Source organism: Solea solea, chromosome 11 (assembly GCF_958295425.1).
Source record: "Solea solea chromosome 11, fSolSol10.1, whole genome shotgun sequence".
NCBI classification, from domain to species: domain Eukaryota; kingdom Metazoa; phylum Chordata; class Actinopteri; order Pleuronectiformes; family Soleidae; genus Solea; species Solea solea.
Window position 1 is genome coordinate 16,586,029 of NC_081144.1, and position 101,127 is coordinate 16,687,155.

Genomic DNA, 101,127 nt, shown 5'->3' on the forward strand with positions numbered 1-101,127 from the left:
TTATGATTTGGCTCTCTCTCTCTCTCACACACACACACACAGAGTAATTTAGTGGGTTCACACTATAACAACCGGATGTACCCCCATGGTGCATTCAAAACAATAGGCACTTCGTCTACGTCTTGGCTGTGTAATGTATGGTAGAGACTACAAATGCTTTACAAGTGTTTTCTATTTTCAACTGTTGCTGCTATAGCGAGTGCTTTTTATCAAAAGCCATGCTGAATAACAGAAGGTAATATAAGTATAACTTCTACTGTTGAGTTGTTTGTAAAATAATACAAACATGAAGACACAAGCCAATCCCAGCTAACACACTCACTCTCACAGTCACACCGACTGTTAATTTACAGTGTTCAATAAACATCTGCATGTTTTTGGGAGGAAAGCAGAGGAAACCGGAGAACCCGCAGAAAACACACACAAAAAGGCCCTCATTCCGACCCGGTTGTGAACCTGGGTCTATTTGCTGTTGTCAAAATGCTGTATGTGATGTGTTGAATTATTGCTGACCAAAACTAGTGGTGATTTCAAATGGAGCTACTCTTTTTTTGCTCCCTCTTCCTAGGACTTTGATGTTTCAAGGCCAAGATAAAACACAGATAGGGCAAACATGAGTCATGTCAACAGCTAGTTTTTACGACACAAATTCAGGCTCATTTTAAAGCGATTTGGTCGTGACAGGCACATTTTCAGTGTCGGCACCTTTGGTCCACAATCTTTCTTTCTTTCTTTTCTGTTTTTGTGTCTGAGCGAAACGCCACAAGCAACGCCCACAGCGCTTCAGTAGCCATGATTGACAACTCTTTGTCCCGCCTCCCCAATGACCTACGCACTCAAGCAGTGTCATGAACAAAGATTGGTCGGGGTCATACTTGTAGCGTTGCCAGTCCTCTGAACAAGACTCTGCATGAGTCCATGGCACTGTGATTGATAATCTGTCATGGTGACAATCGTGAAAGACAAAAATATTGTGTAGTCCGATACCAGCATGACCAAACTAGGGACAGATCAACATGAGTGGAGACTCAGTGCATGTTGTGATTCTGACAGAATTCTATGATTTTGTTTCATTTTAGCCTTTGGTCAATACACAATTTAAGAACACAAAATATAGACATAGAGACACATAAATAATTCGAATGTCTATGAGCAGGGCCGGCGCTACGCATTTTGTTGCCCTAGGCAAAATTTGGATTTGGTGAATGTCAGAGTGGCTTTTAGTGTTTTTGGACTGAAAAGAAGCCATAAAGAATTTATTATTTTGAAGTCAGTGGATGGTACAAAACCACAAAATGATATTTAACATTCTAACAACTAAACCGTCAGCCAAAGTTGTTATCGTCTGTGACGTTGTAGGTCAACCGGTAAAATCAGAATATGTGTGTGTGTGATGTATTTAACAGTTTGCACTGTTTCCTGCAGGTCAATGACATCAGACCTCACAACTACAGATTCTTTCCCTTGCCACTGCTCTGCATCATGGAGACTCTTTCCCTCCTTTCTCATAAAGAGTAGTGTTGATTACCCATGTCCAAACACAGCGTGTGTTATGAGGGTCGCCTGCAGCCTGCAGGTAAAAGAGAAATTGGTTCCAGATTGTGCGTGTGTGTGTGTGTGTGTGTGTGCTGCCCTAAAGTGTAACAGCATTTACCAGTTAATTAGCACAGTGATAATGGAGGCACTCGTGTAACCTTTCCCTCACTTTGGTATGACTCCTACTTTCTTTGTCTTGTTTTTCTGTTCTTCCTTCAACCTTCTTCTCAATATATTTTAATTTCTAATATTTGTAATTACTTTATCATTTTCTTCTGTCTATGCACTGGGTGGATATCTTTCCATATATCTTTCGCAGTCAAAGCAGAAAACTTTAACTGTGATAATTCCATACACTGAGCCATATATTCCAATTCCAAAGCTGTCACACGGGGACTCATATTTGACTTGACCCAGGTTTTAAACTGACCTTCATTCCTTCTGTTAAACTGTGACCTTCGGGCCTGTGGATACACACGTGTCAAAACAACATTTATCACCTCTGAAGCTGCTGCTATTCCCTAAGTGCTGTCCTCGTTTCTTTTCATCCCTCCCTCTTACTTTCATCTGCTCTGTCTTTACTAATAGCTTCTTTTTCAGCCCATTTCACAACACTTCTTCTTCTTCTTGATTTTTCTTCTTATACCTTAAGAAACGTTTTCATCAAAGTGCCACAACAAAAATACTTTTAGTCAACTTGTTCACAAAACAACCACAGCTCAGTTCCCTCCCTCTCTCCTCCCATTACCTTTATCTTTTTCTCTTTTCCCTCCAGCCCTTATGTGTCCACTGTGCACAATAATTCCTTTGGTTTCCATCTTTCTGTCAGTCATATTCTACCTCATGTTCTGCTGTGTTTCACTCTCCCTCCCCTGTCTTGTGCTGCTGTGGAAAGCAGGATCATATGGTGATAAATCAGAGGAGGTGAAATGGTGTGGAAGAACAGCGCTAAGGGTCAGCACCTTGGGAACCCTGCTTTGTATAACTCCCACTGGGACTTCTAGATTCAATATTTCATGAACAGTATTTGTTAGCTTTTTTGCTGAAAAACGGCTTAAAGACTGTGTGTGATTAGTGTGATTAAATGACGTAGAAGTCGTGTTATTCGTGGGCAGATTGAAGAGAATGGGCTAGAATACCACACGCTGCAAATTTGGCAGAAGCTTTTGTAGTTTTGTGTAAATATCCTTACCAGGTTATGATTATATTATATTAGCGGATGATGGATGAACAAAGGAAATTGCCAAAGAGGAGTACACGTTAAACAACAGGGTTAGTTTTGAGGCTGATCAGAGGACAAGTCAAGTCATCTTTTTTTCATAAAAATGTCAAGGAATGAACTGGAGGGACAAAATGCAGTAAAACAGCAACAAAAAGAAAGGGGTGAAGTTCCATAAATAACACTGTCAAATGGGATTGTTCTTTATTAGACACTTGACAGAGCACAGTTAAAGATGTTGCTCTGATTACACTGCTGCTCATGTCAACGCAGACAGTTTGCAAACAAAGGATAAAGACCTGCTGTTACTGAAAATGTGTTTGAATGTAGAGGTGAACAAAAAGTCACTGAAAGACATGGTTAATCAAAAAAGATAACCCATTCTGCCTATATACAGTATGTAACCTGTATTAAAGCAATACATCACAATACAAATTGCAAAGTGGAAAAAGTTCAGCAGAGATGTGAAGAGATTTAAATCAAAGTTGACTTGGAAAAAAAAAAAACTCTGGAGGCAAAACAAATACACAGGAGCAGCAGCAGGTTCATATGTCCAACATAAGTTCTCTGTCTCCTGGGCTGTAAATCAGCTAAACTAATCATCGATTCGGCACGCAGGACTTAAATACAACAAAACTCTTCCCAAACGTTTACAAAAATCTTCCCCCAGGACAGAGCAACATGACCAGGGAAGGATTATCATGTTTCAGAAAGTGTGATTAATGTTCATATTGTCTAAACATACATTACAATGCAGCGTCTGACTCACCTGTGGACTTAATGCAGCGCTGGTACTGTAGATGGTTTGGTGAGTGAGAGCGTGTTTGTGTGTGTGAGTGTGCGTGTGTGTGTGTGTATCTACAGCAGCAGCACAGTTTCTTTTTCATTTGTGTCGAAAGAAAAGGTAAAACACACAGCGCTTCATTCTTCTGTGTAAGAACAGTACAGCGAGCAGCTTTTCTGAGTTTTGTGTAAATTCAGAACCTCAGGAGGAACTTCTGAGGTTATAATAAGTGCTGTGAGACTATCCTGCTCCTCTTGAACACAAATAAACACTCGGGGAGGTTTATGCCCCTTCTGTAATGTTGTATATATAAATGCTGGTAAGTGCTTTAATGCAAATAGCAGCTGAGCACAGAAAGGCACATACCAGCTTTGAAACATGTTATTCCAGGGTCTTCAGAACAGACCACGCAGCTACATAAACTGCTCTCTTCCAAAGCCACAATGTAATGTCATTAGGATGTTTAACCTGGAGCTGCTCTGCTCATACTGAATGAGAGAATATAGAGTTCAGTTTCTGTGGGAAACTGAACTCTATATTCAGCAGGGGCCCGGACTTTTGCAGAGCCTTTAGACGGATCAAAGTTGCTAACGTTCCATTATCCATCAATCACATACATTTTTTTTTTTTTAACATTGGCATGGAACCTACAGTAGAACAGTCACAATTAGGACGATTGCACTGCAGCATTTGCAATGTTCTAATTGCATTGTTTCAAATTGCAAATTCGATTTGACAACCGTTAATTGTTCAGCCCCACTGTTCAACGTTTAAATCTACGGATGGTTTGTTCTCGTGAAGCAGCACAATTACATGCTAACATTGCTAACACTTTCTTTCTTTGTAGTATTTTTTCTCACTTCAGTTACTTGAAAGAACTATATTCTGTCATATATGACCAGTGTCTGCAGCATAGATTATGTGTCTCCACTTTCTGTTGATAAACCCCCCCCAAAAAACACTCCAGGTAATGGCAGAGGTATTTGCTGAAAGACCACATTATTACAAGGGTAGCAAGTGGCCCTTTGCTAACTCTGTTGTGAAAAAGTATATCATCATAATTCTTTATCAACAATCTCTGCTGCTGCTTGTATAAATGACATTGTAGTTCTATAAACACATCATCACTGATTCATAACTGTCCAGTCTAAACTGTTATATTTCTGCTCCTGGTCTCACTTTTCTATCTCTACCTCGCCTCCCTCTTGTCCTTTCTGCCCCCCACCTCTCCTCTGTCCCCATTTTTCATTTCACCCCAACCGGTCGAGGCGGATGGCTGCACATCTTTGAGTCTTTTCTCTCCACTGATGCCTCGTGTTTGCTCATTGTGTGAATTGTTTGTTGTCTCTGCTCTCTATAATGTTGTCTATGTACAGTGCCTTGAGATATTGTATGTTGTGATTTGGCGGTATACAAATAACATTGAATTGAAAATGGACAGTGACAGTGATTATTCTCAGTGATCATCTTTGATGTGTTGAAAATCACATTTGCATCAGAGGAATAATCCTATGTTATATAGGAAATACAGGTTGATACATGCAAGAGAGGTGATTTAAAACTCTGAGTGAATATGAAAACGTATTGGTGTTCAAATAAAACATTTTCACTGTGACAGAGTTTAGCTTTTGTTCAAAAGACGTAATATGCAAATGTATATAAAACAGATGCATAACAAAGTCAACCAAAAACAAAAGAAAAAGCCTTCATATGATAAATGACCCGTGTGTGTTTTCCGCAGTTCTCAGTGCTCATTTGTGCTTCAGAATGAGAACCTTTTTCTTAGCCTGATTTTCCCATTAAAGTTGAGCCATGGGAAACCTCACTGTGACAACAGACTCCCTGCTGAGCGCATCAAATCACACAGCTCTGTCCTACGTGTGTTAGCATGGGCAAGTGTGTACGTCTTTCTACTGTGTGTGTGTGTGTGTGTGCGTAACACATGTTGGTCTGGATCATTTTTAACACGCATTCCTGCTGTGAACTTTGTATCTATGGCAGGTTGGTACAAGAATACAGGAAGAGAAACAGTTTGGATAAAATGATGCTACAGTGATATTCAATCTTACTAACACACAGTGGATCTTTGGCTCAGTGTGTGTGTGTGTGTGTGTGTGTGTGCGCTTGATGAATTGCCTCTTTGGCAGAGAGATTTGTCACTCATCAGGGGAGAGCATGGTTAAAACACAGACTGTGGGCTCAGCGTTGGAGGTGATGAGAGAGGGGAATGAAGAGAGTATGATGGGACTCTCTGCCAGGATGAGTGCTTACATATGTTCTTGGACTTAATATTAGATTTACTTGCAGGCTGTGTTTAAAACATGCATGCGTGTATAAAAGTTGCAATGGGTGGTGAGTGAAGCGGTGTCATTTTAGTTTTTTTCATTATGTGTTTTATATGTGAATGCGATTACTTTTTAATCTTTCACCTAAAAAGACTGTAGAAGTGGTCTCAACCCTTCAACGGCAATTGACTAAATGGTTAAGAAATAATCTGAGGCGTTTTTTTACAGTGGTTGGAAGGTATTTCTTCATTTTCACCACTGAGAAAACTCTCCACTGAGTCAGAACAGTATTTGTTTCACATGGGAGAAGGTGAAACGTTTGCAGGCTTTAAATATGGAGCGAATGCAGAGAAGGTGTTGAATTTGTCACAGAAGTAAACCGTGACAGCACACGCCCACTGATCTTGTTTGCAACTCAAGCGCTTAGACTATATGGGAAAGGTGCTGATTGTGTACATAGCAAGTGGCAGCCGGTCACGGCGTCACCCGTAAGAATCTGAACTTCTGTTTTGACTCAAGATTTGCGGGTTTGACTGGAACAATGTTGAGATTTTTCAACCAGAAAACTGTCACGTGCAACTATAGGCATCTGTTGGATGATACAAGCTGTCAGTCACACTGGTGTCCACTCATATGTGCTGTGCTTTATCATCTATTTTCCCTAACATCAGAGGTCTCAAACTCGTGTAGTCCGGGTTAGTATCAAGTATCACGTAATCTTTAGTTATAATGAATGTGTGTACCAAGTTTCGTTCATGTACGCAAAACCCGACAGCAGATGACCTAATACAAGTTTTTTGCGTCTGTTTTTAGCTCCACCCACTTTCATTTTTTGATGCGCATTCCCCGAAACCACTTATAGACGTCATTTTTCACCAGGTCTGATGCCCCGACTTTCTAAGTTATTTCTGTATAGTTATTGTTAGATTAAGTTTGTATCATAAATACATTGTTAATGTGAACTACAGTATATATCGTTCCATAACAACACATTTATTTTGAAATATCTATCACTGCAACATCATGACAGATTTTCACAATATCATTTTATGCTCATATTGCCCACCTCTACTGACCAGACTAAATGCTTGATGAATTATGTACTAATATGTTTAGGTTTCTGTGTTTCTTTGTGTTTATGTGGGTTGCGGTTGTATTGACCCCCCCCCCCCCCCCCCATTACAGACAGGACACACGCAGTTGCAGATGTTTCCAGAGTCAGCCTGTGGTTCGGAAATCTAAACACTCTTAAATCATCACATGATCTCAGGAGAAAAACTCAAAACTCACCAGAGATGTGAACAGAATCAGGAGAGAGGGTGAGGGAGCCCATGGTCTTATCATCACCTTAGCAGCCCGAAGGAACTTTACAACAGAGGGATCTGGGGGGGAGAGAGAGAGAGAGGGAGAGGTTGGGGAGTGAGACGGGTTGAAGCAGAGGGGAGGACGTTACATGTGTGCAGAAGGAAATGAAGCTCTGTGGATAATAAACTGACAGTTTAGGCAGTTTCTCATACAGTATACGTCTTCATTCATAAGTCTTCACTTAGCAGTAATAAGAGTAAAATGTACCTTCTGTGAGTTTCTATCTAATCTGTACAAAATGTCCAACCATAGACCGTATATAACAAGTATACGTTGTCATCTGGATCGCTGGCTGATTATTAAACAGCCGCCGGGGGCGACTTTGCTATTTGCAAAATGAACTCCATATGAAGTCTATGAGAAAATGAGCCGACCTTTCACTTGATTTACAGTGCTAGTAAAGTGAGGAGTAAATGGTCTCAATAGCTGGTTTCAGGTCTTCTTCAAAAGAACATGATGTACATTTTACATACAGTATGTAAGTCATTTAGAGAAATAAAGCATAATATTTCACAACTGGTGTCATCCAAAAGTCGCCTGGCTACAGATGATGTCTGTGAATTTGCAAAATTGTACGTGCCGCAGGTCAAATCGTAAAATCGGGAGGCTTCACAGTGTGGATTTCAAATTCTTATGGGTGACATCACTACTCACACCCGGTGCATTAAACCAGAGCAACACCATAGGGTTGTGAAAGTAAAATCAACTGTATTGTGTGGTAATTCCTGAGATTGTTTTTCTGCCCCCCAGTGGTCAAAATGACGCAACACCTTTTCAAATCAAATCAAAGTCTCCTCAATCTCCATTTCTACTCCTTCTTCTCTTCCTTGTCTCCATTCCTTCTATGCATGTATTCATCTTCTCCTTCTCTTTCTTCCTTTTCCCATTTTTCATCTTATGCCATCCCTTCCTCCACTCGTCCCCCTCTTGTTCCTCCTCCTCCTCGCTCACTTCATCTTCCACCTCACCACCCTTCCACCTTCCACTCATTCTCCCTGCCCCCTTTATTGTCACCCTCTACTTTCCCCCTTTTATTCTCCTGGTTCACTTTGTGCATTGTGATTTTCTGTGAGGTTTCAGATAAATGAGCAATAAGCAGCTTATGTTTCTTCTGAGAGACGCGTAGAATTACTGAAATTGTGCCAAATCAGAGAGGAGCACTGAGAAAAGCAGCATTTATGTTCTTCCAGACAGATCACGATTTCAGTGAAGCTAATTTATGTCATTTACAATTTATTCATGACATTCCTGATAGAGGAGAGTCAAAAGGCAGACATGTGGCTGTAGTCACTGTTTAATCATTAATTGACCGTCTCGAATCTGCTCTGTGAGGAACTAAAATAAAAGACTTTTCTTTACTTATGTTAATGAGGCCACGATCAGCTCATACATGTGTGTGCTGATGGCCGAGAGAAGGCGTGAAGGGTTTTACGGGAGAAAAGGGCATCGTCAGCTGAGAGGGGCACGGATGAAAACAACAGTGAGAAAAGAGGAGGAGGGGTTGAATGAAAGAAAGGGTGGAAGAGAAAAAGAGGAGGCGGATAGAGAAAAGTGGGCCGCTTTTCCTGGAGGCCCCTTGTCATGAGATTCTTATTATTTACCTCCATGGATACCAAGAGTTCTCCCATTATCTTTATAATAATCTTTTCCCCCTCTTTTTAATTTCTCCTTCATTCTATCCTTGAAATTGTCTGTTCCCTCTACTCATTGTTGAAATTGTAAAGGGGTATTGTTGTTTTTTTTGCTCCTGGCAGAGAACAGTCTCTTAAAAGTTCGACAAGAAGCAGGTTTCTATGGTTTTATAATAGTGGGGGGGTAAAGTAAAAACCACACGTGTGCAATTTTTGGTGAGATTAAAAAAGAGATTAATTAATTACAGATCATAATTAATTAATCTCTCAATTTTTTTAATCGCTTGACAGCACTATTATTATGTCCTGGTTTTGTATTTCTCAAATAAATGAACACGACATCATTGCAGTCCTTGATTTTCTGCGTGATTTTGAATCCAGCCCTCAGTGAGTTGTTGATTTTGGTCTGGTTGGTGAATATTTACGGCAGTGTTTGACTGCCACTCCAGCAAAACTAAAAACAGATCAGCATTGTGTTATAATGTGATATGTTTCACGTTTCAAGTTACACCGTGAAAAGTTAATTAAGGAACATGGCTCATTTACATGGTTTGGCTGATTTGAAGTTCTACTTCATGCTTAGGTTCAGACTCACAATCAATCATAGACAGGTCGTGTCGTGTCATTCGGCATATTCATGGAAATGCATGTGAAGGGAGGAATTCTGGTGGCTTGAGGTTGAATAACAGACCACCTACAGGCCACTAAAGAGATGTAACATGATGATAATCCTGTAGCACTTCTTGTCAGTAAATCTTGTTAGTAAATGTTAAACCAAAGGTCAGATTTTTTTTCTACTTTTTGGCCATTGTCCATTTTTTGAGTCGCAAAGATAATCCTTTAAAATTGGAAGGGTATCCCCTTTCTTGCGTTAGGAGCTAAAAGCAATAATCCTTTAAAGGTTTCTCTCTGTCTCTCTCTCTTTCTCTCTCTCCATCTTCCTCTTCCTGCCAATAAGTGTTGGGGACTTTGAGAGCAGGTTGGCAGGGGTTGAGTGGATGAATTGAGTAGTAGAGAACAGAGAGGCCGATTGATGCCAATGAAATGCTCACACAGAAACACATACAATAAATGAATGAGAGATACACTGAAAGTATGAGACGAGTGAAAGAATGGCAAAGTAAATAAGAGCAGAAGCTTTTGAATGCAAAAGCAAAGAAGCAAATATCCCAGAGCTAACACCACACAGGATATTGAAGTGGTGGTCAGCAGGGGGAGTGTGTTGAAGTGGCTATACAAAGCATATAAACTCTCTCTCTCTCTCCCTCACACACACACACACACACACACCTTGGGAAACTGAATCTCCCAGTAGGAGCCAGTGTGGTTTTAACCTTTGACCTTGCGACCTCGTCTACTTTAGCTTAGCCGCTGTGAAACCATCAGATACTTGTGGTAAAGCTGAAGCGAGGGAGTGATCATATTATGTTGTTAAACTAAATGACGTATAATGTTGTTCCTGTGTTGTTTTACACAGAACATTTCTTTTTTTTTTCCACAATGTTTCTTACTGTGACCATGTTAAAACATTTTGTTGGTACTCAAATGGTGGTACTGTTGTTTCATGACTACTAGAATGCTACTGCAAAAACCTTTTTTGCAGATACACTAGACACTTCTTTAAAAGTAAATTCCGGGTGTTAATGTTGTGTGTGCTCAGTTTTTAGGAACTAAACATGAATAATGCATTTTTCTCTAACTGCATTTTTTTTTTTTTAAATAGAAATTTGAATTTGTATTTTTTATTGTGCTGTTTTCAGGCGGCAGGCCTTGAAGCCCTGCTGTGTTAAATCCTATTTAGTTTTTAATTGTTTTTGTTAGAGAAAAGCTGTTTTTGTTGGAGGAAAATTGAGCAGTAGTCGAAGTGACATTGATTATGCTTACAATCTACGGAGCGCCAGACATGACATTGAGGAAAAAAACTCTACTTCATGGCCACAGAATATGTGTAACGTGCGCACGAAATACTAATTAATAATATTAATATCATTCCCATGAATAACCTTGAGAGATGCGTAAGCAAAAAGGGGCGCAAGAGGGCTGAAGCTGCACGATGTGATACAAAGATATTCTCCAAAACCTGGTGTTGCAGTTTTGCTCTCTTGAGTTTAGAGTTTCTTTTTCGCCGCCTGCCAATGTCCCACTTACTTCCCTGGTCCAAACATTTGAGTGCTACTTTAAATCCTCCCTCTTCAAAGACCTCAATGACCTTAAGAGAACCTTGTTCTATTAGAGAACAATTATCCAAGTTCTGGGTCAGAGACACATGATGAATATGAGGTATTTCCCATTTGTTTGTTCAGTGATTCACTGATTTTAAAACGTTCCCTCTGAGAAACTTGTTTCGCTTTGAAGATGTTACAACAAAGAAGCCATTGTCAAGAAGTGTGCGTTTTTTGGTGGATGAGAAAGGTGACATTGGAAACACCTTTTGGAAGCACTATGTTTTCTAATGTTATTGTGCAAGATCAAACTGGGAAAATAGATATACTGATAAATCGATAGAAAGATAAATTGTGTGTGTGTGTGTGTGAAGGGATTAGTGGCTTTGGTCAAGGCTAATCTGTTCAGTCCCCAGGGAGTCTGCAGACCCACCACTGGACTGAGCTTGTGGAATGAATTGTATGAACACTCGCTCCGTGTGTGTGTGTGTGTGTGTGTGCCAGTCCTACTCCTGTGCACACCATGGTGCCTCTCTGCACCATTGCTTTGTGATTTAAGACTTCTCACATCAGGAACTAAAATATCTACATGTCGCTCTGTGTGTATGCTTTCCTCTGGTCATCTTTATTTTGCAGCCTTTGGCAACAAATAGCATTTTGCTCTTTGATGTTGACTTGTTGGGAAGAGTGGACAATGCCATTTTTTTGGTCATAATTCTGTGGAGGCAAATAAAAATAAATGCAGTGACCTCAAAAATACGTGCATAATGTCCTTTAAACAGTAGATCTGGATTTTCTCCCATAAGAAGATTATAAATGTACTAATACTGCACTCATAGAACTCAGTTGTGCCTCCTCGTGCCAATGATCAAAAGACTGTGCTCACATGGCTCGCATCACACTGGTTGCTTTGGCACTGAAAGTGCAAAACCAAGGACAGACGGGTTCATTCAAGGTTCATGGTTCGATCAGTCCGTCCATTTATGGACATTTTCCTACACAATGGAATTATTCATGTGCATGGGTGTGTACATTCATTCATACACTGTGTAAGCATATTGTTTGTGTTCCACAAGTCGTCGGAGCAGCAACTGTAAAATGCTGTGGTTTCCTATTTCATTAGAAAAATACACTTCAAAAATTGATATGCAGGTGGGAAGGTGACAGTCTTTGTGTGTGTATGGTGTACCTTGAGAGTCAGTTCACCAAAACTGGTCCGAGTGTGTGTGTGCATGAGCAATTATGGGAATAATATATGTGTAAATAATACGAGGTGTATCGGCTGAAATGCATTTGCCTAAGTGTGTGCACACACACCACAATTTATGCTTCCTTTTAAATAATGCCACAAAAATGAGTGGAAAAATATGTGCCTACCATGACGCTACGACACTGTAAGATACTGTAAATCCCCAAACACAGCTTTTATAAATGGGTGCCTATAGGATCAAATTAGGGTCAATACGTTCTTGAGCTTGTAAAGTGATGTTCGTAAATCCAAAACCTGTAGAGGAAAATCAACCTCTGTAAACCTGCGAAATCAATCTGCTCCAGTTCAGATCTCATTGACTCTAATTCAAGCTCAGAGGCTCCAGACCTCTGACACTGCTGGTGTTTGTTTAGTGTCCCAGGTTACTGTGTGCTCTGCATCAAACGCAGACCTGGAGCCACTTTTACAGCTGCACTGTGCTGCATCTATTTATCTTCACTGAGTGCTGCTGCATGCTCTTTTTAACGTTTACTGTGCAGCATCTATGCAGTTATTACACTGGAACAAAACTGTGCTGTAGAAAAATAATTGAAACATTATTTTTCATAATGTACACGTTGTCAACTATGACTACAAAGGTCCACAAATTACATGTGCTTACAATTCTTCTAAAAGATAAGCTTCAGCTATCTGCGTTCAGTAATCATGTATTATTAATAAATGACAGGGGCTCACAGAAAGACGTTCACCGGTTCAAATCCTGGTTCAACCAAAGGCCTTTCTGTGTAAAGTTTGCATGTTCTCCCTGTGTGCATGTGGGTTCTGTCCAGGTACTCCTGTTTCCAAAAACATGCAGAGGTTAATTGAACACACTAAATTGAATGTAGGTGTGAATGTGAGAATGAAGGTTTGTTTTTTTCTGTATGTCTGTCCTGCGATGGCGAACTGTCCAGGGTGTATCCCGCCTTTCACCCAATGTCAGCAGGGAGCGGTTCCAGCAGCCCCATGACCCTCATGTGGAGGTTAAAGCATTAAGATAAGTGATGGATACAGGTGACTAGCCTATCACAGGGCCAACATATGGCACTTTTCCACTATACAATTCTAGCACGACTCCGCACGGCACGACTATGCGTCTTGGGTACCAGGCATGTCGTTATTTTCCATTACTATAGTACCTCCTCAGCGGGGTTGTAATCGTACTGCTGCACGAAACTGCCGTGACATTGTTTTATACGCGACAAAAATACACAAACTAGTGACGAGTTAAAGAAAAAAGATTAGCTCAGTGCTTCCTGCATGACACAGTTACTGAACTGAAATACGGGTTTTGATTCGGCTCAAGATTGCCGGCTTTCAGCAGTGCTGTCCCTAATACTAGCTACTAAGTACCAGGTACCAGTTTACCTAATAGAAAATTCCTCTTTGGTCTCTCGCACAAATCCCTCCGAAAGCTCCAACTGGTCCAAAACTCAGCAGCCATCATCAGTAGAACCCCCTCCATAGACCTCCATAGACCACCATCCTCCAACATCCTCACTGGCTCCCTGTCACATACCGAATACAAGATCCTCCTTCTCACCTTCAGAACTCTCCACAATCTTCTCCCCCTCCTACCTTTCTGACCTCCTTCATCCTCACACTCTCTCTCATTCTCTCAGATCATCAGCTGCTTTCCAAGTCACTATACCCTCTGCCCGTCTAGGTCCCATGGGGTCCAGGGCTCCTCTGGAACTCTCCCGCACGACATCCGCAACACTGACTCCCTTCACACCTTTAAATCCACACTCAAGACACACCTTTGGCAGATTTCTGTGTGTTTAAATGAAAGTGGAGCAGGATGGACGTACCCAAAACCCCGGCACACCTTGGACATGCAAAGTCTACAAAGAAAGGCTTCTTCTTCCATCGTACTGTGTGGCAAAAGTGCTAACCACCACCACCACTGTGCCACTCTTTAATGAATCACAGATCCCTTAATACGTTAATTGATCTGAAAACGCTCCAGAAATAAAAGAAAGTAATGTAATATATATGTTGTAGCTTCACTAAGAAACACATTGGTGTGTTCAGAGTAAGAGAAGATGCAAAACACTGTCTTTCAACCTCACCTCTCTCCATGGCTCCATATGAGCATCACACCACTTCAAACCTTAAGCACTAATGCACACTGGTTGCATACAAACATAATTTAGAGCAGACGTAGTTCCCTGTGGGCCGTGATGGTCGGTCGTGCATACGGACGGTGGTTTTTATCTGCGTGTGTTGCTTGTGTGAGTGTATGAAGACGGAGACTGAGCAGCTCCACTTCATCACATGACCTTCTGAAGGGGATTAAAGAGGCTTCATTCACAAGAAGAACACATTAAGAGTTGGTGGGCGTAAGTTATGTTTGCTATACTATAAAAGCCAGACTTCAAGGTGAGGTGGTGGGCTGTGAGGGATTAAAGGGATAGCCTGTGCTTCATCAGGGGTGGCAGCACCAGCAGAAGTGTCAGAACCGCAAAGAAAACAAACGCATATTTATACAGTTAAAACCTGCCATTAAAAACACGTTTGTGTTTATGTGGATAAGGCGGCTCATTAAATCACACGTTCATGTTTCGATGGATAAAACCAACGTCATTAAATACAACAGTGAAACTTGTTTTGCTAAGAAAGAGCCATTAAAAAAACCTTCATGTGTGTTTATGGGAGTTTAAAACCACTAATTAAGGAAAAAAGTTCCATCAAAAAGTTTTTTCATGCTATGTTAACTGGTTGCATAATTTGCACTATGAGTTTCAGGCACATTGTTACCTTCGACTAAAGGCCAGTGCATGTGCTACAGTGACACTGCAACCATGTTTCATCAATCCTTTTATCGCCAATCTTTTTAAAACCACTGAGGAAAAAATATAAAACTCTGATTATCTCAGTGTAGGATATGAACTGCAGAGTAAAGTTTGACCATAGGTGAAGCCAATAAAGCCTTTACCATAGTTACACTTTTAATTTCATTCTGGAAACCTGGTGCAGAAAAGGGATACTGAGGGATTGACGTAATTATTTACCTACATATTTGAAACTATTCTAATTCGCTGGAGTTACTGTATAATAGTATGTAATACGGTATGCTTAGTGGTGGGAATCTCTGAAAGCAGCAGGGTAAAGGTAGCTGACCCTCCATTGAATCAGAAATATAAAAAGATGTTAGTCTGACATTATGGGCCTGCATGAAACTTTCTTCACGCTGATTTTCTCTGAGATTCTTCAATCTTCTGTCACCAGTTCTGCACACCAACAGAATTCAAGTTTAACCTCAAGTTTGGGTCAGGGAACACTTACCCCCTTAAATGAAGACCTGGTCTCAGCCCTTTGGCCCCCACAGCGAGTCATTAAAAGTGTTTTAGAGGGAAAAGAGTAAACATTCTGTATACGAGCAGGGATGCCACTAAAAGTCTTTCTGTGTCTCAGAAAACCATCGCATCTCACTGCCATCACTTCTAAATCTAAATCATTCTAAATCTTCATCTCCACTACATCCTCACCCCAACTGTCCCTATGCAAACACCTCCTTTGCTTTATCTCTTCTCTTTCCCCTCTCAATTCTCCGTTTTACTTCCATCCCGTTTTATCTCATGTTCTCCACCTCTGCCATGCCCCTCACCACCCTTTCTTTACCTCGAGCCATAAACCTTGTGACCTAGGCCTCTCAGGTGTGCTGAGAGGTGCAGTAAAGCTTGAGGAGCATGTGCGTGTGAGAGGGAAAGAACGTGAAGTGCTGATGTGGAAAAGGTAATTGGACCAGACACCGATTGTAAATCACTGAGGGTTTAGGTTCTCATAATGGGAAAGAATCTTTTTTTTTTTTTTTTTACCATCTCAGTTTCAGAGTCTGGATGTGTGAAGGGAAGCACGCACACACACACAGACGCACACACACGTTGGTTTAATGCATCCAAGTTCTAATAGATTAGTAACACGTGAAGCACAAAGATCACAGACAAAGATCAGAGATAAAAAAAAAAAATATGACAAGAATGTCAACAAAAGTAAACGAGGTCTATTGTGATGTTCATTCTGCACTAGTTCACTACTCATCAGCCACTGATGTATGTATGCACTGCACGTTGTGGTTTTGACAATGAAAAAAGGAGAAAAGGAACATGCAGTACCCAGAAATAAACTTTCGTAAAAAAGAAAAATTGGGACAAACTAAAAAAAGGAATAAAGGAAACCAAATGTTTTCCGATCCAAAGTTAGAGAAAAGATCAAATCAGCAACAGAAACATACTGTAGAGTAAACCGTGAAGCTATAAGCTTTCACCATGCTTGAAGAAAACCTTATGACTGCCACTCAGGCTATTCAGCAGCAGTAAAAATGTATCCATGCTGGTTTTCATAGACTCTGTGATGTGCACATTTTTAAAATGCTCTGCACGTGTGTATGTTTGTATGTTTGTGTGTGTGTGTGTGTGTGTGTGTGTGTGTGCAGACAGAGCTGGTGAATATTGGACAGAGGGGAAAAAATACGTTGAGATGAAAGGGAGAGGGGAGGAAAAGAGGAACAGAGGAAGGAAGGAAACACTGAAGACACCAGTGACGGAGAGCCAGTGTGTGATGAAAGGAGGGGAGGCAGGAGATGAATGAGGTCATCGAGAGGCTGGCGGTGATGAAGACAACAGGAGATAAGGAGATAAACTTTAAGCACCAAGAAGTACAAATTACAGATTGGCCTAAAAGCAGAGTGGAAAGACAATCTTTTGTGTCCTAAAGTAAATATGTTCTCACACAACAGAACTGCATTTTCAGTTGTATTTCAGAAAAAAACATTACAAAAAACACAATTTCAGGCCTGGGCTATAATTCAATCAACATATATCATGGTTTTATCAAAGGTTCATTATCAATTAATATAATGTGTATGCATTTGAATGTTTATAAGTGTTTATTGTTGTTTGAGAAGTTTAAAATTATAGTTCATACTTCAACTTTCACTCAAGCGCAAAGCTAAATCTTAATTATTAATTTTCTGGCTAATCTGATTATTGTCTAATTAATTGTTTGTGATATTTCCTTACAGAGTCAACATCACACTGTCTCAGAGACACACTGGGATGTCCCCATAACACCATCATATCCATGAAAAACACACAATGTAGTGCAGGATAAAAAAAAAAAAGAAGAAAAAAGTTTGATCTCGACCTTGTCTTGTGGACTGTGGACTGTTGCTTGGCGGGCACATCAGCATGTTGCACAACACAGCCGTCCTCTCTCTCTACCTCTGAGTGAGAATTTCTCCCTTAAATACTAAAGAACTTTTAAGTTAGTTAGACGTGCTCTTTGGATGAGATGACACGTCAGTACTGGAGGACAGGATATTTACATTATATTATATTAAATGCATTTCAATTGTTTAAAAGAGATTGTTTCTGACTTTGGTTCTACTTTACAAATGTTTTTTTCCTGCCCGTACAGGATGATGCACAAATTAAGTATTTAGTACAATATCGACATTGTTCTGGAAAACCAGGTTGGCTTAGATCAGGGGTGTCACAAATGTGTGGTCCGCGGACCAGAACAGGCACTCCAGAGGGTCCAATCCGGCCCGCAGGATGTAAAAACTATATTTTTAGTTTCCAGATACCTGTGTCATAAATGGTACACGTTGAGCAGCTGAGCCAAACGTTAAGCTCAGGCAGCATTGGTCCTCGACCACTGCTGCCTAAATGTCTAAAGGCAAACGTACCAGGCTCAGCATGGATGAGTCATGGTTCTTTTGGTCTGTTCGGTTAGTTCCATGATAGGTGAGATGGTTTCCAGGGGAAAAAAAAAAAGCAATCATGAATCAGAATATATGTCTCACTGAATTATTGAACTCTTTGAAAGTAAAACAAAGGTAAATGTTCACTGACTTATGTTGAACTTGGCCTTCTCTCTGCCCATCAGTGTCACACAAGTGTGTGGACTGTGAGCCGCATTCAAAGTCAAATGTGGTGCATCTTTTTTAGCCAGAAATCTGTCAAATCGAGTTTTTTCAGGAGAATACTGCCAGCTGTGGTATAATACAGCGGTTGTGTCCCAGCTTTTCCCTTTGACATGAAGGGAAAAAAAATGGATTTATACATTATGAATATAAAAGGATCTATGATTAAGGCACTGTGGCTATGATCAATGGTTGTTTCCATAAATCTGGAAACAGAGGTGCCAATTTTATCGTTTTTTCTAAATCCCTGTGACAAAGAACCTGAGACAAAATCCCCAAAAAAGGTCCAAACTTGCCTGGAAATAATAGAAGCGACAACTTCAGGTTGAGTTACACTGAGCTGGGCTTTAAGATTTTTTTTTTTCCCTTTTAAGTGAAACTGTGATTCCCAAGGCAGAAGCCAACGGGGCTGTAATTGGGCTCCACTGAGCATGCTCCATAGAATCCACTGGCTCAGTCTGTCACAAGGAAAGTCGGTGTCGGCTTTAAAGAGGAAAGGAAAGTCTGAGGCGCTCGGATGAGCGTCAGTGAAGCAGAAAGACTTTTATAGAAGAAGTGCTTAGAAGAACCGAGAATAAAGTCAGAGCAGGGTGGGAAAGTGAATCATGTAGAGGAGGAGTTTAATTTCTACATTAGATTATCGTCAGAAACTGCTATACTTCATGAGTCTGTGGAGCATTTGGACTTTTACTGCTGTTTAATGCTCTGCTCTTTCTTTTATATCGTGCTAACCACAGGACAAACCTGCACATTTATCTGGGGCAACATGTTTTATCTATTTCTAGTTCAATGTGATATTTGCATCAGTAAATCCACATGTGGTTTAAAACATTGTGTATACAGAGTCAGGGATACTTTTGCACGCGTTTTAATTTATGTATGTCTGAGACACTCTTTTTTTTACGTTTCTGTTTGTATCGAAATATTACAATTTTAATATAATTTGACAAATTAAAAAGTTGCTCCTCAAACTACAATGTCTCTGAGGGGGAGAAACATGATAGGACAGATAAGGAAAATATGTCAGTTTTCTTTATCTTATAACATGTCTTTTAAAAACATTGTTTCACACGGAGAGACTCATGTGATTAAAATGATTATACTATAGTATTATTATTATGTAATGCCTGTGGTAGAAACTAGACAATATTTTCACTTAAAAAAAATGTATATATATAAATTTACACATTAAACATGGATTAAGTTGTTTTATGCCCCTGGTGAAAATGTTGTTCAGTCCTGACACTGATGGACTGACGAATATAAGAGAGAGAAATTCAGTGTGTCATAAATCTAAAAGGTAGCACCTTGTTTTTCTTGTGTCATAGTTTTGAAAAGCATTACGCAGCAAGGGTTATGGTAAATTACACGGCCCACCTCTAAAGTGTGGAGTGTAACCGCAGCAGGAGGGAGGCTGGTGTTTATCAGATTCAAGGCAAAATGTATGTATATGACAGGAAACGTTACAGATTTGGCTCCTATTTTTATATTTAATTGAAAGTGAAAAGTGTAATCTAAATTGAATGTTTTTTTTTGTCAATAGTTTGATTTTGTTGGCCCAGGAAACTCTGGCTGTGCTGTGTGTTGTGTCTGCGTGTGTGTGTGAGTGTGCGTGTGTGTGTGTGTGTGTTCACTGCTTGCAAGTTTAGGATTGAAAAATGTGATATGCAACCCGGAAAAATATTATTTCAGTCAGTCCACTTAAGTTGTTAGTTTTGGAAATGTAACTTCCAGACTAAAATACACCAAAGGCAAACAGGTGACATCACTGCCCATTAACAACAGAACTAAGTGCCAGTAGCTCACAGTTTTAAAAAAATTATATAAACGCACAAGCACTGAAAAAAAAGTGAAATATTATTTAATAAGAAAGAAATTGCTATTTCTCATCTGATGGTGAAAATCTCCATGTGTGACTGTAAAATAATTATATCTATATATATCTATATATATATATGTATAGCTGTATAAAACTAAGACTTTAACAACTAATTACTGAAATGCAGTCATTTTTACCTCTTTAATCTGTGCTAATGAATACAAACAGTGAATCACCATGATGTTTTCTTTAAACACGGGACTCTACATGTTAATTCTTTTTATTGTGTCTTGTGTTTCAGTTAACTTTTTCATTATTTTTCTAATAATAATCCTTAGGGATTGTTAAATTATGAGAGGAGAGCAGATTGTGTGTGTTGTCTGCAGCAGAGCTTGCAGTCAAAATCATGCCGTAGATTAAGTTGTATCTGTGTATTACTCCACCCGTTTATCAATACTGTACTTCCCTTGAGGATGATATGATGTATTCTCTAAACTCCAATCTTATAATATTCTTAATCATAATAACTGCATAGTGCCATACTTAATTTCACTATCAGTCCTGACCTTCCAGAAACACCTTCAGCTCCACACGCCATGACTGACCACGTCTTCTTCTCTTGAGCTAAAAATGTACCTCACAGCACATCACTCACCATCCACAATGCAAGGCATCCACACTCCACAGACAGACACACCGTCTCCCAGTGGCGCTCTCTGGCCTCCTATCACTGTTTACATCTACCGAAGCAAAAAAAACAAACAATAATCATCAAATTAAAATAAACAGTCTGGTCGTGTGTCCACTCTGCGAGGACAAAGTGATGATTGTGGGGTGAGTCCTACAGCATGCCAAGGTCAAGACCTTGAGCTGGAGGTCATAATCCCGTAATGTGTCTGATCAGTATGATGGAGTCATTAACACACACACACACACACACACACACACACACACACACACACACACAGACATTGGCCATGGTCTAACCTCTTGACCCATAGATCACGGTGCCAGATGTTTATTTGTTGATTCCCTCTATCCTTGAAGATATCCATCATTACTGTCAAAGTGGAGAAGGAGGACTATGTGTGTGTGTGTGTGTGTGAGTGTGTGAGGCAACTGTGCTGAAAAAACTACAAGCAAAACTTCACTTGATGGTGACACACCCAAGGTACCAGGTTGCTGTTATTTATATACTAGTGGAGGGCGTCTATTTAAAACACATACATATGAGTGGTAATTCCTGCTTATGACCCATAGTTTCATTTCTTTTAAATATACAGCGAATAAAGGTGTTTCTTATGTGTATATGCAGCAAACTGTCACTTGCATGTGCTGTGTGAGTAACTTTGATTAGAATGGAAGAAAAGCATGATAATGCACCTGTTAATGGGCGAAACAACCACTAATAATGACCAGTAGACAAACTTAGATTCTTAGACACAAGATTTAGAGTCTTGTGATGTCAAATTCTACATGTGACGACCACTTAGGTTGTTTTTAACATAAAACTACGGACATGGAATTCCTATGACTCAACTGAGTTCTAAATCACCGTCAACCACAATGCATACTGCACTTAAATGAGTATGAATTTCAAATTCATGTGTTAAGGAATGCGAGGTACAGGAACTCAGCTCCCATCAAACTATAAAGACTGTTGATAAGGTTGTCACTGGTAGTTTTTCTCCTCCTCGGCTGCTTTATGGATTCCACTGGAAACCAACTGAGAGGTCACAGACGGGAGAGAAGAAGGGAGAAAGGTGGATGATTTAGATGTGGGGGAGGAAGGTGAAGACATGAGAGGTTACTCAACTGGGATTAAACCCAGGATGAAGCTGTATCTGGTTGTGCATGTCTGTGCATTCATTCCTGTGATTGCATCTTCTTAAGGAGCCAAGTTTCCACTTTATGATGGTAAGAAAATGTTTGTGCGGAGTGGAATCCATTAAAAATAAGGTGGGACTCGTAGGACTTGTGTTATGGGTGGGAGATATAATGTATGTTTGAGTGTTTATGTGCATGTGCAGGTGTTTGGCAGTAAATCGAGAAAGAAGATCTTCTTCTTTCTCGACTTTGGCTTTGTTCCTTCTACCGCAGGACACAAAACCAGTTGGATTCTGGGAAAAAAAAAACTGCAGTGAATTATAAATTAAAGAGAGATGTTATCTGAAAACAAAGGAGAGTTCAGATCAACATACTGTATCTTTTAAATCATATTTAAGTTTTAAAAACAGATGCAAATGAGAATGAAATCAATCATAAATGCAAATCTAATGGAGTAAATAACCTTATAACACATCCGACGAGTTATTCCTTTACATTCACTTGCAGACATGAAGTCACACAACACACATATGGAAACTTTCTGTGGTGGCAACATCTGTATGAAAATGACCTCATTCACATTCACACTCTCCAGAAAAAATGGATTTTAGAGTGGGAAAGATATGCAAGTAAATCATATTTTTTTTCACGATTTGTATGTTATGAACTTATTTTCTTTTCTTTGAGATATAACAGAACTAAAATCTGAAGGTTCAAGCCCACGTTACAGCAAAATGAAGACAAAACAAATGTGTATTATTGCTGTCATTCAAATTCAAATGAAACTACAGTGAGGATGAAACTGTGCGGATGACAGTCGCGACAGCAGCATTCATTTTATGCCAGCAAACGTTTTGTAGGAGCATTAAAGGTCAACATGTCATTGAAGTTGAAAACGTCTGAATCCTCCCTCCTGCTGTAAAGTCATTTGAAATATGCCACAGTTTAAGCAGAAGGACCTTTAAATGACTTCCTCATGCAGCTTAGGCTTGATCTTTATTTCAGCACCGTGGAAGTCCCCATGTGGTTCCTGCTGCCTGTCAGTCACATCCTGCTCTGGGAGTGTTTAGTGTCCAGTGGTCAGTGGCAGGGTCACAGCTTAATGAGGACATGCAGGAGTCCTGTATGTGTGTGTGTGTGTGTACTTGACCTTTAGGGCATAAACACTGATCTTATCAGGACCGGTAGTCCTCATGGAGACCAAATCCTAATATCTGGGGATCTGATTACGTTTAGGGCTAAGATTTGATTAGGTTAGGTTCGATTAAAGTTAGGGTTAGACATTAACTGGTTATGGTTAAGGTTTGGGTGAACACATTGTTTAGGCTGTGCAAATGAATGGAAGTCAATGCAGTGTCGTAACAAGAATAGCAAACATGTGTGTGTGTGTGTGTGTGTGCATCAGATACAAAGTTCACTGCTAAGGTCAAGCTCTAATCAGTCTAAATTAAGAGTTGGGGCACAAAGAAGTCCTTAAGGCAACAACATGGTGCATGTATGTGTGTGTGTCTGTGTTCACTTGCAAAAGACTCCCACAAAAATACTGAGTGCAGAAGTCCACATGGATTTAAGACCAAATGTCTCTCCCTTTCCTTCTTGTCCTCTGTCCTCTTGTTTTCTTTCCTTCTCCTCTGTTTCCTCACTTGACTTATTCCCTCACGTCTCATCCTTTGTCCTCAGCCCATTAACTTCACCTCTTTTCCAACATTACCACCGTTCTCTTTCCTCACTCACTCTCATTTTCATTGCCCGACACCTTTCTTTTCTTTCTTATAGATTCTCATTCTGAAATCATTTCTTTCTCTCACCTTCCTTCTTTCCACTCTGTCTCTATTTCACTCTCTCCTCATATGTTTTCCTCTCTGTGTATTCCTTCCTCTCTGTTGTCCCTCTCTTTATTAAATCACACTTTCTCCTGTATTATGTCCTGTATTCTTTAAGTTACATGTAAATAAGTTTGCTACCTTGAGTGTGAAGCCTGAATTTCTGTATTTGTTCAATGTTTTTTGGTTGTTGGTCTGTATGTCTAAATAATGGCGTCTTGTAAACCGTTTGGGCTGGGCATATTCTTTATTTATGACATGATAATAAAATGTATCCGTCATATTGAAGTCCAGTGTTTGGTCATTTGAGAGACAAAGGAAATGTAGGCAGAGATGATGGGAATGAGATGCAGGAGTTGAACTGGACACCATCAGGTCACCCCTCTGCTGTTTCTTTCCGCTGTCACATTCCTCCCCCTCTTCAACTTAAATAAATCAGCCAGAAAAAGACACGCACTGTGAAAAATGTTTTCGATGTAGAAATTCACCAAACGTCTCCTTCTGTTCCATCCTTCCTCATATTATCTGTGTATACAATTCTCTGCCCTTTCCACCTCTGTCTTTAAATCTTTACTTTTTTTATTATTTATGCTAACATTCAGCTTCAGACATTTTCACACAAGAAATAAATGTATTTTAAGGAGCAGAGCTAAGAGAAAGAAAAGATGTCCTCACAATATATCATTGTTTTGTTGTTGTTTTCTCATAAACCAAAAGAGGATCCCCTCAGACCAGAAAAGAGCTTACAGATATTTCACTCTGGATTGATATTGATCAAAACACAGGCAGAGTTCAGACCTGCACAATGATCCGAAAACACAATGCTTCTTTCTACAGATCCGATCACAACAACCACATATGGAGGTGGTTTGAGGACGCATGTGGTCACATTCCTGAGCAAAAGGAAATCGTTCTCAGGATGCATTAAAGCCGCCACCGCCTCAGCGCTAACGCTGATCACCACATGATTTCTTCTCATCTGGTTAAAATCTTGTTTCATGTTACAGCAGCTGGAGCAGAGATTCAACGCACTCGGCTCCTTCCGATTCCTCAATTCTACCCGTCACTTGCACACGGACGCACAAACACTCACAAACACATCTGTACAGTCGGACTTGTTAAGATCAATCGACATGATGTCAATGTGCTGTTGAATACGAGACATGTGAAGCCAGATCGGATCTCATGTGGTCAGATGTGGGCACAGCTAAAACAAGTTCCAGTCATCTGTTGTGCAAAGATTGATCCTGGTTATAGTTGCATCATTAAAGCGAAAGCCACAGCTCTCACCTCTTTCTGAAACAGGGTTAAGTTTTCTTGTCAAAAATCGCTAGCTTGGAAGACAGAGGAAAGAATGACTGCAGCTGCGTTTGTGTTGGGATTTCTTAAATTTTATGATCCATCCCTCACAGCATATAAAGTAATTGAAGAGCAACATAATCCACTGAGGAAATAACGGATGGAAGCCTTTTGGTCCTTGGTGTGTAATTTTACCTACACATACCATTGTGCATGGGTAACATAAACTCTGGTCGAATATTAAAATGTAATCACTGTTGGCTTGTTACCTTTCTCGCCTCAGCACTTCCAAAGAGCTGTCCACCCTGGTCTCACTGTCGCTGGCTCACTGGAGGAACAATTCTCTTTGGCCAAAACTGAAACAGAACACAAGTAACTGAGGTTTTAAAGTGCTATCAGCACAAACTCTGCTCAAGACATCAGTGGATTATAAGCAACAACGCTCCACTTAGGCCCCGCTCATACTTTCCACATGACATCAATTTTGCACAGTATCCAAATTGCAAGACACTGCAACAAGTTTGATGAAGATAAAAATGTGTGACAAAAGAGCATCATGGTACAAATGAACTGTCCTACAAAACATTTAAATCATCATCATCACTGTTTTGAATGTGTTCCATGAAAATTACAGTCGAGATGTAAAAATGATCAGTCGTACCAATTATGAATCGTCTCACAATTGCACATATCTGTCAAAATGACCATATTGTGCAGCTCTAATGTGAGAACCCATAACGTATGAGTCTGTGTGGACTGTACGCAACAACTGCGCAGTGGCAATCTCTTATGCATGTAAAATAAAAACCAACTGGAGTTAGCACTCAAGAGAGTGCAAACCTTTGTCCCGATCACTACCAAGACCCGATCATAGTTTCTCACTTGGGCCATAAACTCCATTTCACTAAAATCCATTCTTATTTTTTTTGAGTTATGTTGCTCACAAACAGACAAATGCAGATGAAAACATAATCTCCTCAGCGGAGGCATTAGTGTGAGCGTTGCAACAGGGAGGGTAAGACCGGCAATTGGGGCCCCGAATCAAAAGGAGGCCCCTGAGGGCGAGAGCAATTACAATTTAGTTAGAACCCATTTAAGGAGACTGCAAAGGCACCATGATCAGAAACTCACTACTGAGGCCAAAAGCTCAGGTTTATTACACAGCAGCAAAAAAAATGGGTTGGTTGTTGATTTAGTCTGTTTTGCCCAGGGCCTCCAAAGTCTCTTGAAACACCCCTGTCTAAGATAGACAAATGGATGTAAGGTCATGTAGAACATCAGTCAGTGCCCTGTCCATCTCAGTGAGGCAGCAGCTGTAGCGCCTCGTTCAAAAGTTGCAAATAAATTGGTAAAATCAGTCGTGAAACCTGAAGTAAAGCCTAACAGTGTGTGACCTTGGTTTGGAAATCTAACAAAATGTTCCTCTCAGAAATGAGTTTGCGACAAAAAAAACAAATATGCATGGAGCGAAAGCCTCCATTTTACTCAGTAATAACATAGTCTTTCTTGTACTAATTAAAGCTGGCACTGGTGTGGTGTGACGGATTTATAAATATATATTTCAGAGGTTTTATTGCACTGTAGAAACAAAACAGCTTCTAAACCTTCAGGTTATTGACATGTCAGTGTAGGAAAGGCACAGGTTTAAATAATAAAATGAATAATAGCTTTTTAAGGTCCTGGTATTTATAGTGGTTCCTGTTACTCCCAAATAGAAAGGAGCCGGTGTTAAAGTTGAAACCAATTTTTTTTTTCATATCATGACGAATCAAAATGCCTGTGTTTGAAAAGCTTCTCTTTTTTTTTAACAGCATCTGGCTCAAGAGAATGTTGGGGAATGTGTGTTTGGAAGTGTTTCAAATGCTGTTTGGCCCAAAGTCAACGAAAGGCATGAAAAATGATTAATAAAACATCTCAATGGCAGGCACGTCATCACAACTTCAATTTTGGCTGGATTATTTAATTGCACAACATTGTTTGCTGATCTTTGACGGTGTATGTTGTGTGTGGTGTTGCTAAGAAAGAGACGACTTCTAAATGTGGAAGGTGACACGCACATCTCACTCACGAGAACACTGTTGTTCTTGAACAGTGAAATGTTGACCGAGCTCATTATTTATCAGGGAAGTTTGTATTATAGAAATGGAACATGTGGGAATATTGCTGAAAACGCCGTCTTCTTTGAGTGATCTGACATCATCATTCTATGCTGATTGAAGGGAGGAGGTAGAGAGAGATATTCAGTAATAGGAGAGCTTGGTTAATGAGAGAGAGAGAGAGAGAGAGAGAGAGAGAGAGAGAGAGAGAGAGAGAGAGAGAGAGAGAGAGAGAGAGAGAGAGAGAGAGATATTTGCCCATCAGCTTGTCTCAACAGACATTGTCTGATCTGTCAAAGCTTCATAGACAATCAGGTCTGGAAGGAATTTCCATCATGACGTTGTTTTCTGAACACTCTCGTCTCAAGTTAATAACATCTGTTTTATTAGTTGTACAAGTGGGCGGGCCCAAGATGGAGAAGCCCACACACGACGACGCCCCAGCTCAATGATCACACGTCCCAGAATTAATCAGTGACTTTTTTTGTTGCTTTGTTTTCTTTGACCTTAATACAAAATAGAGTGATGCAAACAAACAAACAAAGCGATGTTTATTTGTGCTACAATCGTATAACTTATTATATATTATACGGTATTTATTATGATTTTTTTTTTAATGCACAAGCTTGAGTAAGTGCTCCAGTGAGAGAGAGAGGAGTGTGTGCATGTGTGTGTGTTACTTGTGATACTGAACTGAAATGCAGAGACGGGAGGAAGTCTCAGTGCCAGCTTTAAGTTCAAGTTACAAGTCAAGTCATATGAATATAAAAGATGAAGATGATTTCCCACATATACCACATTTTAATATGCTCACAAAGACATGTTATTTTGAACTGGTTATGTTTTATCTGCAACATAAACACTGTATTACTCATTTCACTACAATGTTAGGACTGCTTCATGGTCCCATGCATATGAATTGTTTATAAAATATACATACATATATATTTATTTATCTTCATTTTATTGATGGTAATTATCTATATATAATATATAATTACCATCAATAAAATGAAGATAAATAAATATATATGTATGTATATTTTATAAACAATATATATATATATATACATAATATTAATGGATTACTAAATTAATTGACAACTATTTTGATAATTGATTAGTCGGTTTGAAGCTTTTTTCGTGATTAAAACAATATTTCCAATTGTTTAAGCTTCTTAAATGTAAGTATTTTCTTCATTTCTTTGCTCTGGATAACAAAAAAATTATTCAAAGTTAATCATTTTGGTTTGTGGACAAAACAAGACATTTGAGAACATCATCATTTCCAGGTTTGACAAAACACCGATTAACATTTTTAAAGTTTTTCTGATATTTTATGGACCAAACGATTAATTGAGAAAATAATGGACAGATGGATCGATTATGAAAATAATCGTTAGTTGCAGCTCTTGTTTTGAGCACTTATCATAACCAGCTGGTGACCCACCGAGACTGACTTCCTGAATCCTTCCTATGTGGGATTTTTTGGTGCCTAATGGAATTTCCCATCGTGGTGTTAGTGTCGCTTGGTTGCCAGGTTTGCACGCAAGGCCGCAAAAAGCAGACACCCAATGTTTTCTGTGTTTCAAGAACAAAGTGTAACGTTAACGCCTCAATAGTTGAGAAAATGTAAATATTCTATACTGCAAGTCAAGTCATTTCGATTTATCTCCCTCAAGTCTAAGTCAAGTCGGGTCTTTTTTTTTACCAACGTTAGTCAAGCAACTCTCAAGTCCTCAAATTTGTGACTAAAGTCTCGAGTCCCCCACCTCGGCTGAAATGCTCGTCTCAACACAGATTGCCTCTGTCTGAAAAAAAAAGCACTAGTATGGATGCAGCCATAGCATGATTCACCGTTAGCATTGACATGTGTTTATTTGTACATGCCACAGAGTTTCCACTGTATACTGGTTACCACTCTACAACAGCACATGAGGTTTGCACCGACGGTTCGCTTTGTGACTCTTGGTCATCATGTTGATGTCCCTCTGCCACCAGCCTCTCTCGTTCTCTCTGACTTTGTCCTTCACTGTGTCCCCACTCATGTCAACTCCATTATCTGTGTTCCTACTCTCTTGGCCAAGAAGGATAAAACATTTATGAGCCGTCAGTCACACGCACAAGCACACCAGCTGTCTCCTCGTCTTATTCCTCAAAAATCGTTCTGCATCCACCACTTCTGCACGACCGCCCACATTGTGAATTCATGAACTTCTGCCCCGCCATCCCCAATCACCACTCAAGGAGCAACAGTCTGATTCGTCAAAGTGACGCAATGTCAAGATGCTGGTAAGTGGTCTAACGTTTCATCTCCACTGACAGCTTTAGGAACAACTCAGCCCCTGGAGGATTTTGTAAGACGAAAAAGAAGGTCCTTCACTCAGACTGTACAATTCAATCAGACAACGGACCACAATTCTTTAAAGAGAGATTCTGGAACGTAGTCTGCTTCATTTAGGGTAAATTATATTGTTCCAAAGTTGGGATTACAAGAATGAGACACACACATGTGTGTTTTTTTTTTTTTTTTTTTTGTCAGTACCATGTTTGAATCTCATATTATTGTTGTTGTCTATGATTGGAAATGACACTGGGGGATTTACAGAGAAAATGACAGAAGGGAAAGTTAAGCAAAGTAAAAAATGAATTTACTTAGATTAATCAGCTCCGCTTCTCTTGTTCCTCTATCCTGTGGTTAAAGAGGCATTTCCAGTAACTGGTTCTTTTTTTTTTTTATCAAACACAGGGAACACACAATCACAAGCTAGCGCCTGTTTTACAAATGAACGATTTCAGCACTTGAACACTCACTCAGCCCGTGGCCTCCTCTTCTGTTAGTTTCCCACATCTGTTTGGACAAATGTCGTGCAATCATCAGCCACCTGAGTGCTTTTCACAGCGACTTCAATCAGCAGTTGTCACTAATTTGCAAAATCTTGTTGTCTTGTCCTTGTAATTTCAACCTTGATACGTTTTACCAGTGGGAACGATAAATAAGCCTATAACCACACATTCCCATTAAACCTAAATTAGAATATATTTTGTTTTGCTATGAGTGACATGTGTGTGTATACTGATTGCACATTTTATGATGGTTCAAATTATTGAGCAAAACTGTTTAGACACAAAGTAAACATCCACTGTGCAAATAACAGAAACATTTGTTTTAGTTTATGCGCGCTTAATCAACATATAAACAGAGCTGTTTCATTTAGAATAAACTAAATTCTTTCCTAATGATTGTGATGAATATTAACAGGGATCTAAATTATAGGTCTGGTTCAATATAAGTTAAAACAGCCTTTCCAAAGTAAATAAATGCCACATCAATGACAAACAACATATACTGTAAATAATCACAGCCTCTGGCCTCCAGGCAACGTTATACATTACATTTTTGCCTGATGAAACCATACAGTAATACTTCTGAGTTTTAGGCAACAGCACATGTTGAAACCCTGACATCTAAAATGGAAAAACATTTTTTAAACATGTTTGTCATTGAAAAGATCCACACACACAAAAAGAAAAACGTGTTTGAAGACAAACAGCAGCACATTTATTCAATCACCAAACTTCAGCAGTTACTTAAAACCTGCTGTTATTTTGAGTAGCAGAGTACCACCAAAAGGAAATGGAGGCTATGTGTTGTCATCACTGTAGTCCACAGTGATTTTACCGTGTTCTTTGTGCTGAATTAATGATTCAAGCTCTGTACACTCTTTTTTCCTTTTGTTTTCAGAAAACACTGATAAGAGAATTGTGATAGACCATTGCTTACAAGTCACGGTGTGATTCATTATGTTTTATTTTCAAAGTATTTGTTGCATTTGCCTTATCTGGAAATATGATCATGTTCATTATATGGTGAAGTCAAGTCAATTTTATTTATATGGTCCAACACAGTTTGCCTAAAAGGGCTTTACTGTAGTCTGTAGCAAGGGACACCTCTATCCTCAGACTCTCACACAGTGTGATGAAATACCTCAGGAAGCGCCACAGAGGAGGAATCCCTCTCACTAGTCACTTTATTAGGTATATTAATTGGTTTGAGTGTTTTTTTTAAGGAATTAAAACAAGCTTTCTGATTTAATACTTAATACTTTAATACTTCTTAAATGTGAATATTCTCTGTTGTCTTTGCTCCTTATCACAAATAAATCACTGAAACTGGATAATTCTGTTTTGTGGATAAAAACGTGGCATTTGAGAACATCCTTCCCAGGTTTGGGAAACACTGATCACCATTTTCTGACATTTTATGGACCGAATGATTATTCCATTAATTAAGAAATGAATCAACAGATTAATTGATTCTGAAAATAATTGTAAATTGCAGCCCTAGTGCATTCAGAGATTGTCTTCTGCATACACTGGTTGTAATGACTCTGAGCAGTTATGAGTTACTGTTGCCATTCTATCACTGGATATGTTCTCACTTTTGGACCATATCTGTTCAGCTCTGTGTGAAAATACCGCTAAATCAACTCAAACCAACCCGTCTGGTGACAACAACTACACCATGTTTAAATTCACTTAAATCACCTTTCTTCCTCATCCTCAGTTTGAACCTCAGCAGGTCGTCCTGACCACGTCTACATACATAAATTCCAAATGTAACTTGCTGATGAAATATTTGTGTTAACAAGCAGTTGAGTCGGTGTACCAAATTAAGTATCTGGTGAGTGTTTATCCATAAACAGGACACGTGATAACTATGCTTTATTGAGGTTAACAGTATGCAAATATGTGTCGAATAATAAATCAAATCTATTGCAATATACTATTAATAAAGTGAGGCTTTCTAACTTTGGGCTATGACAAATGCTAAGCAGTGGAAAAAGTGATGTTGTTGTGAGCACAGGATTGACCCTGCTGATCTGCCAGAACATGAAAGGTTCTCAACACGTGAATGAGCAGAGCTTAAGAAGACAAAAGGCCCTCAGCACAGCTACACGACACACTCTCATCTCAAGCACCCAGCATTCCCACAACACCTCCCTCCTCCTTGCTGCTGAGCCTTTTTTGAAACATGTATGAGAGCCTCTTTCCTGCTGCAAACAAGTGTTCCCAAAAGTTGCCCTGACACCTTAAATGTCTTGCTCTCACCCTTTCGTGACCCTGGGTTCACGTAAAGATTTGCTTGTGAATAGACGCACATGGGAGGGGGGGTGTGAAGAAGGTAGCCCGCAACTTAATTAAAGTACTGAGCACGTCCCAGTGGCGTCCTGGGGGTTAAGAAAGGCCAAGTATGTCCAGGACTCACAGCTGACAGGGGGGGAGACGCATGTTTTTGGGTTTTGTTGATTCATTTTCTGCTGTTGAAACTTTGCTAGCAAGCTTCTCTAACCCAAAACGAAAATCAACTTTCAGTGGAGCACCTGCCCCCCACACTGTCTGTGCACGCCCCTGCTGCTGTGTCTTTTCGGGGTCTGTTCCTTGTTCAGAGTTTCGTGAGGAGCTGAACTTTAATGTGGTCTCCATAAAAGTTTCTCAAAGCAGCATTTATTGTTGCTAAATACACGGTACTTCCAGATGATTTTGATATGGGGAAATAACTCATGTGTGAGAGCGCGTCTCCAACAGCGCGTTGTTTGTTGAGCGGCTGCTGCCGTGCGTAAAGGACGAACAGGTCATTGGAGGCGCGCGCTCTCCGCTGTAAAGGCGTGGTCTCTCTCTCTCTCTCTCTCTGTCTCTCTCTCTCTCGCTGACACAGACTCGTGCTGGGCAGCTGCTAGTGGAACAGAGCAGGAGCTTCAGCCTCATTTAAGCAGCTCATCAGAGCGGCAGTCGCTCCGTGGAGCGAACATCGGTTGGAGACACTTTTACGCACAGGGGAACTACCTGAAAACACTGGCACAGTGAGAAGAGAGTACCTGCACTTCCCCCGCTATATTGCCCTGGAATAATGTGTTTGACTGTTAGCGACACATTTTGAAGTTATCATTAGTATCACTTGAAGCAGAATAATTCATTATTTAACAGAATGAAGGAATTTACTCATTTCACGATCCTTGCGCTCCTCGTCGCCTCCGTCTCAGCGAGCAAGTTAAATGTACCTCGGCTGAGACTGTCTTATAAAGGTAATCTATCTATCTATCTTTTTATGTGAGTTTTTTTCCTCATATATTCTCTCCTCTGTGGTCTCGGGTGGACGTTTTGGCTACTGTTATTGGGGGATTGATGTGCTTTAGCAGAATTTGCTTATCAGGTTGAAGGAGCTTTGCAGTGCAGTCAGTGTGTGCGCTGCCAGAGCAGATTCTGGCGGAGCTTCATCTCTCAGCAAGAGGCATTTATTGTGTTTGTGTCGTTTTTTAAAAAAAACCTTTTCTATCTAGGATGTTACACAACTAATAATTCTTGTTGTCTTGAGCAGTTTGGATGTAATTCTCTGAACCTTGATAATGACCTTTCATTCCTCTCAATAAAAGGTTAATTCTGTGGATAATTACACTGAATTTTTAGCTTTGTATTTAGTTATAGACGCGTTGCTCACAACTTGAAATGTAACAATATCTTATCTGCCATATCATAACATGTCTGTTTGGCCTGTACATGCTCCCTCTCCTCCTCTCTATTCTAAACCCTGCTGCTGGCCATGAGTCACTCAGGTTAGTGATAATTAGTCAGCGAAGAACTCTGCACTTGTGTGTCAAAGTGCTGTTGAAGCCGTGCTCTCATTGTTTCATTTCTCGGGTCTGCAATCATCATCAGCGATAGATATCACACAGGATTTCCTCCTGTTCTACGTGTTTTCAGGAGAAAAGTCACAGTCTGAGCTCACTGTTCTTCCTGTTGCCTTGACTGGAAATGCTGCCCCGGGGAAGAGATAGAGAGAGACTGATAAAGAAATCTGAGTGTACAAATAGAAAGGGATTTTAAAGCTACATGGGAAATAATAAACAGCCACAGAAAGATAAGAGATTTTTTTGGTTTTCCAGTACATTTAGTGAAGAACTGTTTTTAAGCTTCATATTTGTTTTAGCCCATCTGGTGACAGGGTGTAGGATGGGAATGTTAATGTGTCGACAGTCTCTTTGTCTGACTTGCTGATATATTTTGGGTCACGTCACATCAGTTTGCTCCATAGAGGATTGAACTTGATGTTTTCAGGGAGACTTTTGACCTTTCCTCTCGCATTAGCTGTATAACAAAAAATTTCACTTATGCATAAGGAAATAAAAAATCCTGTGGGAAATTGACTCGTTCCATCTGAACACGCTGTGAGAGCTTTTTTCAGGCCAAAATATCAGCTTATAACATAAGATATGTGGATATGTATGAATGTATTTGTTTGATCAACCCTGTGGCCTTTTATCAATTCAATGTGACAAAGCTAGTATTTTATCCTGTCTATCCTGATTTCATTTTGTAGTTTTCCACTTCAGTAAGTCTGATAATTCCATAAAATGTATTGGATCTTAACTAACAATTCTGAAGGGAACTGATTTCAGGAAATTGTCTGGGTTTGCTGGGGGACGTTTTCAGTGTCAAAGAGGTAAAAGTTTTGGAAACCTTGCGTCACAATTAAGGAGCAGAGGCAGAGTGGAGGGGACGTGTATTTCTGAGCAAACAAAGTCATGCCCTGGGCAAACACAAGAGGAGGAAGAAGCAGAGCATAAGTTATTGACTCACTCGTTAAAAGCTTCTTTTCAAGCTCCCACATTTTCACTTTGGCACAGAGCAATAAACAGCACCGTATTAAAAAGCTTTTTCAATTATTTGGCATTCAAAAAACTCACTTAACTTAACTCATTTTACAAGCAAGATGAGGAGTGTGGGAAGGAACTCTGCCTATAAGATCCCTCATATATGATCAACCAGTTCTCCACTTCCTGTCTACATGACCCCAAATGTGATGCCAGCGTTTGCGCCTCAAACATAATTCACTACTAGAGTCAAGTTTGTCTTTCTCTTGTCTCTTTGGCCAGAGGTGAATTGCTCCTTATCTGTTCATTTGTATCACCCTTGAATCTTAATAATTTCACACTCACACTCTCTCTTTCTTTCTTTCTTCTCATGTTTATTTGGCTGTTCCTTCATTCCCTTTTCCTCATAACCCATAGAAGCCCAGAGGGTGTTTGTATTCTCAGGGGAAGGCAGAAGTAATTTAGCAACAGGAAAAGCTGCCATTATCTCATTTTAATCAATTAGTGGGTAGAAGTTCAAGCAGGAAGAAGGCAATTTTTACCTACGAACGATTAAAGTTCTTCCTCTCCTCCTTTACTCTCCTCTCTCATTCTGTTTAGTTTAGACTTTGCAGCCACGGTGCAGTGATTTGCAGTTAGAGATACATAAAGGGTAAATTCGAGGTACATTTAGAAGACATTTGTTGTTGTTTATAACAGTGGCATTAAAAACCTATTCTATTCTAAATAATATCAACTATTTTAAAATAAACTATCCACCAAATTTAGGCAGGATAAATGAAGGTTTTATGGTAAGGGTTACGCCAGTAGTAGTTAAAGTTAATGCCAGGAAATTAATGAAACTGTGTGTGTATATGTGTCTTTGTGTGTGTGCGACCAAAACCTGGTCCTAATTAAGTTTAGGGGTAAGATTTAAATTGTGGTTAGGTTAAGGTTAGGGTCAGGGATTAAATGGTTATAGTTTAGGTTACAGATAATGCTTTGTTTTGCCAAATGAATGGGAGTTAATGCAGTGTCCTAAAAGGGTGGGTTACTATGGTAGTACTATGGTGGTACTATGTAGTGGAAAAGCATGTATGTGGTTGACTGGACCCCTAGCCCTCTCTGTTGAGCATCTATAACTAACCTCCCATCATGCCTCTGTCTTTCTCTCTTCGTCTCCCCATGTCTTTCATTTATCTTCCAACTCCCCTCAATCTGCAGTCTTCTTTTATTCATTTGAATTTCCTCTGTGTATTTGTGTTCCTCTCTCTCTCTCTCACACACACAAACACGCAGTGACTTTAGACTCACACTCTGTCTCATACAATATTCGCTTTGTCTCACCAAAGGCGGGGGGCACTTGAAAGCAAAGACACTCACATCAGCGTCCTATTTTGATCAGATTGCATTAGTTCCCAGAGAGAAGTGTTGTGTTTGTTTTTGCTTTCAGCACTTACAGAATTAATGAGTTTGTTTTCTCAGTCAGCGTTGCCCAGATGCACACATTCAGACGGGTGTTAGTTGTTCTTAGGTGGAGCCGGGCAATCTGTCACAGGGAGTCTGTTAGAGACTGTGGACCTGCAGGAATGTAGGGTGTCCCTTTATTCTTTTTCATCTTTCTTTGCATTTTCGCACCTATCGCACCCTCACAGTTCCATAACAGCTTGTTCCTTCCAATCTTTGTCTTTCCTACTTTTCCTTTGTTCAGTTTAAGTGCTCGCAGGCCTCTGAGCATCAAATATTTTGTGGAAGGAAAAAAAAAAAGAGGAAACAAAAGAGAGAAGCATAAGGGTTTAGTACCCGAGCCAACTGGCTTGTCAGATAAGATTTTTTACACGTATATAAGCTGCGGCTCTGAGAAATATTGGAAGCATGCAAGGGTTGTGGAGGTTTTAGTGTTTTTGTAATGGCTCACATATGTTTATTTTTCAAGTGTTTGTGAAAGTTCTTAACATTCAGTCCCTTGGGCTCAAAGGCCAATATTCAAAACAGTATATGAACAATAGTCTAAAAGGTTTCATAAAAGTCAGAGTGATATGAAACAGTCCCGGTCCAGGTCAAACTTGTTATTCTTTATTACTTTAGGCTGTAAAATCTACTTATATGAGGGGGATGCATTCAAAGAGGCTGACGCATCATGAGACGTTGAGAGATATTGAAACATTCAAGTGAAGATGGAGGGACAGCTACGCACAAGTGGCTACTTATGTGCTGCCATTTTGGCTCCACTCATCACTGTTTATAACAGTCAGCTTCAGTTTTTAGCTGTTACTAGGCAACTGATTATCCCTCTTGATGAAGTTTATTTTAAGACCGTTAACAATCAAATCAAATCCTATTTGTTTGTAGAACACAACTTTTAAATATTTTTGATTTGTGGTTATTTGAAAAACATTGTAGGGAAAAGTGTGCTTCTTTTTTTTGATCAGTGTGGTGCTGAGCGTGGGTTAATGCTAAGTGTATAACTCATATTACATAATATATTGTAAAGGCAGAGCCAGATGTCCAATGTTTAATTTTATAACAAAATTCACTTTTCTGCTTTGCCATTAGGGTTCATACTGTGTATACAAACCCCCTCTAAAACCTTGATTTAATGTTTTGTATTTTTTTTTTTATATATAATTTCTCAGCTTATAAACGGAAAATGTTATTTTACTTTGTATTCTTAAATATGATATACAGTATTGTGTAATATAAGCAGCACAGTAGTGCTTTGTCCTTTCAATGAACATTACCCATATTTAGTTTGGAGACTACAGCGTGTGGTTTTGTGTGAGTGTGTGTGTGGTATGTAGACGATGGAGGAAACACTTTGACACATGATGTGAGGGTTGAATGAGGGTGTGTGTGCGTGTGTGTGTGTGTGTGTGTTGGCTGTCGATATCCTTGTGCTGACACATCAGTGTGGAGGTGTTTTTGATCTCTACAGCATTGTTGCACATGCAAGTGTGTGGCTGTTTGTCTGTGTGGCTGAAGTTAACTGTGTGTGACAGTAATTGTGAGTGTGTGTCTGCGACATATGTGTGTGTGTCTTAAGGTGTCACCTGTGTGTCGCGTCAACAGCATCTCGTATGTGGCAGCCCACAGATGTTGGCCAGGCCAGAACAGAGAGGAATTAGACACATGCGGAGCGGAAATTGACAGTAAACGTGTGAGACGGAGAAGGTGTCTGTGATGTTAGAGGAAGAAGAATGAAAAAGAAGGGTAGTTTAAAGCCAGATAAGAAAATTAATGGCGCGAGAGATCCAGTGTCATGACAATGGATGGGAAAATCTGCCCTTGATTGTTTCTTTATGCAGAAATTAAAACAAAACTGTCATGCTGATAAAATAGCCCCACTTGTTTCCTGCTGTGAAACAAATGAAATGACCCTACAATTACATGGTGTGTGCCATTTCTTGGCACAGCAGATTTGAAATGAACCTTAAATATAATGGCAGCTGGAGTCCAGCAACATTAAGCAGAAACAGGTGTCTGTAAGGTCATTAAACACTGGTTTTAGTCAGGGACAAAGTGGAGACACACCCCACTCACTCCAGTGTGAAGAATATAAAAAAATGAACTCGTATAAAACACACATTGGCCGGTAGCATGAAAATTGTAACCAAGCACAATAAACACTAGTACACCCAACCTAGACGATCCTTTCTCTCATACATGACCCATAGCCAAGTTAGGATTATGGCACATGAAGAGTTTTTCTTGTGAAAAATCATGGTTTGGGTTAAAGGCGAGGTCATCATGGACTAAAATTTTGTGTAATATTTGTCTTATTTAGTTAGATTTTAGTTGTTGGGTGCCTTGCTCAGGGAGACGCTTGCCCTTCCGGGGATTTGAGCCAGCAACCTTCTGCTTCCAATTCCTTTCCTCTTGGCCATGGGCTGCCTCATCATATTGCTGACATTCCAGGTTATCTCACAGATTGTATAGGAGATGCAAAAATAAGCTTGGAGCTAATTCCTTTGTGATTGCGTTGGAGCATATTGTGTAATTATGTATCACATGTGTTTTATGTCTGTTAGTTGCACATTCACAAAAAGTCTTGTGCTTTGTTGCTTATAATGTATTGCCAAAAAATAAATTCATATCATATCATATACAGTATATAAAGCATATGTCTTTTCGCATGCAAGCCCATGAAATCCACGGGAGGAAACAGTCCTGACAAACACCATATTTACTCCTCCTGTCTGAGTGAGTTATACTGTAAGAAACACAGCAGTGTGCGGCTCTTTTATTAATGAAAAAAGGAACCGATTGTTGGGAGATTCAGTACATGGGGCTGGGTGCCACAGACAGCGTATGGAAGTCTTTAAGTACAGGCAGTAACAGAGACAACTTGGATTTGTCTGTGGAGTCAAATTTACAGTTTCCATTTAGCAAATTGCTTACCACGCTAATAAATGGAAAGAGACGTTTCACATAAAACATCTTAACTTCACTGAACGATTTTACTTTACTTTTTTTTTATACAACATTTAAAGCAGTAGTACGTAACTTTGAAATATCATCACAAGACTCTCTGTGTATTTCTCACCTGAGCAGTATTTTGAATCTCATGATGTTTCCTTTTACATTAAGACGAATGGAGGCAAGGAGGAAACGCCGCAGCAGCATTGCGCTAGTAAAGTAAGACGTGCCCACAAAAGTCTCAAAAGTGGATTCTACTGCAAAAAAACAATTGTACGTTCAGCATTTTGAGAGAATAAATGCTTCTACCAACAGGTTAACAGTGGGGTGTGTTTGGTGCAAGATCACCTAAGCATATGTCATGTAGAGGCACCGGCAGTGTTTTGGTAATTACTCAGAATTCCTCGGAGGGGGGGAATGATCTGAGAGATAAATCTAACAATCCACCGTTCCTTAAAGTCCTGGGATAGACTGGTGGATTTAAACAGTTAAGCTCTGCTGCAAAACATGTCATGACGGGTTAAATGGTCAGTGCACACCAGTACCAGTACTGCACTTTTGCCCCTAATGCTGCATGGCATGAATCAACAGAAGATGAATGGACATGGAAAATGTCCATGAAAAAGAGGGAAACCTTCAACGACAATGTCCCAGAAAAGAAAGTGAGAGGAGGGGACAGCAGGGAAAGAGGACGACGTAATGAATGAAGGACCTGTGAATGTGCGCAGAAAACAAATGATGGATCCATGAAAGAAAAGAAAAAGAGTGGAAGCGAGTGAATGAAGAGATGAAAAACACACAATAAAGGAGATGCAAATACCAGAGGAAGAGGTCATGGTAGTGCAGATAATTGGTTTAAAAAAAAGAAAAGAAAATGAGAAGGAAAGGGAAAAGGCAGGAGTCTCGACAATGTGGCTTTAACCATGTAGTCTTCTACTCTGTGTGTGTGTGTGTGTGTGTGTGTGTGTGTGTGTGTGTGTGTGTGTGTGTGTATGTGTGTGCCAAATCCAATCCCAGTGGTCCACAGCGATGGCAGTTGTTTTAACACGAGTGTTACAAATCACAGCAGTAGACACTCACCAAGGGGGGTTCAAGTCCTGAAAGCTATTTATCTAAACTTTCTACACTCTGCCACACCCTGAAAACTGGAAGACACAGAGCAGCTTTATTCCCTGCTACTCTCACGGGGTTTGATCCTCCTCATGCCCCCTCTGCTATGGTCTGATCTATTGTTTTGCTTTGTCACAGTGTAATAAGAAACAAGAGTGGACGAGACAAGATAGCCACACTAGTGTCTCTGTAAGGCCGCACCAAGGCACAGCAACCACTAATGCACTCAGTATGTTCACCGTCACTGTCCTGAATGGGGAAATACAGTAAATGCCTTCACCACAATCCAATCAGTCACGTTGTTGTTGACTCACTTGAGGTCACAAGGCCTGTTTCACCAAATATGCAACATGCAAAATACACTGATTTTCTTGTTGGGTATTGTGACATGTTTCTCTCATCAAAACAAAGCCATTATTGCCTATGTATGATCCTGATAGTGTGGGAGACTATGCTGCCATTTGCGAGTGACATATTTCTGTGCCCTAACTCACACATGGCTTTTATGAAAGTGGCCCCTGGATTGGCATTATTGGCACGTAAATGTCAACCCAAAACTTTTATTATGTTCAACAAACCGCAAGATCACAATAACACCTTGTGAAAACTTTGTTTCACTTGGACTAATGTTGAACTTGGCCTCGTCTCCCATGTCACTGTTGGCCAAGTGTAGCTCTCGCATGCTTAGCTGCGGTGTTGAAATGACAAATAACTCGCCAGTGTTTTATATTGAGTATTAGTTTAGCTGCTCCAGCTTGAGGAAGAGACATTCATCCGCTACAATTTCTGTGAAATAGATAAACATCCTCAGCTCTGCTCATGTGGGTTTTTTTTTTTTTTTAGCTGGAGACATTAAAGGATTACGGGACATTTTACAAAGTACAGCTGGGCATTCCTGCAGAGCACAGCAAGACTGCACAGGAAGGCGAAAAGAAAAAGAAAAGAAAGAGCGATTACACACTGACTAAAATCATTGCAGGGACAAAGAAGGTCCCCTCTTGTCTTCTCATGTCATTGCAGTGTCCTGCCATTTGACACTTGGGCTCAGATGCAAATCAACGTGTTAAAGAAAAAGGCCAGAGGTGGTGGGCACCCTCTTCAGTGCAGGGTGGAAGCTACTACATGTCTCACACACACAGACACAGACACAGACACCGACGTGTTGTGTGCCTCCTGTCACTAAGACAAACGCCCACACTCTTCAGCAATCAATTAGTTCCAATGAAGTTGCTGAGAAGACGCGGAGGGGACAATGGCTCCACTGTGGACTGATGTGTCTATTAAACAGCAGCTGACAAACACACAAACATCACACTGAATTGATACCAGAGGGAAACCAGTGTGTTTGCATGTGTTTGGCTGTTAACAGACAGAGAACTGTTGAATGGAAACAGCCAGCTGTCTTTCTGGACTTAAGTGATGCATCTGTACGGATTTTCTGGAGAGTAGAGCACCTGCTTCATAATACATATAGATTAGTTTTAAATGTAACTAAAAACAGGAGCTTTTGTCTTAGATTTATTTAGCTTGCAATGGAAGTATTATAAATTTGAAAATCGTCTAACGGACTTTTGTCAAGGCGATAATTCAGAAACATAATATGTGACATAATTTACTTCCACTGTAATGTCACAGATGTTAACTATATATCAATATAGCTCATTGACCATTAACTGATTGAAAATGTTTACTTTTGGCCACATTGTTCATTCCTAAATGGAATAATCTGAAAAAAATGTCTGTAATTTTACATCTGACTATAAACTAAAGTAAAAAATCTGAATATCTTGCACAGAATTATTCCTAGACTTCGCTGCGTTGAGTTAAAGTGTGTGTGAGGTCAGCAGAGATTTGGCTGGACTGTGTTTGCTGAAACAAATGACAGCCAACGGAAAATTATGAAGAGATTTTGAGGCCTTGAATGAGGTGTCGGGGGAGCGGAGGATTAGAACAAAAGAGTGAAGTCTAAGAAGAGAGTGAAGGATAGCACTTTCGTGTCAGGAAAAATATACTGCAGGGCGAGTGATGAAATAGAAGGGAGTGAGGATGAAGGAGAAGTAAAGAGGAGGGATGAGAGATTTCTGAGGTGAAGGGATAAATAGGGACCTCCAGAAAGGACATGGATGGAGTTAAGAGAAGGGAAGTTTGTCATGGATCATTTTGGATTAGAGAGATAAAGTGTGTGTGTGTGGGGGGGTGGGGGCGTGTGGATGAGTAATGGAGGAAGAGTGGATTAAAAAAGGTAGTAAAAAAGATGAAAGTGCACAAAAGAGAAAGATGGATGGAGACAAAAGTAACTGGCCAGGGTTGAAGGAAGAAAGGAGAGACTGGAGGGAGGAAGGACAGGAAGAGGAGGGTGAGGGTTGATGAGGTAACACTCGTCACTGTCCTTTGATTGGCCTAGCAGGAAAGATCAGGTAACAGGAAGTCTAGATAGATAGATAGACGTTATTGTCTGTCCCAATCAGTGACAGAACTGGGATTGTTTCTTTGACACGGCTGCAACAATAAAATACAACTCTCTCAAGACACTTTCACACTCGCAAGGTAAAAACAGTAAAATAGGAAACACGGTTAAAAGAACAACAACGACAGATAGAGTCATGTGCAGTGTGATGGCTGTTTGATATTGCAGAGGGAATAAAGGACTTTTTGGAAAGGTTTTTATGGGCCAGTGGGTCAGTGGCCAGTTATAGCATCTGCCTGATGGCAGTAACTGAAAGAAAATAAAAGCAAATCAAACTGTGATGGACCTCACATGGATTTGATTAGATGTATGTACAGTATGTACTTTGGAGACCAAAGCCTGGTCCTAATTAGGCAGAACTTAATTTCTGAGGAACTGGTTCGGTTTAAGGATAAGATTTGAATTGTGATTAGATTTGAGTTGTGATTAGGTTAAAGTTAGGGTTATAAGTTATAGATAAGGTTAGGGATAAGGCTTTGATTAGGCTGTCCAAATGAATGGAAGTCAAAGCCGTGTCCTAAGAAGAATAGCTGTGCAAACCTGTGTGTGTGCATGTGTGCAACATATACACTCCTCTTTTGGCCCTCATCTCTCTTCTCATGGTTTCATCACATGATCAAATGTGATAACAATGTGAGCTGCGCGGGTAAAATGTCATTTGCAGTGAGGAGCAGTAACAGGTTGGCAGGAAATCCCGGGATTTACTCTGTCATGGGTCATCAGCCTATAGTATCTCTGCTGGGACAAATGACTGGGAGTTTAAACAAAAGGGAAAATGATATCTGGGAGTCTTTAAAGATGTGAAATTATATATATATATAATATAGTATAACTATTCCTCTCTGACAGAATGCAACAATAGAAACTGAAGAAATAATGTGCAAAAGAACCGGAGCAGCCGCTGAAAGCTGGAGAAGTTATGGTAAACTAAAGGTGGAAGGATTGTGAATTTCTCAGGAAAAACAAAAACAACTGAAATACTTAAAATAGTTTGCTCTGTCTTTGTACAATGAAGGAACTCAAACATTGTATTGCATAAGACAATTAATTAAGTCATCCTATTCTAATTGCATAAACAAAATTATGACTTAACACTGCTTATGAAGAACTTTCAGCAGCAACCTTTAAGCAGTAAATAGTGGATTAACAAAGTTAATACAAACGCCACTGGATTTACTGGATTGTCAAAACGTTTTGACCTCCATGCAGCATCAGAGCAAAAGTCAAGAGACCGTCATGTCTTATGGATTCATACTTGAAGGAAAACAAATATCTGGATCCAATTTAATGGCAAACCACCAATAATTGTGGATATTTAAATCTGAACAACCGAAAGATTTAAAACCCAGAATCACAGCAGTGCTGGCAAGGAGAAAAACAAAAATGTAGTATAAATTACAGTGTGTGTTATGTTAATAATACACTTCTTTCTCTGTGTAGAGTTTAGTCTGTTCCTCTCCAACATACTCACTATTAAAAATGAATGACAGGAACAAAATCTAGGACAAACTGTCAAAGATTTTACTCGCAAAATGTTTTCTTTTTGAAAATGGCAAAGGATGAGATTTAGGTCAGAAAGAGATTCAGAACCAGTCCTGACACACACATCACAAAGAGGATGAGGGGAAAATATGAGACCCAGGAGAATAGGAGGAGGAGGAGGAGTGGTGAGAAGAGGAGACGCTCTGTGAAATGACTTTTTGTGCATGCGGCAGATTCCAGAAATACTTGGTGCACTGCAACAATATACAGCCCAGATCTAATGATACCCTGGGAAGTCTGTCAGTGGTGTAATGAGCCTGAGTCTTTATTTGTGTGCGTGTGTGTGTGTGTGTGTGTGTGTGCGTACCTGTGTACTTGTGTATCGGGGGCTAAAATATCAGAAATTAGAATTTGTAGAGACAGAGACCGCTGGTGAGGTAAAAAAAAGAAAGAAAGAAGGGAGTTGGTGTGATTAAACCAAGGTCTTATTGATTCATGATTGTATTCACAGGGGTGCGTGTGTGTGCGTTTCTGGTATGCATTTTGTATCAGAGGGGGACTAATAGGCTTCAGATGTGCCCCCTCCACTGCCAGTATAGTATAGTGTGTGCATGTGTGTCTGCAGCTTTAACATCGCTTACTCTGCCTGTGCTCAATTTGTACATAAGAGAGTTCAGCATGACATTTGAACTCCTTCAATGTCTGCAGCTCTCTCAGGGAATCTTCTTCTTCTTCTTCTGGTTCTCTGCAGAACTTTACTCACTTCCAGACCTGAGATTGGTCCTTTTTAACTTAAGCTTTGTTATATGATTGTCCCTGTCTGTATTTGCAGTCATGAAAACATCAGCTTATACATTTTTACACTGTATCGTTGCCTGTTCTTAGGGAACTGTATGCGAGATGCTGATGTTTTATCTTTGCAATCCACAACGAAAAGTAGTGGAAGTGCTGCCCACTTATTTGCTATAAACAGTTTACTTTTTAAGTTTGTTCAACTTATGCAAGGATATCTGCACATCTGTTCTCTACAGTGTTGGAGGCAGAAAGCTTTTGAGATAGCGGAACATAAATCCACAATGTTAAAACAAACTATTTGTGGCTTACTGGGGAGTTTGGGGCTGCAGTGCTGTTCACAGGTGCAGGGAGCTGACTGCTATCCCAGCATGCCTTTGGCAGGAGACAGGGTGCACCCTGAGACAAATACTCACATTTCCATTCAATTTGGAGCCCCCAGATGTCCTAAACTACACGTCTTTGGACTGCTGATGGAAACAAGAACATCAGGAGGAAACCCCATTCAGAGATTATGCAAACTTAGTAGAAATGGCAGTTGACAAAAGTTTTGCTGAACAGATCTGTCCATATGTTTTTAAATGATCGCAGCTGATGGATCCATCAGAACAATCCTTCTTCAGCAGCAGAGAAATAGACATCCACATGTCAGACTCTTAGATTTGACAGACACCAGGGCGGGCCTCAGCCTGACTAAGCGGAACACTGACTATGTAAACAAATCTCAGAATAAATGATGACATACACATCTTTGTAGTGGCTGAGACGTTGTGATGCGATAGCTGGGGATTTGACACGTACAGTGAAACCAGACGCTGTCTCGCGTGTCGCTTTGGTTTTGGCGCGGCTGCCGAGTCGAGTGGCTGCCTTCACGGGAATAAGACACATTGGAGACAGATGTCGAATTTCCCTCTGGATGTCTTCTGTGATTTTCTTACATGAAAATGGTCTTAAAACACAAGGTGCATAAAAACCGAGATGAGGGACAGTGATTTGGAAGCAAAGGGGGAGGCACAGGAAGACTCACGGGGGTGAAACGCAAGGCAGATTTAAAAGCCACTTCAAGAGAGGAAAAACAACACCGGTGAGGAAGTCAAAGACGTATAGACGGAAGAGACAGGACATGATGTAGAGGAGAGAGTGGTTAAATGGATAGATGAGAGAGAGGTGAGGATGGACAGACAGCAGGAGAAGGAGAGGTTGGTGAGAGGTGAGGCTGTGGTTTCCACTGTGAGCCGATGAGCTGCTGGAGCGATAACAAGCTACAGATGGAAGCTGTTAACTCGCCTGTGTGTGTGTGTGTGTGTGTGTGTATTTATGTGCTTACATTTTTGTTTTTATTTTTGTGAGTGATTTATGAGATGCAACAGTAAAAGAAGACATCAAAGAGGACCTTGGACCTGACACAGGGAATCAGATGGATAATTACTCATTTGTGGATGAAAGCTCGGGGAACTGGATCTTTAAAATAGTTTTCCACAACACAGTAAAGTGATCAAACGACCTGTCAACCTGCCCTGAGACACTCTGATGATGGTGTTGATGTGACTGTGTATTCACAGGAATATCACTTAAAATTAAGTTCAAGTGGCCACACTATCGATCAAGAGCAAAGGAAAAAGTAGATGATTTTTCTTCTCCATTTCCATTCAGTGTTGGTTTCTTCACACCATGACTGTGTTTTCTCTAGTAGAACCCCATAACAACAGTTTCAACCTAACTTTAAACATCAAATCAGTAAAATCAAGACTTGAGATGAAGGAGCAGTGGTTATGTGTCACAACCACTAGGCCTGCAGATCCTTAAAGCTTTGAAAGTGTTACATCTAAAGTTTCTTTTGCTCACATTTAAACGTTTTTTATTTATTTATCAGAAGCTTCAAGAAGACATTTTTGTAACTAATCTACCATACGTCATTTACCAGGTCAGAACCTGCAATCTTATATTTGACACACACATATCGTTTACATAAATGTGATAGTTAGCGGACAGTATCCACCTCCTGCAATCTGAGCTGTCAAAACAAAGACGTGCACTGTGAACATTAATTCCTGACCTGATATCACACACACACACACACACACACACACACACACACACACACACACACACACACACACACACACACACACACACACACACACACACACACACACACACACACACACACACACACACACACACACACACACAGTAGTTTCATGCCAGTCTTCATCACTCTCAGTGCAACTGCAGGTCATCAGGCCTCATAGCTGTGAGGAAAGAGTTGAACTTGTGGAGACAGACAGTAATCAGCTGAAGACGTGTCGAGCCGCCCGCATGCTCTGCTGATAAACCCACATGAAAACCCTGATCAGAGGCTCCTACAGTATCTGCCAGTGTCAGTGCAGAATGCTTATCTTTCATTTCTGGTGAAGGGACTTAACTATTTAGTGCATATAAACAATTTTTGAACACAACTTCATCTCATCTTTTAACCAAGACTTACAGAAACATTTTACATATTAGTTTTAAAAATTCACAATAATGAATATAGTGACATTACAGTGAAAAATTTGATATTAAAATGTATATAAGATTGCCATGACCTAATTTAAACTGTGCTAAAACGTACTGCTCTTCCTCTCCTCATCACCTCATTATGTTTGTTTTTTCACCCTCTGCCAGTCCCGATAAATCCACCAGGAAATCACTTCCCTCTCCGTCTTGTGGCCTTTTCTGCCTGTCTCTCTCTCTTACCACTCATTATTTTCAGCCACCTTCCCTTCTCTCCCCACTTTTTTTCTTCTTTCCTAACTACCTCACTCCCTACTCGTCCCTGCAGCTTAAAAGTTTTATATCCCGTCTTCCTTATCCAGCGATTCCCCTTTTTCTCTGTCTCCAAAGGACTTTTGTTGCAACATTTAGCAGCCGTGAAGGTTTTCTCGCCTCAGTGGACAACAGTGTTCGACACAGTTGCCAGTTTGCCACGGTTTATTGCTTTATCTGCTGTGGAGACGCCCTTAGGGAGAAATATTCATATGCAGTAGAGAGAAAATATGACAGTGTTAACCTGTTAAAAGTTTGTTCTCTACTCTCTACTGCATTTGTAATGAGGGTCATCTGGGGTGACGGCGTCAGACATTTATCTGAAATGATGAATTAAACGTTCTGATTAACTAATTTAAAATCTATTATATCTATAGTAAAAAAATATATGCATGTGTGTGCGAGCTCAAGGGTTTGGAAGAAGATTTGTGACAAAACAAAAACAAATGAACTGTGTGTGCATGAGGCGCCACTGATGGACAAGGTGTCACTAGAAACAGAGGGCCCCTGTGCTTCACTTGGTCCGTATCCTCGCTGAGTGGCAAGTGACTGAGGCTATTTTCTCACCACTTGTGTGTGTGTGTGTGAATAACAAGCGTGACAGATGAGTGATGAGAGACAGCCAATTCACCCCCTACGACTCTGCCACTGAAAGTTTGGAATGCCAATGACATCTTCTCACACACATATTTCTCTCCGCATCCCATTACCTAGACTGACTGACTGACAGAGAGACGGAACAAAAGGAGGAAATGGGAGAAGTGCTGTGTGAGAAAGTAGAAGATCTGGACATTGTGGGAGAGACTGAGAGTCTGAGAAGCAGCAGGCTCGTGGTTAAACTTGTGTGGGTATATGTGCGTACCTATATGTGCCTGACATGAGCGAGTGTGGGTGTAAAAGAGAGGAAGGACACCCCACGTCGAGCTGAACTTCAATTCAACCCACTCTGTAGCACCCCTGTAGTCGTTGCATCAACATTTTGACTGTGATGCTGCTGCCAGATCAGAGAGGAGAGCCAGGTGCTACCTGCTGTGTACAGATGGACCGCTGCTGATACAAGGGTGCGTGCCATGTGTGAAGTCATCCCGTGAAGTCATGCACCGCAGAGACGTAACTTCTGCTTCCGAGTGTGTCTCAGATTACTCTGGATTCAAATAGTCTCATTGAAAGTCGCCTTGCTACTTCTTAAGCACATTTTACTGTACATTTCAGGGAAGGGTGGATTTTGGGCCACACTGGATGCGTGTGCAGTGCATGATGTCTGTGTCACTGATCTGCAGCTGCTGCTGTGGATCTTTTGCTTTGTTTTAATTTGTTTGCCTTTGAAAATTATAAAACATACTCTTAAAGGCTCAGCTTAATGTCAGGACAGGTTGTGTGTTGTATTTGTGATATCCAGTATGTGACAGATCATCTTCTCTGTCGGTGTTGTGAGACGTGTCAGGCTCATGGGAAAAAATAGACGAGACGTTCATTAATTCATCGTCGACTGCTTTATCCTCCACATGAGGGTCGCGGGGGTGGCGCTGGTGCCAATCCCAGCTGACATGGGGCGAAAGGCGGTCCATGCTGCAGACACGGTGCACACACACATATCCAATGTGGACCTTGCCTTATAGTTGCATGTTGGGCCAGTGATCAGATTGACCTGTGACCTGCCAAACCCTGAAACTGAATAAAAGCAGTTTATGTAAAGGGTGCCATCGTACCGAAACACCCAAGAAAACCTACGGTGCACACACATGCTCACTGGTCCAGCACCAGCATGCACATTCACAAATGGATAGCAGCTGTTGTGATAGAAAACAGGACAAAAGCCTGCTGTGAGTGCAGGTTTGTTGGCCGAGGAAAACAAAAGCCTCTGATTAAAAATGTTGATTAGGGTGAACCAAACTCAAGTTGCCTGTTTTTCCCACTATAGATCACAAGAACATTTATTCCTGGCCACGTTCTTACATGGAGATTACATTAGTCAGGCAGGTGTAGAGAGTGAACACTGTGGCAAAGTAAGCCTGTAATAGATTTCCACCTTTGAGATGGGATGTATAAATGAGTTAATCACTAAAACACTGGTGGAAGCTTAAATATAAGTCTATGAGTTCAGACTGTGGATCAGGACAAATCTCTATAACAATGTACCATTCTTATTTATAAAGGTTTCTATCATTAGGCTTTCATTTCAGTTGCTTTTAACTTCTCTAATTGGAAGTGAAAGAGCTGTGACAGGCTCACAATCATTGTCTCCTTGCCGCATGCCTACAGTTTCCATTCCACCTCTTTCTCTCATCATATTTCATCGGAGTTTCTATTTCCCTCCTCTCTCTGCAGACCTGCTGACCACTAACCGGTCATCTGTCTTCAGCGGTCACCATGGGCAGCTCTCTCTCACGGCTGTCTTCCTGGACGAGTACCGCGACCGCCTTTTCCTGGGAGGGAAAGACGTTCTGTACTCTCTCATGCTGGGACCTGCCAGCACTGAGTCCAGAGAGGTGAGTGGCACCAAGGCACTTTGATCGATTTATAGTCAACTCTATTTCTTACTGTACATACAGTATGTAATTGTATTTTCACTTTAAATGTCAGTGAATGTATAAGAATGTCATTGAAAAGATATGACATAGGATACAGTGTTTTCCCCAGTGTTCTCTCTCAGCGGAACATCTGTTAAAGCACTCTTTGTCATAAATCAACCAGAAACGTGTGTGCTTCCACCTGAGCAGCCGTTTCTTTTTATGTCACTACTCAGAGAGAACAGTGATGAAAATGTTAAATAGAAAGAAGAATAAATGGTTCCTGAACCTGTTTTCTGGTGTAAGTTACTCTGACTCTTTTGTAAAACTCATTGATTCACAACTTTCAAACAAAACTGCAGCAAAAATGTAGTTTAGTATGTTCGCACCTCTGGCTCTTGATCTATAAACAGTGGCTTTCAAACATATACTTTAATCAGACTTGCCTTGCCAAAACATCTGCACAGTCACAAGTCCTCACTGGTAGAAGAACACCTGTTAAAAGTGCAGCTCATCATAAATCAAACCACATGTTTCCATCCACTTCACCTTTGATCTGTGCATGTATTTGTCATTAAAGCCTGTGTCTAACACAGCGGTTACGCTGTAACAGCCGCGCTTGCTGTTGCTTCGCCAGAAAAACACAAGAGATTAATTACGATCACGTTTAATTTTTCTCAATCACTGAAAAACTAACTAGGAAAAGAAAGAAAGCTTGCATGCATTTATTTCATTTATCATACGTAGTAGATGATAATTGATCAACTGTTTAAATAACGGGATCTCCCCATTTAATTCAACATGACCAAAACACAGCGTGTTTACAATTATAGAAAAATGTGCCTCTCACATTACATTGGAATTCACATTTAGTGTAATTTATGCTGTGCAACAGACATAGATATGAGTTTTGCTGTGATTTGTAGCGTGAGGGAGTCATTATGCTCCTGAGTTATAGCTTATGAGGTTTAGGGATTTGTTGTTTTTTTATGACTTTAATAAAGGAAATGAGGAGATTTAAATTAAACAGGATTTCATTCCATGTGTTAGTGTATTTGTAGGAAATTTATTTAGTAACCAGTGTCCTTTTACATTACAGGTTTTTGAGCCAAAAAATTTACTTTTAAAAAAGAAGAAAAAATACAATTCCACCACTTTTACTAAGAGAGAGTGTGCGTGTGCGTGTGTATACCTCTGCTCGGGTCAAATACACGTACACATAGTGAATGGCTGAAAGGGGAATTAACATACACACTGAACCAGATGTCGCCCACCTTGTCAACCATTTAGTTGCTCTTCATCCTTCACTCTCAGCCTTCAGCCTCCTCTTACTCTTCTCTCTCCTGCTAATGATCACACATGAAGCTCGCTGACAGTCTGAAGCTGGCTGCTGTTTGAGATTTAATGTCTGCAGCGCAGGGGCAACGGTAGCTGAGTGGTAGAGCGAGTTTCTTGTCTTTCAAGTGGAAGGACAGATTGGCACAGCACTCCGCGCGACCCTCATGTGGAGGATAACGCGGTAGAAGAGGGATGGATGGATACCGGAAAGCAGAGAAAGAGAAATAGCAGATACATTACGGTAGCCCTCAAGACTTCCGTGGAATGAGCGTCCAATCACAAACAAGATTCACCCGTGCCACACGTTTGTGACGTCAGCTTCTCAGTACCACATTCCTAAACGGTTGAATAACTGCCAGATATTAAAAGTGAAAGTTATCTTTCACTTTCACAGGAAAAAGGGGCAGAAACACATTTCTTGACAATTCTACAGCTATAAAATCAAAATCAATCCAGGCAGCCTGATTATAATGATGGTCATAAGAGGGTTGGGTTGTATGACGTAGACACCAGTAGTAGAGTGAATGCAACGCTGTCGAATCATTTAACGAGTCTCTCTTTCCACTGGTTCTATTACTATTATTATAAGTATGCATATGTTATGTTAACACATCTGAACAAGCTATCAATTTGGCACTATCGACAGGCCTGTATCACTACACCAGGCGGCCGCCCAGCCAAGGAAATTTAAGAGAGAGCGACAGAGAGAGAAGGGACACAAAACGATGGGACCAAAGCTGCAGAGAGGAGAGACAGAATGAATGCTGCGCTGAAAGAAAGAGGAAAATAATAATGTAAGGCATTATCTATGTTGCTATGACAACCACCATGTTGAAACGTCATGGGCTCCACAGCTGATCCCTGCAAGATTGACGTATTCAACTTCAATTACATTTCACGCACTCAACTAAGAAATGTTTCACAAGGTTTCAATTCAGTGTTTGGGTTGAATGTCTTCACCTCTTGCTCAGTTTATCCAGTACTATAATGCATCTGTGTGATTTGTAAACAATGAACATACACCATTTTTTTTAAAGTTTTCATAACCAGAATGAAGTAATAAACCACAAGAAAAATTTGTGTCCATTATGGGAGCTTAGTCGTTCCCAGCGTGTACTCTGCCCACCACACATTTCAACGTCTCTGGCATGAGAACTTGTTTGTCATCCTTTCTTTCCACCATAAATCTGATCAGCAGTGCAGTAAATACAAAACACAAGTCAGTAAGCTCTAATTCTTAACACAAGGATTTAGTTAGAGACAAGTCAAACAGCATTATGTCAGTCAATTCAATTTATTTCTGCCCAGACGTTAAGGTGGATCCAGTACCTACTGAATGACATCTGTGAAGAGTGAACAATTGAATTAAACCCACACAGAAGAAAAGCAAAGCAAATACTGGTGTAGTACATTTAAAATGAATGTTTCACTTTTTATTGTGTTTTCCTTTCTTTTTGGAAAATGAGGTTTTCCAACAGTAAATCTAAGATTCTCGAGATTACTTCTGGCTCAGTTTGTGTGACGTAATCTGGCCTCAAATTAAAACAGAAAAATGTGACATGCCGATAAAAGCAAATTAAGTTAAACCTCCTCTCCAAGGACCATATTTTATCTGAGCTTGGGCTTTAACAGTGATTGAATAATTTATTTAAATCAGGTGATTCTAACCTTTTTTTCTCGTCATCCAGTCATAAATCACCCTAACAACACAGAGCAAACGAAAGAGACTGGTGGTTTTGTGCATGAAAAATAAAAAAAAAAAAGTATCTGTTACATCAGTGTGTTGCAACACTATGCCATAGTACATACAGTAGCAGCACTACAGAAGACACCGGTCCAACTCTTCTACTCACTGTAGATAAATGATATCAGCGAAATATAAATGTGAATTTATATACAATACAATACTAACATTTTCAGTAGTTGCTTATAGTTTCATTCCTGAAGAGATACTGTAAACAAAAAACTCCACATTGTTTAGAATCTGGCAGACCAACAAAGATTGAATCTTTCTGGGAATTTGGCTTAACACTCACTGCGCTTGTTTATTTACAAGCGCAGTTAAACGCTCTAACGAGCCTGAGTTTGGAAGAACATTACCAATGTGCCTGGCTCTCTAGATTCCAGGCTCTGAGTAAACATCGTTGCAGTTCAAACAATCACTATCACGACTTCAGTGACCGACGAACAAACAAACATACCGTAAATTATGTGGCGGCGGGATTAGAAATTAAACAGCCATTTGAAGTGATGAAGTGTTAAGGGGCAGTTACACAGAGGAAGGAACATGGCCGCCTGGTGGAGGTCAGCCATGAAGTGTTCAGACTCTTGGATGATGGACGGAATATTGCAGCACATTGATTCAGATCACTGACAGATAATTGACCTGATTTCACAGTACATCAGTGACTGTCAGGCTTAGGTCACTGTGTGCATTGAAATTACACGTTAATATCAGTCCAGGATCACATAAAAAAAAAAAGAAGTAATTGTTAAAATAGCTTCCAGCTTCCACAAAATCAGGTAGCGATGTCGACTAAAAACATGACTGAGAGTTTCCACAAATAAAACACTAATAGTTGTAAAACTGGTCCAAGTTCGGTTTGATTTCCTCACAGAAATATGAAGTTTAGGCCTCATATTCCGTTACTGTGACATGGGAGTAAAGGGACGGAGACTTATCGACGTGTTAACTAGGTGAGCAGACTTTTGCTTAACGCCTTCTCCCAAAAACAAGGTAAAACTTGTGTTCTCATTATCAAGTTCATCTTGCTGTTATTTCTTATAATGCAGTCGTATCAACATGTTTAAGAAAGGTAACGTTAAATTGAGGAGGGGGAAATCCGTGCTGTATGAATCTGCCAAAAGAAAATGTACACTATAATGTGATTTTTAAGTATTTTCCAGCCTGAAGCAACACATGTGTCAAATAATTCACATGATTAGTAAATAATCCACCGGATAAGTGCTTTGTTTCTTGTTTGTTTTTTTTGTCTTGGCACATTTCCATTTCTTCCACAAAAGCCAGTAGAATTACTGCCTCACAGTTGTGTTTCTGCACAATTTGGCCGCAATCTTCCCCAAATTATGACAGTGATGAATGACCAGAAGAGTGTATTTGCAGAACATTATGATGTCATAGCGAAGCTGACCTTTGAAAGTTTGGGTATAAAATCACTTCATCATTTTGTCATTTTTGTGAAACACGATTTGTGGTCACTCTGATCTTAACTCCTGACTTTTGACCACCAAAGTTTGTGCCAAATTAAATTCTCGTGGCATTTTTTTTCCACACGAATATCTTTGGGAAACATGTTGTCTGGATGTATTTATGTTTCTATCTTTTCTTTTAACTGACTTCATACAACACAATAACACAACCGTGGTTTAATCTGTGTACCATGTTTCACTCACTGTGATGTATTGACCGTGAACATCTGCGATGGACAATGTCAAACATGTGTTCAAGTTTTTCTGCCGATATTAAATTGAGGGTTCGATGAGTCACACAAGTTAATATACTTCAGCTTTAAACTAAAAAATTCACTCAGTAACCATCATCTCAATATCAGTTTCTGCCGTTTCATCAGATCCATTTCCTAAAAACTCTGCAGCAACAGTAGAAGCATTGACTCACACACACATGCTCTTCATACACACCAAACACAAATAAACTGGAGTAATGGAAGTTGGGAACATGTGTATTCCTCTCTGCTTTCCATTCTCCCCGTGAACTGACACAAAGGCCGTTTGGTCCATGCAGACAAAGGCTCATTGTCTCTGAGAAACCCGGGAGTCGGCATGAAACGACAGCATTACACACGCCACTGATGCTCAGTTACTGAACAAACTCACACTTTCCTCTTCAGTGGCAGTTGGATTTCATTTTTCGTTTGTAGGAAAGCGCTGTGAAAACTAGCTCCATTGTTTCATGTTCAAAAGGTTATTCCATGTTTGTCTGAGATTCACCTCAGCTCACCGGAGCTTATTGAATTTACAGAATGGGAGAGCGACTTTGGGACGCTCCTCATTTACGGAACCTTGGATCTATACTGTGAGAATCTTTCTTGAGACGTGAGAAGTTTTATTTGTGTACATTTTACAACTTTGGATGGATGGTCCATCTGAGGAGAACTTTTCAATTTGTTTATATCCAAAAATTTTTTTCTTAGACACAAAGCAAACGATTGAAACTGAAGCCATGAGTCTCCACAGTCTCCGCTCTTGCACATACAGTATATATGGCCAGGACAAAAACTGGTTAGCACTCCTGCCTTTGCAGCAAGAAGACAGAACAAGGGACTTTCTGCATGCAGTTTGCATGTTCTCCCCGTGTGTGCATGGGTCTTCTCCGGGTTCTCCGGTTTCCTCCCACAGTCCAAAAACATGCAGATTAGGGGATTAGGCAAATTGGACACTCTAAATTGAACGTAGGTGTGAGAATGAGAGTGGATGATTGTTTGCCTTCCACTCTATGTCAGTTGGAATTGGCGCCACATGTGGCCGTCATGTGGAGGATAAAGCGGTAGAAGATGAAGGAATGAAGGAATATCCATGTTATTCTAATAGCACATATCAGCTACACGAAAAAAAGGTTTATTATTTGAGCACATCGGTCGTATTACATCTTGCCACTACAATCTTGCAGCATGTTCTTCTGTGTTTACGATGACCTAATGCTCAGTATAATTAACATATAGTACAGTACAGTTAACATATAATTACACTGCCAACCAAACTGATAGTTTGGCTTAATTCACTAGGGTTGTCAACTCGTTCCGACCTTCACCCGACACAGTGGAGCTGAAATCAGATTTATGTAAGCAGCATTAGAAAAGTGTAAGACGATTAAATTACATTTAAAAAAAAAAAAAAAAAAAAAAACACGACTGACATAAAAGAACACTGTTCCATTTTGAAGCGTAGCCCATTATTTTACATGCAGCGGGAAGTAGTTCCACTCAAAGCTAATGTGGAGTCAGTGGGTTCATCCACAGTAAACAGGACATTGTTTTATTTATTTATTCATTCAGTGCTGCAAGCATCACAAAAAAGCCCTTCCACAACCAGAACTTGTGAAGTCAAAATGATCTGCTTGGCTAAACACCACGAGAAGGAATTAAGAAAATACACAATGTGGTTTTTGTAACTCGGGTGAACCGACCTTTATGTATCCACTGGCTCGGGCTTCTGGTTTTCTAACAGAAATGATAAATGTATCTGTCATGTCTCAATCAGGATTTGGGTTTTACAAGCCAAATGTTAACTCCTTCATCGTGTGCGGAGGACGTGCTCTGCTCAATTTGCTTCTAATTGCGATAAAGTTCGATTTACAGAGAAAATATTTCAAAGTTAATGACACATAAGCTGATTATTATGTTTTGATTGCATAAAGAGAGACACATACAGCGTGTGTTGGAATTACATTTTTATAATACGGCTGAATAAAAGTGCTCTCGACATTTCTTCTATGTTGTGAGATCGTTAATCATCACGTTTTCTTCTTTTTCTGTTCGTCTTTCTCTTTTTGTTATTCTCCATAGATCTACTGGCCCCCGTTACCTGGCAACAGAGAGGGCTGTATTGAAACAGGGAAGGAACAGGTAAGCGACTGAGTGTTAATGCCTCTGTTTTAACCTAAGAATATTTGTTTTTGGAAGTTAGGGGTAAATTATTTCACGGGAAATTTAATCAGGTCAAATGTGTTTCATCTCAGTCATTCTCTTGACCAGTTACACTATAAATAAATGGAATGTACAAAGTGAACAAAATGCTTCCAGTTACAAAACAGGAGGGCAGATCTCTCCATGGCACTTATGTCCTCCAAACTTAAGTGCCTCAATAGGTCCCTGCGCTTGGGGATAATTTGGCTGAATCGCGCGGTCTCCCCCTCTGTTCTGCTTTCCGTGTTTGTCTCAGACTCTGCTCAGTCTCTTTGGCAGTTAATGAAAGATTTTAGAGAGTTAAAACATCTCGGTGAAGGCTACTGTGAGGCCACGTTTTGGAACAGCAGCCCCCGAAAACACACATGCTGTGATGGGAAGTGCGAAGTTTGCCTTTAGCATTATCCACTAAATGGCATAGTTAATCAGTTAAGTGACGGTGTTATGCTGACACTTCAGTTTCCTACCCTAGAGCAACTGGTCTAGCTTCTGCTCCTGCACATTAATGTTAAAAGGTACAGGAAGGTGTGACTCAGCAGTCTCTACTACACATCGTCTCTAAAGGAGTCTATGGCAGCGCTGTCAAGCTGGCGTTTCCTAATGAATGAAGAGGAGGCATTAAGACAGAACCGAGGAAGAACAACGTCGTAAAACCTTTACTGGTTCTGAGAGGGCAGAAAGAAGGACGGAATAAATCTCCTTACCAAAGGAGGAGATTACGTGAGAAGAGAAAAAAACAAAGGGAGGACAGTGTCCATTTAATTATGACCACATGTACAAGAGAAAGGAGGGAGGAGGAGGGTGAAAAAACAAGGATTCAGCTTTTTAAAATGCACAGTGTAATAGACGGGAACCAGTGCCCAAGAAAGTGTCAGCACCTCGAGTTGTTTACCACTTCACTGGTTGACTCGGCTTTCTGTTTGTTAGCCTGCAGGCTGTGAAGAAGCAGCTTTAAAACAGGATGAAGGAGAAGAGAGGGGATGGCGAAAGGATGATGATGGTTTTAAAAGCATTAGAAACCTGAAAGAAGTGATGAAGTTAGGCAGGTAGTGAGTGAGTCAGTGTTCTTTATCCTGTTCATCCTGTCGAAGACAGCTCATCATGTTAGTGTCGTGCTGACTAAGACGTTGTTCAGTATTATACATACTTAATGTGAGGCGGTACATTATCGTTGGATGCGTATGATGCAGGTCACAGCACCGCTGTGCTTAAGTACAGCCTCAAAGAGACACAGGCATGGCTGTACATCGATAAATAAGCTAATGGAGTAAAATGACGGACAGAAAGAAGGAGAGGAGAGAAGGGAAGAAAGGAAAGTCGGAGAGACTATGTACTGGAGTTTCTTTTGATGTTTGGAACATCATTAAATTTGGTCCCTGTTGGTGAAGAAGCTCTCAGTGGTTTTGGTGTTGCTCAGAATACGAAAGCTGGCACTAATTAGCAGTTTACACATACACACGACCTGTCACACACACACACACACGCGCGCACAATGAAGACATGCTGCTGCACGTATTATATATCATGTGGTCATGGAAAGAAGTCCGACCACCAACTCCATCTGGAACAGGTTAGGTGTGTGTGTGTAGGTGTGTGTGTGTGTGTGTGTGTGTGTGTGTGTGTGTGTGTGTGTGTTTGAAGTGGCAGGTGTGTGTTGGGTGTCTTATATCAGTTTTATTAGGTGTTTCCTCTGCACACGGCTCACAAGGCTCATAGGGTGCAACTGTGTGTGCGTGTGTGCACATGCTACTGTACTGTCCATGGCGAGGAGCAGTCACAGTCCATTATCAAATAGACCAAGACTGAGTGTGTGTGTCACCTCCTTAGGACCTTTTCTGGCATAAACACTGACCAGTAGTCCTCATGGGGACCAAAACTCCATCCTAACCTGGTTAAGTTTAGGACTAAAATTTGATTGGGGTTATTAAGGTTGAGGTAAGGCATTAACAGGTTATGGTTAACAATTTATTTAGGTAATTTGTTAGATTAATGCAATGTCCTAAGAAGAATAGTTGCACAAACGTGTGTGTGAGAGCGTAACAGCGTTTGACTGTTGTTAAACTACACTGACAGCTTTCTGCATTCCTTCATGTCTTTCTGTTGTTGTTGTTTTTTAGTGTCAAGTCAGAATAATTACTGTGTGGTCTTGTGGCATCTACAAAGCAGAGGTCTTACACACACATGGACACATGTGCTATCTCATATGTTTGCTGTCTGTGTCTGTTAAACATAACTGTGTTTGACAAAAAGTGGTGGAGGTCAAAAGCCAGTAGGCCCTCGCTTTGTTGTTTTTTTTTTTGTTGGAGTTGTGAATGTCGTGCTTGAGAGATATAGAAAACAGGAACGTCTTGCAGGTAGCTTGAAGAGAATGAATGAAATGAAACCCTTTACTTAAGTTATTAGGGAAAGCAAAGCAAAATTCTACACTTGTCGCTGTGTGCACACTGTGACACAGCGACAGTGTTACCGTGCTATCTTTTTAATGAAAGTCTCTGTCTCCACTCCTTCTACGGACAACCGTCTACCACCTTAAACATGTTTTTGCTGATAGCGTTTTCTCTCGGAGTCGCCACCTCGTGACCTTCACATCATTAATTACAGCTCAAGCAAATAAATAACGGAGTGAGGGGAGGCACTCAGTGATTTCAGCCAAGCGTGTCCTGTCTTGTTGAGCCTGTTAACACATTTTTCTGCTTTATCTGTCAACATGTTCTACTTGTAATTGGATTGATTATGTGATCCACCACTTACTTTCTACGGAACTGTGGCTGATATATATATATATATATATATATATATATATATATGTTATGATTTTCAAAAAATTTATTTGGGGGCTCAGATCTTCAATTACTCCCTTCATTAGAGACTCAAATATTGTCAGCTACCTTTTGTTTTGGAGTCAGCAGTGTAGTCACTGCCACTGTGTTTCAAGCTAAAACGTTGGTATTTTTAATGTTTTGAGTCTAAAAATTAAAAGGTCATTAAGAAATAATTCGTCTTATCTGTGTGTGCCATTAAACAGGGCTCATTTCTTCGTCCTCTATATTGACTTGTACATTGTTAAAGTATATTAATATTTCAAGATGAACAAAGTAAACTTCTAATACCTGCAGCTCTTCTGATTACACGTGTATAACACATGAATAATGTGTGGGCTACAGTTTTTGGATAATACAACAAACCCCCTTTAGGTCTCTTAAACAGATTTTGTTTAACATTAACTTGAAAGAGATGCTACAGAGGTGGGAGAACCAAGTGTGATCCGCCTGTACTGGTCTTCTGCCTTTTCTTTTGCCCCAATATCAGGTAATGTTGGTCGTAGTGCTCATGTCTGCCAGAATGCCAAGTGGGGTTACTGTGGTTTTCTTTCCCCAAATGAATTGTTGCTTGGTTTGTTGGAATGGCTGAATGTTTTCAGGAGTTGGCTACGTAGGAAACTGCTTTCTTTGAGGATCAAACAGCTTCTGAGACCAAAGGCTTGGATTAGCGAATTCATCCAGCTGTTCAGCTTTGAACTGCCTTCATGATGTTTGTGAGTGTGTGATTGTGTATGAGGTCCTGCTGACTGTAAGGTATTGCACGTGTGTGTGTGTGTGTTTCCGTCTGTGCACGTAAATGTTTTGGTCCTCATTTCCTGTTTGTATTCTACAGACTCTGACTCGTCTCCACTGAACACTGGCTGTTTATAATGGAAAGGTCTCTCCATGTCCAAACTTGCCGCTCCCTGCCCAAGTCACTCATCATAGAACATGTTTGGCTCCTGAGGCTTCCATTGCTCAACGTTACTTCTACAGCTATGGTGCAATTCCTACAACAATATGGGGGTACAAGTCATCAATAAATGACTATGTTTGCCCATTTTGTCAAAACACTTCAACAGTTTACTTCATTTTCTACATTTTCTGGTGACAACTGCTTCGTTTTTGTCACAATTCTGCAGTTCACCAGAAATGTGCAAGAGGTTGAAAGTTCAGGCTTTTCAGTCAGACTCAGGACAAAAAAAACAGAATGAGAAACTTTTTCCACAACTTTGAGTACGTTTCTCGACACGTATTTAACATGTGTCACAGCCAGACTGCGATACTTACCATAAACAAATCAAACGTTGATTAAATGATTTGTAGCCTGTGGTGCATGTTACTGCTCAAGTTTCTCAAAATAAAGACCACATTTTGACATAGACTGTTTTGCTTTATGTGACTTATAAACATTTGTGTCCACCTCTGCTCTCTGGAGTCACCTTCTCTACTACCTTTTTGGCCAAAGTTCCTAATTCATCAACTGAAAAACATAAACGTTCATGCAGAGTCACCATCAGTGTGGTCAGATGAAAAATAAGGGTTTAATAAATCCACTAATAAGAAGTAGAATAGCGGTTTTAAGTAGCCTATGCTGGACATTTGAGTTTGACATGTTTGACATGTTTTAGAAAATACTCTACCTCACATTGTGCAGTACGTATGAAGAAATCAGACTAGTGCACATTGTAATAGCATTGGCAGCGTTCTTGTTTGTTTATGGTAATGACACATAGCTCTCAGGCCAAACGCAGCAATCATTTTCGGTTAAAAATGCTATACATACGGTTTTAACCTCCACCTGTGGTTTTGTGGGCAGCTTCCTCTTTTAAACCTCATGACAGGACAGCAGGGTATTGTTGAGAAAGAGTATGTGGTTAGCCAACCCTCCCTTGACAGTTAGAGGTTAATAAATTAACATTGTTTTTTTATACATGTATATAAAAACAGCCCTGTCCTTAGATATTGATGCAATGATAAAACTTTCTCCAGTTTCAAATCCCCTCACTTAAGTCTCCCAGTGAGACAAAACCATCCAACCACTTCATGTTCTGTTTAACACCACTCCCTTCATTGCTACTTGATCTCCATCAGGACCACACAGATGTCTCAAACCCACACTCCCAGGCTGGAAGCACAGAGATACATTTTCTCATTCCAGCATTTTATTCCTCTCTTTGCTCTTCTCGACCACACACACACACACACACACACACACACACACACACACACACATCTCCAAGAAGACTCCCTGAGTAGTAGAAAGGAAACGCATGAGAGACAGATTTCTATTCAGTCTCAGTCCACTTGGTCGGCCTAGTATATCTCCTGTAAGAACATAGACACCTAGTGTTCTGCAGCCTGGTGATTCCAGTCGGCTTCCACTGTGGTTTGGCTCAAGTGAAGTCGGTCTTTATGATTTAGTGAAAATAATTGGGGGGGTGGGGGGGTAACAGACCAGAAACCACACAAAAAGCATGTCTGATTAGCTTTATGATATCCCCTCTTCCACAATATAAATCAGCAAATTTAAGCCCAGATGCTACTACTTTGAATAACTGGTCATAAAATGAGATTTATTAAAACATACAATACAACATACAAATGCCTGTCTGTTTAATTTATGACTGGCCCGGTTTTGTTTGGGCAGAGAAAAAACAGTGAGCAGGGAAGCACCATGTGCAGATGTAAACTCTGTCTTGTAGTGCGCTGACATGGTTTACATCAGGTCTGCAGCCCTTCAAAGCACTATGGAAAGCGATCAACAGTGTTTGACGGTCTGTCTGCGCCTTTGAGAGTGATGCGGGCCACACACACCAAAGAGGAATGACAAACTGACTTGACATGCACACAAAAAGACCAGCATGCTTCCATACGTGGACATCAGGAAGAGTCATGTAAACATGCATTCATATCGGTTTAGTATCAGTATTAGCATAGGATCGCAAACAGACATACTACATGCTTATACTTGCTGGGGTTGCTTAAATTGGTCAGGTCCAGTTTCCGCAACGTTAACTGCCCAAAAATGAACTCAACTGACCTCAATATACTGCAGGACCAGGTTTTGGGGATTATTCCAACAGGACAATGCCAGAATTCATTGGGTTCAAATTGTGAAAGAGTGGTTCAGGGAGCATGAGACAGACCTTTCACACATGGATTGACCACCACAGAGTCTAGACCTTAACCCCACTGAGAACCTCTAGGATGTGCTGAAAACGCCTTCACAAAGCACTCCAACTCTGTTTTAAATACAAGAGCTTGGCAAAACATGCATGCACCTGTGGATTGAAATAAATGTCGTGACACTGCATCAGCTTATTGAAGGCCATGGCAAATGTGTGTCATATAGAAAGCTAAAGGCAAACCAATTCAAGTGTGTCACCCTGTTTTGGTCAAGCACTTATTAGTTTGACCTGCGGTTGGTAAAGACACAAAGACAGAAGTAGTCATGCCGTCTGCTTCCTCTAGACTTCAGTGAAGCAGAGAGATATCTGCATGCTGGTTTCCTTAGCCCCCACTTTCATTTGTTCTTGCTTTTCTCAAGTAAGTGTCTGCGTCCTGAGCCACTGACAGAAATCCAGTAGAATCAATTTGTATTACTTATTTCAGTTGTTTTGACATGTTTGAGCTAAAAATCATAGGCATTACTAATAACATTAACAACAGGACAGTGGGCCAACACGCACTATTAAAAATATAATATCTACATTTCACTTTGCTCTCTTTCTCACAGCAAAAGTTCAATTGATAATATTCATCACTGGCATCGGCATCATATGTTTGTCATTTCCACAAAACTCACAGTAAAACACCAATGTTATCCGTTGCATATGATGTGATGTTGTACAGAAGGTCACTCTGGCAGAAATCCAAAGATCAGAGATACAATTCCCGTGTGAGACACCTTAGCTATCTCATTTCATCCAATTGTGCTCTTTCCTTAGCCTTCATTATAAACAGATGGGACCAATAATCTTTGTGAAGAAAAACAAATTTGATTCACTACAATTAGCAAATGTACTGCAGTTAAATGACAGTTTGTGTTGCATTGTGTGATTTAATGTATTCAAAAGCCCTCCTTGTGTGTGTGTGTGTGTGTGTGTGCAGCACAGTGCTCGTGTGTCTGAGAGCGGATGTTTTTGCATTCCATACCTGGCAGACATTTCCTGCTATACTAGGAACATTTGATAAATGCTACTTTTTTTTGCATGGAAATTTAGACATGGCTATTATTTGCAACTTAAAGCAAGGCACTCACAAAATAGTGCGTGATATTTGACGTCCATATTAACCTGTGTTGTGTGTCTGTGTGCGTGTGCGTGTGTGATTTGCAGACAGAGTGTGCCAACTTTGTTCGCCTGCTGCAGCCCTACAACCGCACTCACCTCCTGGCCTGTGGCACCGGTGCATTCCAGCCCATGTGTGCCTTCATCAACGTGGGACACAGAGGAGAGGTAAGCAGGGATGTGATGAAAAATAGTGTGGGGTAATTTGATAAGAGAGCAGGCCTAATTGTTCTGGAGTCATTATGACTTATTTGTGGATTTGGTTGGCTTTGGATGTTGGACTTTGATACAGCTGGTTCACTTATAAGGCTATTATCACCATTACTTATGACCACAAGGAAGCACAATGACTCACAAACTGATTTCAAACATATTCATTAGCATTTGTTAATTGTATCAATTATTTGTATTTAATATAAACACTGATTTTAAACCAGCTTTGGCCCCCCACATTTAATTGACCTACATTTTTTAAAAGATAGATACAAACGCTAAGAGGTACGATTGCATGTTTGTGGTTTAAAAGTGTATGAGGGAGAGAACGTTTGATGCATTCGATTATGAATGATATAACTCTATAATGGCTAAACCATTTATGTAGCACCAGACAAGTTGACACCGCTACTGAATCAGCAAAGACTAAAGCAGAAGTAATGCTGAACTCTACAGGAATCTTGAAGGAATGGAGATCTAACTAGGTTACACTATGGTTAGAAGTCAGACCCAAATGTTGCAGCACATCCTTACACATGAGAGATGACAAAGAATCACAATGGCCTTGAAGCCGTCCTGTCAAAATCAGGCTAATGGAACAAATATGTTTTTCTTTTTACACGGTTCAGACTGGTGCTGATCTACGCTCTAATCTCTAGGGTTTATGGTTAAGCATGAGCAGGCCCTCTCTGTGGCACTGCTCAGGTCCTCAGTCTGCACATCTTTTCAGTTGCACTGGCTGGCTCCCTTCACAGCCACTCAAAGCAGGGGGGAGCCTCTGCAGAGACTCTCACTTTGAGCCATTTACGTAAAAGGAATGAAACAATGAGTAAAGCTGTTAAGACTGTAAGGTCTGTAAGGTTCTGCCCGGCCCAGCATGAAGGGGCCATTCTGGACATGTGAAGAGGGGAAAGCCGGACATTGGCAAAGAGCTAAGGAAGGAAAACATTGAGGTGGGAGAGTGCCAGCCTTTTAGTCTAAAGAGACAAAGAAAAGGAAAGTGTGTGGCTTGTGTGAGCATATAAAATACAGTGGGCTTTGCTGCATTTTTATTTTTTCTTGGGATTTAGGTGCAGTGTAATCCCTTTGGTGCTATTTTCTGCCTTCTTCTTAATCTGTCATTGTCAGTGTGGTTTTTGGACCCAAGGTTTTATGGCACATCGTTTGAGAAAGCACATGGCTTCCACGACAGTAACTGTGATGAAAAACCCGGAGCCAAGGAACGATATACAGGGCTGTGCATTGTTGAAGACAAGTACAATCTAAAAGTGGGGATACAAATTGAGTGTTATCTCATCAGGAACATGCTCTACATTGGGACATAGCACTGTGATTCTAAGTGGGTCACCTGTCCAGGAATGTTTTGTGGCCATGTGGCAGGGAATCGGGCTTGCAGGACTCACTGCCATGTTTGTACATGCGGAAACTGGAAATGAGTCTATGTTTAAGTGTGAAACCGACTGTTTGCAGTAGCGAAGGTTGTGTATCTCTCCTCACAAACATTGCTGCAGTTGTTTGATTTACTCCACAGAATTTGTGCATGTGTTTATGAAACAGACAGAAAATGTGTTTGAGTGTCTGCCTGTGCATAAACAGGTGTGTGTGAAATACAGGTAACAGGTTGTGTTCGGTCGAGTGTGTTGCCTCCCGTGTGTGTGTGTGTGTGTGTGTGTGTGTGATCACCATGACCATCACTCAGACCACAGCCATGTTCATTCAGATACTCAGTGCGTCTCTCTTAACGGACAACACCACAGGGAGCCTGTCCATTTATTTAACCAATCGTTAACTGGTGGAGAAAACACACCCGACTGTTTGTCTGACCTCCTGAGGGCACAGAGGCTGTGAGCTCTTGGTCTGGACTCTGGGTGGGATGACCTTTGACCCTATGGGTGTTTCATCTCAGTTAGTGGCAGACATACACACAGTCTCTCAGTCTCTCTCGTGCCACCTCTATCTCCGTCCTGCGTTTCTGTCACAAGTTTAACATAAAACCTGCGAGTGTTGCAGGAAAAGTGTGTGAAGTACGTTCAGCAAAGCAAGTACACTCACACACGTGGTGAACAATGATTGGACATGATGTATTTGTATTTGACAAGATTCCTAACTATATTTTCATGTTTATATTTAAACATGAAAATAAAGAAATGTTCGAGTGTCAGTGTCAGATATTATATTTCTGTTGGGTCAGAGTGGTATAAAAAAAACATTTTTGAAAATGTTGAGCAATCTGGCCCATCTGGCTAATCAGGAAACGTTTACATTATGATCAAATGTGTCACAAATGTTTCTTTAGTGTCAGAAACCATTTATATTTTGAGTGTTTTGATCAATCCTTCACCTCGTGTCCTCACGCCCCCTCTCTGCCTCTAACAGATATAACTACGTCCCCCATGGTGAGTGACACAGTCGCCCCAGTCGTGTCACGGACGTGAAAATAAACCACGTTACTGTGACGACACACAGCGAACCAGACCACACACACACACGTGCACACACACATGCACACACAGTCAAGCAAAACAAATGACGCTAACTTGAACATACAAACGCGCAGAGATACAGACCGAAACAAACACAAACATGATGAAAGACATGCATGTTCAGAAGTAAATATAAATACGTAGAGACAAAAGCTGGTCAACCAGTAACTGGACTGGATATTTGTACTCTTGTACATGCATGAGAACACAGAGAAAGCTTTCAACTCCTCAGCTGGGCCACACTGTTGACTGAAGCAGTTCAGTTACTAAATATTTCAGTAAACACCCACTTTTATTGAGCAGTGCTGCGTTTTCAGATTTGCAAAGTCATTAATTTCCTCACAGACGTCCATTAGTCTTGAATACAGAAAAAAACAACGACTTCAGCACTACCTATAGCTCAGCATAAACGTGGATTTCAATGTTGACTTAATATAGTAGAAGCATAATGTGTTAGAGTTACAGAGAACAGCTGATTGCTTATAAATCAGCGTTTTATTTCTCCCATGTTTGTTGCCTTTGGATCAAAACCCTCCAAACTGCAGATGAATGAAACCTCTTTCAGGATGATTTTCCTGTCATTCGGTCATTTCCACTTTGTGATTTCTCTCTGTAATGATCGCCATAAATCTTAATCCGTCCTCACCTCTCTGCATCTCCCCGGTTTTGCCCACTCAATCACTATCTTATTTTCCCACCGCTCACTGTCTTGTACAGTTTGCCTCACACATGCTCTCTGCCCTCTTCTGCGTCATCGAGGAGGAGTAAGGAAAGTAAAGACCTCGGGGGACACAGATTTCCCTGTGGTGAGAGGGCGATGGAGCCCGGCCATTATTTGATCCATCATTGAGAAAAAAGGCCAAGTAAAACAGCAAGTCAAAAGAGAGTCTGTTGGTTCGCCAATATGCCCGTAAGATGCCTGACGCAAGTCCAAACCGTACATGCTTAAAAATATGATTAAAATGAAGTTTCATCCAGCCTTAAATAAGAAAATGTGAGCAAAGAGTTCAAAGACAAAACTTGGGAGTCCTGACAGATGACTCAAATTATTACGTAGGGCAGACCTGGTTAATTTTGTTGTCTTTGATATACTCATGTAGCGTCGACCTCCCCTCCATCAAAACAGTTACAGCAAGGGAGGACAAGAGGGGGAGGAAGATGGAGAAGATGACGAGTGGCTAAAAGGAGCAAGAGTACAAAGGTGGACGTCTGTTTTGGTTAAATCAGTACAGGACAGCGATAGGGCAGGGAGAGAAGGAGCAGCCAAGAAGCTGTTTTGTGACTGGGTGGTACGTGATTAAAAGTGGGAAATCTACTTTCGGTATTTTATGTCTCTCCTGCACGCACTGTAATCTTTTTAATCTTAATCTGAGGTTCAAATGTTCTCAGGGAGACAATATGTCAAGATAGCAGTACTCGACATAACTCCAAACTGCATGTCAGATGTAGTTACGCGTGAGTCAAAGGAGCCACTTTGATTGTTCAGTCATCAACAACTGTTGTTTTTTGGTGGATTGTTTCATTAAATTCTTTGCTTGACTTTATAAACAGTATTAGGCAAACAGTTAATTTAACAGTAGCCATGTAGGTTACTATTAGCAACCATGTGCGTGTTATGGTCTGTGTATAATTCATGAATCAAGGGTGTGTTTTTCTTCTATTGATCGTTTACTTTCTAAATGAAAAACTGAGTGCTCATATTTTATTGAGATCCCATAGTCGCCATTTTAAGGGTCAAATCTTTAGCCAGCTTTAGATTTTAACTTAGGAAAAAGGTTATAATGATGACAGTTCCTGAATGAACAAAGGTAATGACATGTCGCACTAATTGTGAGAATGTGCATGTACAGGTATGCATGTCAGTAGACTCTTGTCTCTGGTGTAGTAGCAGGGTCCTGACGTATTTTACTTGGCACAGCTAAGTACAAGGTAGCCTCTTTCTCTCTCTTTTTCCTCTGTCAATCGCAGCACTTGTGTGTATTTGTCTTGGCAGAGTTTGGCCAACATTACTGTGACGGTCTAATCAGCTGCACAGGCACACACACCATTCCTCCATGAGATAACACACACACACACATACAGGTTTGAGCAGCTATTCTCCTTAGGACACTGCATTGACTTCCATACATTTGATGAGGCAATCATCCCTAACCTTAAGCATAACCAGTTAAAACATAAACCTAACATTAACCTACCAAAAACTCAAAAAGGACCAGGATTTGGTCCTAATGAGGACCTGTAGTCCATGAGAACTACAGGTCCTGACAAGGTCAATATTTATGCCAGAAAAGGTCCTAAGGAGGTAACAAATACAACACACACACACACACACACACACACACACACACAGTCATTGTGCAATGCAGCAATGTGAACTTAAGTATCAAGAGAGCATGGAGGTGCTGAAGGAGTAAAGATGACTAATGAGTGAACTAAAGAGACTTCAACAGAGACAGATAGAGAGCAGAAAGCAAATAAAACAAGAAAAGAAAAGATAGACAGAGAATAAAAGTGATGAGAAAGTTGAAAACTAAATAAACAACTTTTTTTATTTGTTTTTCGTGACAAGTGTTGTGCAGTGATCTCCGGTTATTAAGTGATTTCTTGTCACATAACTGGTGAATTACATATTGTGGGAGAAAAAGTAGTTATTATTATTAGACTATTTCAATACATAACATGCAACTCTTGTGAAAATGACATAAATAGCGTTTCTTTCTTTGTCATTCACCAGTTAGTATTAATTATAGGGCTGGAAGAAGTTCTTTTTTATTCGGCCACGATAAAGAGACAAAGAGTATTTCTTAAATATCCCTCATCATCTTAATATTAAAACGATGTGAGTGTGTATGCACATGTTCACATGGACACCTGCAAAACCTGTTGACAAACATTTAGAAAATGGAAGGTACATATGGATCAAATAAAAGATTCAACTGCTTGACCTTATTTTGCGGATCCAGTTAAGCTTCGCCAGTGTATATTTAACTTTGTTTACTTTTTTATCGACAACAACAATTTGATACGTGTCAAAAGGCTAATGTGCGTGACTGTATTGTTGTCTGTGTTTGAAAGTATTTTTAACCTACGGACTTTAATGTCATCATCTCCCCTGTGATCTGTGTTTGGATGAAGACTCAGCCCTCCAGTGACAATGCTCCATTGTCTATAAGAGGAACAGAGACTCCAGACACAGAGTTCACTGTAAGGACACTTAAATCACCATTATGCACTTGAATCAAACACGCGGCCGTACTGTGGCTCCTGTTGCCGTTCATTCTCTTTTTTACCCTGGAAAAGCCACATTGATCACACCCAGCAGCTCTGTCATACACTGATGTTGTTGAAGTGGAAATATAAGAGGCAAAAAAAAATAAAAGCCCTTTGGTCTGCAGTAACCTTGCTCTGACCTCACACAATCCAAGTAAGTGGAAAGTTTTCACCAGGTGCATAAGACTAACTGGTGAATGACAAAGATAGAAACGTTATTTATTTGTCTTTATTTTTAATTGCTAAATTGCTTAATTCCTAAAGGTATTAGACAGCAATTTGATGTAAAGTGGAGGCATTTTTATTGCTAAACGTTAGGGGTGATGAAAAAAACAACAGAAAATCGATATATCCATGTGATCCAGCCTAAGAAAGAGAAAGCCTTTGCCACTCTTGACTCGTAAAAACCTGCTTGTTGCTTAATTTTAAGTGATCTACAGTTCAGCTTTGTTTGGTTGAAATTCCTGTGTTTGACGTCGTGCTAATGACTTTTCCAGTGACAACGCTCTCTGACCAATCAGTGGCCAGCAGTCTGCTGACCTCACATTTTCATATCAGCTCACCTCGCCAGAGGAGGTGCATCAGGTAGCAGGTACTATCCCTAATGGAAACGCAAAAAAAACTAATAATATATGGTATAATAATATAATGGGAAAACACCATTTTTCAGGAATCCAGGGTTTTGAAAACCAATTTTTCATTTGCATTTGAAGTATGTTAATATGAAGGCTCACACGTTGTGCTGTGTCCAGTTTGAGTCTCATGTTTTTGAGTTTGGCTCACGCACGCACGCCAGTCACATTAGCTGGCAAAGTAAAGACACACATGGAAATATCATGAATTATGGCTTTAGTTCATATAATCACTTTCTCAGTCACTCATATGTGTAACAAAAAGGTCCAATGTCAGCAAACAACTTTATTTTTACTGCTGATAATGTTGAAGTGTGTGCTTTTTAGTTGATAACAGTGTTATGCTAACTTTGCTATTGTTTATTACCCTGATGACTGCTTGATAATATACTCCCAGAGTCTCTCTGCACTGGCAGCTGGGTGGTTAACACGTCTCAAGCATGCGTTTCCTCCTCTCTGAAACAGTGTCTTGCGATCAAAACATCACCTGCCCCTTCTGTCAGTTTTGGGGATCATATGTTGCAATTACTCACACTTTTAAACCAGAACTTATTTACATGTCTACAGCAATGCATATCATATCGTGTGAGCATTAACTTTCAAATACTTGTAAACTACGTCACTTGAGAAATGTTATCCTGACGCAAATACGTAAGACTTTAAAAATGTAACATTCCCCATGGAAAAAGTAAAAAAGAAACATTTAACCCGGAGACCAGGCTGAATTAAGAATTGTTTTAATATGACTGTAATGTCAGATTATAGCCTCTCAGATCAGTTACAAAAACGCCAATATCTGAAGAGAATTTAGTGACCTTTACTTCTCTTGATCCACAGTTTAATCATGAAGTTTTTTTTAACTCTCTGTATAAGCTCTGTGATTGTAGAAGTACAGCCATTTGGAGCTCAACTTGTATTATTCATCACACCCTAGTTTATGCTTGTAACCCTGTGTCTCCGATGTCTTCCGCAGCACGTGTTCAAAATGGACCCTACAAAGGTGGAAAATGGACGGGGGAAGGTTCCTCATGACCCCAGCCTCCCCTTCGCTAGCATCTTTAGTGGTAAGTCCCGTGTCGTTTGTCTACATTGTCTGTATTCTTTACTGAATAAAACCTAAATGCAAGCGACAGAAAAAGGTTGAACTACATGAATTCAACCACACGTGACCTCCACACATTTGACCCCGTCTGACAAAGATGGGAAATGAACGTTGCCCTCTATGTTGCCTTGTTTTCTTGATCTGACACATCTATCTAATGAAAATGCCAGTCTGTTTCTACACCCTTCGCCTCACTGTGCAGATCTGTGTTAGTTTTTTTTTTTTAATTATACCAACACCAAGAATAGCAAGTAGAGAAACCTTTGGCTCTGACACACACACTCAGACAAGTTAAATAGTTTTGGGCGTTCCTCTCTGAATGTCATTAGATATTTAGCTTGTGAAATGACGCTGATTTATCCCAGTGACAGACAGTGTGCGTGTGTGTGTGTGTGTGTGTGTGTGTGTGTGTGTGTGTGTGTGTGTGCATCCCTCTACCCTCGTCTCTCTCTCTCCACAGCTGGGTGACTTCAGGATCAGAATTTATCCCTCTCTATTGTCTTTGGCAGGAAAACATTAATTTAGGGCCAAAATACTGTGTAGTTTGGATCAGAGTGGAGATAAACAGCTCTCACATAGATACAGAACAATACATAAAACGCGTGATGCCATGCTGCCGAGCCTTGCAGCGTCTTACACAGACGGGTTTACATTTAGTTTGTTCACCTGCACGTCTTGCTGTCGCTCCTGCTGCAGAGGGAACATCTAAAAAGGCTGACTCAGCAGGGTTCTGTAACATGACCAGACGACTGTTACGGGACTGTCCTTGAGTCGGGAGTGACTGCCGTACTCAGGGTTTATATCTGTGTCCGACAGTTAACACTGACCCCTATGGATTTTCCTCTCAGGGATCGATAACATAGAAATATTTAAAAAAAAAAAAAAAAAAAAGGGAGGGGGAGAGAGAGAGAGAGAACATGAAGCCAGAATGAAACAGTAAAACTTGATGAAAGTTATAGCCATCACCAGCTATCAACACAGCCATGTTTTCTTCTTTAATGTCAAGATTTGCACCCAAAATACACAAAGCTCAACTCCCCAGACCCCATCACTTATTTCTGTGTCTGTGTCTGTATGTGTGATACACGTTGATGTGATTGTATGTGAGAGTGTGCGTGTTTGCAGGGTAGACAAGGATGTGAGCGTGTTCCGACTATTACTGCAGCTAAATATGATAAGACGACTTAAATCACAGGAGAGTCTTCTGTGGCCAGATTCAGTTTCTACAACAGCAACAATGATGGGACAAATGAAAAACTGATGAAAACTAATGTTTATGCGAGTTGTATCCTGAGCCGCTTCCCTTTTTGGCTAGCAATAGAGTCTGTGTGGTAAAGGTTTTTCCAGACATCATGTTAGAAATGTGCCTTGAGCGAGAGAGACTGTATTTTATTTCTACTGATGAAATGGAAAGTGAGTCCAGTGCAGATGGTGGCTCACCGGAGGATGTCTTGTATAAGAGTGTTTGAGCAAAGGTCTCACATTACTTATTTGTCCTGTGCAGAGTTTACTCTGTCGTCCATGATTTTCCTTATTGTTCTTTCGTGCCAGTCTATTTTATTTCCCCTATTCTTTTCTTTGTTCCTCGTATTTATTTATATTTTCCTTCTCCTCAACATACTTACAATTTTCACAATTCTTTTTTTAACTTCTCTCCTTGCCTACAGGTGGAGAGTTATACACAGGACTGACTGCTGATTTTCTCGGAAGAGACTCTGTGATCCTCAGGAGTATGGGAGGCCGCTCCACCATGAGGACGGAGACTGATGAGAAACTTCTTCATGGTAAGATGACACAGTGTCAGTCCATTTAGTTAGATTCAACAATTGCTTTTTCTACAGGCAGGTAGAAAACCATATCAATTTATAATTGTGAGATTCAACTGTACCTATGGTCAAGCCCGATTGTACTTTATTTATTTTCTTAACACCAGATAATATAATATATATCATTATGTTTGTTAAGCCACTGAAACTTTGAAAAGTTAGATATGAATGCAGTGCTACATTTAAAATGTCTTATCTTTTTAAATTTTATATCTAATAGTCTTCCTCAAAATAAATTACATTTAAAATCAAAAACATTTTGATTCATTGGCCACGATGAGCCACTATAGCAAGATTTATTCGATATCTTCTGAACTGGTTTATGGCACATACATTCGGAGAAATAGAGAACCGAGTCACTTCCTTTGAATGTTCCCCTGCAGAGCCCAAGTTCATCGCTGCACACCTCATCCCAGACAACGACGACAAAGACGACGATAAAGTGTACTTCTTCTTCACTGAGAAAGCCACAGAGGCAGGAGACAGAGAAGGTGCCATACACTCACGCGTGGGGCGAGTGTGCGCGGTAAGACATTTAAACCTTCTGTATGTAAATGTAACGATTTTTATATCCGCATGTTTGTAATAAGTGCGTGGTAATATTCTATATGTGAAGGGGTGTCTCACTTGAGGATGTTTTAGAGTCGTGATCTGGGGGAATTCCTCTGGGTTTTCTTGTTGTCTGTATGCTTGGCCTTTCAGTGTGATGTATACATTCCTACTAAAGTCCATTAGAATCGGATTTCAGAAGGAAGATAGAGCCAAAATATGACATAACAAATGCTAGTGGGATTTAACACTAGCATCTCCCAGGACAGGAGATAAAGATTTATAGGTGGTCTATAACACTGGTTTGGAACCAAAGAAAAGACAGATGTCTTTTGGGTCAATCAAATATTTACATATCCCCAACAAGCGTCCAAAGGCATACTTTTATCAAGAATGATATGAATCTTCACTCTTTTTCTAAAATGCAACAGCCTTAAAATTTCCCAACCTTGAGCCCCATCTGTTGCATTCTGTCACATTCTTGTGTGCAGTGCAGTTTGAGGAGACAGGTGCATTTTCAAAATATAAGCAAATTCCTGGATTATCTCAAGAGAGGGTTTGACTGTGCCAGAAAAGTTTGCAGAGACTGCAAAGTCAAAATGTAGCCTACACTTTTAAATTCTCTTGTATTTATTGCCATCTCATTTTCCCTTCTTTGCCTCCGTCTGTGTCGTCTTCTTTTCCAACAACTACAGTATATTACAGGATTTCCCTTACACACACACTTATACAGCATTCTTAGTAAGGACACTCATATCTCTCAACCTAACGTAAATGTGATTCTAACCCTAAAACAAAATGTGAACACTAATAAACCCCTGAAAAGTTGTGAGGAGCTGCCAAAAGGTCCTAAAAAGGTCAAAATATACTCAAGGTCTGTGTTTATTCCAGCAATGGTCCTTAATTGGTAACAAATACAGATGTAGATATACACACACACAGAGGACACCAAGTTCGAGTTGGACCCAGTATAGATAATAAGCCAAAGCTAAAAAGTCAGTTATTTAAACTCAGTCACTGTTTACTGCAATAGAAAGTCAAAACAATGAAATTGTGGATTTGGAAGCTAAAATGCAGCTGTCTGTATGTATGTTTTATTGATTTTTTTTTATAATACATCTTTTACCCAGAATGATGTTGGAGGCCAGAGAGTGCTGGTGAACAAGTGGAGCACCTTCATCAAAGCCAGACTAGTTTGTTCTGTCCCAGGACCTCATGGCATCGACACACACTTCAACCAACTGGGTAAGACACACAGATACACACACACCCTTTTCAACATGCTACAGACACACATTTACGCACAATACTCAAACACATGCTCATCATTCAATATGTGTGAGGACACCAAGACTGTCCAAAACGTCCTCACAAAGATGGTTTGTAACCAATATTTGTGCAACACACTCACTAACTTGTCAATGTCGTTAATGAAAACCAGAGGATGTTTTCCTGCTGAGAACCAAGGATGAGAGGAACCCAGATGTCTACGCAATCTTCAGTACTATCAGGTAACCTCACATGAAGCACTGTCACACGAGGTGGCCTTTTATGGTTCAAAAAAGTTCCAGTAGCTACAAAACCAGTTAAATACTCAGATAGTGACCACAGTTTAACTAATTCAAGTAGAAACTGATGTAAACAGCCATAACACACCAAGAAGACACATGTTGTATCCCTCCTCCTTCAAGGAATACTTCACCAATTTGCATTTAGCTTTGTGACACTTGGTCCGAGCCTTGGTCCGAGGCTTAAAACTGCAACCCTAATTCCGCACTTCTTAGACCCACTCGTAGGGGGACGGACCTCATTCCCAGAATGTAAACAGTTACGCTAACAGGTCACTGGTGGGCACATAACAAAGAAAAGAAAGAAGATATTTCTCAACTCAAAATTCAAAGCTAAATGAAAATCAGTGAAGTATTCCTTTAACAATGTTTGCTGCTTCTTCTTCTTCCTGCCTGTTCATCACTTCTATTTATTCATTTATAAACGTCTCTTCTTACTCCTCCACAGCAACGTGTTCCAGGGTTTTGCTGTGTGTGTTTACCGTATGGCCGACATCAGAGAAGCTTTCAACGGACCCTTTGCTCATAAAGAAGGTCCTGACTACCAGTGGGGAGCTTATGAAGGCAGGGTTCCCTACCCAAGACCAGGGGTGGTGAGTGATTTTATCACTCTAATGATAAATTATAATATAGCCTTTCCTATGCTGATGACAGCTTTTATTCTAAATGCTCCAAAGCTCCTAAAACCAACTTGAGAAATTGTTGTTTACAATTTAAATAACCTTTTCAAATCATGTGACTAAAGTAAAACATGTGGACTTGAGTCAAATGTAATCCTAAGTGACAGAAAATTATAAATGTGTTTGTCTCAAGTAGGCTCAGAATATTTTAGGCTATTTGTCTTTGTTTAGTTAAATCTATTCTATTCCTTGCAGGGTTGTTGTATTAGAATGTGTATTAGCTCGATTTGTCTTGCAAAAAAAGGTAGATATTTAGTAGGTAGAAGGTACAGTAGTACATGGTGGTTACTATAACACAGGGGGGGGTCTGCATTGACAGAGGTAGAGCTATAAAAATGTTAAAAATGAGGTGTGGAAAGTTTCTGTATCAGTAATGTAAACTTCTAGATTTGGTATTGCAGCTGCGGTGACTGTATACAGTACAGACCCCTCTCCTGGTTTACGTCTGGACTCTCAGAGGAGCTCTGTCATGTTCTCTCAGCCACATCACTGTAACTCAGACCTGTTAAACACACACAGACACGGGTGTAGGCAGCACACACGCAGCACACGCGATCACGTCTCCCTCATTAGCAGAGAGAGGGAGAGCGCATGGAGGCAGACGCAAGAAGAAGAATGTGACAAGAGAGCAGACACCTCTGTGGTTTGGGGTTGACTCTTCCGACTCCCTGATTAACAGGAAGCAAGAAAAAAGGTGATGACGGGGGGGGGGGGGGGGGGGGGGGGGGAGTGAGGAAAGAGAATTTAGTGGATAAATCAGGGTCAGTGGATTATTGCACAAGACAAAATGTATTCTTACTTTCTGGATGTTCAATGGAACAATTTAAATTTGATACTTGGTAAAACCTTTCTATTATAAGTCAACTTTTAAAACATAAAACACAACAGAGACAGTTATTTGAAGGACTGTAATAGACAAAATGATTGGATCGGCTCAGATCTGTGGTAATCCTACCTAGACATTTCCTGAACATCTGTGTTTTGTTGTGTTTTTATGCTGGTCTTGTCCATGTTCTGATCCTTTTTCAGTGTAAAAGCTTTATGTTGGACACTTAAATATCCATCTTAATAGGCTGCTATCAGACAACTATAATCCAAGATCATCCTTGCCTGTTCCTCCTGGATTAGGAGACATTTTGTTTTAAATCAGTCTTACTATATTACATTGTCACTCAATTCAGTTATTATATCAGCCAATTATTTCTACACATTTTTCCTGCACTGCCAATTGAGAATGGATTTAAAGTGTTACACATTTAGGGGCCAGAGAGAAAAACTGTGTTTCAGTTAGTGAGTAATCCCATATTTAGTGATTTAGCGCAACGTTTTTTATAATGTAGGGACTAATCTAAGCCATTTCTGTTACGCTCCATAGAATTTTGAATTGATTACAACTTTTTAATGCATGTTATTTAAATAAAATACATATGAATCTATACTAAAAGGTTAGGAAAATTCCACAAATTTGTCCAAACCCAGTCTTTTGGGAATGACTGATAAAAAGAATGACTTTGGCTAAAACCAAATGAGTAAAATCACGATAAGAGAGGTTGATGTAGAAACGAGAAAAGTAATTTTCCAGGATTTGAGCTAATATTCTTCTTCTTCTCTGGGGGTCGGTTTATTAAATTGGACCAATGTCTCATTTGCAGCACAGGGGGGATTACACATCACATACCTTACTTAATACACATAAACAGAAACAGACAAGGGTATCATCCACATCCATCCTAATACTGGAATTGAACAGTTGTCCGCCAAACACACTCACCCCTTATCCTTCTCATTAATTCTCACTTGGCTCCAAGTTGGTAATTGTAACCAGTCGAAATGCTGCAAGCTTGGATGAAATGAGGATAGACTTCGGAGCTAGTCCACTTTTGGTTTTATGTTCTCTTCAAATGGAAAATGAGTAGATTAGTGATCAGTTTTGAAACGGACTGACTTGTCAAAGATGAGGATCAGGAGCTGCACAGGTTTGAGAGTGGAACTCTGGAACGGTTGAGCAACAACTTAAAAGCAACACAATAATAATAAATCACAGAATTTGCTATGAATAATCACTGTTAATCACATGTTTTCATCTCGATACTAAGCTTGTGATAATTGATGGATTTGGCAGTTTTACCTGCCCATGACTGTGCTCTGTATTATAGACTGACTTTTTTTAAATATCCACCTAGAACTCATTCAGTGTGGTGGCTTTGTCTTTTTTACTTGGGTGATGTGGTGTTATTCTTGGTCAAAGGTCAGCAGCCACAGGAAGTGGATAAGGAACAAAATGCAATTGCATAATTTTCTTTTTAAATAATGCGTTATATATTTGAAACAATTGCAACATATTAATTTTGACAGCACTGATAAAATTGCGTATGAAGTTTCAAATGTAAAGAGTAAGTGATCATGTTTTTTCTTTGTACGTATAAAATAAACATTGCAAAATATTAAATGCAATGCACATGGAAAAAAAAAAACTAAAGTACTTCTTTATAATTAAAGATCATCCAGCAAACACATTGAGAGGCATTCAAACTTAGTTAATTGCAGAATTGACCATGCATTTTCTCACACATTCCACACCTTCTGCAAAAAACTGATACCATTTATTGAAGCATATTCAGAGGAATGTGCAGTACATCAAACATGTGTGAATATTTGAGTGTAACCTCGCTGCACAGTTCAAGTTCTCTCTCTGAAACTGAATACTGAATATTGTTGTGATAAGGAGGACTATCAGTATTTACTCAGTCTCTTTATAAATATTTTTACCTTCTATTATATGGTGATCAAAGGACCAACTACTCGTTCTTCTATGAGAGAAAGAACCATCTAAAAATGCTTCCCCCTCTTCTGTGATGTTTGGCAAAATGGCCAGTTCCATGACACATGCTTTCATTTTAGTCAGTCTTTTTTTTGCAGGGCTACTTATCTTCACACATCTCATCCAAATCCCTGTGTCACCCCGTCCTCCCCCTTTATATCATCGTCCGTTTGTCAGATTCATTTCACTTGAGGCTTTTTAGGCCTTTTCATGATATCATTTCTCTGTTACCCCTGTGTGCACTTCAGTGGAATTAATATTTACGTTGTAATAAAGCTTCAAGTAGATCACTAATCTATAATAAATGCCTGAAGCTCCTCCAACTCTCTAGTCTATAGGTTGAGCTCTCCTGTGTGTCACTAAGCGACGTGCCAGAAATCAACTCAAACAGCAGTCTTTGTCATTGGTCATTGCACCCGAGTCATCAATCCTTATGACATAAAACTGCAGATCACATAGTATTTTAAGAGCGACAAGACTTGGACTATATCAATTTGGCAAAGATTTAAGCTTGATGCTCTTCCTGATGGAACCCTCTCCCTTTATCCGGGTTTGGGACTGGTTCCACAAGTACACTTAGGCACCCAGAGTGGTTGGATATAGTATTCTGTATGGAGACTACAGGAGCCAGGAATTGAACCCCCTACCAGATGGAAGACAACCGCTGTAAAGAATCTTAATCTGATGAGCGTGAATCTGCTTTGAGTCGAAGACCAGACAACAAACATCACTCATGATGGTTTTGGCCACCAGCAGAGCCACCGGAGCCAACTGCTTCTGAGTAGAACAGTTGATATAATCACACCCCATGGTTCAGTGGAACATGTGCAAAGCACTTGCAGTGCAGAGTTATGAAAAAGTTGCTGTGCGTGACAACGACTGGCTGCTTCTCAACGAATCACAGATTGCTGGGAATCAGTAACACAACAACATGTTGCATGGTTCGTGTTAATGCCTTTATCTGGACACTTTTCAGCTTTTTTTAATTATCCGAGTGGCAAAAAAAAATCTCAGCCAAGTTCTAAGTCATTGTTTATTATTATAGTGACACACAGTGGGTGGACTTTTTTTTTTTCCAACCAACAATAAACTTGGTAAAAATAGAGTTGTTTCCTAACACTGAACATTATAGCAGTGGTGCTTAATGTTCATCCAATGCTTGTAGGTAGGCATAATACAAATGCTAATGATGGTTCTTTGAGAATAACCCCAAGACCATAACTAAGCCACACCTCTTTGGACAGCACACCACCAGTGGTGGGAAATGTTGGAAATATATTTCACAGTGGGCATTTATCAATGCTGTCTTTTAAATTTTCCAAATTCAAGGATTTTAATAACTTTTACTTCCATCCCTCTCTTTTCCCCTATGTTCCACACCGCCTTTCTCCAGTGCCCCAGTAAAATCACCAACCAACCCGGCAGAGAGTTTGGCAGCACAAAGGATTTCCCCGATTCAGTGCTGCACTTTGCCCGCAGCCACCCGCTGATGTGGCGGCCGGTGTATCCAGCGCTGCGCCAACCTGTGCTTGTGAAGGCCAACATTCCCTACAAGCTGAAACAAATAGTGGTGGACCGTGTTGAGGCAGAGGACGGGCAGTATGATGTCATGTTCATTGGCACAGGTAAGTGCATGTTACTCCTTTCCAGATTCAGAAACCTGCATTGTCTAAATTCTTAGAAAAGTGTTGTGAATTGTGAATAGTTGTTCACGTATTAAGGATGAACTCGCATGTGTAACTTATAGCATGTCTGCTCGTCTTTCAGATACTGGCACAGTGCTGAAGGTCATCGCCCTGCACGGTGGAAACAGTCTAGAGACAGAGGAAGTCACGCTAGAGGAACTACAAGTCTTCAAAGTAAGTTTAACTTCATCAGCTAACTCAATAAACACATATCTGATTCCTTCTGATTTCTCATGATTACACAGCAGAGCATATTGTTGAAGCAGACCTGAAAAAACATACAAGTAAACATTAAGCATTCCTCTTTAATTCTCCTTTATCAATAACAACCCTCAAAGTTATTAATTCTCCACATTTTTTGAAGAGTAATCGCTCCACTTTCTCACATAATGAGGTGAATTATTTCTACTATTGCAGGTTCCAACTCCAATTACATCACTGGATATATCTGTCAAAAGGGTAAGTCGATCGGACAATCTAAGAATTTACATAAACTGTAAGTTTCATTCTGCTTAACACCCCCTTTTTTGTTCTCCTCTCATCACAGCAAGCCCTGTATGTGGGCTCTCCGGCAGGTGTGGCGCAGGTGAAGCTGCATCGCTGTGAGACTTATGGGAAAGCCTGTGCAGAGTGCTGTCTGGCCAGAGACCCTTACTGTGCCTGGGACGGGTCATCATGTGCACGATATGTACCCAACAGTAAGCGTCGCTACCGCAGGCAGGACATCAGACATGGCAACCCCGTGCTGCAGTGTGTGGATCAGAACCTGAGTGGTAAGTGTGTGACTACCTCTCTAAGCAAATCCCATTTAACACCCACGGCTTCCCTTACAAACTGTGAACTGTTTAGCTATAGACAGGAAGAGGCTGCACTCTTCTATAAACAGTCCATGAGGTCCAGCAGAGAACATTATTGAACATGTGCCAACTTCTGTTTCATTGAAGATTGTGTGCGTCTGTAAGGATCAGAGCCTTTTTGTCAGCTTTCTTCTCAGGATATAAGACAAACCGTATTTACGGGAAAAGTCATGTGTTAATCTCAAGCTGATTGCCGTGCAATTAGAAAATACACGTTAAACTTGTAAAAAGCACTTCCATTCCAATGCAATACAGCCCTGTGAGTACATGAGTGTGCTGACAAATGAGCTCAACCTCCCACTAATATCCAATATACAAGTATGTCAAAAGAATTGGATAAAGCTGCTGCAGAGGTGAGGGGAACTCGAAATGTGAAGACAGGTAAAAGAAAGAGAAACAACTCTGTGGAGATGCAGGTATGAAAGGGGGTATGAAGTGTGTTTGCTCACTTGAGCGTAGGTATGGAGATTAGGTGATGAAATACATCTCCGTTCAAGCCCCTGAGTGAACCCAGTTTTAACAGGGTTCCTTTGTGCCAATGAGACAGGATGTTATTAAAACAAGATTCACAGACTACAACTTTAACTATGTACAGTGTTTGTTATGAATGTTAGCATTTAGGGAATTCATTTCTTGCACATTAAAGGTACGTCTGTATGATAAATGTAACATTAGAGTGAGTGGCTGATTGGGTGTAGGTTTGCATGAAGACAATAGACTACAGTTCAAGAAGTAACACAGTAACACACACTTTCTTTTAATGAATCCGTCTTTCAATGAGAATAAGTATATGTCTTTAAATACATCCTTACAGTCCCTGTTGTTGTAATGGTCAAGTGTCCAAAGACTTAGTCCTTATAGTGTATGTGGTGTGTATATAATGCTGATGTAGCGAGTGTGTAAGCATAATTCACCATTATCTGTACATGTAGGTTAACACACAAATGAGGGTTGTGTTCAGGGCACTCATTGTTTGACACTCACTGCTGTGCTGTTAATATGGTTGCCAAGGGACCATGGCCCCTTTAAATTGCAAGGGACTTAGGTGACGTGGCGTCACGTGGTGATGGGAAGCACCATCTTTATTTTGAACACTCAGCTGTTTTGTTTCTGAGAAATAAATGACTTGACGCATCCAAGCAGTCCAATGCGGATGCTGTCGCCCCCTCAAGTTTCCTGAATTGAAACAATATTTTTTCTGAAGAAAGACTCATGTCTAAAAGTTAAATTATGTATTTACTTTAGGCATGACAATTAGAAAACTGGGGAGACTGGATGATTATGATTAACATCAGAAAAAAGGTCACTGTGCCAGGCACAGCTAAATTGTTGTAAAAACAACTTGTTAGTCATGAATGTGTTTTGGGTGTAACATGTAATAAATCAGTGTCATTTCACATTCCCTTTCCAAAGCCAAGTTTGCTTGTACCTTGGCAGATTGCTATTATAATGATGGATCTGCCAGGTATTAAGAAAGAATGTTTCTCTGCAAGGGGAACTGCTTCACTATAACAAGTCAAAAATGCAATAATTGTCTACTGCCCCAGGAAAGCAAAGCACCAGAAATGCACCTGACCACACCTCGTTTGAAATTGAACACTCCCCACGGGCACTTTTACACTTTTACAAGTGCTTTTGCTTTTTAAACAACATGAACACAGTCAACACTGTGACTGCGTCAGTTCTCAAAGTATAGCTGCTTCGAGCTACATGCAAATGAATCCCCAAAATCTTCATTATCATTCTTTGACAAACTCTCTTACTCCCTTTCAAATAGAAGACCATGACGTGACGGAAGACAAGGTGGTGTATGGGACCGAGAACAACAGCACCTTCCTGGAATGTGTTCCTCGCTCCCCACAAGCAACTGTAACCTGGCTTGTCCAACAACACGACCACAAGGAAGAGGTAAGTCAGTCAGTAATTGCCCTCAGATTGAATTTTTAATCAATATGCTTTAGCTACTGTGGCATGACAGCAGAAGGTAGGTTATGGTACACAAACCAGGAATAATGTGAAACGTCTGGCAAACGTTGGCCTTGGTGATTGCCTTTAAACACTGGGATTTGCGTGTGAATTTGGCACACGGCCGACACATTTGACAGCCATTTGACATATGGTTGAAATTCAGTAGTTATATATCAAAGAAAAGTGCACAAGCTCACTGAAAAACTTGGATAAACAGTGAATTCCTTGCAAAATTTGACCGCATGCCACTTAAAGCGTCATTCAACGTTGACAGGCCTCAGTGACTTAAGCACAGCGCTTTTTTTAAAGCACGACTTTGAAAATGATGCTGTCCTGTATGCCCACACCCAGAGTCATTTTTCATCTGTTTGAGGTCATGTTTCTCCAAGCTTAACCGAGTACCTCGGTCAGCCAGGCAGTTTTAAGGTATTACCACCCCTTCTCATTTCCCTGCAAATAAACATGTGGCTGCCACTCTGGCTGACAAGGCTACCATGTTTGCGTTGGCAGAGAGGGATAGTTTGAATAGCTGAGGAGTGTTAGAAGTGACATGGGGAGGTAGGAGGTTGATAAAGAAAAGAGAACAGTGGAGGTATGAATGACTGGAGAGGTGGAGGAAGTGGGTTAAAGAAAAGAGTAAAGGAAAGCAAAAGAAAGGGCAAAAACTAACAGTGACTGGATATCATGATACATTCCGACTGATGTAATTCAGGCAAAGAAAACAACCCCTGTCCTTCTTTCCTCGGTCTATTTGTTTTAATACAGAGCTTTGGACCCAATTTGCATAATCTCTTTTTATATTTAGTTTTTAAGAATGTGTTACTGTGCAAGTGACTTGCAGACATTTCTTGTTTATAATGCAACGCCAGAAGGTGGCAAACATTTAGCGAAGAAATGTAAGAAATGCAGATGCTTTCATGTGGGTGTACTGCACAATACAACAAAGCAGTTAGCTTCCATCATGTTCTGTGGCACGTACAGTATAGAGACACAAATGAGTCTTTTTAAGGAATGCAACAGGAAAAGATGAAGCTTCAAGATACTGAAGTTAGTTCTCCACTGCAGTAGGAATTTGGTCTTAAAGATGCTTAACTGTTTTAGATTTCAGTAAATTTTGTTTCAAACATTTAAAACAATGATTCAGTATAAGTATGAAACAATTTTTTCAAAGTTAAATATGCTCCTCGTCTCCTCAGGTGAAGCTGGACGACCGTGTGATGTCCACAGAGCAGGGTCTCCTGTTCCGTCGCCTCTTCCGCCAGGATGAAGGTGTGTACATCTGCCGCTCCCGAGAGCATGGCTTCACACAGACTCTGGCCCGCCTAACCCTCGAAGTCCTCCAAGGTGAGACTGTGGACGAGCTCATGTCACGTGACAACGCCGGCCTCTCCGATTCATTCAAAGACCGATCCACAGGGAGTTACAGAGTCTGGATGCCATGTAGCACGTACAGCAGAGGTGGCGCATCAAGCCAAATTGGCCAGTCACGTACATGGTTCAAAGATATCATGCAACTGATCGGACCGTCGAACCTGCCGCATGTGGAGGAGTACTGCGAGAGGATGTGGTGCAACGACAAGCTGAGGAGGAAACACAAGAGCATCCTGGAGAAATATCGCCAGGCGCAGGAAAGTGCCAGGAAGGTTCGTAGCAAGAGCTCAGGAGAACGCAACCGTACTCCGCGGGATCTGCGCGCATGGGAGGAGTAATGAAGAGAACATGGGAGGGGAAAAGGAGGAGGGAATAAAAGACGATAATAGATCAAACTTTGGCACTTGGATTTGTACTAAAAATGTAGACGAGAAAAGTCTCTCTGCTTTGGCCATCAAACCTAACAGAATAGATTTTATGAAATCAGCGTAGGTCATGGAAGCTGCAACTTTGTTCCGACTGTGCCCCAAAAGACAAGCATTCGGTTGTCCGGAAAGACAACAGAAAAAGAAAATATTGTTGTTGATGTAATAATACCGACACTGAGGATGGTTTTTATAACTCTTGATTACCAAGGACACTTTTCCCCCTTGACGACTTTACTCCTTTTTTACTATTGACATGACAGACACGGTTTTAACTGTTTTCACATCACATGTCGATCTCCACTGAAAAACAAACCCTCCAAACTTTGCAAACTTCATTTCAAATACAAATGTATGTAATGTATGCATGCCTGTGGATGACCAGAAGCAGACCATGCTCTTTCTCCACTGTTGCAGCCTCATTGACTCTTTGATGAACAGTGTGTTGGCTCGTATCATTGTGTTAATCGTCCCATGAGATTATTTCAAGCTGCACTCAACAGGTTTTTCATGCAAAATCCACTGTAATTGAAAACTTCATCAGAAAGAAACATCATATTTAATTAGTCTCTTTTATATCTTTGGACAGCGTAACAACATTTTCTTTTTTTTTTTTTCCCCAAAGTGCAGCTTGGACATATAAATTCACTTTCCATTTATTTTCCTGATCACTATAGAGTTGGTCACATTTCACACACTGGAACACATTCCTTCTCACTTCGTCTTAAACATTTTAAATCTCTGTTCTTCTTTGTCTTGACTTTTTTTTTTTTTAAAGTCTTCATGTGTGACTTCAGCTCAAGACATACTGTAACTGTCTTAGCTGTTTATCTGCTAGAGTTATATGAAGCTAATGAAGTACACAGACGTACTGACACAAACACTTACATTCACTGAAATCTCACTAACCCATCAGACTGAATGCATTCACTCATTTAACTCAGACTCCGAGCTATCATGAGACGACTGTTGACGGTTCAACAGACTAAAGGCATTGCTTTATTTTTACTGCTGTGGTTTCAACTTTCCCTTAAACAAAGCTCCAGATCAGAGTCCCCCCCCCCTGACCCTTAAAGGGATATTTCACAGAGGCTTATTATCTTGCTTTTGGTTTGCAATACCATACGGCTTCTTGGCATGTAGCTAACTGTCATACTCATTATTCACTTTGTAGGGTATCCTCAGGCAGATATGTTGATTTTTTTTTTTTATATAATTACTATAGTAAGAACATAATTATAGTAAAACAGAATTAAATATCCGTGAAAAACTTAAAATGTCTTAAAAAGCATGATAAAAAAATTAAACTAAATGAATTTGGGTAAAAACACTGACTCTGTAACAAGCTAAACTCAAGTAACCTCACATTCAATGTTCATCCTCGCACACTTTGCCTGTGTGCTATAGTTGAGTTTTTCTAATGTCTATAGCTGGAACAACAGAAGGGTCAACTGTCATGACCAACTCTTTTTGTTATTATATATAACACTTAATCAACAAAAGGTTTCCCTTTAATTTGTAACACAGGAAAAAGCGAATGGGTGTTGCACTAATTATCAGACTTTACGAGAACTATGTGGATTAACTGGACAGAGAAAACAAAGCTGTCTTCAAACAGGGAAAGATGTCACAACCGAAAGTGCAAGTGCAGTTTCCAGTTGGAAACAATATTCTGTGCATAATGAATAAATTCAGAAACACACCCAGCCAGTTGTCAGGTACCGTATAAACCGAAGAACTGAGAATGGCCAACATGGCTGCTAAAAGGATGAAAGAAAATTGCAAAGTATACATGTGGAAGTTGGCATATATATATTGTGAGAGCCATAGCCAGGAAGCAACACTTCTCAAGAGGAAAAAGACAAAGGAGAGTGAAGATGCAGAAGAGTGAGAAAAATTATGAAATAAATAAGGTACTATGAGTATTTTGTAGGATGTATTTCCATTTTGTAAAAATTCTAATCCTTATCTTAAAGCATTGAAGTGGGTATTTTCTGAAAACTGATGCACATGTTTTGGTTTCTTTGGTTTGAGGAACTAGAGACAGACTGTGAGACTGCAGCTCTCACACTTGTTATTGTTAAACTAAAAGAAAATGATACAATGATGGGACGATGAATGAAGCATAGCAAACAGTTAGCAGAGTGAAATACAGTTCAAATGTAATTTACCTTTAAAATAATCCTAAATAAAAGACATTTCCAATTCTGTGGAAATAGCTACAAAGCAGTTGGTCTGGTGTGCTCTGGTGTGTGAAGTCAATAAAGACGTTTTGTTTGTTTGTTGTGGTGGTGATACCAGATATGGTTAAGTGTCGGCCTCATCAGGTCCTGAATTACTGTCTTGTATACTCTACTGTAACTTTTGCAAATATGGTTGTGAAATGATTGCCGGAGTTTCTTGATTCAGAACATCAGCAACACATTCAAAGTCACAAAAAAAAACGTGCCATTTCTAACTAAACATCACATTCACTCCGGCTGTACATAAGAGTGTGTTGTGGTGTTGAACATTTTTTTTTATAAATATTCAACTTAGTATTATCATGTCCAGCCTCTGTAGTTAGTGACGTTCCGTGAATCTTCTCAAACCAGCCGTAATGTTCAACTGTTTGGTGAACACATAAGATCACCTGATGGATTTATTATTTGTCAGGGATTTAACTCTCATGGATATTATTTTTTTTATTTAAAACTGAGCGTTCACTCCTGTTAAACTCCAGCTGTTGATTTGACTGAGTAGCTCCTCCTTCTCATTGAGGTAATTGATAAATACCCGACATCCACAGTAGGGGTGACCTTTCACCCCTACTCGATACAGTAAAATATCTGTTATGTTATGACTATGTCGCAATATCTTATCGCGATAATGTGATACCGCGGTGTCTCTGCCGATTCCCACCCCTAATCCACAGTTACAACATGGAGCATGCAAAAGGTCCGGTCAGTGGTGGGATGTTACAGGAGGAATTGCAGTCAAAACATATATAAATAATATTGTAGAACATTGAAACAACAACTACATGTGGCTTTAAGCATCCATTAACTTGTCAGCAGTCCAACTAACACACTGTAGCAATCGCTCTCTAAGAAAGGATCTGTGATTAGAAATAAACATAATCATGGTGAAATGTCTCCTCATTGTACTGTAAAGATTTGTGCTGGCTGTTGGGTCTCTTCGTCAGAAAGAGCCAAATTGAAATGTGTATTTATGTTTTATTTAAGTGTCTTTCTACCATGCATGCTGTGTAGTTGTATGCTGTTAAACAATATTAAAAGTTTCTAACTTTAACACTGATGTCTGGCTGAATGTACTCAAAGTTCCAGGGCGGGGGGGAAGGGTGAAAGGGTGAAAGGGTGATTCTATTCGGTGCTTTTGCAGGACAAGCCTTAAGGCGCCAGTGGCATAAACAGAGACAAAACAGCGATGCCCTGAAATGAGCCATTTTTATAAACTACAGCTTGAACAGCAGTGAAAGTAAGAATTTACTTTAATTTATAATTTTCGTGTGTGTGTATTTGTTGTCAGTAGTCCGCATGGAGACCAAAACCTGTTTATCATTAGGCAGAACCTAATTTTTGAGGAACTGGTTAGGTTTAGGGCTAAGAATTTGAATTGTGGTTAAGCTAAGGGTTAAGTATGAAGTGGTTGTGGTTAAGGTTAGGTTAGGGCTTTGTTTAGGCTGCCCAAATGAAAGGAAGTAGAAGCAGTGAACAGCTATGCAAACCTGTGAGTGCGTTTTGCCTTACTTCCTATACATGTAAATAAAAAGCTAGAAGAATTAAGGAATTCTTACCTTCCATGTAAGGGCAGTTTTGATGTTAAGGTAGTTTACCCTGCAAATTAGCCTCATGGTAACCCAACCTAGGCGTGACACGATGAATGCAGGTAAAAGAGTTAATATATCTATGGTGATTGATTGCAGATTTACAGGCCAATTAAGGATCATTACAGTGAGTGGGTCTGGTCATGCATGTGATTGGAGAGTAATTGGGTTGTAACAATGGACGCTTGTCACTTAAGGAAACAGACCATCTCATAAAAACCAAACCTGCGATCGAACCCATTATACGACTTCACACACGCACACGTTACAACCGTCACATAAAAGCTCACAAATGCAGAACGAGTGAACACACATGGTTTGAACACCTTGATGAGGTGAACGCTCATAAAGACCCACAAACTCACAGAAATGTTCCCACACATTACCCTGAGAAAACTTCAGAATACCAATTACTGATGTCAAAAAAGAGCTTCCTCCATTTTGGACTTAGTGGCTTCTCCGTTTTCCGGCAATTTCAAGACCACTGGCTTTTGGACAGCTAATATAAATTCAACACTTCAGTTTCCTGGTGGAGACTTTTTTTCTGCTGGTGTTAACTTATCCCTTAATTTGTTTCACTTACATTATCTGCTATTCTGATCTCCCACTGCCCGTGTACTTCAAGAGATGTAAACATTAGATAGCACCTGTATCATTTTCTCTGTAAACATCTGTAACAGCGGCTAGTGTCAGCTGTGGTGGAGTAGGAAAATACGGAAATCAGTGGGATTTACTGTTAACTTTTCAATAAAGGGAAGTGAACTGGACAAAGAAAAACAGCGGCCCGGTCACGGACATCTGCAGTGTGCTAACACAGAGCCACCTGTGGCTTTTATTTTTATGATTTATGTGCCTTTTGTCCGTGTGTGTGTGTGTGTGTGTGTTCGTCACACCTTATTAGACAGCAGCAGTCCACAGCTCATAGCCTTGCTGGTATCTCGGGGTTTGCCACCTGGGACCTTTTCTCTTTCCATCTACAGAAAAAAAACACAAAAGTTATATTATAAAAAAAAAAAATATTTATACAGTCACAATCTTGCAAAAAAATATGCTTGGTGGTTTGAGCAGCATTTTAAATCAGAGCAAAATATGTTCTTATGTTGTAGATATTGATGGTTTCTGTTAAAACACCCGTTTGTCCACGGCATCTGCAGGTGTGTCTATTAAACATACTGCTGTACCGACACGTCATCAGTTTTTATAAAAACGACTAAAACAACACGAGTCAGCACATATAGAGAGCTAGCCCACGGTCCTCAGCTCTGTAACTCCTTTTATAATAATACCTACACAGATGCAAATGTGCAAACACTTTGCACACAAGTCACCCTGCATTGACTACTACATTTCTATTTACTTATAAAAGTAAAACAAAATACAGCATGAACAAAATCTCATTTTCCTTTCATTTGAAGATGTTGAATGACCTCTCTGAGACTTTTTTTTCCCTGTATTGCTTTGAAATTACGAGTGCATCTGTTTTCATCATGTACTAAGCAAAATACACAATGCACAAATAAATTGCTGCGTTACGCTCGGCTGATCACAGTCAAACAGAAACCACTTCATTTCCACATGACGGAATGTGACACGTAGAAACAGAACCACAGCTTTGTTCTGGTTGTAAACACACTATATCTTTGACATGCCGGTTGTCAAACCAGACAGATTGTATTCTCCGCTTCTGATCGTCTGTGGTCTTTCACATGAAGCACTGGGAGGGAAAAATAAAAGGATCCTTGTGGGCTTATTGACAGATCACTAGATTTGGACACAGCACTTTCTGAAGTTGAAGTGTTTTCTCATAACAACGGGTTGTATTTGCAACTGAATTCTTCTTTTGTATCCAGTGCACATTTCACTTCATTCTGTCACAGTGACTTTATTTATGTTCAGAAAACCAGAATAAAGTTTTGTTTCGTCTGCTTAGCTTACATTGCTTGTACATTAATTGTTTGGATGGAAGCCATGCAATTATTGGTTCTAATGACCGCTGGTTCTAAAGACCGCTCTTTAAAAAGTGCATTACCTCTATGTTTGTACTTTAGAGCAAAGATGAAACTCTGTTGGGGTTAAATACAACCAATCATACACAGTCCTTGTGCGGTTTTCTAAACGGTGAGAAACCATATGGAAACAGACTTGTTCTGACCTCAGGATGATTCACATTCATACATTTAACAGTATTAAATAGTCAATTTAATAGACATAATGGCCCAAAATGAATGGATTTAAATTACTGAAATGACACTATATCCATTGTTTAGCAGTTGATACAACTTGGGACTTTTTCAGACAAATGTTCTGATGCGAGAAGAATGAAAATGTGCTTCTAGAGTAGTATATGACGGATACACACAATCATGTATATATAAAAAAAAAAATACTGTTTCTGAAATCCTATAGCTGTTGCCAGGACAATAAAAGAGAGATGTTGTTTTCCTTCCATGCCTCAAAAGGTTCGGGAAAAATGCAGTGAGCCCATGATTGGTGTGTCTTAAAAGACGCATGTAGCTACAATCCTGTGTGCAGTCATGGTTTAAGTGTATTCAAAATACATTTTACACTCAAAGTTGTGGGATGAAGCAGCTTTATAACCTCTGATTGAGGTTTATTACAGCACCTCCCAGGAGTGTTACTGTTCAGAGGCCATTTCCCCAGTCAGAATGTTGGCCTAATTTTTTTTTAAGTTTGACTACAATTTCCTCTTGTTCAGTTTTTGTTCTGGTTGTTATCGTACCCACTGGAGAAGTCTGTTGAAGTCATTGATCCTGATTGGGGGCATGAGGTTTTCTTTTTATGTCCGTTTGCTTTAAAGTATCGCTCTCACTCTGACTGACTGCAGATGCTGCCCTCTCTCTCATGTTATAATTTCCTCTACATGTGTTTAATTATCTCTCTTTGGCTTACTTCAGCTCAAATTTTGGCTTGTGAGGTGACAGTCGTCAGATTTGCCTCAACTATATACATTTGTTTTTTCCCCCCTGCAAAACTTGGCAATTTATTCCCTGTTTTTTTTTTAGCTAAAAACAAACAAAAAGTGGCACCGTCTCCCTTTTGCGAGATAAGACAGATGCGGGCAACAAAAGTTATGTTACTTTCCATGACTGGAGATGATTATTGGTGAGTAAAAGGAACAAAGTTTAATACCGACCTTGATGCATTCATTTTTAATGCCCATGTTGGATTTAAAGAAGCTGCCAAAACTTACATGAGACTTTAAACACAGCACATTTAATTCACCATCTTCCCATGATTTGTAATGTTAGGGACTCTGAGAGTCCAGTGGTAAAGTAGTTACTACTTTTGATAACCAACTGCATGTTTTAAATATTGTCAAAAGGCAAAGTGTAGCTCAGAGGTTTTGTGTGTGTGTGTGTGTGTATGTGAGTAAAAGGACAGGCATGCTTAAGTGATCCACGGGGAGTCTGCCATAGATGTAAAGGCTCCGCTTTGACTGATGAAGATTAATCTACAGAGTGGGGACTGGCAGGGATGGAGAGATGCTAAAGTGATATTTCTCTTTAATTGAACATTCCCTTTTCTTTAGACATATTTCTCAAAAGGCAAAAAAAAAAAAAAAACAGTGGTGAAGAGTTTAAACCGCCTGCCCTGGAGTCTCAAAGTCAGCAGCACTCATGAAAACCACATTGTTTGAAAGAAAAAGCTCAACAAGGTTACACCAGTTCATTGTTGTCATTGGGAATCATTTCCTCACAAAGTGTTGCTTCCTTTACACCTAATGTTAATTTTTCAAATGCAGATGCAGCAAAGTGACAGAATCAGTGGTGTGTTCAGCACAAGTGGCACAAGTGGCACTGTGGTCACCCACCAGTTTTCATTTCACAATTCATTTTGCAGTTCTGGAAAACCTCCATCTTGTTATTTTTGTTTTGTTTTTTTAACCATAGGAGATCAAACTTGAATAAGAAGGTGAATCAGGGTAGTAAATGAAGGGTACTTACTATAAGATCATTATATTGTCACAGTCTTTGGTACTTTTACGTTTCTCACACAACAGGAACAGGATCAGGTGTTGGTGATAAATTGCTTAATAAATTGAAAGGTGGACCAAAAAAAGTATAGTATAGCTACTGACCTCTTATTATCCAGTGTCTGATTGGGATGCACAAATATAATTATATTAACCTCACAAACTGTCAAAGCTCTGCGCCCCCCCATGTGATCTCTGGTTCCCCCCTAAGGGGGGGTTGGGAACCATGGCCCTAAAGAATATCCTGCTTTATCATTGGTTTTACTCTAAATAGGACCACAACTGTATTGAATTGAATTTAGACATGTACTTAAGTTTACAGTAGGTTGGTCAGGCTATTATCAGAAATCATAGAAATGCTACCTCTTGAGTAGATATTCAAACATTGTCGGTATGAGGGGTTGTACAAAACTTGGCCCCAAACTCCTAGAGAAGAGAGAAGAGAAGAGAAGGTACAGTTTGGTAAAATATGATGAAGAGAGAAGACGTTCAAGGGAAATGAAGAAATGTCTGGACTCCGATGGAGGCCTTGTGGGTAAAGAAGGAAACTTTGGTCATTAATCTCTTATGTTCAGTCCCACAAATCCTCTGGGGAAAAAGGGAATACAGAATATAATATTTGTTGGGTGTCAAGACTTGTTATGTGTCTGGACAGACCCTGTAAAGCACTCTACTCCAGTCTAAGTAATAGGACTCATTAGTCATTTGATAGATATTGTCATTACACCACAATCTCACAGGACACAGTCCCATGTTCGAGCTCCAACAGTACATGACCTAGATTTAGTGGGACTATTTATTATTTATCTTTCAGTTTTCAGACCAGCATCATTTATCACTCACTGAGGCCCTGTTGTCACATAACCACAGGGAACTTACTCTGCTGCATATTGAAGCTCAGTAAGTGCTTGGTCTTCCTGGTCTTTGGGGCAAAAACCACAGAGGAATTCCCCACTGCATCTTAAATGGAGACTTAATGAAAATGGTGTGTACATGTTTTTATTTACCTCAAACACTCAACATTTCTTTGAAAAGACAGCTGTGTTCTGCAAAGGAGGGGTTGTGATGAACCATCTGTTGTTTTCTTGTTTTCAAGCATTTTAATTAAAAACAAAGGAAAACAAGTTCTGAAGGACAGAACACTTCAAATGATCCTTTGTTCTAAGAACTGTATGTATTGGTTGCATGGTTATGCATTTTGTTTTAAATTGTATTTACTTATTAACTTTTATGTCTATTATTTTTCTGCATGTGCAATAAAATACACAAATACTTTCCACCTTGTGGGATTAATAAAGTGCCCTTCTATTGTATTCCATGTATGACCTTTAATTTACTAAAACATGTGCATAGCCACACTTATTTTTCCTACTAATGTACTTATGTTTGGAATTAAACCTATTACCCCCAAATGACAGCAGTAAAAGTAAATATTAATAACATATACAATCATAAGCAAGATATCGTTAGTCATCCTCTATGAAATATTAGTCAGTCAAAAGTTGTTTTCCAGATGTTACAGTTGAAATAGAAAACTTATCAGCTTAAACATATATTATTATAACATGCTTCCACAGCGTAATGGGAATCTAAAAAAAACCTTCTCTATTCTTTATCTATATTTATATTGGTTCCCATATATGCTATGGTTTCACTATGTTATTCTCTTGGGACCCAGGCCACAGCCTTCAAAGACGTATCACAACAAGATTTATGGCACAAAGAAGGTTATCGTACAAAGCCTGGTAGAAAGTGACAAAGAAAAATAATTTGATGATACTCGTGTTTTTATTCTCAATGTAGGCAACATATATATACACATGTACTGTATGTACATACCTGATATAATCTGGGTATCAAATACAGTCTTTATTACTGATGACTGAGTGTATTTACAGTTCCCTCTCTGTCCAATCCTGACCACCATTGATACAACAACACTTTTCTCTGGCATCAGCTCCTTTAAATATTGTTTCCACCAAGATCCACTTGATGTTTTTGTTCGACGTCAGAGTGCATTCAGGATGGAGCCGGTCACTGAGACCTACAGCCGTGGATGTTTGGGCCAGTAATTTCCTGGCTTTTGTGAGATCCATGTCAACAAATAAAAAAAAGAATGTCCACTGACCCTAAAGCAGATGTTGGTTGCAACAAAGAGGATAACATGTGTTTTCAGGATGTGCTGCAATACAGTCATCAGTTAGGTATTAGAGTCTGATGGAACAAGAGACAACAAAGTGTTGTTTTTACCTGGTGCAGCATAAGCAACTGAGGAAAAAGTACCTAGTTATTCAAATAAGGGTATCAAGGATTACACATACACACACATGCAGGTTTGCACAGCCATCCTTTTAAGCACACCACATTGAGTGCCATTTATTTGGTAGCAAAAATAACCCTAACCTAACTACAATTCAAATCTTAGCCCTAAACTTAACCAAGATCTCAGAAGTTAGGTTCCATCTCAGACCAGGTTTTGGTCTCCATGATGACGACTACAAGGTCAAAGTTTATCCCAGGTAAGGGATAAAAGACTTAACGCAAACACACACACATGTTTGACACAATGCATTCCCTAGCCCCTTACCCCAACCTTAACCTTAACCATCACAACTAAGTGCCTAACCCTAACTATAACCTAAACACAATTCTATCCCGAACCCTAAAAACAGGTCTTAACCCCCAAAAAGCCCTTTAAAAAAATGAGGACGAGCCAAAATGTCCTCACTCCGTATAGTTTATGATTTTTGGTCCTCACAAAGCTACAAAAACGCACACAGTTGAAGGCTAATGACAAGCCTGAAAAAAGATGTGTTTGCGCGTGTGTGAGTTAACTGCAACAGACAAAGAAGGAGATTTTCTACCGCACCTGCCAAAAATAGTTAATGTTATAAATATGTTGACTCTATCCCTCACTCTAATTTAATGGTAATTTATTGGCATGTTTAAATAAGAAAAATACAAATAAACGAAATAAAAGCTCCCAGGGCGTGTGTGTTTTAATTGTCTTGTTCATTCAATGTTGAGGTCCTGAAGGTCACAGGATTGCAGCATAACTGCAGCTTTGAGTCCACACATACAGAGAGGGAGAGAGTGTACAGGGATAAACAGAGTCTCCAAACAAGAGGGGAGACTTGTTGCATCTATGTGTGAGTGTCGCAGGATGTTTGCTGTGTGAAACACAGTGGTCACTTTGCGATTTCCTTCCTAAAGGTGTGGTCGCACCTTGACTGGCAGGAAGTCACGCTCCCAACGAGCACCCATGTGTGCCTGAGGCATTGTCAACCCTGAGCCAAGCTTCCTATTATATGAGTATAATGTGTCCGTGTGCACTGTATGTATTTGTTGACAGCTCAATTGTTACATGAACTTATACTCATTTACATTGTTTCACTTGCTAATACTGTATATAATATTTTCCCTGCAGAACTTGAGTGTCAACAATGGAACTGCAGTGTAAACTGAACAGAATATTTGTTTCCTTGTTGTTTATTTTCCCTGCACTAAATATTAACTGTCAGCTTCATTCTTTGAACACTAACATAAACAGTGGTATATAATGGAGTGGACAACAGTAATGAACACTTGGCTAGTTCAATGGTTCAGAAACTCAGCCAAGTATTATTCAACATCCACAGCATAGACCAAGGTTTCTCAATCCTGGTCCTGGTCCTGGCTCTGCATGTTTTAGAAGTTTTTCTGCTCCAACACACCTGATTCAAATAATTTTTTGAATGAGAATAATGATTTTAATAATGATTAATTATTCCCTCTGATATCGCGAATCATATCGCAATCGCATTTGCTGTCAAAATAATCTCAATTAGAGATTTATTTAAAATCGTTCAGCCCTAGTTTTAATATTATTATCGGACAAGGAAATTATAATTCACGGTCAAAAACAAAACTATTCAATTTCTGATAAAAAAAGAAAAGAAGAAGAACAACCAAACTATTTACAAGCAGTGTGTTCCACCCCTTGTCAGTAAGGGGTGCTGTAGCACCCTCAGCACCCCACTTCCTGCAAGTGGCTTACCCAAATAACAAAAATTTAATAAAAAATAAATAAATAAAACATACTGTCACTCTGTACAAAGCATAGCACTATAAATATACATTCATTTATAAACAAATACACGAACGCGTTTGTCAAACGAACTCGGGGACTCACCATGACTCAGGTGTGCAGCCTCAAATCAGCTTCCACAGTCTTCAGTCTACACAAACAAAAGCAACATAAATACACAAACTCTTTGGTAACTGGCAAACTACAACAACGTGGGTCGTCCATTTATTTCATTTACTCCATCACCACTTACCACTGACGACGACATTAATGATTCCATCTCGTCTCAAAAGTCGCGCGTTTTCCCGGCACAGCTACTTCCGGGTTTGTAACGTCTGGTGGGCGGTCCTTACCTTACCTCGCGCTGTCCTTAAAGGGACAAAAAAAGCTTCCACAGGGCAGTCAGTCTGTATAGCCCAGGTTACCTTTGCTTCCGTAATAATGACTCGTGTGAGAGATGCTGCTGCTCACATATGTATGCTCAGTATGTAAGGTTGAAACAATGCTGTAATCATCCTGTTTATTCAGTGCATTCCCCTTAAAACCAAGTACAAAATAATTATTATGCAACTCAGTCAGCAGCAGCTCTGTCAGTTCTGGGTGTGTCATGGCTGTAACATATTCCAGTCCTGGAAAGTTCATACGATCTTTATTCTAAATATGTTGTTTCGTTTCAAATGTGTAATCTTGAGGCCCAAGTATTTCTAATAGTCCCGTATCAAATCAGTGACCACCACTGTGATCAATGATCAGGACTTTCCCTTTCACCGTAAAATGAGTCATATTTTGGATGGTCACACTGGTGAATTTAGAAGGCACAGATGAACGACCTACACTGTATATAATCATTCAGGCCCAGGTTTCTAGCACGCAATAAAGAGGTGATTCAATGAGGTGTGATTCAGAGTCACAGCAGCCTCCTCACTGGCATAGAGGTTTTAAAAGACCTGATTCTGCTCGAGGGACCTTTCACACAGACAGACCACTTTCATTATTACCAAAGTGCACGCACCTCTAATTCCTGACATAACAGAAACACTAGAGGCACTAACATTTTTTCTTCTGTTTCATTTATGAATTGTTTTATTTATTTATTTACTTTGCATCATTTTCCTGTTTCTTGTTTTCTATTTAAAAAAAAAAGGGTGGTAGACTTCCATCACAGCAAATCAGTGGTTAGAGTTGTGTGTTCCTGCATGTGCGTGTGCACAAGTGTTTGTGTTCGAATGAATGATGATGGTTAGTTAGTGGGAAACCCTGTCTCCTTTGTGTCAACAGGCTTTCCCACTTGCTGAGGCTAATCACCGGGGTAATTACTGTTAATTTGGCTCATTAATCATGAGACCTGTCAGCCCGTTCCACTGCCCGGTAGCAGGAGTGTGTGTGAGTTGCTGAAAGAGGAAAAAAGACAATGTTCATTTTGTTCAAATATGCAATTGTAACCTGTATTTGTGATAAAAAAAAAAAGTTACTACACCTAAAAAGCAAAGCTAGGAAAACTACTGTGTTTTACTTTAGTGAAGCCAAAGGTTTCAGATAAAAGAGGCACTTTCATGGCCCGCTGATAAAATCACAACAGACGGCATCAAGGGAGTGTTCCAACATTTCAAAAATATCAAATCATTTTGGCAAACCCATGTATCCAATAGTGTGATATCCTTTTATCTACACATTTTTCATTCAAAAAATACACCACAGAAGTTAATTTAAAATAATTCTCAAAGTCACTGAAAGAGTCAGCGTTTAGTTCTATATCTGTAAAATGAGTTGTGTGAATATAACTTGCTTTGAAATGTGCCTTTAATGTGCCTTTACATCCCTGACATGTAAAAGAAAGAACATAATACACCTGTATATTTAAAAGGGGGATCAGAGCTCAGTGAGTTTAATCACTCACAACGCAATAAAATCAGCGGTATGGTAGCGGTTAAACATTCTAATGGTTCATTGGAACTGCTTACATTCAACATACAGTGTGTTTATTGTACAGGACAGTGTATATGCAGTCACCGGGATATACATCCTCCTGTTTCTCATTTAAACAATTCCAGCGTGGAGTGAAAGAATAGTGTTTATTCATGCGGCAGCTGCACTGAAAGTCTATCTGCCTCTTACACTCAAAACATGGTCTCATATTATTTCATCAGCAGGTGATTAAGGTCACGGCGCTCAACAGACTTCAATGAAATGTTTAAATACGTAAATGATCCCATCGATCTCGAAACCTTTCCCGAAAGGTGTTTTAAAGGTTACGTGACAAACAGAGGGAAAGAAAAAAACCTAAACATTGATTTACTTTTAAATGACACTAAAGCAAAACAGTGGTTGTGTTGAAGTTTCCATTAAAGTTTCATTATTGTGTTTTATTTGATTTTTAAATGACACGACTTTAGGAAAACTCTCTTTTCACTGGATGAACACAAAACAAAGATGTGTCTGTGTTCCAGTGGCGATGCTTTTAGGTCAAACCTGTTATCTAAATGCTGCTATGAGCTCACCGTGCATTTGACTGACTTTGTATTGAAGGGCATAGTTGACTTCTCTGTTCTCATTTTGCCACAGCAAAAAATTGAATCTAAACATGCTGGAATATGAAGGAGAGAGAACAAGAATGTGTGTGTGTGTGTGTGTGTGTGTGTGTGTGTGTGTGTGTTGCCTGCTCAGTAATATCATGTTTCATGCAGAGGCCACCGCGGGCCAAAAATACATTCACCCTGTTACGATATATTTAACTATATATGGAAATTTGTTTTACGAAAGCAGGGCACGGGGACACCTGCGTGGTACAAACACACACACGGGAGCACACAAAGACAAAGTATAGATGCTATCATCAGAACTTGCTGAACTGCTCATATTAAGACGTTTAGTCACAAATGGTGCTGCAGTACAAAGCTGTACACAAGACAAACTCAAGGATTTTCTACTTTTTTGTTCATCTCACACAATAATCAAATATCTCTCTAGGACGGACAGAATCTCAAATTCCCTTTTGAAGAGGCAAAGAACACAAATACACCAAAGCCATGGTTCTCAAACTGTGGTATGCGAGCTTCCTCTTGTGACACTATTCTACTGTACAAACCAGGGTATGGAGTGGAGGGATTTTGCGTAGAAAATGAAACAAAAAACAAAAAAGGTCACCTTATCTTGTCGCTCCATCTTCATCTAATTTCACCACACCAGTGTGTGAAGTGTATGTGAGGAAGAGGAGGATGATGCTAGAGCAAATGATCTTATTGGGAATAAATCTGCCTCCTGTGAAAAGCCCGTAGCTGACTCTGCTCGGCCCATTTACGCCACTGTGTTCTAAAGTTGGCAATAATGGTGTTACAGTGCTTGTGAGAGCTCACTGTTATAAAAAAGGTCTGAGAACCACTGCACTAAATAATTACCCAGTAAAAACCAGCATATGGAAATGAAGCCTTCATTTGTAGCCCATGGACACTGCACAGCC

At 40.0% G+C, this 101,127-nt stretch overlaps 1 protein-coding gene and 1 long non-coding RNA gene across 3 annotated transcripts; one reads left to right on the forward strand and one right to left on the reverse strand.

The window, feature by feature from the left end:
* Positions 1-7,113: 7,113 nt before the first annotated feature.
* On the reverse strand, positions 7,114-97,989 carry LOC131468576 (uncharacterized). Its single transcript, XR_009241725.1, has 4 exons — positions 97,924-97,989; positions 97,776-97,821; positions 90,504-90,584; positions 7,114-7,206 (listed from the first exon to the last, which is right to left on the reverse strand). It is a non-coding gene; the product is annotated as an uncharacterized LOC131468576 (long non-coding RNA).
* On the forward strand, positions 32,745-87,842 carry sema3bl (sema domain, immunoglobulin domain (Ig), short basic domain, secreted, (semaphorin) 3bl). 2 transcript variants are annotated; one of them, XM_058642975.1, is made up of 16 exons: positions 32,745-33,110; positions 50,059-50,219; positions 57,122-57,181; positions 64,383-64,502; positions 71,906-71,996; positions 73,702-73,818; positions 74,244-74,386; positions 75,540-75,654; positions 75,851-75,920; positions 76,426-76,570; positions 80,872-81,103; positions 81,246-81,337; positions 81,581-81,622; positions 81,711-81,936; positions 83,798-83,928; positions 85,185-87,842. In XM_058642975.1, the coding sequence occupies exons 1-16, from the start codon at positions 33,014-33,016 to the stop codon at positions 85,695-85,697; spliced, it is 2,355 nt and encodes a 784-aa protein (XP_058498958.1). In that variant the 5' UTR covers positions 32,745-33,013; the 3' UTR covers positions 85,698-87,842. The 2 variants fall into 2 exon arrangements, with proteins under 2 accessions (XP_058498958.1, XP_058498959.1); XM_058642976.1 differs by having other exon boundaries at positions 83,801-83,928.
* Positions 97,990-101,127: the final 3,138 nt, after the last annotated feature.

What these genes read in the sequence shown, in the direction of transcription:
- sema3bl (XM_058642975.1), top strand. Translation starts at nt 33,014, where the DNA reads ATGAAGGAATTTACTCATTTCACGATCCTTGCGCTCCTCGTCGCCTCC. An exon ending in GCTGAGACTGTCTTATAAAG is followed by an intron (nt 33,111 to 50,058) that starts GTAATCTATCTA and finishes CTCTCTCTGCAG; the next exon opens with ACCTGCTGACCACTAACCGG. An exon ending in CTTCGCTAGCATCTTTAGTG is followed by an intron (nt 71,997 to 73,701) that starts GTAAGTCCCGTG and finishes CCTTGCCTACAG; the next exon opens with GTGGAGAGTTATACACAGGA.